We start from the raw sequence: 144,179 nt of genomic DNA, 5'->3' as shown, positions 1-144,179 counted from the left end.
AGCTTGAATCCCAACTTCTTCACTTAACTATGCGATTTTCGACAGCAGATTGAGACAAGGCACAGTCTCTATGCTTCATTTTCCCCATCTAAAAGATATTTTATATATAATAGTATGCAATTAAAAATAATTAAATAGAAAGAACAGTGCCTGCCACATAAGATTGTTCTATACATTCAGGTAATGTATAGCCTGTATACATTGTATAAGTAATTATATATATATATGCTGCTGCTAAGTCGCTTCAGTAGTGTCTGACTCTTAACGACCCCATGGACTGCAGCCTACCAGGCTCCTCCGTCCATGGGATTTTCCAGGCAATTATATAGGTAATGTATAGGTAATTATATCAGCCTGGAAATTTCTATTGAATCATTAATTCTAAGTATTCATGGATTACCTTTCTAACTAATTTTGCATTGTTTCAATAAGTCCCTTGAATAAGCAAAGGGTTTGGTAAATAATTTTAATGATACTTTGGAAGAAAATAACTTTCATTTATTTCTAATAATCTAAGAAATTGATTTAAGCCACAGTACAATATATAGTAAAAGAATATTTTTAATGTTTAAAAAAGTATGTGTTCTCACAGATTGTTTCCTCTTTCCTATTAAAGTTTCTATTTAGAAAATTGGTTCAGCTATTTCTTTCAAACTGGTGCTGATTTTCAGTGAAACTGAGGCTATTATCTATACTTCAGTAGACAATTCTATTATATATCACATATCAGTGTTGATATATTGATGATTTTTAAAGAAAATCTTTTAGTAACCTCCTATGAAGTACAGTATTAAAACTGAAGTGAGTAAGGCTACAAATGGAAAATTTTATTCAAGCACTTAAATTGAGATGGACCATCCAGGATTTCAGGGAAGTCATGGACCAGCATAGGTCCATGCTCTAACTTGTTTTACTGAATAAATCATCATTTCTTTGAAATTTAAATTGTGTCATGTTAAAAACAGTTTGAAACACTGAATACTTCTAAAGTATTTCAGATCATTTTGCATTTTTATTCCAGAAGCAAAAACTTCTAGTTAAAGATTTTTAGCAAAGGGTTGAGATTAATTTATTAGATGTAATGGGCAGGGAAAGTGAGAGAAAAAGTCTCTCCTAGTGTACCAAACTGCTATTTTTCCTCAAGATTATTAAAGGTTTTCACTGTGGAGTCTCCAGTTCAATGAAGTCTAAATTACAAAAAAATATATGTAAAGTCCCTGCAGGACTTTGAAAGTGTAGATATGAGACACAAACCCATTTTAAGCCTGCTGGTGGCCTGAAGGTTTTTACATTATCCAGTGATGCTGAGTATTTTGTCCTACCAGAGATTTCTGATTTAGAAAGTATTTCTACTCTGTAAATAACACCCACAAAAGAAAGCTATAGTTGTTTACAAACTATCTGTGCAATCTCAAAAATGACAGAATTATCTCTGTTCATTTTGAAGGCAAATCAATCAATATCACAGTAATCCAGCCTATGCCCCAATCAGTAATGCTGAAAAAGCTGAAGTTGAGCGGTTCTGTGAAGACCCACAAGACCTTTTAGAACTAACACCTAAAGAAGATGTCCTTTTCATTATAGGGGACTGGAATGCTAAAGTAGGAAGTCAAGAAATACCTGGACTAATGGGCAAATTTGGCCTTGGAGTACAGAATGAAGCAGGTCAAAGGCTAACGCAGTTTTGCCAAGAGAACACACTGGTCATAGCAAACACCCTCTTCCGACAACACAAGAGAAGACTCTTCACATGGACATCGCTAGATGGTCAAAACCAAAATCAGATTGGTTATATTCTTTGCAACCAAAGATAGAGAAGCTCTATACAGTCAGCAAAAACAAGACCAGGGGCTGACTGAGGCTCAGATCATGAACTCCTTACTGCAAAATTCAGACTTAAATTGAAGAAAGGAGGGAAAACCACGAGACCATTCAGATATGACCTAAATCAAATCCCTTATGATTATACAGTGGAAGTGACAAATAGATTCAAGGGATTAGATCTGATAGACAGAGTGCCTGAAGAAATAATAACAGAAGTTGGTGACAAGAGACAGTGGTCTAGACCATCCACAAGAAATGCAAAAAGGCAAAATGATTGTCTGAGGAGGTCTTACAAACAGCTGAGAAAAGAAGAGAAGCCAAAGGCACAGGAGAAAAGGAAAGATACACCATTCCAAGCAGCGGTGGCTACGAGGGCACTGGAGGGCCGAGAGGAGCTACTCCACATTCAAGGGCAGGAGGAGAGGCGGTGAGGAGATACCCCTCGACCAAGGTAAGGAGCAGCGGCTGTGCTTTGCTGGAGCAGCTGTGAAGAGATACCCCACGCCCAAGGTAAGAGAAACCCAAGTAAGGCAGTAGGTGTTGCAAGAGGGCATCAGAGGGCAGACACACTGAAACCATACTCACAGAAAACTAGTCAATCTAATCACACTAGGACCACAGCCTTCTCTAACTCAATGAAACTAAGCCATGCCCATGGGGCAACCCAAGATGGGCGGGTCATGGTGGAGAGGTCTGACAGATTGTGGTCCACTGGAAAAGGGAATGGTGAAACACTTCAGTATTCTTGCCTTGAGAACCCCATGAACAGTGTGAAAAGGCAAAATGATAGGATACTGAAAGAGGAACTCTCCAGGTTGGTAGGTGCCCAATAGGCTACTGGAGATCAGTGGAGAAATAACTCCAGAAAGAATGAAGGGATGGAGCCAAAGCAAAAACAATACCCAGTTGTGGATGTGACTGGTGATAGAAGCAAGGTCTGATGCTGTAAAGAGCAATATTATGCATAGGAACCTGGAATGTTAGGTCCATGAATCAAGGCAAATTGGAAATGGTCAAAGAGGAGATGGCAAGAGTGAATGTCAACATTCTAGGAATCAGCGAACTGAAATGGACTGGAATGGGTGAATTTAACTCAGATGACCATTATATCTACTACTGTGGGCAGGAATCCCTTAGAAGAAATGGAGGAGCCATCATGGTCACCAAAAGAATCTGAAATGCAATACTTGGATGCAATCTCAAAAATGACAGAATGATCTCTGTTCCTTTCCAAGGCAAACCATTCAATATCACAGTAATCCAAGTCTATGCCCCAGCCAGAAACGCTGAAGAAGCTGAAGTTGAACGGTTCTATGAAGACCTATAAGACCTTTTAGAACTAACACCAAAAAAAGATGTCGTTTTCATTATAGGGGACTGAAATGCAAAAGTAGGAAGTCAAGAAACACCTGGGGTAACATGCAAATTTGGCCTTGGAATACGGAATGAAGCAGGGCAAAGGCTAATAAAGTTTTTCCAAGAAAACGCACTGGTCTTGCAAACACCCTCTTCCAACAACACAAGAGAAGACTCTACACATGGACATCACCAGATGGTCAACACCGAAATCAGATTGATTATATTCTTTGCAGCCAAAGATGGAGAGTCTTCATACAGTCAGCAAAAACAAGACTAGGAGCTGACTGTGACTCAGATCATGAACTCCTTATTGCCAAATTCAGATTTAATTGAAGAAAGTAGGGGAAACCACTAGACCATTCAGATATGACCTAAATCTAATCCCTTATGATTATACAGTGGAAGTGAGAAATAGATTTAAGGGACTAGATCTGATAGACAAAGTGCCTCATGAACTATGGAATGAGGTTCATGACATTGTCCAGGAGACAGGGATCAAGACCATCCCCATGGAAAGGAAATGCAAAAACACAAAGAGGCTGTCGGGGGAGGCCTTACAAATAGCTGTGAAAAGAAGAGAAGTGAAAAGCAAAGGAGAAAAGGAAAGATATAAGCATCTGAATGCAGAATTCCAAAGAATAGCAAGGAGAGATAAGAAAGCCTTCCTCAGCGATCAATGCAAAGAAATAGAGGAAAACAACAGAATGCAAAAGACAAGAGATCTCTTCAAGAAAATCAGAGATGCCAAGGGAACATTTCATGCAAAGATGGGCTCGATCAAGGACAGAAATGGTATGGACCTAACAGAAGCAGAAGATATTAAGAAGAGGTGGCAAGAATACACAGAAGAACTGTACAAAAAAGATCTTCACGACCCAGATAATCACGATGGTGTGATCGCTCACCTAGAGCCAGACATCCTGGAATGTGAAGTCAAGTGGGCCTTAGAAAGCATCACTATGAACAATGCTAGTGAAAGTGATGGAATTCCAGTTGAGCTATTTCAAATCCTAAAAGATGATGCTGTGAAAGTGCTGCACTCAATATGCCAGCAAATGTGGAAAACTGAGCAGTGGCCACAGGACTGGAAAAGGGTCTGTTTTCATTCCAATCCCAAAGAAAGGCAATGCCAAAGAATGCTCAAACTACTGCACAATTGCCCTCATCTCACACACTGGCAAAGTAATGTTCAAATTCCTCCAAGCCAGGATTCAACAGTATGTGAACCATGAACTTCCAGATGTTCAAACTGGATTCAGAAAAGGCAAAGGAACCAGAGGTCAAATTGCTAACACCTGTTGGATCATCAAAAAAGCAAGAGAGTTCCAGAAAAACATCTACTTCTGCTTTATTGACTAGGCCAAAACCTTTGACTGTGTGGATCACAACAAACTGTGGAAAATTCTTCAAGAGGTAAGAATACACACCACCTGACCTGCCTCCTGAGAAATTTTATACAGGTCAGGGAGCAATAGTTAGAACTGGACATGGGACAGCAGACTGGTTCCAAATTAGGAAAGAAGTACATCAAGGCTGTATATTGTCACCCTGCTTATTTAACTTATATGCAGAGTACATTATGAGAAATACAGGGCTAGATGAGGCACAGGCTGGAGTCAAGATTGCTGGGAGAAATATCAATAACCTCAGATATGCAGATGACACCACACTTATGGTAGAAGACAAAGAAGAACTAAAGAGCCTCTTGATGAAAGTGAAAGAGGAGAGTGAAAAAGTTGGCTTAAAACTCCATTCAGAAAACTGAGATCATGGCATCCAGTCCCATCACTTCATGGAAATAGATGGGGAAACAATGGAAACAGTGAGAGACTATTTTGGGGGGCTTTAAAATAACAGCAGATGGTGACTGCAGCCATGAAATTAAAAGACACTGCTCCTTGGAAGAAAAGCTATGACCAATCTAGACAACATGTTAAAAAGCAGAGATATTACTTTTCCAGCAATTGTCCATCTAATCAAAGCTATGGTTTTTCCAGTAGTCATGTATGAATGACTTTCCTTATAGTTGGAAAGGAAAGTTGAATGCCGAAGAATTGACGCTTTTGAGCTGTGGTGTTGAAGACTCTTGAGAGTTCCTTGGACTGCAAGGAGATCCAACAAGTTCATCCTAAAGGAGGTCAGTACTGAGCGTTCATTGGAAGGACTAATGTTGAAGCTGAAGCTCCAACATTTTGGCTAAACAAATATTTTTTCTTCTAAAATAGATTCCTGAAATCACACTTGACTGTCTACACCTTTATTTCTCATTTTTAGATAGTCATTAAGTCCTGACAGTCTTTCTTGGAAAAGTTGAACCTGGTCTCTTTTCAGATAGTCTGCCCATTTGGTGTTGGAGAAGATCTTGAGAGTCCCTTGGACTGCAAGGAGATCCAACCAGTCCATCCTAAAGGAAATCAGTCTTGAGTATTCATTGGAAGGATTGATGCTGAAGCTGAAACTCCAAAACTTTGGTGACCTGATGTGAAGAACTGACTCATTGGAAAAGACCCTGATGCTGGGAAAGATTGAAGGCAAAGAGAAGGGGACAGCAGAGGATGCTATGGTTGGATGGCATCACTGACTCTATGGACATGAGTTTGAGTAAGCTCCAGGAGTTGGTGATGGACAGGGAAGCCTGGCCTGTAGCAGTCCATGGGGTCACGAAGAGTCGGACATGACTGTGACTGAACTGAGTGACTGATAGTTGTATACAAACAAAGCTGAATTAACGTTCTAATCACTTTAAAATTCCAAATTCTAACAATGTCCCTTGGACAGCAATGAGATCTAGCCAGTCAATCTTAAAGGGAATCAACCCTAAATATTCATTGGAAGGACTGATGCTGAAGTTGATTCTCTAATAGTTGGGCCACCTGATGTGAAGAGCTGACTCATTTGAAAATACCCTGATGCTGGGAAAGATTGAGGGCAGGAGGAGATGGGGGAAACAGAGGAAGGGATGGATAGATGACATCATCAACTCAATGACATGAAATTGAGCAAACTCTGGGAGATAGTGAAGGACAGGGAAGCCTGGTGTGCTATAGTCCATGGGGTCATAAAGTGTTGGGCACAACTGAGTGACTGAACAAAAACAACCGTTATACGATTTTAAACCACAGGTGTTCATTTCCATGAGTATCAAACTTAATGAGTGGTCAGTCTTGAAAAACATTGCATTAAAATGTCAGATGATATTACATGTGGGATCTAAATAAATGTACAAGTGAACTTATCTACAGAACAGACTAGCTATAGATGTAGAAAACAAACATAATTACCAAGGGTAAAGGGAAGAAGGGATGAATTGGGAGATTGGGACTGACATATACACACTGCTATATATAAAGAAAAGTGAAAGTGTTCATTGCTCAGTCATGTCTGACTCTTTATGACTCCATGGACTGTAGCTCACCAGGCTCCTCTGTCAGTGGGTTCTCCAGGCAAGAACACTGGAGTGGGGTCCTTCTCCAGGGGATCTTCTTGACCCAGGGATTGAACCCAGTTCTTCCACACTGCAGGCAGATTCTTTACCATCTGAGTCACCAGGGAAACCCTGCTAAGGAGGGTAAGATCATGTAAAAGGAAATTTTGAAATAAAATACGTCTTAGAGTTGGGTGGATGGTGGTTTGGAAAAACATCAAAAGTGGGATGTTACCATGGTAAAGATTTAACTGAGACACAATATAAGTTATTAAAATTAATAAATTTTCCCCTCAAATTACATATTTTAGGTTTAGGGGTGAATTGGGAATTGAATTGGTTTTATAATCAGTAATAATAAGCATGTTTAATCTATTTAATCTATCTTTGTTGATATTTTGAAAGGCAGAGAAATTGTATAAACAAACACCTCAAAAACTTGGAAGATATATATTAATAGTGTGATATTTAAAGACTGATCTAATCATATTTCAAGGAATGGTATATGTTGACTGCTATTTGTTGTTGAGTCTAAGTTGTGTCCAACTCTATTGTGATCCCATGGATTGTAGCCCGTCAGGCTTCTCTGTCCATGGGATTTCCCAGGCAAGAATACTGGAGGAGATTGCCGTTTCCTTCTCCAAGGGATCTTCCTGACCCAGGGATCAAATCCTTATCTCCAGGGTTGGCATGTGGATTCTCTATGACTGAGCCACCAGGGAAGTCCTTTAACTGCTTATCCTTTATCAATTATACAAATGTTATAATTATACAAATGTTTTAATGTTAGTATTGTGAATTTTGAAGTTTAAAACTGTCCTCAAACCATTCCTTGGGCATTTCTACATTTTGATTTAGGGATTTAGCATTTTGGAGGACAGAAGTAATTTCCAGATCATTGGATAAACAGAAACCAGGCTGTCCACATGTGAAAGGAACTGAACTAAAATAATGGGAAGACATTGTTGCTTGCCTATTTTATACATAGTGGTTTATAGCTCTAGATCTCATACCTCTAATTTGCCCCTCCTCCCTCACTCACTTCTTTGGTAATCACTGGTTTATTTTCCACATCTGTGAATATGCTTCTGTTTTGCATATACTCTTATATGTATTATTCTTTAGATTTCACATATAAATGGTATTATACAGTATTTTTCTTTCTCTAGACAAACAGCAAGAATATACTGTATGGCACTGGGAATTATAGACAATTTCTTGTAATAACTTTCAATGGAGTATAATCTGTAAAAACTCTGAATCACTATGCTATACCCCAGAACCTAATCAGTTCAGTTCAGTCACTCAGTCATGTCTGACACTTCGTGACCCCATGGACTGCAGCACACCAGGCTTCCTTGTCCATCACCAACACCCGGAGCTTACTTAAACTCATGTCCATAGAGTCAGTGATGCCATCCAACCATAGCATCCTCTGCTGTCCCCTTCTCTTTGCCTTCAATCTTTCCCAGCATCAGGGTCTTTTCCAATGAGTCAGTTCTTCACATCAGGTCACCAAAGTTTTGGAGTTTCAGCTTCAGCATCAATCCTTCCAATGAATACTCAGGACTGATTTCCTTTAGGATGGACTAGTTGGATCTCCTTGCAGTCCAAGGGACTCTCAAGATCTTCTCCAACACCAAATGGGCAGACTATCTGAAAAGAGACCAGGTTCAATGTTTCCAAGGAAGATTGTCAGGAATTAACGACTATCTAAAAATTAGAAATAAAGGTGTAGACAGTCAAGTGTGATTTCAGGATTCTATTTTAGAAGAAAAAATACTTGTTTGCACTATTAATGATATTAGAAAAATAAGAGAAGTGAAAGGGAGGGAAGAGATAAGTTCATAATTGGACATGATGCTTTTGAAGATGTTGTGAATAAAATGGCTGGTGGGCAATAGGATATATGCATTCAGAATACTTTTTTTTTTAAGGGTATTTTGGAAAGTCTGTTTTGGAATGAGAGTTGAAAAAGTAGCAAAACAGGTAAATGTAAGTATTGTGCTTTGTGCTGTGTGCTCAGTCATGTCTGCCTCTTTGTGACCCCATGGTTCCTAGGTTCTAGGTTTCTCTGTGCATGGAATTTTCCAGGCAAGAATGATGGAGTGGGTTGCCATTCCCTTCTCAACCAAGGGATTGAACTCACAACTCTTGCATCTCCTGCACTGGCAGGTGGATCCTTTACTGCTGCATCCCAGGAAAGCCCAAATATAAGTATTTTTTGTAGTAAAGGGAAACAAGAAAAGGAAGTAAGTATAACAAAAGACTTGCTTATTTTGTCTTGAATATATGTCACTCAATTGATTATGGTAACTAATATGGCAAAAGGGAGATGGTCCTGTTGATTATAACCTAATCATGAAGACTTTTGAAAGAAGAATTTCTCCAGTTGATCAGAGAAGAGGAAATCAAAGGGATGTGCTCCAAATGGTTTAGAAGAAATCAAACATCAATTTTGTGAACTGCCTATAGAGGGTTATTGGTGAGGAACTGGAGGCATCCTCTAGAAAGAGCCTCCAGTTATTAGCCAGCAAGAAAACAGGGATGTCAGTACTACACCTCAAAAATCTAAATGTTGTCAATAAGATATTTCTTTCAATTCAATTGGTTTGGCATATTGTCTAAAGGAACTACGCTTATGTCCAAAGATTTAAAAAAATTGAACCCTATATGAAGCTCATGAACAGAACTTAATGGTTACTAGTAAAATATTCACAAATTTATTATTTATGTATTTTATGAGAAATGAAATTTTAACAACCTTATTTTTCTCAGATGCAATAGTCAGTGGGCCCAACAAACACATAAAAGAGAAATGAAGTCTTCTTTGGTTAAATACACATTTTAAAATATAAGAGCAGATCTTATCAGATATGACCTATGATTCACTGATGGTCTTTAAAAAGAGAACATAAAAAGGGGAACTCTCCTTCTGAATATAGTGTAGTGTGTTAAGTCAATCAGTCTTGTCTGACTCATTGCGATCTGTCCATGGGATTCCCAGGCAAGAATACTGCAGTGGGTTGCCATTCCCTTCTCCACAGGATCTTTCTGACCAGAGATTGAACCTGGGTCTCCTGTGTTGCAGGTAATTCTTTACCATGTGAGCTCCAGGGAAGAAATTTTGAATATGGGCATACTTATATCACTTGTAATGGAAAGTCTGAGGTTTTGAGAATAGAACCCAACTGCATTGCTGTGCTTATACTTGTAACACATATTTTCCTACATTATGTTCTCTCAGTTAATAGCAGATTTTGGGTTGCTTTTGGTACTTCTATTTTACTATCCTGTATAATCGAAAGAGTTTTGCCAAGAAAATGCACTGATCATAACAAACAGCCTCTTCCAACAACACAAGAGAAGACTCTACACATGGACATCACCAGATGGTCAACACCGAAATCAGATTGATTATATTCTTTGCAGCCAAAGATGGAGAAGCTCTATACAGTCAGCAAAAACAAGACCAGGAACTGACTGTGGCTCAGACCATGAACTCCTTATTGCCAAATTCAGACTTAAATTGAAGAAAGTAGGGAAAACCACTAGACCACTCAGGTATGACCTAAATCAAATCCCTTATGATTATACAGTGGAAGTGAGAAATAGATTTAAGGGACTAGATATGATAGACAGAGTGCCTGATGAACTATGGAATGAGGTTCGTGACATTGTACAGGAGACAGGGATCAAGACCATTCCCATGGAAAAGAAATGCAAAAAAGCAAAATGGCTGTCTGGGGAGGCCTTACAAATAGCTGTGAAAAGAAGAGAAGCAAAAAGCAAAGGAGAAAAGTAATGGTATAAGCATCTGAATGCAGAGTTCCAAAGAATAGCAAGAAGAGATAAGAAAGCCTTCTTCAGCGATCAATGCAAAGAAATAGAGGAAAACAACAGAATGGGAAAGACTAGAGATCTCTTCAAGAAAATCAGAGATACCAAAGGAATATTTCATGCAAAGATGGGCTCGATAAAGGACAGAAATGGTATGGACCTAACAAAAGCAGAAGAGATGGCAAGAATACACAGAAGAACTGTACAGAAAAGATCTTCATGACCCAGATAATGACCTAGAGCCAGACATCCTGGAATGTGAAGTCAAGTGGGCCTTAGAAAGCATCACTACGAACAAAGCTAGTGGAGGTGATGGAATTCTAGCTGAGCTATTCCAAATCCTGAAAGATGATGCTGTGAAAGTGCTGCACTCAATATGCAAGCAAATTGGGAAAACTCAGCAGTGGCCACAGGACTGGAAAAGGTCAGTTTGTATTCCAATCCCAAAGAAAGGCAATGCCAAAGAATGCTCAAAGTACCGCACAATTGCACTCATCTCACACGCTAGTAAAGTAATGCTCAAAATTCTCCAAGCCAGGCTTCAGCAATACGTGAACCGTGAAATTCCTGATGTTCAAGCTGGTTTTAGAAAGGGCAGAGGAACCAGAGATCAAATTGCCAACATCTGCTGGATCATGGAAAAAGCAAGAGAGTTCCAGAAAAACATCTATTTCTGCTTTATTGTCTATGCCAAAGCCTTTGACTGTGTGGATCACAATAAACTGTGGAAAATTCTTCAAGAGATGGGAATACCAGACCACCTGACCTGCCTTTTGAGAAATCTGTATGCAGGTCAGGCAGCAACAGTTAGAACTGGACATGGAACAACAGACTGGTTCCAAATAGGAAAAGGAGTACGTCAAGGCTGTATATCATCACCCTGTTTATTTAACTTATATGCAGAGTACATCATGAGAAACGCTGGACTGGAAGAAACACAAGCTGGAATCGAGATTGCCAGGAGAAATATCAATAACCTCAGATATGCAGATGACACCACCCTTATGGCAGAAAGTGAAGAGGAATTAAAAAGCCTCTTGATGAAAGTGAAAGTGGAGAGTGAAAAAGTTGGCTTAAAGCTCAACATTCAGAAAACGAAGATCACGGCATCCGGTCCCATCACTTCATGGGAAATAGATGGGGAAACAGTGGAAACAGTGTCAGACTTTATATTTCTGGGCTCCAAAATCACTGCAGATGGTGACTGCAGCCATGAAATTAAAAGACATTTACTCCTTGGAAGGAAAGTTATGACCAACCTAGACAGCATATTCAAAAGCAGAGACATTACTTTGCCAACAAAAGTTCATCTAGTCAAGGCTATGGTTTTTCCAGTGGTCATGTATGGATGTGAGAGATGGACTGTGAAGAAGGCTGAGTGCCGAAGAATTGATGCTTTTGAACTGTGGTGTTGGATAAGCCTCTTGAGAGTCCCTTGGACTGCAAGGAGATCCAACCAGTCCATTCTGAGGGGAATCAGCCCTGGGATTTCTTTGGAAGGAATGATGCTAAAGCTGAAACTCCAGTACTTTGGCCACCTCATGCGAAGAGTTGACTCATTGGAAAAGACTCTGATGCTGGGAGGGATTGGGGTCAGGAGAAGAAGGGGACGACAGAGGATGAGATGCCTGGATGGCATCACTGACTCGATGGATGTGAGTCTGAGTGAACTCCGGGAGTTGGTGATGGACAGGGAGGCCTGGCATGCTGCGATTCATGAGGTCGCAAAGAGTCAGACATGACTGAGCGACTGATCTGATCTGATCTGATAATCAAAAGGGATTTGATTTAGGTCATACCTGAATGGTTTAGTGGTTTTGTCCAATTTCTTCAATTTAAGTCAGAATTTGCCAGTAAGGAGTTCATGATTTGAGCCACAGTCAGCTCCCAGTCTTGTTATATAGAGCTTCTCCATCTTTGGCTGCAAAGAATGTAGTCAATCTAATTTCGGTATTGACCATCTGGTGTTGCCCATGTGTAGAGTCTTCTTTTGTGTTGTTGCAAGAGGGTGTTTCCTATGACCAGTGTGTTCTCTTAGCAAAAATCTGTTAGCCTTTGACCTGCTTCGTTTTGTACTCCAAGGCCAAATTTATCTGTTACACGAGGTATCTTTTGACTTCCTACTTTTGCATTCCAATACCCTATAATGGAAAGGACACTTTTTTTTGGATGTTAGTTCTAGAAGGTTTTGTAGGCCTTCATAAAGCCGTTCAACTTCAGCTTCTTCAGCACTATTGTTTGGGGCATAGAATTGGATTATAGTGATATTGAATGGTTTGCCTTGGAAATGAACAGAGATCATTCTGTCATTTTTGAGATTGCATCCAAGTATTGCCTTTCAGACTCTTTTGTTGACTATGTAGGCTACTCAATTTCTTCTTAGGGATTCCTGCCCACAGTAGTAGATATAATGGTCATCTGAGTTAAAATCACCCATTCCAGTCCATTTGAGTTCACTGATTCCTAAAATGTCGATGTTCACTCTTGCCATCTCCTGTTTCACCACTTCCAATTTGCCTTGATTCATGGACCTAATATTCCAGGTTTCTATGCAATATTGTTCTTTACAGCATCAGATTTTACTTCTATCACCAGTCACATCCACAACTGTGTTGTTTTTACTTTGGCTCCATTTCTTCATTCTTTCTAGAGTTATTTCTCCACTCTTCTCCAGTAGCATATTGGGCACCTACTGACCTGTGGAGTTCAAGTTTTAGTGTCCTATCTTTTTGCCTTTTCATACTCTTCATGGAGTTCTCAAGGCAAGAATACTGAAGTGGTTTGCCATTCCCTTCTCCAGTCGACCACATTTTGTCAGAACTCTCTAACATGACCTGTCTGTCTTGGGTGGGCCATAGTTTCATTGAGTTAGACAAGACTGTGGGCCATGTGATCAGATTGGTTAGTTTTCTGTGATTGTGGTTTTCATTGTCTGCCCTCTGAATGAGAAGGATAAGGGGCTTATGGAAGCTTCCTGATGGGAGAGACTGACTGAGGGGGAAACTGAGTCCTGTTCTGATTGGGAAGGGACATGATCAGTAAATCTTTAATCCAGTTTTCTCTTGATGGGCAAAGCTGTGTTCCTTTCCTTTTGTTTGACCTGAGGCCAAACTGTGGTGGAGGGAATGAAGATAATGGCGACCTCCTTTGAAAGATCCCATGCACACAGTGCTGCACTCAGTGCCTCCAGCCCTGCAGCAGGCCACCTCCTCCCCACAGCTCTGGCAGATACTCCTGGACAATCATGGGCAAGTCTGAGTTAGCCTTTTATGGGGTCACTGCTTCTTTCTCCTGGGTCCTGGTGCATGCAAGCTTTTGTTTGTGCCCGCCAAGAGTCTGTTTCCCCAGTCCTGTGTAAGTTCCAGCAGCTCTGTGGTGGGGTTAATTGTGATCTCCTCCAAAAGGGTTTATGCCATACCCAGGTCTACCGCACCCACAGCCCCTGTATAAATCAAATCCATTACGATTATACAGTGGAAGTGACAAATAGATTCAATGGATTAGATCTGATAGACAGACTGGTTGAAGAACTACGGACAGAGGTTTGTGACATTGTACAAGAGGCAGTGATCAAGACCATCCACAAGAACAAGAAATTGAAAAAGGCAAAATGGTTGTCTCAGGAGGCCTTACAAATATCTGAGAAAAGAAAAAATGCAAAAGGCAAAGGAGAAAAGGAACGATAGACCCATTTAAATGCAGCGTTCCAAAGAATAGCAAGGAGAGATAAGAAAGCCTTCTTCAGTGATCAGTGCAAAGAAATAGAGGAAAACAATAGAATTGGAAAGACTAGAGAGCTATTCAAGAAAACTAGAGATACCAAGGGAACATTTCTTGCAAAGATGGGACAATAAGGACAAATAAGGTATGGACCTAACAGAAGCAGAAGGTATTAAGAAGAGGTGGAAAGAATACACAGAAGAACTATACAAAAAAGATCTTCATGACCCAGATAATCACGATGGTGTGATCACTCACCTAGACACAGACATCCTGGAATGTGAAGTCAAGTGGGCCTTAGGAAGCATCACTACAAACAAAGCTAGTGGAGGTGATGGAATTCCAGTTGAGCTATTTCAAATCCTAAAAGATGATACTATGAAAGTGTGGTACTCAGTATGTCAAAAATTTGGAAAACTCATCAGTGGCCACAGGCATGGAAAAGGTCTGTTTTCATTCCAGTCCCTAAGAAAGGCAATGCCAAAGAATGCTCAAACTACCGCACAATTGCACTCATCTCACACTCTAGTAAAGTACTGCTCAAAATCCTCCAAGCCAGGATTCAACAGTACATGAACTGTGAATTTCCAAATGTTCAAACTGGATTCAGAAAAGGCAGAGGAACCATAGATCAAATTGTCAACACCTGTTGGATCATCAAAAAAGCGAGAGTTCCAGAAAAACTTCTATTTCTGCTTTATAGACTAGGCCAAAGCCTTTGACTGTGTGGATCACAACAAACTGTGGAAAATTCTTCAAGAGATGGGAATACCACACCACCTGACCTGCCTCCTGAGAAATCTGTATGCAGGTCAAGAAGCAATAGTTAAAATTGGACATGAAACAACAGACTGGTTCCAAATAAGGAAAGGAGTCCATCAAGGCTGTATATTGTCACTCTGTGTATTTAACTTATATGCATAATACATTATGAGAAATATGGGGCTGGATGAAGCACAGCCTGGAGTCAAGAGTGCTGGGAGAAATATCAATAACCTCAGATATGCAGATGACACTACCCTTATGGCAGAAAGTGAAGAAGAACTAAAGAGCCTCTTAATGAAAGTGAAAGAGGAGAGTGAAAAAGTTGGCTTAAAGTTCAACATTCAAAAAACTAAGATCATGGCATCTGGTCCTGTCACTTCATGGCAAATAGATGGGGAAACAGTGAAAACAGGAAAATGCTCCAAAATCACTGCAGTTGGTGACTGCAGCCATGAAATTAAAAGACACTTGCTCCTTGGAAGAAAAGCTGTGACTAATCTGGACAGTGTATTAAAAAGCAAAGACATTACTTTGGCAGCAAAAGTCCATCTAGTCAAAGATGTTTTTTCTAGTAGTCATGTATGGATGTGAGAGTTGGACTATAAAGAAAATTGAGCATGAAATAATTGATGTTTTTGATCTGTGGTGTTGGAGAAGACTCTTGAGAGTACTTTGAACTGCAGGGAGAGCCAACCAGTCCATCCTAAAGGAGATCAGTCTTGAATATTCATTGGAGGGACTGATGCTGAAGCTGAAACTCCAATACTTTGGCCACATGATGCAAAGAACTGACTCGTTGAAAAAGACCCTGATGCTAGGAAAGATTGAAGGCGGGAGGAGAGGGGATGGCAGAGGATGTGATGGTTGGATGGCATCACTGACTCTATGGACAAGAGTTTGAGTTGGTGATGGATAGGGAAGCCTGGCGTGCTGCAGTCCATGGGGTTGCAAAGAATCGGACATGACTGAGCAACTGAAATGACTGATTTTACTATCCTACCAGGGCTTCTCTGCTAGCTCAGTAGTGAAGAATTCACCTGCAATGGAGCAGATGTGGATTTGCAGAGTAGATTTCTCTCAGTAGGGAGGATCTCCTGGAGAAGGAAACGACAACCCACTCCAGTATTCTTGCCTGGGAAATTCCATGGATAGAAGAGCCTGGGGGGTGGGTTGTGCAGTTCATGGAGTTGAAAAGAGTCAGACAGGACTTACTGATGAGACAGTAACAAATTTATTACCACTATAACTTTTTTTTCACTCCTTGTCCTTCATGTCTTCTTTCACTGTTCTCTGTGTCTTTTTTGCCATGAAGCTGTGAGGCATTGGTCGAATATCCAGATTTAGAAACTGTTTCATGAGATGTCCCATAGTTTTACAATTCATATAAAGGGATGAAAGCACTAGAATAAACTATAGGAAAAAGAGAGTACTTACAATGTTTCAACTTAATTTTAATAGAAGAGAAGAGACTATTTTTGTTGTTATTGTTCTTGCTCTGTGCTAGGCACTTTTTAATATTTGCTCATTGTATATTTGTTGAATTACTAAAGCCTTGTTTCATTGGGTTTCACTTCACTGAGCTTTGCAAAAAATATATTTTTTAAAAAGTGAAGGTTTGTGGCAAGCCTGCCTCCACCAAGTCAATGGCACTATTTTCCCAACAGTATTTGCTCACTTCCTGTCTCTGTGTCTTATTTGGTAATTTTCATAACATTTCAAGGCTTTTCATTTTTACTGTATGTGTTATGGTGATCTGTGTGTGATAAGTGACCTTTGATATTGTAACTGTTTTGGGCTGCCAAAAACTGTGCCCATGTAAGATAGCAAACTTAATCAATAAATGTTATATGTGCTCTGATTGCTCCATTGACCAGCTATTGTGTCTCACTCTCCTTCTCCTTGAACCTGCCTATTTCCTGAGACACAACAATACTGAAATTAGCTCAATTAATAACCTTAAAATAGACTTTAAGTGAAAAAGATAGTTGCACATCTCTCACTTTAATCAAAAGCTAGAAATGATTAAGCTTAGTGAGGAAGACACATTGAAAGCGGAGATAGGCTGCAAGTTAGGCCTCTTGTGCCAAATAGCTAATTGTGAATGTAAAGGAAATTTTCTTGAAGGAAATTAAAAGTGCTACTCCAGTGAACACACAGATGATAAGAGAAATAGCATTATTGTTGATACGTAGAGAGTTTTAAAAGATCAGTCACCACATTTCCTTAGGCCAAAGCCTAATCCAGAACAAAACTTAACTCTTTTAAAATCTGTGAGGGCTGAGAGAGGTAAGGGAGCTGCAGAAGAAAAGTTTGAGGCTAGCAAAGGTTGGTTCATGAGGTTTAAGGAAAGAAGCTTTCTCCATAACAGAAAAGTGCAAGGCGAAGCAGCAAGCGATATTGTAGAAACTGCAGTAAGTTCTCTAGAAGATCTAACTAAGATAATGAATGAAGGTGACTACACTAAACAACAGATTTTCCATATGGATCAAACAGCATTTTACTGGAAAAATATGTCTTCTAGGACTTTTCATATCTCGAGAATAGAAATCAATGCCTGCCTCAAAGCTTCAAAGGACAGGCTGGCTCTCTTGTTAGGGACTAAGGCAGCTGGTGACTTTAAGTTGAAGCCAGTGTTCATTTACCACTTTGAAAATGCAAGGCTCCTTAAGAACTATGCTAAATCTACTCTGCCTGTGCTCTACACCCAACAAAGCTTTGGTGTAGGACACCTGTTTATAACATAGTTTATTGGATACTTTAAGCCCACTGTTGAGAAAAAAACATTCTTTTCAAAATATCACTGTCCATTGAGAATGAACCTGGTTACCCAAGAGCTCTCATGGAGGTGTACAATGAGCTTAATGTTTTCATGCCTGCTAACACAACATCCATCCTGCAGCACATAGATGAAGGAGCATTTTCAACTTCTAAGTCTTACTGTTTAAGAAATACATTTTTGAGGCTCTAGCTATCAAAGATACTGATCACTGTGATGGATCTGAACAAAGTCACTGGAAATTTGGAAATGATTCACCATTCTAGATTCTATTAAGAAACTTCATTAAAAAAAAACCAAACAACTTTTGTGACTCATGGGAAGGAATCAAAATTATCAACAATAAGAGGAGTTTGAAAGAAGTTGATTCCAACCATCATGGATAACTTTAAGGGGTTTAAGGCTTCAGTGGAGGCTGTAACTGAATACATGGTAGAAATAGGACTAGAATTAGAAGTGGAGCCTGAAGATGTGTTTGAATCACTGTGATCTCATGGTAAAACTTTAAAGGATGAGGAGTTGCTTGTTATACATGAACAAAGAATGCAGTCTCTTGTGATGGAAACTATGCCTAGTAAAGATGCTGTGTAGATTGTTGAAATGATAACCAAAGATTTAGAATATTACATGTGGCAGTGGCAGAGTTGGAGAGGATTGACAATTATGCAAGTAATTCTACTGTGGGTAAAATGATATCAAATAGCATTGCGTGCTACAGAGAAATAGTTTGTGAAAGGAAGAGTCAGTCAATGCAGCAAATCTTATATTTTGTTTTAAGAAAGTGCCACAGCTGCCCCAGCCTTCAGGATGCTACTACCACCCTGATCAGTCAGCAGCCATCAGCTCTGAAGCAAACCCCTTTATTAGCAAGAAGATTTTGACTCTGTGAAGTCTCAAGTGATAGTTAGCATTTTTTCAGTTCAGTTCAGTTGCTCAGTTGTGTCTGACTCTTTGCAACCCCATGAATCGCAGCACGCCAGGCCTCCCTGTCCATCACCAAATCCCAGAGTTCACTCAGACTCACGTCCATCAGTCAGTGATGCCATCCAGCCATCTCATCCTCTGTCGTCCCCTTCTCCTCCTGCCCCCAATTCCTCCCAGCATCAGAGTCTTTTCCAATAAGTCAACTCTTCACATGAGGTGGCCAAAGTACTAGAGTTTCAGCTTCAGCATCATTCCTTCCAAAGAAATCCCAGGGCTGAACTCCTTCAGAATGGACTGGTTGGAGCTCCTTGCAGTCCAAGGGACTCTCAAGAGTCTTCTCCAACACCACAGTTCAAAAGCATCAATTCTTCAGTGCTCAGCTTTCTTCACAGTCCAACTCTCACATCCATACATGAGCATTGGAAAAACCATAGCCTTGACTAGATGGACCTTTGTTGGCAAAGTAATGCCTCTGCTTTTCAATATGCTATCTAGGTTGGTCATAACCTTCCTTGCAAGGAGTAAGCATCTTTTAATTTCATGGCTGCAGTCACCATCTGCAGTGATTTTGGAGCCCAAAAAATAAAGTCTGACACTGTTTCCACTGTTTCCCCATTTATTTCCCATGAAGTGATGGGACCAGATGCCATGATCTTCATTTTCTGAATGTTGAGCTTTAAGCCAACTTTTTCACTCTCTACTTTCACTTTCATCAAGAGGCTTTATAGTTCCTCTTCACTTACTGCCATAAGGGTGATGTCATCTGAGGTTATTGATATTTCTGAGGTTATTGATATTTCTCCTGGCAATCTTGATTACAGCTTGTGCTTCTTCCAGCCCCGCATTTCTCATGATGTACTCTGCATATAAGTTAAATAAGCAGGGTGACAATATACAACCTTGACTAACTCTTTTTCCTATTTGGAACCAGTCTGTTGTCCTGTTCTAACTGTTGCTTCCTGACCTGCATACAAAGTTCTCAAGAGGCAAATCAGGTGGTCTGGTATTCCCATCTCTTGAAGAATTTTCCACAGTTTATTGTGATCCACACAGTCAAAGGCTTTGGAATAGTCAATGAAGCAGAAATAGATGTTTTTCTGGAACTCTCTTGCTTTTCCCATGATCCAGCAGATGTTGGCAATTTGATCTCTGGTTCCCCTGCCTTTTCTAAAACCAGCTTGAACATCTGGAAGTTCACGGTTCACGTATTGCTGAAGCCTGGCTTGGAGAATTTTGAGCATTACTTTACTAGCGTGTGAGATGAGTGCAATTGTGCGGTAGTTTGAGCATTCTTTGGCATTGCCTTTCTTTGGGATTGGAATACAAACTGACCTTTTCCAGTCCTGTGGCCACTGCTGAGTTTTCCCAATTTGCTTGCATATTGAGTGTAGCACTTTCACAACACCATCTTTCAGGATTTGAAATAGCTCAACTGAAATTCCATCATCTCCACTAGCTTTGTTCATAGTGATACTTTCTAAGGCCCACTTGACTTTACATTCCAGGATGTCTGGCTCTAGGTGAGTGATCACACCATCATGATTATCTTGGTCATGAAGATGTTTTTTGTACAGTTCTTCTGTGTATTCTTGCCACCTCTTCTTAATATCTTCTGCTTCTCTTAGGTCCATAGCATTTCTGTCCTTTATCGAGTCCATCTTTGCATGAAATGTTCCCTTGGTATCTCTGATTTTCTTGAAGAGATCTCTAGTCTTTCCCATTCTGTTGTTTTCCTCTATTTCTTTGCATTGATTGCTGAAGAAGGCTTTCTTATCTCTTCTTGCTATTCTTTGGAACTCTACATTCAGATGCTTATGTCTTTCCTTTTCTCCTTTGCTTTTTGCTTCTCTTCTTTTCACAGCTATTTGTAAGGCCTCCTCAGACAGCCATCTTGCTTTTTTGTATTTCTTTTCCACGGATGGTCTTGATCCCTGTCTCCTGTACAATGTCATGAACCTCCATCCATAGTTCATGAGGTACTCTATCAGATCTAGTCCCTTAAATCTATTTCTCACTTCCACTGTATAATCATAAGGGATTTGATTTAAGTCATACCTGAATAGTCTAGTGGTTTTCCCCACTTCCTTTAATTTCAGTCTGAATTAGCATTTTTTAGAATAAGGTATATTGTCACCCTGCTTATTTAACTTATATGCAGAGTACATCATGAGAAACGCTGGGCTGGAAGAAGCACAAACTGGAATCAAGATTGCCAGGAGAAATATCAATAACCTCAGATATGCAGATGACACCACCCTTATGGCAGAAAGTGAAGAGGAACTATAAAGCCTCTTGATGAAAGTGAAAGTAGAGAGTGAAAAAATTGGCTTAAAGTTCAACATTTAGAAAACGAGGATCATGGCATCTGGTCCCATCACTTCATGGGAAATAAATGGGGAAACAGTGGAAACAGTGTCACTTTATTTTTCTGGGCTCCAAAATCACTGCAGATGGTGACTGCAGCCATGAAATTAAAAGATGCTTACTCCTTGCAAGGAAGGTTATGACCAACCTAGATAGCATATTGAAAAGCAGAGGCATTATTTTGCCAACAAAGGTCCATCTAGTCAAAGCTATGGTTTTTCCAATGCTCATGTATGGATGTGAGAGTTGGACTGTGAAGAAAGCTGAGCACTGAAGAATTGATGCTTTTGAACTGTGGTGTTGGAGAAGACTCTTGAGAGTCCCTTGGACTGCAAGGAGCTCCAACCAGTCCATTCTGAAGGAGTTCAGCCCTGGGATATCTTTGGAAGGAATGATGCTGAAGCTGAAACTCTAGTACTTTGGCCACCTCATGCGAAGAGTTGACTTATTGGAAAAGACTCTGATGCTGGGAGGGATTGGGGGCAGGAGGAGAAGGGGCCGACAGAGGATGAGATGGCTGGATGGCATCACTGACTCGATGGACGTGAGTCTGAGTGAACTCTGGGATTTGGTGATGGACAGGGCGGCCTGGAGTGCTTCGATTCATGGGGTCGCAAAGAGTTTGACACGACTGAGCGACTGAACTGAACTGAACTGAGAATAAGGTATTTTTACTAAATTATGGATATTGTTTTTTTAGACATAATGCTATTGCCCAGTTAATAGACTACCTTATAGTATAAAAATAACTTTTATGAGTACCAGGAAAGCAAAAGTTTCATGTGATTCACTTTACTGTGATATTTGCTGCATTGAAGTCGTCTAGAACTGAACCCACAATATCTCTAAGGTATGATTCCACAACATTATAAAGTATAGAGTATATTGATAAATAATTAAGAAGAATAAAGGTCATAGATATTTCTTCACGTTTATTTTTGATAGTAGATATTTCAAGTTGACATCCTAACTTAAGCCTTTGTAAAGAATCCTTTAGCATACTTTTTGGTAAAATTTTAAATTTCCAGATATTTTCTAAATGTTCAAAGCCAGCAAAAATTTTTATTCTTAAAATGTAAAGTAATTGTTAAAGATCAACCATTCAGCAGAGTAAAAAGGATCAAGCTCATGATGTCTCTATTTTTTTTGTTGGTTCACCCTCTAGCTCTCATCTTAAAATAGTAGTTAGTTAAGAGGTAGAGAACATCAAATGTTACCAAGTAGAACGTGGCAATGTCAAACTCAGGGTGAAGAAGATTAGTAGCTTTCCAAATTTATGCACTTATAACAAGCATTTTAACGGTTCATAGTGCAGTCAATTCCTGAAGAATAAATACAAGAGAAGACTCAGATCACTTACAAGGCAGAATTAGAATGCTCTTATTCAGCAGAGTTAGTATGGACCTCTTACTAGAAGTAAGAGGAAAAAGAAAACGGCAACTTTCCTCTGGGAAAGCTCTCACACATTTGGGCAGGCTGTTTGAGTAGAGCAGGCCAAAATTTGATACTTTTATTTCCAACCTTTGACCCTACACATCTGGAAACCCAATCTGAGTCAAACAGAAGGAAGTTTTCTTTTCTATTTCAAAAACTTTGGGGAAAAAAAATTAAGCACCTAGCATCCATTCTGCGAGCAAAAGTTACTACCACTTATGCACTCGTAGGGAACTGTAAAATATGGAGCATTTGGTCAGGAAATCAATGCCCCCAAACTTCAGCAATATTAGTACATTGTTATTTCTAATAATGGATTTACATTATGACTGAGGTAAGCAACATAACTTGGTACTTTGATGCTGTTTGATGCCCTCTAATTCTAGAATATAAAATATGCTGAACATTCTGTTATCAACAAATATTCATGACACATATATATTTTTTATTTTAAAGGCATTTTCTTCTACAATAAAATTTATAATCATTATACTGTATTTTAAAATATATCAAAGCAATGATATAGTTTGTTACTTGGACAATAGTAAAATTAAGAAATTACATCAGAAAATATATATGTGAAAAATTTTCATATAAAAAACTATTTGTTGTAGATTATTAAATTTGTATTTGACCACATCTAATATAGAGTCACTTAATTCTTGATTACATGATAAGCATTTACCACATAAAGATAGGCAGTAGGGTCTCAGATCTTTGGGCTTAGTCATTCAGACACTTTCTAGCTATCCAATGGTAGAAAAGTTATTTAGCTTTTTAAAATTAATTTTTATTGGTGTATATTTACTTTACAATGCTGTTAGTTTCTGCTGTACAGCAAAGTGAATCAACTATATGTACATTCATATTCCCTCTTATTTGGATTTCCTTCACATTTATGTCACCACAAGGACAAGTTACTTAGTATTATGAGCCCAGTTTCCTCATCTATAATAAGCATTTTTCTGGGAGTATATATATACACACATATATATATATCAGGATTATTGTGAGAAGGAACAGTGATTTATGTAAAGTATAGAGTAGGTTCTAAAGGCCATCATCATAATTATCATTAACAACTTTATTATTAAAATGCTGGAAAATCTATCCAGTAGAATAAGTTCTAGAATTATTAATTGCCCAGGCAAATCTAAGTAGTGGCTGTGATCTTAATTTTAACAGCCCCAGGGGTCATGGTGGCAACGTGAAGGAGAAACCATCTTCTCTTTATATACAGAAACCACACACAGGGATAATTGGATGTTGGTCAGTTAAAAAAAAAAAAAAGAAGAAAATTCTCATGGCATTTGATTAATTATATTGCAGAAACCATATCTACTCTATTGTGAATATGAACTATCATGTAGCAAATGTTAATCATTAGTAACGGGTCTATTCACAACTCACAGTGAAAACTATTTCAGCACCATATAAAAGACATCATATTACCATGCAGCTTGCCAAAAATGAATTGATTTGGCAATAAAACAATTTCTATTTACAGTCTATTTACTTCCTTTTATGAGACTGACTCAATATTTTCTGTTTTTTTCCTTCTGTTTTATTGTTTTGCCAAGAATTTTTTTTTTGCAAGACTTTAATCCTTGCTAACAGTTTGTACTTAGCTATGTTGAAAGAATTAAAAATATTTACACATCGTCAAAATTTACATACCTCAAAAAAGTACTATCTTTTGAGGTTTTGAAGCTACTTGTTTTAATAGGAATTAGTTTTTATTCTTATCAACTATTGCCTAAAATTGAAATCTTGAATATATTTTGACACTACATATAACTATTGCTTTTATTTGAAGGATACTTTGATATATAAATGAAAAGCCTATATTTTCTGGTCTCTACATAGTAAAAAAAATTATATTTATACAGTTATATTAATTCCAGAATTTTTAATTATAATATTTTAAAATCATTGAAAATAAATAACTGAAAAGAAAAAAATAGAGTCAACACCCTCATGCAATATACCTACTGTTCTATGGAAGCAAATGAATAGCTAAAATACTAGTTGCCAAATATAATCTTGAATCTGAGCTTACACATAGGTGGGAGGGCATGAAACTACATTTAGTTTCTTTAAAAAGTACACGCTTTCATTTTCAGCATCCACAGTTTTTATTATCACCATAGGAGTAGAGAGGCATAATGTTTGGGGTTTCTTTTCTTTCTTGTTTCTTATTCTTTTTTTTTAACTTCTTTTAAAATCTCATGCCTGTGTTTTCTTTTCCTTTGCAGTTCACCCAGCATAGTGCTTTCTGAAAATACACATGTAATTCCCATTATCTATAATGAAACTTGCATGCATCAAGAAGAGATCAAATTCCACTGCAAAGTATGTTTCTTGTGTGGTATTGTGAGCACCTGGTCTACCTCATGACAAACTCCTTGGATACTTTGTTTATCCTCAGGGAAGGACATTCTCATCTACAATATAGAAACTCTCCAGATGGCCACCTGTCTTGCCACATGGCAAAATCATGGGACTTTATTTTCTCATGTAGACAAATATTTTTACAAGAACTCTTGAGTGTGCTTCATGGGAGAATTCAGACGTGGATCAAAAGCAACTGGTGTACAAACGAGCATCAAAGAAAATGTTGCACGTACTTAGTGTCTAGTACTCATTATTGACTGGGGATAAGGAACAACCCTTTTGACAAATTTAGAATCCAATTATATCTTATATTCTAAATTTAGAGCCAGTTTCTTGTCTCTGCTTTTCTATTTTCAATAACCAATATCAGAAACTCTGCATTTATCACAGATGACCAGTCAATTGGAATAATTGTTTTCTCCAATGTATATGCCACTTACAACATCACTGGGGATTTATAGTTATTTTTTACAATGAGGAAACTGATGCACACTGTTTTAGAACAACTTAAATGAGTATCTGTAGCCACACAAACTGACGGCAGAGCCTATACTAAATTTAATGGTAAAAACTAATAATTCCATTTGCTGCCTGTTTTGCTTAAATACTCCTTGGTCTCGGGGAAGAAATCCCAACGAGGATTCCCATAATAGCTTTGCCTTTCTAAACTGTTTATGTCAGTTCAGTTCAGTTCAGTCTCTCAGTTCTGTCTGACAATTTGCGACCCCATGAACCACAGCACATCAGGCCTCCCTGTCCATCACCAACTCCTGGAGTTCACCCAAACCCAAGTCCATCAAGCCGGTGATGCAATCCAACCATCTCATCCTCTGTCACCCCCTTCTCCTCCTGCCCCCAATCCCTCCCAACATCAGGGTCTTTTCAAATGAGTCAGCTCTTTGGCCACTTTGAGTGGCCAAAGTATTGGAGTTTCTGCTTCAACAACAGTCCTTCTAGTGAACACTCAGAACTGATCTCCTTTCTGAGTGATCAGAAAGGGACTGATCACTGTCCCTTTGGTTGGGTCTCCTTGAAGAGATCCAACTGGCTGTTGGATCTCCTTGAAGTCCAAGGGACTCTCAAGAGTCTTCTCCAACACCACAGTTCAAAAGCATCAATTCTTCGGTGCTCAACTTTCTTTAAAGTCCAACTCTCACATCCATACATGACTACTGGAAAAAGCATAGCCTTGACTAGACGGACCCTTGTTGGCAAAGCAATGTCTCTGCTTTTGAATATGCTATCTAGGTTGGTCATAAGTTTCCTTCCAAGGAGCAAACATCTTTTAATTTCATGGCTGCAGTCACCATCAGCAGTGATTTTGGAGCCCAGAAAAATAAAGTGACACTGTTTCCACTGTTTTCCCATCTATTTCCCATGAAGTGATGGGACCAGATGCCATGATTTTAGTTTTCTGAATGTTGAGCTTTAAGCCAACTTTTTGACTCTCCACTTTCACTTTCATCAAGAGGCTTTTTAGTTCTTCTTCGCTTTCTGCCATAAGGGTGGTGTCATCTACATATCTAAGGTTATTGATATTTCTCCCAGCAATCTTGATTCCAGCTTGTGCTTCTTTCAGGCAAGCGTTTCTCATGATGTACTCTGCATAGAAGTTAAATAAGCAGGGTGACAATATACAGCCTTGATGTACTCCTTTTCCTATCTGGAACCAGTCTGTTCCATGTCAAGTTCTAACTGTTGCTTCCTGACCTGCATACAGGTTTATCAAAAGACAAGTCAGGTGGTCTGGTATTCCCATCTCTTGAAGAATTTTCCACAGTTTGCTGTTATCCACACAGGCAGACGCTTTGGCATAGTCAATAATGCAGAAATAGATGTTTTTCTGGAACTCTCTTGCTTTCAATGATCCAGCAAATGTTGGCAATTTGATCTCTGGTTCCTCTGCCTTTTCTAAAACCAGCTTGAACATCTGAAGTTCATGATTCAAGTATTGCTGAAGCCTGGCTTGGAGAATTTTGAGCATTACTTTACTAGCGTGTGAGATGAGTGCTATTGTGCGGTAGTTTGAGCATTCTTTGGCATTGCCTTTCTTTGGGATTGGAATGAAAACTGACCTTTTCATGCCTGTGACTACTGATGAGTTTTCCAAATTTGCTGACATATTGAGTGCCACACTTTCATAGCATCATCCTTCAGGATTTGAAATAGCTCAGCTGGAATTCCATCACCTCCACTGGCTTTGTTCATAGTGATGCTTCCTAAGGCCCACTTAACTTCACATTCCAGGATGTCTGGCTCTAGGTCAGTGATCACACCATCGTGATTATCTGGGTCATGAAGATGTTTTTTGTACAGTTCTTCTGTGTATTCTTGCCACCTCTTCTTAATATCTTCTGCTTCTCTTAGGTCCATATTATTTCTGTCCTTTATCGAGCCCATCTTTGCATGAAATGTTCCCTTGGTATCTCTAATTTTCTTGAAGAGATCTCTCACCTTTCCCATTCTATTGTTTTCCTCTTTTTTTGCATTGATCGCTGAGGAAGGCTTTCTTATCTCTTCTTGCTATTCTTTGGAACTCTGCATTCAAATGGATATTTCTTTTCTTTTTTCCTTTGCTTTTCACTTCTTTTCACAGCTATTTGTAAGGCCTCCTCAGACAGTCATTTTGCTTTCTTGCATTTCTTTTCCATGGGGATGTTCTTGATCCCTGTCTCATGTACAATATCATGAACGTCCGTCCATAGTTCATCAGGCACTCTATCAGATCTAGTCCCTTAAATCTATTTCTCACTTCCACTGAGTAATCATAAGGGATTTGATTTAGGTCATACCTGAACGGTCTAGTTAAGCACAGTAAAAGAGAAGAGATGCGCTATATGGACTATAATTGTTAATTTTCTGCGTCAACTTGGTTAGGTCACAGTACCCAGATATTTCTTCAAACATCATTCTATATGTTTCTGTAAAAATATTTTTTAGATGAGTTTAACATTTAAAACAGTGAATTTTGAGTAACAAATATTACTCTCCTTAATGTGGGTGGGCCTCACAATCATTTGAAGGTCTGAATAGAAAAAAGATTGACCTCCCTCAAAGAAAAGAATGTTCTGCCAACAGACTGCCTTCAGATTTGCATTACAGCATCAACTCTTTGTTGGGTTTTTAGTTTGCCAGTATATCATGCATATTTTAGATTTGTCAGCTTTCACAGTTACATGAACCAGTTCCTTACAATCTCCCTCTCTCTCTTTTTGTCTCTCTTATCTATATATCCATCCACGCTTTTGGTTCTGTTTCTCTGGAGAATTCCAACTAATATATGAATTATCAAGTCTTTCCCAGTTTTTCCCATTGGAGACTACATGATTTTCAAGTTCCTTAGAAATCCATCACCTACAGTGTACAGCATTTGTAGCATTGTAACCTCTACTAATTAACTTCCCTGGTGGCTCAGATGGTAAAGCATCTGCCTACAATGTGGGAAACCCAGGTTTGATCCCTGGGTTGGGAAGATCCTCTGGAGAAGGAAATGGCAACCCATTCCAGTACTCTTGCCTGGAAAATCCCATGGACAGAGGAGGCTACAGTCCATGGGGTCGCAAAGAGTCGAACACAACTGAGCGACTTCACTTTCACTTTCAACCGCTACTCAAAGAGTAGTTAAGACACTCAAGGGTGTATCTGAAAAGATTATAAAATGGGAAAAATTACAATTGCTTTCATAATGGCAGCTACATAGCATAGGTCCATTTAAAATTAATAACAAAAGCATCAACCTTATGGAATCTAAACTCAGCAGTTGTGCCTTGAATTTAACTGTTTGATAGCCAAAAGTATTTCCCAAATAAGAACACAACAAAAATAAAATGGAAAGGAAGGAAAAAAGGAAAGAAAAAAGGAAAGAAGGAAAATGAAAAATGGATACTTTAAGAAAGCATGTGTGTATCTGAAATCTAGTTGCTGCTGCTGCTGTTGCTAAGTCGTTTCAGTCGTGTCTGACTCTGTGCGACCCCATAGACGGCAGCCCACCAGGCTCCCCCGTCCCTGGGATTCTCCAGGCAAGAGTACTGGAGTGGGGTGCCATTGCCTTCTCCAATGCATGAAAGTGAAAAAATAGAGTGAAGTCACTCAGTAGTATCTGACTCCTAGTGACCCCATGGACTGCTGACATTATTCAATACTCAGTTTAGGAAATTTATTTAGAAAAAAAACCACTCATTTTAAGCATTGAAATTTTCAGCCAATCAATTGTTAACAAGTATTAAGCCAATGTAATATATAGTAAAGATATCAGAGATTGTTGACATTGCATTCTTAGCATTCATTGCATAGTTACCAACACTATGATTATAACATGAGACATTATGCCCTTATAATTGTTCATTCTTGATCTGTCTTTATTTTGATACACACACATATATGTATGTATATGTGTGCATATATATATGAAGAGGGGAGAGATTTCCCAAATATTTATTGAGCACATACTATGTACCAGATATCATGCAAGGCACTAACAATACAACAGTGAACGAGAGAAATAGTCTCTGTCCATAAAGACTTTACACTCCAGTAGTAAATACACCAAAACAAAGAGGAAATCACATTGGGAGATTGAGAAATCACAGTGGGAGAAAATGCTGTGCTTGGAACATTGGAATGTGTCCAGGAGCACAGTGGAAACATAGCTAGTCTGAACTTGGGCCTCAGGAAAGGAAGTCTAAGAAAAGAAGTCGTTAGGCAGAGAAGAAGGAAAGAGTGTTGAGGAAAATTTCATTGATAAAGATGAGCTCAATTATCTAAATCCAAATAGATCTCTGTTTAGAGGCTCTGGCTCATTATAAAATCACTTCTATTCACTTTGCACATGGGGATCCGGTCTTTGCATTTATGTTCCCAGTGTGACACTTTTAAAAAAGGAATTTACCCTGTAAGTGACTAAAAGTTGGCGTGATGTTGTCATTCTGTCACCAGAACACTGTCAGTGATACAGGCCAGAGGAAAGAAACAAAAGAAATGATTATGCCGATGTAATTTCTGTTTCATTTTGGAGTGAAGCCAGAGATAAATACAGTCACATATAAACTCTGTGTTTATAAAACCGCCGTCTCAGTGTTGTGACTAGAAGCAGCAAAGAGAGAGAAATGAGATTAGCTTCTCCCAAACTGCTTGGTGTGGTATCAATTTGTGTTCTGGAAAAATTAACAAACAAAACTTCAGGGGAACCAGATACTAGGAACATTGTTTTTCTAAAATGTATCACGTAAGTGGGTTCAAAAATTGCATAGATTTACTTAGTTATTTTTTAATTTTATTATTGGAGCATAATTGCTTTACAGTATTGTATTAGTTTCTGCTCTACATCAAAGTGAATCAGCTATGTATATACTTACATCCCCTCCCTCTTTAGCCTCCATCACACCCCCATTCCAACACTCTAGGTCATCACAGAGCACCAAGCTGAGCTCCTTGTGTTATATAGCAGTTTCCCACTAGCTATCTATTTTATCCATGGTGTTGTATATATGTCAATGCTACTGGGAATAGAGATGCAGACATAGATAGTTATTTTTAATGCAAAAATTGCCTGAGGTGTGTCACCTCAGAGAAGACTAGAAAAATTACTGTGACATGAATGAAGGCATGATATTCAAACTGCCCATCTACACACAGGCAGCCCCTTCCAATAACCATCTCATCGTGTGTCATCTTGTAAATGACTACTGATTCAAATTGTGTATGGATGATGTATCTGGTGGTTATTGTATATTAAACATATAAATTAAATCTAGTGTCAGCCCATGAAGCTATTAGTTTTTCTAGGAGACAAGTTTTTCCTTTCTCCTGTATGCTAGCATTAGAGTTCATGAGCCTTTGGAGTTTGGAAAATATAATTTTTAGAGTTTTATGGTCAAATAAGTTTCAGAGTTACTGTTCTGAATAAATTGAATGAGAATAATTCACTGGTAGATAATTACAGTGAGTCAGTCTTGGAATAGGTATCGGGAGTTTGATCATTTATATCATATTAAAGAAATAAGCTGATCAAATATTATTTTTATTAGAAATGAGACCATACATCTCTTTTTCTTCCATGTGAAACACCACTTAAAGATTTTGATAAAAGTGAAAGAGCTAATTACCTTCATGTTTATGGGCAGACACATAAAGATATATGAAGAGTTTGTTCTTACTAATACAATTATGTAAAGTTTAAAAATAAAATAAAATTAAAAAAAAATAAAAGTTTTACATCAAAACTAGGTACATTCCTGAAAATGGAGTCCCCATTTGGAATCTCATAAAATTCTGGCCTTTCCTTATTGTCATGAGCAAGTAGGAAAATAGAATATGCCCTATGACAATTCCACTGCTATGCATTAACAGGTTATCAATCTTTATTACATGTTAAAATAAATATACAATATGCTATAACAGACTGTGGTAGCACATTCCTTAGTATATTATGGGCATTCCATAACTATTTGATGAGTGAGTGAATGGATGAATGAACTCAGCAAAGAACTTCCGTGGAAGAATGTAAGAATTTGAGTCAAAGGTCTTGCCTGGATCCAGATTCTAGCTCCACTTATTATAAACATTTAAGAAAAACATTTCTCATCTCTAGACTCCTTTAGAATACTTTTGTAGGATTCAAAAGAGATTATATATAATTTTATAAAGATGATTTACTGATGTTATTGCTATTACTAATATAAATAGTCATAACCCTAGTGTTCTAAGTTGCCTCATGGAATAAAAGTTTGAATTTAGTATTAAAATACAAAAAGAAAATACAAAAAGTCATGTCACTTAGTAGCCTGCCAGGCTTCTCTGTCCATGGAATTTTCTAGGCAAGAATATTGGAGCAGGTTGTCATTTCCTACTTCAGGGGATATTTCTGACTCAGGGATCAAACCCACGTCTCCTGCATCAGCAGGCAGATTCTTTACCAACTGAGCTACGTGGCAAGCCCCAGATAATCTGTAATATTTTAGAGTTAGCTGATTAGCAAATTTAAGTGCATCTACAACCTTAATTCCCCATTACCATGTAATCTAATGGAGTCACAGCTTCTAGTGTTCTACTACAAAATCTACTTGAGATTCTAGTCTTTCCTTCTCTAGTTATTTTGCTTCAGGAAACTACAAAGGAGCATTTAAACAACTCTTTGGCCACTGCAGATCATAGACTTTACCACCTAACCCTTTTTCTACTAGTAAAGAGGTCATTTTGTCATCAAATCTAATCATGTGAGAGAACAATTAAAACTTTCTTTTTGAAAATTTGAAAATAATTTCAAGGAACTTGTCAAGTTTGATTTATTTATTTACTTTTGGCTGCACTGGTTTTTATCCTGCATGCGGGCTTTCTCCAGTTGCCGTAAGCAGGGCTACTCTTCCTTATGGTGCATGGACTTCTGAGCGCCGTGGTTTCTCGCTGTGGAGCACAGGCTCTAGGTGTGCAGGCTTCAGCAGTTGTGGTGCACAGGTTTAGTTGCCCCACATCATGTGGGATCTTCCCTGACCAGGGATGGAGCCCATGTCCCCTGTAAAGGAAAGCAGATTCTAACCACTGGACCACCAGGGAAGTCCTGCCAAATTTTAAATAGTACAAAACACTCACTATACACACTCACCTATTTTTTTTTAATTACTACATTTGCTTTATTGCTTCCCATCCTACACACAAACACGCACACTTTTTTTTTTTCTGAACCACTTGAGGGTAAATTCCTTAAATTATGACTTTTTATTCTTAAAGATTTTTTTGTGCAGTTCATCTGAGTAGAAATAGTCTCTTACATAATCACACTACAGTTTTCAACTCCAGTAAATTAACAATGATATAATGCTTTTTCCCAACTGGTTATTTGCATTCAAGTTTTTCCAGTTGAATTAATAATATCCTTTATAGCATTTTAATTTTCTTCAGTACAGGATCCAGCTTAGGATTGGATGTTGCATGTGGTTGTCATGTTAGCCTCCTTTAACCTGGAACATTTCCACAGCCATTTTTATTGTTTTTTTTTTTTTTTTGATCTTTTAAGACAAGATGTTTGAATGGCTTCCACATTCTTTGTTTGGCAAAGGTAAACATCTGGCGGCCACTGCCTCTGGAGAAAAACTGCTTCTCCTTCCCCACCATCCAATTTACCCAAGTTCTTCTAGGTGATTAAACAGGTACCATAGAGGGAAAGGCATTCTGGGAAATGAGACTGTGGGAGGAAGTGGTGGTACTGATTTGGCAGAAGCCATGTGGAACAACTGTGTATACATACATACATACATACATACATATATATATATAATTTAAACTGTCAGAAAAAATTAAGAAGTTGTAAAAAATAAACATATTTATGTTTCACATCTGTTGAAAATAAGGTGAAATACAGCATTGAAAAAATATTTTCAACTTTCAGTTCAGTTCAGTTCAGTTCAGTCGCTCAGTCATGTCCGACTCTTTGCAACCCCATGAATCGCAGCACACCAGGCCTCCCTGTTCATCACCAACTCCCGGAGTTCACTCGGACTCTCGTCCATCAAGTTGGTGATGCCATCCAGCCATCTCATCCTCTGTCGTCCCCTTCTCCTCCTGCCCCCAATCCCTCCCAGCATCAGAGTCTTTTCCAATGAGTCAACTCTTCATGAGATGGCCAAAGTACTGGAGTTTCAGCTTTACCATCCTTCCTTACAAAGAAATCCCAGGGCTGAACTTTAGGCATTAGCTTAAATACGAATGAGCACAAGGCTGTGATACTGGGGCTAATGTCATTTTAAAGAAGAGATATAACAGCTAAACTTGGGACAAAATCAGAAGGATTCTTTTTGCCATACAAAAAAATTTTGAATCACCCCCAACTGAGAATAGGGTCTCAAAGAGTCAGACACAACTGGGTGACTGAACAACAACAACTATAACTCTAAACCTTCTCTACTATCATCTTCTTAAACTTACATTTTGTGTTATGGGCTGAATGTTTGTATCTTGATCTTGGACTTCACAATGCCTCCAGCACTGTGAGAAATAAATTTGATTTATAAGCCACCCAACTTTGGCAGTTCTTTTTTTTTTTTTTTAATAGCATCTCTAAGTGACTAAGACACCCTGTTTTCTTTTTTTCCAACATAGTATTCATCACTATTTGAATTATGTTACATAGCTGTTTTTTCTGTCTTCTTCTCAATTTCCATTTCACTGATAAGCTTGTTGAAGGCAGGGGTTTTATCGTACACATTGTCATAGCTCCAAAATGTAAAATAGTACTATGTATACAATAGGTGCTTACTCATGAAAGAGTGAAGAGCAGAGGATACCACAGAGAGCTTTGACTGCTCCGAAGAATCAAGGCAACATGAAAGTGTGAAAGTGTTAGTTGCTCAGTCATGGGCTCATGGACTGTAGCCCATCAGGCTCCTCTTCCCATGGAATTCTCAAGGCAAGAATACTGGAGTGGGTACTCATTCCCTTCTCCAAGGGCTTTTCCTGACCCAGGGATCAAACCTGGGTCTCCTACATTTTGGGGAGGATTCTTTACCATCTGAGCCACCAGGGAAGCCCCCAGTATGGCATGAAAAGCTTTCAGGTCATTCCACTTAAAGCTCATTTCTAATAAAAGCCCAAATTGCCAGGATGGGGCTGGTAATTAGCTACAGGCATCATTTTTCAAGCATTCATATACAAAATTATGTTGTGTATTTTTAAATATGGATTGGGAAATGACTGTTGAATGATTATTGGATAGGCATAACATATTGTAGCATTTTAGTCACCAAATATAAAATATATAAGTAAATATTTGGACTTAAACACTTAATGAAAATTAAATTCTTCATGACTAATTAAATACAGAAATTATAGGCACTTCCCTCACTTATTGGATATCATGAGGCCTATGTTCCTAATTGGGAATAATCCACTGGACATGATTAATATCTGACCTGTGGAAATGGGGCATATGCTTAACAATATTATTTGATATCACAACTTCCTCACTAACTGAATCTTCCTGACTTCTGAAGTCACTTGAATTGAATGCTAATTCAGTGCTTCTATGAGGAAGAATACCTAGAAAAATCCTTCTCAAGCTGGGAAAGTGATCTTTGTCCATTAGTCTGAAGGTTTAAAAGAGAGTTGCAAGGGTCCATGGTGAGGAAGAGGCCTGACTCAGGCAGTCAAATTGGCCAGGTTACCTAGGCAGCCAATGTAATATTCCAGGCAGATATAACGTAAGCGAGCTTCCCTGGTGGCTCAGCAATAAAGAATCTGGATGCAATGCAGGAGACACAGGGTCAATCCCTGGGTTGGGAAGATCCCATGGAGAATGAAATGGCAACACACTCCAGTATTCTTGCCTGGGAAATCCCACAGACAGAGGAACCTGAGAGGTTACAGTCCACCAGGGTCGCAAGAGTCAGCCACGACATAGCGACCAAACAACAAAAGAGAGCTTCACAATCACCTTCATTTAGTAAAACACAGACTGGTTGCTAAATAATAATAATGAGCTTAAGAAATTTAACCATCATATCCATGTAATCACAGACTCTGGTCCAGAAAATACAGTAACCCTATGCTTCTAATTATTATTCTTGAGCATCTTGTTTCCCCATATTTCAGAACACCAAGAAAATGAACTTCCATTTGTCTCTCTTCAAATACAGAGTGGTTTAATGTTATGATAAATCAGATGGCACTGAAATTAATAACTATCAGGTGCAGTGTATTATTACAGTAATTTATAATGCACAGTACAGTTCTTCTAGTGTGATGAATTATCTTTCTAATGATTGTTCTACCATAACATATCAATTAATAGATACTTCTAAGTTCGTACAGTAACATGCCTCAGGTACATGATTTTTTATTATGGAGAATTATATCAGAAGTAGTCTTTTTGTATTCTTTCCCACATTCTATTTTTTCTTCTTATGTATATATCACTGTTAAATACCATCATTACTATCTAATCCCTAGTCCTCAATGAAAGCACTTGAAGTCCAGAACTCTTGGGCACCCCAAACATAACTTTGGAAAACAGATCTTAAGGTGGCTCCAGAGGTCCTTTGGAGAAGGAAATGTCAACCCGCTCCAGTATTCTTGCCTGGGAAATCCCACAGACAGAGGAGCATGGCAGGCTACAGTCCATTAGGTCTCAAAGAGTTGGACGTGACCAAGAGACTAAACAATAACAGGGGCCCCAATTTCCTGATGTTTACACCTTGAACAGTCTCCTTCTCTTGAGTGTGAGCAGAACTTGATTCTAACCAGCAGAATATGGGAAAAATGATAGGGTGTCATCATCATTATTATGCTATGTTATATGGCCAAGATCATGGGATACCATTCGTGTGGTTACTGCACATTATGTAAGACTCCATCTTGCTAGCAAGCTTGCTCTGGAGGTGTCATATTCCTTGCTAACTTTGAAGAAACAAGCTGCCATGAATCCCAACGTTGCAAGGACATGAATTCTGTCAACAGTCTGAGGGAGCTTGGAAACAAATCCTTTCCGCTGTTCTGAAGAGATGGCAGACCCAAGTATACCTTGATCCCAACTTAATGGGACCCTGAAGATAAAAACCCAGCCTAGACAAACCTCAGCTGTGAGTGAGATAACAAAAGTATGTTATTTTAAATCACTATGTGGTAATTATTATGTAGCAGTTAAAAAGTCACACAATTACACTTAAAGGACCTCATCCTAGACTTCTGGTTTAAAGCTAATGATATGAAATTTCTTGAGGTGTTACTACAGCTTCATAGCCTATCAGATTTTTTTGGTGAGAGGAGGAAAGTGTGCATCTGAAATCTTAATAGTTCAAAAACATTCACTGATTAACTTCCATATTTTATTATATATGAGGGCAACATATTTGAATGAGATACTTTATTAGTTTTCAAGGAGATTATAGTATAATGGAGAAGAAAAACACAGAAACCAGCTATTTCAACATACATATGCTCTTGCCATAGAATTTAGAAAATGGGGAAGGGAGAGGTGGTACAGTTATAAATGGCCTCCTCGAGAGATGATTCTAAAATGGAAATTGCTGTCCATAGAAAGAAAGAAAAACACGTCTTGTTGAACTCCTGTGCACTAGGAAATTGATCGAGTGGCTGTAACAACAACAACTAAATAGGCAATATTTATATTTCCTTTGCTAGGTATTATTCCAAATGCATTATTTAATTAATTCCCACAACAATTCAATGATATAAATATTAGTTTCATTTTACAGATGGGGAAACAGAGTTTAAGGAACAGCTCAATAGTAACAAAGAGAGAATTCATTCCTCTAATGTCTCCATGACTCTTGGACCTGTGTTCTTCCCACTAAAACGCTATCTTTTGGGAGACAGTCTTTTGACCTGCCTGTGCACTGCTCTTCTAAATTGCAGGAGCCCTGCATTTCGTTCTGTTCCCGTGGTTTCCTATTACATCTTTAAGGCATCAATTATGCTTTATTATAATTATTGTATAATTCATGTATCACCATGAATAGAATTTAAATTGACAGCTGAAACTGTCCAAATCAGTTTTGCTCTCTTGTTTCTATCACAAGCCCTTAAATAAGAATTTCCAATAAATGGCAAATGGGGGAACAAATGTTTAGGGTCTCTACAGGCCAGAAGAATGCTCATTTTACTGGTCTTTGCCCATAAAAATGACTTCTAAGAATGAAAGCTTCCATCTATGGGAGTTTGATTTATTCTTATTTATAAACATTGTTAGTAAAACAAATAATCTGCTTAATTAATAGATTAAAGATGAATGCATGGATAAATAGATATATAAATTGATAGATAGATAACTATGCCTAAGGAACATCAAAGGATGCTCTAAGGGAGCATATATATTGATGACCAGCATTTTTGTTTGTTTGTTTTTGCTTGTTTAGTAGCTGAGTGTTGTCCGATTCTCTTGTGACCCCATGGACTATACAGGGTCCTCTGTCCATGGGATTTCCTAGGCAAGAATACTGGAGTGGGTTGCCATTTCCTTCTCCAGGGATCTTCTGGACCCAGGGATTGAATCCATGGCTCCTACCTGGCAGGTGGATTCTTTACCACTGAGCCACCAGAAAGCCCAGTGGTAAGCCATTACTTACCATTAACTGCATACCAGGGCATTATGCTAAATGGCATGATTTTTTTCATTTGATCCTTACAAGACCCCTCTGAAGTAGATACTCATCCTATTATACAGATGAGGAAAGTTCACAACGGGATTGTACTGAAGACCTTAACCACTGTGCATCCTGCCTCCTACTTAGGTCTGTAGTTTGCCTTCCTATTTTTCATTTCTATTAATTGTCATAAGCCTTAAGTAGAAGTATTTTCAGGCTTTTATGAACCAGTTATGTGGGGAAATGAGGTTCAAAAACAAAATAAGCCTTGCTGACTGTGGCTGGATTGTTGCTTCCCAAAAGATTTTTACATTGTAACCCTGGAGGCTGTAAATGTGACCTTTTTGGGGAAAAAAGGAGTCTTTGCAGCTGGAATTAAGTAAAGGAGTTTTGACATGAGATCCTCTTGGATTCCTGGGTGGGATCTAAATCCCAGGGCAAGTGTCCTCATAAAAGAAGAAAAGACAGTCTCATGGAGGAAAAGGCCACATGAAGACAGAGGTAGGGATGGGGGTGATGCAGCCAAGAAAAACACCTGAAGACCCCCAGAAGCTGGAAGAAGCCATGCAGGATTCCTTCTGAAGCCTTTGGAGGGAGGCTAACCACATTGACATCTGGATTTCAAACTCCTAGCCTCTAGAGCTGTGAGCAAATAAATTTCTGTTGTTTTGTGCCATCAAGCTTTTGGCAGTTTGTAACCACAACCCTAGGACACTAAAACACTATAGACTTTCCCCATCAAGAATTCATAATATTATTTTCTTTGGTAGAAAACTGAAAATCATACTTTAGAAAATTTGCAATTCAGATGGTTCTTGAACCCTGTAAAATAATATATGTATTTTTTTGAGAACACACCGATTCTCAAAGGGGTTCCTGAGCTAAATCAGAACCATTAACTTTGAATCAGAAAATGCACATCATCAAAAGGCTAGAAGACAGATGTTAATGAAATATGACTTTCTTTGGGCCTAATCTTTGGAGAATCCTGTGCTTCTTATAAATGAGTAACAATGGTCAACAGCTCAGTTCCATAGATGAGATAGAAAAAATCTTAGCCCTAGACAAAAGGTCCTTCTGCCCTCAAATAGGTGACCTAAATAACATTTATTTTTTGTAATAATGTTTTTGTAAATATGTTCTTGCAAAACAGACTTACATATTGTGTGTTTTATATTCAAATCGGAGAGATAATAAGGTGTTGAAGATAAACAAATGCTTTGGATCTGGATGATTCTGGACTTTTAGTTCTACATGCTGCCCATGTCGTCCTAAAGAAATTTATGAATTTTTTCTTCTATGATGTACTATCCATGAAACCATAAGGAAATTTACTAATATCCATGAAACTTTTTTCTCTTCTTTGCAAAATAGGAACATGCACTGTGGAAGGTTTTGTGAGGATTAAAAAAAAAAAAACACCAAACATATACAAAATTGAGGTTTTCCCAGGTGGTACTAGTGGTAAAGAACCTGCTTGCCAATGCCAGAGACGTAAGCGATGTGAGCGCCATGTCTGAGTTGGGAAGATCTTGTAGAGGAGGTTATGGCAACCCACGCCAGTATTCTTGCCTGGAGAATCCCAGAGGAACCTGGTGGGCTATAGGTGATGGGATCGCAAAGAGTCAGACACGACTGAAGCAACTTAGCATGCATGCATACAAAATTGTATTCCAAAAAATGGCACTTTTAAACCAAACAACTATAATAGTAGAAAATATGCATAAACATTGTGTTGTATCTAACAACACTCTAACTATCCAACCTAGAAATCCATTAATGTAAAAATCCAAAAATAATTATTAATGTCTTTTGAGAATAACAAAGAGATTCTTTCCAAATAAGCCACTAGAATAAAGAAAGGGAGCTTTCATTTCAAACTTAACTTCTAAATCATAAAGTGCCACTGGATTTTGTATTTGGAATTTTGACACTAATTGTTGGTTCAACACACCACATTTCATCAACTAGTGTCAACATTGAGTTGATGATTCTGCTCAAATCCTCTTGATGACAACCTTCATCTTAAGTCTGTGATGAAGAAATCAGTGATGTCTGATTTAGAAAGTCCTTTTCAAAGTCCACTCCCTATCTTGTAAAACTAATTTACAAAATTCAATTGGTCCTTTTGATCACTTTCACTAATCCAGTTTAAGAGCTTAAACTCCCCCCAAGTGGCCCTTAATTAGTGGCTAATATGAATGCATGAGCATGCACTTGAGCTGTATCTGGAAGCTAACAAGTGCATCTGTAACTTGAGGTTCAATAATGACCTTCCTTATCTGGACCCCTGATTGAGACAATGCATATGGTAGTTGTTTACAAACTTCAAATAAATCTGTGAGGTACATTGATTGGTCTTACTCCTATCCTGTAATTTTTACTTTATTGATTCCTTTTCTTCTTCATCTGCTCTACATGGGGGTGGAAAAAAAACAACTACCAGAGTATAATAAAGAAAAGAGTGCTGAACATCATTTCTATAATCTTTGAAGTATAATCATTTTATATTTTTAGAAAAGCTATTTTTTTTTAGTTTATTCAAGAACAAATTCAAATTTTAGCTTATCAGAGACCAAACATTTCCTTAGGGAATATTTCCCAAATAAATTTCCTTTCCAAGCTCTTTTAAATTGATAATACATTTTTGCCTATTGTTAAACCATTAAGATATAAATAAAAGCTCTCTCTCATCTACTTTGTCTGTTTCTTCTTTTTGATTCATTCTTATGGTTGTATCATACATTATTCATTATAGTACATTTTACCAAGTGCAGCAATTGGAACACAATTTCACTCTAATATTGTTAAATGAATCAGTCAAAGAAAGTACAGGATAGGTTAATCAAAAATGCTTGAATATTTTGTAAGATACTAAGAGTTTTAATGGAAATTGTAAATTTAAAAGGTGGATTAAAATACATTAATAATAAGATCTATATTTATTAGAATTTCACAAAATCCCCAACACTGGAAAAGCAGGAAATCTCATTCATTGCTGGAAAAGATGCAAAATGGTACATTGCCTTGGAAGACAGTTGGGCAGTTTCTTACAAAGCTAAGCATACTCAAACTATTCATTTCAGCAATCTTACTCCTTAGTGTTTACCCAAAAGAGTTGAAAACTTATGTCTACACAAAAACCTGAGCTCAGATATTTAAAGAAGCTTTGTTTATGATTTTTTAAAACTTAGAAGCAATCAAGATGTCCTTCAGGAGAGAAAGGGATAAATAAACTGTGCTACATTCAGGCCAAGGAACATTATTTAGTGCTAAAAAGAATCCGAACAAAAACTCTTCTATTGCTCTTGTGTTGTAATTTCTATCTCTCATTACTTAGGTAATTATATTTTTTGTCCAAATGGGAACTCTGTAGAATTATATTTCTTAAATAAAGTTTATATAAATAATTTTTTTAAAGTAATAAGTATCTACCTGTTGATATTTATATTCCAATACCCTTCTCCTTGAGGACTTAAAGAGGCTAATAAGGAGCCACTGGTCACATATAGCTATTTATATTTAAATTAATTGAAAGTAAATAAGATTTCAAGTTAGTTACAGGATTGCACCAAGTACCACCAAGTGCATTTCAAGTATTCAATAAATCCAGATTCCAAATAGCTTCCATAGTTCACAGTGTAAATATGGAACATACCTTCATCACATAAAGTTCCATAGGTCAGAGCTACTTGAGAGAGACAGGGGTGACCTCTTCCATTGACTTTCATTGTTTATGTTAGCAAAGGGGGAGCAGCAACATTTGGTCATAAGATTAAGTTATTTCAACTTCTTTTTGGTGCTTAAAATAGCCCATCCTCTTTCAAATGTACTTTTCAGAGAGTACATGGCAGAAATGACTCCTGAAATTGTAGCTTCACTGGTCTTGTAGAAACCATAATTGCTTCCTAGCTATAGTGTGTAAAATAATATTGAAGCACTCACAGTGATTAAAATACCCTCTACAAATTCATATAGAAATCATCCAAAGAGGTAATTGCTGTATATTCCCCTTGTAGTATCATGCTTTTTCATAATTTCATACATATACATGTTCTTTGGCATTGTCTTTGATCAGTTTGAAATGAAAGAGCCAAGACGCTCTCTTTCCTGGAAAAAAAAAGCACAAAACAAAACCTCTTTTGTCTTTTACTCATTGTCACGAAAAATAAATAAATGATACAAATGGTTCTTTCACTGGTTTTAAAAGTAGAGCCAGAAATTATGTGAAGTTGGGACTCTTGAATTATTCATGTGTTCTGATTGAATGGGATCATTATCTCTGGCCTTACAAGCTAATAAATACTGTCTAATGCCTGGATACTGTTTTGATGTAATAGTGTCAGGAAAAAGAAAAAACAACTGACTTCTTTGCAAGCTTGGGCCTAAATTAGGGAGGGGCTTCCTGATGAGTTCATTGTAAATAAGTGTATATGTGTGTGTGTGTGTGTGCACGCACACACGTGTGCACACACATTTGTGTGACTGTGTGAGTCTATCTGAAAATATGAAATATCTTAGACAGTTCTGTGAGTTTTCCTTCTCTCATGCCCTGAAAGGCATTTTAAGTTACAGACATGAACTCAAGAGCTGAAGAATGGCTTGGTTGCCCTAACTTTACTGCTATTTTTGTTTCCTTCTCTATTCTAATCTACCATATAGTATATACAAAGTGTTTCAGAAAACACAGACTGAGGCTCAGTAAATGATTATGCTATCTAATCATTTGCCAGTGAACAAATAATCCTAAATTATAGACCAGTGAGTTTTTCCCCCCAGATTGATTTCAACGAGTGAATTTGCTTTGAGTTTGATGTCACCATAAACCAGAAGGAGTATAGAAAGCCTGAATTAAGGTTTTGCTCTTAAAAGCAATCACAGAAAGATGTAGATGTACATTTGTAGCAGGTTTGAAAGCACGGAGATAAATATAGTTGGCAGTCACTTTCATAGAAAGTAAAGTTAGAGGTGGACTATATTACAAAATACCTTTATAGGCTAATAGTTGCAGAAATGTAGCAGAATCTGTTACACATCAAAGGAAAATATCATTATTGAGTATGCTGATTTGTTTAACAAAATACACACTATCTTTTCTCTTTTTAGAACATAATTTTTTTCCAAGTGATGTGAGGTCTATTAAGTGCAGAAAAACATCCAACAAAGAGCCTGTTAACAATTCAGTTATTCGCAAAATTTACACAGGACCAAAAGTCTGAGACAGCTGTCTGGGTCTGACACACAGCACATAGACTTTCCAGACTGTTTTTCTCAACATCTAACATAAGATAATAAATCGTGCAATTTAATTAAGTTTTTTTAACAGGAATTAAAGTGCATAAACCATCTACTGGAATGGGTGTGAATATACTGTTTCACTAATGCTGTCCTGGAAGACCTGTCTGCCTATTTCTGTCTCACATAGGAAGAAATGGAGAGCAAGTGAGATCTGTTTTAAAAAAAAAATTAAAAAAAGACACATTTTATTAGCCAGGAGAGCTAACCCTCACCTGGGATTTTATTATATTTTTTTCCAGAAAACAGCCATGGAATTCTATTCTTAGATTGAAGAAAACAACTTTGCATTTTTAGAGTGCAAAGCAAAATGTGTAGGGTGGGTGAACTACAGGGTTCTGTTTGTGACTGTTTCTATTTCTACCTGTGTCTTTTAGAAATAGGAAGTGCCCCTCCAAAGATAGGGGGGAGGGAATAAGGCACTTCATGCCTTTTCCTCCTGGAAGACACAAACTGCCAATTTCTTTCCATGGCTTCCCAACTGTCAGCATGCTAGGTGGAGACCTGACAGTCCACCCACGCTCAATTCCGCGAGGCTGGCGTGGCTGGCAGGACATTCTCTATGCGCCTGTCCCCACATAGGGCCTTTGGCACTTAGCTTCCTGTTCCTTTGCACTGTGACAGGCTGCACACAAGACAGATATGTGGATCAAAGGGAGCGCCTGTGGATACACCCAGCAGGATCCGAGGAGCACTACTAGTGTTCCCAGTAATTTGCTATTAGTGTTACAGAGAAAGCAAGGAGTGCACTATTGAGTGATAAAAACTTGTTTTATTGGGCAAATATAAATATACACAGTATAATACAAGATGTATTTTTGATGTTGGAGGTAAAGGGGTCATCCAGAGCTGTGGAAGGGCATGCAAGAAAGGAAGTAACAGCATGGGGCAGGGGGGAAGCTTCCAGATCCCTTCATAGAGTTTTGCTCAACTGTGAAAGTGTGACGGATGAACATGAAAAAATTAGGTGCAAAGAAAGATGGGAAAGGATGTAGCTCTGCCCTGACTTCTGTCGTATGCTCATATCCTTCAGTGATTGTTCTTTGGTTTCCTCTTATAAGATGGAAATTTGGTGGATTACTTTTAATTTGAGCTCTGTTTATGTAGAATTTTCTGTCGTGAGACTCTGGTCAGTCAAACTCTTAGAGTAGCTCACATTCAGTGATCATTGCCTCACCCCCCACATCTGTGAACGTGTACATTTGCTGGTCAGCCCCCTGCTGGGTTCTCAGAAAACCTTTACGGAAAGGGATGTGCACACATATTTACAATGTGTATATTTATAATTCAATATTAAATTTGTAGGGAACTTTCCTGGTGGCCCCGTGATTAAAAATCCACATTGTAATGGAGGGGGTGTGGGTTCCATGCCTGGTCAGGGAAATAAGATCCCACTTGCCATGGTGCCACTAAGCTCATGCCCCACAACTACTGAGCCTGTGTGAGCCATAACTAGAGAGTCCATGCACTGCAATAAAAGACTGGATGCAGCCAAATAAACAAATATTAAAAAAATTTTAATTTATAGAGGCAACTATAAACCACGAGGCTTGCTCAACTCCATGATGGTTGAACCTGGCCCCCATCACTGAAGATTTGGAAGCTTACTCTCTTCTTCATATTTTACCTTCAGATCTTTGGGCTCTGTAATACACTCCATTTGCTGCCATTTTACAGAACTCATGTTTTCAAACTTATTACTTGATATTCCTTCAATAGAACATTCCTCTTCCTCTCCCATCAGGACCCAAGTCAGCACATCATGATCCAGCATGCCTTCCTCAACCATTGGTACCATTTGGCAAGACATAAGGCTCTCAGTCTAAAGAATGAGAGGAATACAGCACTTTGCATAGCACTGCCAATTTTTTCTTTCTCTCCTTTGCCTCCTGCTATTAACCAACAGCCTCTTTCTTTGTTGATCATTGTTGTTGAATCACTAAGTCATGTCTGATTCTTTTGTGACCCCATGGGCTGTAGTCTGCCAGGCTCCTCTGCCCATGGGATTTTCCAGGCAACAATACTGGAGTAGGTTGCCATTTCCTTCTCCAGGGGATCTTCCCCCAGGGACTGAACCTGAGTCTCCTGCACTGTAGGCAGACTCTTTACTGCTGAGCCACAGGGGGAGCCTGTTGTTGATCATTAATTTGATATTGAAGAGGAATTAATAAAAATAATGTAATAGGAATAATGCAGCCAATAAAAATAATCCTAAAGATGAATGTTAATGTGGAAATATGTTCATAAACTAAATAAATGACCCAAATTACAGAGCAGAGTTAAAACTACCTTTTAGTCCAAATGTACAATTAGTTCATCTGAATATAGGATAGTATAAAATACATAAATGAACATACTGTATATATATGTATGTGTATATATATTAATATATATACGTTTGAGCAGTGGGATTACAATTTTTTAGTTTAACTTTTGTTTGCTTATATTACTAATCTTCCAATAGTGAATAAGAATTGTTTTTATGATACTATTAAAATTATAAATATTTTTCAAATGTAGAAATCTACCAAACTTTTTCATTATACTTGTATAGTATAAATTCATAACCATGTATTTCACACTTCTCCATGTGATGGAAAACTCATTTCTCAGCATTAGTTTGAAAATACAAAAGAGCTACTTGTAGAGCTAGTAAAAGAACTGAACTTCTTGAGGAAACTCACATTTCAGTCTCATCTGATCTCATCACCTGTAACCCTATAAAGTTGCATAACATATCAAATAAAGTTTTCTTGTATACAAAAGAGGACTGGATTAGATATTGGGAATGTCTTTTCAAATTTGAATATCTATGATCCCTGAATATCACATATAATTTGAATTATTTAAATAGGTAGATCTTAATATTCAGGGAAAATAATACTCCTCACAGGTAATAAGGCTACTAACATGCATGTATTAGAAACTATATGTTTATTATCATGAAAATCAAAATAAATAATAATAGCAAATACCACTTGAGTATTTATTATGTTCCAGGCACTGTACAATATTATTTACATGATTTAACATCCTAAATATTCATTGGAAGGACTGATGCTGAAGCTGAAACTCCAATACTTTGACCACCTGATGCGAAGAACTGACTCATTGGAAAAGACTGTGATGCTGGGAAAGATTGAAGGCGGGAGGAGAAGGGGACAATGGAGGATGAGATGGTTGGATGGGATCACCAACTCGATGGACATGAGTTTGAGTAAACTCTGGGCGTTGGTGATGGACAAGGAAGCATGACTTGCTGAAGTCCATGGGATCACAAAGAGTTGGATGCAGCCGAGTGACCAAACTGAACTGAGGGACCAAACAACAACATCTTCCTATGAGGCATGTTAGTAAGTGAGTGTCCATTTTTTTTCAAGAAGGAAAAATTATAAATTATAGTCAAAGTAAACAGGTGGGCACTCATCTTTCCAATAGGATAATTCTAGACAAAACACTCATTAAAGTCAGAAATTCTTAAGTTTTGCTTTTCTTCATATTTTCATACAGTGATTAGAAACACAAGCTGGAATTAACACTGCCAGGAGAAATATCAATAACCGTAGATATGCAGATGACACCACCGTTATGGCAGAGAGCAAAGAAGAACTAAAGAGTCTCTCGATGAAAGTGAAAGAGGAGAGTGAAAAAGTTGGCTTAAAACTCAACATCCAGAAAACTAAGATCATGACATCTGGTCCCATCACTTCATGCAAATAGATGGAGAAACAGTGGAATCGGTGACAGACTTTATTTTGGGGGGCTCCATAATCACTGCGTATGGTGACTGCAGCCATGAAATTAAAAGATGCTTGCTCCTTGGAAGAAAAGTTATGACAAATCTAGACAGCATATTAAAAAGCAGAGACACTACTTTATCAACAAAGGTCCATCTAGTCAAGGCTATGGTTTTTCCAGTAGTCATGTATGGATGTGAGAGTTGGACAATAAAGAAAGCTGAGCAATGAAGAATTGATGCTTTTGAACTATGATGTTGGAGAAGACTCTTGAGAGTCCCTTGGACTGCAAGGAGATCAAACCAATAAATCCTAAAGGAAATCAGTCCTAAATATTCATTGGAAGGACTGATGTTGAAGCTGAAACTCCAATACTTTGGCCACCTGATACGAAGAACTGACTCATTTGAAAAGACCCTGATGCTGGGAAAAATTGAGGGTGGGAGGAGAAGGGGACGACAGAGGATGAGATGGTTGGATAGCATCATCTACTCAATGGACATGAGTTTGGGTAAACTCCGGGAGTTGGTGATGGACAGGGAGGCCTGGTGTGCTGCAGTCCGTGGGGTCGCGGAGTCGGACATGACTGAACTGATTAGAATATAATAAATGAAAGCTGTGTGAGAACCCTATAGCTCTAAAACTAAATGATTGTTTAGGACCATATTTAGAAAATTCAGTAGAAAGGACATAAGTGTTAAGTCCAGGACTATGAGAGAGGAAGCTGGTAGCAATGAATTTTTACTTTGGCTCCCTCAGATCTTGAGAGCGCCAACAGGCACCCTCGGCAACCCTGAACTGCAATTCCTAGACTGGCCACTAGATGTCAGACATAAAGTCTAGGTGTGGCCATCAAGGTGCCTTTTCCCACTGTGGACTGTTTTCAAAAGGGAGTAACTCCCTGCCATTCTCCTCATTCTGCCTTATGACCAATGACACTACAAGATAGAATGCCATATGCAACCCATGCACTACCAAATATTTAAGTGTTTGAATCCTTTGATAGTGAACAACAGTTCTCTATACACCCCATATATAACCTAATGTAAAAGTACTCAAAAAATATTTGCTGTTGGCTTGTTGAAGACTTCTTCACAGATTTTAGGGATTCCTCTCTATTCTCAGTCTGCATAATTTGGATGGTCTCATTGGCAAATGTTGGTAACTATACAAAGGTATGCTATGAACCTATTAGTAGAGACTCATGTTGACCAGACTCATGGTGTATTTACATGTATAAAAGATCTAAAATAGCCATGGTTGTCTCTTCCTTAGTTCCCTCTCTAAGAAGAGGGGATGATAGCCACATTTTCCCCTATCACTTGGCTATTGAGAATAGAAGCACATTGACCTGCCTTCAACTCTTTCAAAGAAAAGCATAATTCAGTATCTTCATGAACAAATTTCTAAAACGGGAGGCTAGGGGGGCTTCTCTGGTAGCTTGGTGGTAAAGAATCCACCTGCCAATGCAGGAGATGCAGGTTCAACCCATGGGTCAGGAAGATCCCCTGGAGAAGGGAATGGCAACTCACTTCCCAATATTCTTACCTGGGAGTTCCCATGGGCAGAGGAGCCTGGCTGTCTACAGTTCATCGGATCACAAAGAGATGGACACAACTTAGTGACAACAACAACAGCAACATCTTTCAATTAGAATTCATATCAAAATTAAAGCTCAGATGATCTGTCTTAAATCAAGACTCAGATGGAAAGAAAAATTAACCAGAGGAGGGCATACTCCCAGGGCAGAGGCAATAGCATGTCCTTAGACAGGGTTTGTAAGCAGGACAGTGTGTGATGGAAAATGCATGGAGGTCTGGGGAAGCAGAATGTTACCATTTCAAAGGGCTGCCACAAGTGTTTGATAACCAGTTGCGAGGCTTGAAGCTAGAAGACTAGACTTCAACCTCCAGAAGGACCTGCAGAAGAAAGCTTGTCAGGGAGAAACAGGACCAACAGGTCAGTGATGCTGAAGTCAACAACAAGAAAGGGATATGTACATGATGAATAAGGCAACAGTCCAGTGCCTAGAACTTGGTCATGGCAAGATGTCAGCTACAAAATCACAGCAAAAGGCTTGAGTGACTACTGAACCATCCAGTTATCATTCTAAACCATATAGATTTGATCTTGCAAGGAATTAGACTGATCCCACAGATGAGACAGGTGTCAGTCTGTAGCAAGTGACCTATAAATGAGAATATTAAAAAAAGTGGAGCTGGGGAAGCAGATATTTTTTAAATTTACCAAATCCCTCTTGTTTGTTAGTGGTATGATGGGGAGCTCCATATCAGCAGAAAATGTGACTTCTGAAACTAAGTAAAGGCAGTTGGGTGGACAAAGTGTGCATAAATACTTTATCCTTTGTCTAAAATTATAATAGCCTCTTTTAAACTAAATTTCTTATACTTCTAGTTTCTGAGAAATATCACAATGATATGGTCAGAAAGAAATCTATCAAGGGTTAGCCTCATGGACATGTCAGTGTTATCAGGGGTCTGACACGTTCAGGTTGCCTCACAAGGGGTACTGTGCACACTGAGCATGATGAAGAGGGAAAGATAATCTTTCCTAACTATGAATGGATGTTCACACTTTGAACACACAAAACTGGAGCCGCATAATCTTTTTCCCATTATTTTCTATTGAGAGGCAAACTAATACATTAAAATGAGGCATAAATAGGTCTGAATGTTGAATTTGTCACTTACTAGATGTGTGATTACTGGGAATTTATCTTTTAGAGACCCAGTTTTCTCAACTGTAAAGTGGGAATAATTGTATCTAATATGAAGGACATCTTTCCCTACACTTGGCTATTGAGAATAGAAGGGCAATTACCTTCTTTCAGCTCTTTCAAAGAAAAAATAAAGTTCAATATGTTAATGAACAGACTGCTAAAATGGGAGGCTAACTTTCAGTTAGAATTCATATCAAAATTAAAGCTTGCCAGTTGCTAAGCAATTATTCACATAAAATAGATGGAAATCATCTCAAATGAATAGTGTTTCCTCTACAGGATACTGAAAGCCATCCTAGGATATGGACCAGGCTAAACCCCAGTTACTTTATGGGGTTCATTCCACAGTAACATGGAATTGATTCTTCATGTACTTTTTGAGCCTTAATATCTCTTCACTCTTCCCAGTTCTATTTCCAATGTTATAAAAATGATAGTGATGTGTTAATTTCTCAGTCATGTCTGACTCTTCACGACCCCAAGGACTATAGCCCACCAGGATCCTCTGCCCATGGGATTCTCCAAGAAAGAAATACTGGAGTGAGTAGCCATTTCCTTCTCCAGGGGATCTTCCCAACCCAGGGATCAAACCTGGGACTCTTGTATTACAGAGGGATTCTTTACCATCTGAGCCACCAAGGAAGCTCTCTAAAAGTCAATTAATTCATTTATTATTTGTTTGATAACTTATTTAATATAATCTATAAGAAACTTTTGGACATTACACAGTAGAACTTCAAATAATTCAATGTTAATTAAACTCTGAGAATGGTGTCATTTTATACCATCCCACAACTACCCTCCACACAGGGCCTACCTACGTGCGCGTTGGCACACACACACACAAACACGGGCACAGGCATGTCAGCTTTCAGTTCTCTCACGGCCACATCACATTCCTTTCAACAACCCCAAATCACTGTCGATACTTGGCTAAACAGCTTTGCTAGCACCATCTGGGAAAAGCTTAGAGCTTCATGGTTGATGTAAAATAGCTAAATTTTAAAACTTATCAACCGTGTGGAAAATGAAGTCTGAAAGTCGTTTTGCTAAAAGATCCCACAGGCAGGTGACTTTACAATTCTTTTATTCATCTTGAGGTGACTATTTCAATCCTGATAGCTATTATTTCTAAATGTCTCACTCTCTTCAGGTTGCCAGCCACTGCCCTTGATCCTTCCTGCTACTATAGGGCCTAAACTTCTTTCATTACTAAAATCACTCCGAGTAATTCCTTGAACTTCCCTGTTCTTGACCTTAAAACATTGCTACAGCTGCATTCTTTATAATAATGGGTCTCCTTTCCCATTGAAAGAATAACTCTACCACCACACCCTCCTTGGATGATTCTACCTTAATTTCTCTGGTTTTGTCATCAGCTTTCCCTCTCAGACAAGATAAGTGACAGGGTTACCTGGTACGGCCAAGGATGAAATTTGAACAAATAGATTTCTAAAATTTATCCTCTTCTCTACCCCTCCGCCCAAATACTCTTCTCCAATATTCCTTTTCTCAGTTTATAGCCCCTTCTCAGGAGAGACGCCCAAAGTCCCCCAGATGTCTCTAAGTTGTGTAGCACTTTCTGTATATCAGATAGTTTTCAGAGTGTTTTCCATGTACTTACTAATTTAATCTTTTCAACAACCCTATTTGAATAGGTATCATTAATATGGGCTTCCAGGCGGCACTAGTGGTAAAGAACCCACGTGCCAATGCAGGAGACATAGATCTTGGGGTTCGATTAGTGGGGTTCGATTCTTGGATCAGGAAAATTCCCTGGAGAAAGGAATGGCTACCCACTCTAGTATTCTTACCTTGAGAATCCCATGGACAGAGGAGTCTGGTGGACTACAGTCCATGGGGTCACAAAGAGTTAGACATGACTGAAGTGACTTGGCATGCATGCTCACATTATTAATATACCAATTAGACAGATGAGAAAAAAGGAGGCATGGAAATTACAAAACTTTTCCAAGGTTGTAAGCCCAGTAAGTCTATCTGACTTCAAAGACATTTTTTACAACTATTAGGATCACTTATTTTTTGACTTCTCTGCTTCCTTTATCATCATAGCCAACTTTGAATTCCTGTTGGTTCTACCTCTATAGATTTATCTTTTCATCCCCATTCCTACTGACTTAGAGTAGGATTTCATTTTTAATACACTTCTAACTGATTTCTATGCCTGTAGTTTTTTTTTTTTTTTTCCAGTTTCTCTTCCTTCTGGTCCATTTCCAAAAAGTTGATTTTAATGATATTTCTCTGCCTCTCAATAATATCCAAAAGCATCCCTTTTGCTTCTGAATTAAACATACTTCCTCAGCCTGACATTCAGTGTTCTTAGCATTATTACCTTTATATGTCTTTTTTCAGCTTCTTTACCAAACTGGAGTATTTACTTCCCTTGAATTGTCACTCACATGCTCTATTTTTTCCTTAGCATTGGCCCCATAATGACTGTGCAGAATATACTATACTTCTAGAACAGGCAGATTCTGTGGTTTAGAATGCACTGTGCTTCCCCTAAACCAAAACCTGGCAGTGGATAGAGATTTCAAATCTTGTTTCAGACAGAATTCCAGGCACCTACTGAAAAGACTAACTTTCCTTTCCTTTGCCTGAAGCACCTCCAACTCAGTATACTGCCAACAAAGGAAGATTCCAAGTAGAGACCCAGTAAGTGTGTGCCCTCTCCTTGTTCCTATCAGCTCCCAATTCCCAAGAGGGACAGTTCTGAAAGCTACTCTGATTTCCCCTGTCCTCTTATTAAACAGTTGCAACACCCAGTTTAACTCTCAATATTCCCATTATCTATTTTTTATGCTACCCAATGCATACTCCTGTGATGTGAATTGCTTTGGACCACTAATGCATTACTGAAACTGAAAATATAGTTTCCCCTTATCTTACACCAAGTACGCAGCAGGGAATTTTGGCTGAACTCTACTTTCTCTTAGGTTTTACTAGTTCCCTCTCCCTCAACTCTGTCTTCCTTTTCCTCTTAGAGCATCACCCATGTGTATAGTCCAGGCCAATGATGTACGGGATTAATGACGGAAACTTCGCACAAACCTCAAGCATTAATGTCCTCTACCCACCTCAGCTAGGTAAACCTGACAGTATTCTGTGTATATATATATAATTATACACACACACACACACGCACACACACACAGTGGGCCCTTGTTAACTATATATATGTATGTGTGAGTATATATATATATATATATGTATGTATACGCACACACACAGTGGGCCCTTGTTAACTGTATATATGTATGTGTGTCTGTATATATATATATATATATATGTGTGTGTATGTATACACGCACACACAGAGTGGGCCCTTGTTAACTATATATATGTATGTGTGTATACACACACACACACAGTGGGCCCTTGTTAACTGTATATATGTATGTGTGTGTGTGTATATACACACACACACACACACAGTGGGCCCTTGTTAATTATCCATTTTAAATATAACAGTGTGTACATGTCTATCCCAAACTTCCAAGCTATCCCTACCCCTCATCCCTGCCCCGCCTCCTTGTAACCATAAATTCATTCTCTAAATACATGAGTCAGTTTCTGTTTTATAAGTTCATTGTATTATTTTTTTCTATCCATATAAGTGATATCATATGATATTTATCTCTCTCTGACTCACTTTCCTTAGTGTGTTGATCTCCAGGTCTGTCCATGTTGCTTCAAAGTATTATTCATTCTTTTTAATGGCTAAATAATACTCCATTGCATATATGTACGGATGCATCTTCTTTATCCATTTCTCTGTTGGACATTTAGGTTGCTTTCGTGCCTTGGTTATTGTTAACAATGTTTAAATGAACTTTGAGGTGCATGTATCCTTTCAAACCATGTTTTTCTCCAGATATAGGCCCAGGAACACAACTGCTGGATCATACGGTACTCCAGTATTTCAAAGTCCATCTTATTCACTATCTGTCCAGGGAAACCTTCAATTCAGATCATTTCATAAATCCTCCTTTATTTCAACTTTATGTATCATGCTCTAAGCTATGTATTTTATATGCATTGCACATTTAATTTTTACAAAGAAAAGATCATCATTATTGAGCCTAGTTATTTAGATATGGAAATCAAGATCTAAGAAACTGGCATTATCAGGGTCACACTGAGCTGGGATCAAACTAAGATCCATCTGACTTTTAATTCCTGTACAGTAATTTGCAGAATATTTTATTTCATGTAGCTATTTGAGTGCTCAAATTATATCACCTCTTCCTTTATTTGGGGTCTATTAAGGCAGATACCCTATCTTCCTCCATTTTATATACTCCTATAGCAGTTTGCATGGACAGAGGAACCTGGTAGGCTGCAGTCCATGGGGTCGCTAGGAGTCAGACACGACTGAGAGACTTCACTTTCACTTTTCACTTTCATGCATTGGAGAAGGCAATGGCAACCCACTCCAGTGTTCTTGCCAGGAGAATCCCAGGGACAGGGAAGCCTGGTGGGCTGCCGTCTATGGGGTCGCACAGAATCGGACACGACTGAAGCGACTTAGCAGCAACAGCAGTAGCAGTTAGTAGAGTGTCTACCATAGAGACCTCAGCAAATATTTACTGGATTGAATAACTGACAAGAAATCATTTGAGACTTATAAGCAACAGGTAAGTCTTTATTGTGAGTTTTCAGACTCTAGTCTCTCCAAGTACATAAAAAAAATATACACAAGCCTCCTATCCATCTTTCAAAGACATTGGATTTAGAAGTTGGTTGTATTTGACATTTGAAATGAAATGCTGGAGAAGGAAATGGCAACCCACTCCAGTACTCTTGCCTGGAGAATCCCAGGGACGGGGGAGCCTGGTGGGCTGCCCTCTATGGGGTCGCACAGAGTCAGACATGACTGAAGCGACTTAGCAGCAGCAGCAGGACAAAATAAGAGCACCTGCATTTTTATGTCACTGATACCATTCTGGCAATTCAATCAGAACTCTATTTTTTAAAATTTCTATAAATCTTTAGAGGTAACAGAGGATGGGGATAAAGTAGAGAATAAATAGTCCAAATTCTCTTTGCCTAATTTAGAATTTGCAGAAATTCAGAGGGAGAGAAAAACTAGGTTTTAGTTTCTCTTTTTTCCTCTCAGTGGAAGGGAAAAAAATAAGGCAAAGACAAGAACAACTAGGTTAACTGAAAGAATGAACAACACAGGCACACTGAACAGGAACACTTAGCTGGCTACTTAAGAGAACACTTTGAATTCAGATACTTGGGGAGCATCTTTCCAAGTGCAACCGGCTAGTTAAAATGTAAGGAAAGCCTTGGATTGTTGGGGCAAGAGTTTGCTTTTCCAATTACAAACAATTTTCACCTGCTCATTAAAGTAGAGTTACTATGCAATTCTTGGATTCAATTCAGTTCAGTTAAAAAAGTATGTATTGAGCGTCTGTGTGCCAAACTGGAACCCCGTGTTCAGGGCTTAGTTCAATGACCTATATGTCTTGAACAAAAATAAAACTGCTACTACCGAAAATCCTGTAATTCATATGTTCACACTCATCTTGACTGGATTTCACGTCAGTGAATCTAAATTGATGTTATGTTATTTTGGAGCTTTGAGGAAGTGAGGTTCAGGAGACAGAAAGCAATGGACTATTGACATTTCTGATGGGGAGAAGAGCGCCCCTCTCTCATCTGCCTTCTGGGCCTCTGTGGCAGTCTTAGCTTGTTAGCACATGGTTTGACTTCACACAAAGACAAATTTTACCTCAGTGTAGCCAAAAGCAAAACCTGAGAATCAATAAAAAACAATCCAAGTGTTAACGTGGCATTGTGCCAAAATCCATTTATTTCATATTATATTAAATTTTGAGTTTAGGCTTATCAAAATCCCAGTGATATAGTACCCACTAAGAAGATTTAATAGGTAGAGCTGTCAGAGAAACCTCAAGAAAAAGTATCTTGAGTGTTCAGTTGCCTGTGTATTTATTTAAAAGAACACATTTTAGATAGGTCTTTGCTATATGTCTTCATATCAGCTGAGTCCATAAGATTAAAATACAAATAAATATGTAAGTGGTTAACCTTTTTCCAGGAAAATAACTAATATCTGGTAATTTCCTCTTTCAAAGCTCAGAACGCTGCAAGTCTGCACAACTAGAATAACTTTGTAAAATCACTATTGTTATCATGTCTCTTCAGAACCATTGTGTGTAATTGCTATGGAAATGTAAAAATACCCCCTGCTTTTTTTTTTCCCTCCTCTCCACTAGCACACGACAACCCATTCAGTCTTTTGCAAGTTCGCTGTAAATGATGCCAGTAAGAGCATCCAATGAGACCCTCAGACATTAGTGTATTAGCATTATCTGTTACTCTACTGGACCAAAATAACAAATAATATGCCTGGAGGTGCTGCTGTTTGTGACTGCTGGTTTCCCTGCATGGCATATGCCTAGAGAGTCTCAGATGAGAGATGACTGCACAAAACTGTGATTGTGAGATGACTTAGCAGAACCCGTCATGATGTCCTAATGGCCTCCCGCTGGGGGAAACAGGAGTAATTGTTTGTCAGGGGAGGGAACACATCTGTAAGAAAGCGTCTTCTGCAAACCAAGCAGCCATGTGGAAAGTGAGAACCGTATAGCTGGGAGACAGTGGAGAAAACACACAGGTTGAGCCGAACACAGCAGTCACTACAAGGGTAGGCATGGAGCCAGGGAGGAGCTGGGTGCGTAAGACTGAGGTTGTGTGCTTTGGAAAACAATACAAACAATTATTTAAAAATGAAATGCCTGCTTGCTAAAGTTACCAGTTTCTTCTGGCAACCTTAAATCATAATACAGATGAGCGACAGTGAAATGCTAGGGAAGAAATTAGAGTACCAAACAGGGAGAAAGCTCGCATAATTGTACATTCTCTAAGAGTGTTTTCAAAGCTTGGGCATTTTTTCAGCAGGAGTCCTTTCAATGTTCTGTTTTACATCCGATAGCTTCCTTTGTTCATTGCTTACCCTAGTGATATAAAACGAACCACTGTTTTTAAAACCATACTTTTAAAATCAAGGCAAAGCTATTGAATATACATGCATTAGAAACATCAATGTCATAGCGTACAATTGAAGGATACTCCTAGCCCTGTTTGTGGCTGAACTAAGCATCCTCCATGTATTTGATCAGAAAAAAAGCGAGGGCAAATAAGCTAATTAATGCTGCAAAATGCTAATTCTCTCCACCTTTTATCCTGGGTCTAAATTATGATTTTATCTAATTTCTGAGGAGCTGAAATGCTCGTGCCAGTGGAATCTGTCATTATTAATATATAAATCAATGCATAAGAGCATATTGGCCTATGGGAAGGACTGTAAAAAATTTAATGCCCTCCACAAACAGCTGTGCGCCTGACCCAGCGGTTTTTTGTTTGTTTGTTTGCTTGCTTTCCTGACAGACTACCAGATTGCATCTATTTTAGTACTTTCAGCACATCTGAAGCTGTCTCTAGCAATTCAGATTTTAAAATATGAAATTTTATAAGTTGCTATTATTAAATTTTAGGCAAATAAACTTTCCCTCCCTGCCTCACCTCTCAAGGCTACAAATCCAATTAGCTGTTTAATATCAAATTAAACACAACTAGATGCAATTTTCAGTTTAAAGGTTTAGAGAAATGTTAAGGAATGTTTGTATCAATGGGAGCCCCATGAAGCTTGGGAAGTGCTGTATATATGAAAGTCTATGTGCAAAAATTCCCTCTTGTTTCTGTTACTGGGCATTACAGAAGGGAGGCTTTCAACCATCAACAGCCATTTCCAATCAGAAGTATCAATAACTATTATGGTGGTTCTGATGTGCCATTGAATTCCACCAGGCAAAGAAAATGGAGGAAGGTGAAGTGAAGGAGGAAACAGACCCATGTTTGTGTCATTTAAAAACATACTAAGAATGACTTCCGTTGTGGTTCAGTGGTTAAGAATCTGCCTTGCAATGCAGAGGATGCAAGTTGGATCCCTGGTCAGGGAACTAAGATCCCACATGTCTGGGGTCAACTAAACTGGCATGCTGCAACTAGAGAAGTCCATGTGCTGCAGCAAAGACCCAGCACAACCGAACAAAAAAGAAAAAAAAAAGGAAGTGGACATACGTATACCCATGGCTGATGCATGTTGATGTATGGCAGAAACCAACACAATATTGTAAAGCAATTATCCTTCAATTAAAAATAGATACATTTTTAAAAAGAAAAAAAAGAACTTATACTAAAATTTCAGGAGACCAAAAAGGAACATATACTAAAATTTCAGATGACCAACAAAAAACCAGCATAGATAAAAGAAAAAAAAAAAGAACATATACTAAGATTTCAGGTAAATAAGGGTTTTCCCAGGATATAGAGCCTTCAGTGTTGCATCAAGGAAAGTCTCAGGCAAGCTGGCATATGCTGGTTGCTCTAGGTATTGTAATCTACAAATGAGCCTGTGTAATCTAGGATTATAAAAATGCAAAGTGAGTTTTCATTGTCTTATAGTTTCTCATACTTCAGAATCTCTGCTTACAATAGTTTGCTTTTAACTAAAATGTCTTGTACCTTTACTGATATCTACTCTCATACCCATAGATTTCTTCACAGCATCATTAATCTGTTTCAGTTTATTGATTCCATTAGAACTAATTCAATATCCATGCCCCAAGTTTCAAAATAACCTTTGACTTTTTTTATATGTTAATCACCAAAAAGAATAATTCTTTTGTAAGCTTGAATGCCCATATTGTTTTAAATGCAGTAACAGTTTGGACAACCAAGGGCAAGAAAGATATGTCCTTGCCATGGCAGTTCATTACAAAGAGCTATTACCTTCAAAAACAGACATGTCCATGCTCACTGGCAGTGCAGATATTATACTATTGATAACTGGATTGTACTCACTTTATTAGGAATGCATGTGTACGGACTCAGTCACTCAGTCATGTCCAACTCTTTGTGACCCTGTGGACTGTAGCCCACCAGGCTCCTCTGTCCATGGAATTTTCCAGGCAAGAATACTAGAGTAGATTACCATTCCCTCCTACAGGGGATCTTCCTGACCCAGAGATCCACACCACATTTGCTGTGTCTCCTGCTTTACAGGCAGATTTTTACCACTGTGCCATCTGGTAAGCCATTCACTTTATTAGGAATAAGAATCTCAATTAAGACAGATCATAATATATGTTTGAATTTGTTACAACATCACCAACAAAAACAATACTCTCATTTCTGTCACTATCTATTGACTTTTTCTTTATTATGAGGTGTAGTAAAATAAAAAGTTTCTGCAAAAGTGAGATCTGTAAAAGTGTAGTTGTACAAAAGTGAGATTCTTCAAAAGTCTGATCTTATTCTACCAATAAGATTTTTCTACCTTTGTGTTAAATTGTGGCATTACAACTGACTGTATGGTTCACTTCGAAATGGGTAATTGGATTGAATAACTGACATGTTCAATGACTATAGCAGGCTAGGTGGAGGCACAAGTCAGCATCTGAGCCTGAAAGGTGAACCTGATCCATTTACAGGCGCACCCACACAACCTCAGAGAGTGTCAGATGACGCCACCATCTGACTTGAGACTTAAGGACTCATATAAGGACTTGAAGAATCTATGAGAACAGAAATAACAACTTAAAATTTATTATTGGTAGAAAAATATATACATACATATTTTAAAAATAGCTTTGAACACCATGACATGTCATAAATAGGAAAGCACATAACCCACTTTTTCATAAGTTCAAAGCATTCCATGGCTCTCTCAGAACCAGCAACAGATGCTTCCTTACAAGCTGGTATTCATGTCTGCTTTTGGTTGTTCTTAATCTAGATCAAGATCTTATCTTGGTATTAGACCAGTGGCACAGATGGATCACTGGTGACAGATCAGCTGGCTGCAGTTCATGTTAGCTGAGGACAATTGATTCACTAAAATATGGTTTTCATCACAATCCCACCACAGACCAACATCTTCAGTGACACCACACTGCACGTGGAATGGGGTTCAGACTCTGCTCACAGTCAAGCTGATCCCCAAATGCTTCTATTATTTTGTCCCTTTAACTAATTTCCTTCATTGTCAAAGTCTATGACAATGTTTGAGAAATTCTGAACGATAAATTTTTCTCAGGAATTCCTGTAGAATTAATATCTCACTTCTCTGAAGCGACATGAATGGCCTTAAACTGATGTTTAAGTGCTCTGGATATGTACGTTTTTGTCTTTTGATCTATTTCAGCCCCTATACATGTCAAAAGTTCATAGTAAAAGCTGTAGGTCAAATGCTCCTGTCTTTATCCAACTGCCCATGTCATTCATTTACAACGTAGTTGTATTTGTGTTTATCAGTTGCTCAGTCACGTCCAACTCTATGAGACCCCATGGACTGCAGCCCACCAGGATCCTCTGTGCATGGGATTTTCCAGGCAAAAATACTAGACTGGGTTGCCATTCCCTTCTCCAGGGGATCTTCCAGGCAAAAATACTAGAGTGGGTTGCCATTCCCTTCTCCAGGGGATCTTCCTGACCTGGGGATTGAACCTGGGTCTTCTGCATTGCAGGCAGATTCTTTACCATCTGAGCCACCAGGGAAGCCCATGCCATTCATTTACAACCTAGTTGTATCCTGCTGCTGCTGCTGCTGTCACATCAGGTCATGTCCGACTCTGTGCGACCCATAGATGGCAGCCCACCAGGCTCCTCCGCCCCTGGGATTCTCCAGGCAAGAAAACTGGAGTGGTTTGCCATTTCCTTCTCCAGTGCACGAAAGTGAAAAGTGAAAGTGAAGTTGCTCAGTCGTGTCTGACTCTTCACAATCCATGGACTGCAGCCTACCAGGCTCCTCTGTCCATGGGATTTTCCAGGCAAGAGTACTGGAATGGGTTGCCATTCCCTTCTCCAGGAGATTTTCCAGACCTGGGGATTGAAGCTGGGTCTCCTGCATTGCAGGCAGATTCTTTACCATCTGAGCCACCAGGGAAGCTCATGCCATTAACAACCTGGTTGTATTCAGTGGATGCCAATTGCTTCAAATTTTTATTTATGTCAAATTTGTTGGGGGAATACAAATCTGCTCCTCTCAGGTCATCTCTTGCAAGCATGCAGACAGATTTTCTGGTAAAAACACCACCTGCCTCCTACCTTAAAAATTTTACCTATTCTTAGAGTTCAGGACTTGATATATCCCATGAAGCCAAGAACTCTGAATTACTGTGAGAATTTCAATATCTTTAAAGACTGATTTTTGTATATCCTCCATTTATGAGTTATAGTATAATATAATTAGAAATGAGAGATAGATTATTGTTTTGGGCTGTAGGAAAAATGATTAAAAAGTAAGATTTTTCATCCTAACCAACCATTAACCTCATCAATAGCAAGAAAATAGGTACAAATGAATGACTTGAAATGTAAATAAAGGCCTCAAGGGACTTCCCTGATGGTCCAGTGGTTGAGAATCCACCTACTAATGCAGGTGTCACCAATTCCCTGGTCCAGGAACTAAGAGCCCACATACCACAGGGAAACTAAGCCCATACACCACAACTACTGAGCCTTCACAATCTACAGCCCAAGCTCTGCAACAAGAGAAGCCACTTCGATGAGAAGCCTGTGCACCGCAACTAGAGAGTAACCCATGTTTGCTGTAACGAGAGAAAATATGGGCACAGAAACAAAGACCAAGTGCAGCCTAAATAAGAAAATAAATAGATACTTTTAAAAAGCCTCATATGTGACTTCAAGTCTCTCCCACCTATTTTAAAATTTTAATAGCTCATTTGTTCTCTCCCAAAACGTAGCAGAACAAGGATTGTTAGCCCCATCAAAATGAGGCTAGGAGGTATTCATCACTTGAAATGATTATAAAGTTTATAAATAGTAGAACTGGGGGAATAAAAATAAGTTTACATTAACAAACATATTACCTGAGTTATTTTTCATTTTATGGAGTGTCACATGCATGAGATGGTCTGAAGACAGTGACTCAGTGCATGTAGCATGTGCTTTCTATCCATGCTTCAATCAATTCAACAAATATTTATGGACCCCATCACATACCAGGCACTGTGACTGACTTGGAGAAATCTATCAGTGGACATGACACAGCACTTGCCTTCAAATTGCCATCCTAAAGTAGGCTGGTGAAATATACAAGAGGCCAACAGAATGGAATTTAGTCACTGCTCTGTAGCTGAAACTCAAGCCTCCAGGGCCACATGACCCTGTCTTAGAAAGTCAAAAAGCCTTCACAACTTCTACTGTAGACTTGGCACTTTGCTGACAGAAGGTATAAAATGATGATAGGTAATAATAATTACTTTGTAACTCCCAGTGCTAACAAATAATGCAAATTCTGGAGTAGATTTTTCATCTCCTGAGGCTGTTGATGTATAAAGACGTGTTTTATCCTACGTACCTCCTCTCCATGTCCACATCCATCCTCATCTTACAAAGCTGTAGATGTTTGGCATCCCCTCATCAGGCAATTCACTAGTCTTAATGTCAGCCTTCACTTGCAAAGCTCAATGCTTAGGATCAAAAATGAGAAAATGAGATAATCACAGTTCCTGGACAGCTTTACCTGCACTTGTTTATTTCAGAAGCGACCCATTTAATGTTCGTCACTGATAGTTTGCATGCTTTGTAAGCTGCTTTCACCATGCTTTTGATCTTTCTGTGGATCAATACCATGTTTAGGAGGACTAATCCAAAGCAGAAGCTTTCAAGGCCTGGATTTAAGACGTTTAAAAGAAAGCAAATACAGAAGTACAGACAGCCTGCCATTCAACTTGAAATGGAACATAGGGCCTCTGTCTATATAGGAGTCTGTTCCCTTGCACTTAATCTGAGAGCCACATGTTCAGAAGCCAGAAACCTTGCTAAGCTCTTCCAGCAGTTGCAAAAGCATTTGTTGCACTGTTGCAGGATCAAGTCTTTATTCCCAGCTTGCAAAGGAAATTGTCTGCTGTGGACCAGGTATAGATACTGTTCATAGGCACTTGCCAATTTCTCAAGGAAGACCAGGACCTAGGGGATATCAGAGATGCTCCAATCTCAGTCCACATGGCCAGAAGCCCTGTGACATATATATACTTTCTTGCCAGGCTCTGTGACTCAGTTCTTATCATTTGGCTGGGCTCTAGCCAGGAAGCTCCCCTCAGTTCATGAAGTCATGGGAAATTTGTGTCCTTATGTGTCACTATCTACATTCTCTGAGAATTCGCTCCACCCATTTCCTACTGTGGCTTCTGTGTAATTCCAGGTGAGGCATCCCACTAGTACCACTAAGGCTGCTTCCACGGAGTGACCCTCATGGCTCTTTGCATGTGGATATGATCAAATTTCAACCTCTGGGAGAGAAGTGAAGCACTGTTGTTCAGTCACGAACTCGTGCCTAACTCTCTGTGATCCCATGGACTGAAGCAGCCAGGCTGCCCTGCCCTTCACTATTTCCCACAGTTTGCTCAAACTCATGTCCACTGAGTCAGTAATGCCATCTCATCCTCTGCTGCCCCCTTCTCCTCCTGTCCTCAGTATTTCCCAGAATCAGAGTCTTTTCCGATGAGTCGGTTCTTTGAATCAAGTGGCCAAAGTATTGGAGCTTCAGCTCCAGCATCAGTCCTTCCAATGAATATTCAGGGCTAATTTCCTTTAGGATTGACTGGTTTGATCTGTTTGCTGTCCAGGGAACTCTCAAGAGTCTTCTCCAGCACCACAATTTGAAAGCATCAATTCTTCAGTGCTCAGCCTTCTTTATGGTCCAGCTCTCACATCCATACATGACTACGGGAAAAACCATGGCTTTGATTATACAGGCCTTTGTTGGCAAAGTGACTTCTCTGCTTTTTAATATGTCCATGGGGTTCTCAAAGCAAAGATACTGAAGTGGTTTGCCATTCCCTTCTCCAGTGGCCCACTTTAGTATCCTTGCCTTGAGAACCCCATGAACAGTATGAAAAGAGAAGCATTGCTATTTATGAATCATGACTGGTTAGAATGTGCAAAACTTCAAAGTAACTGTAGGACAGAGACAGACTTTGCAAGTGGGGGGTTGGTTAACTTTTTAATTGAAAAGTGTTGGCTCCTGATTCTCATTACAACTTGGATGAATCTCAGAGGCATTAAACCAAGTGAAAGATGTCATTCTGAAAAAGTTAGAATTCCATTTCTTAGAAGATGGAATGGGGAAAAAGATGACTCTAAATTGATAGGAGAGAGTCCGGCGAATGATGGAACTATTCTACATCCTTAATGTGGTAGTATTTGCAGCTGCTGCTGCTGCTGCTGCTAAGTCGCTTCAGTCCTGTCCAACTCTGTGAGACCCCATAGATGGCAGTCCACAAGGCTGCCCCATTCCTGAGATTCTCCAGGCAAGAACACTGGAGTGGGTTGCCATTTCTTTCTCCAATGCATGAATGTGAAAAGTGAAAGTGAAGTTGCTCAGTCGTGTCCAACTCTTTCCTACCACATGGACTAGAGCATACCAGGCTCCTCCGAACATGGGATTTTCCAGGCAAGAGTACTGTAGTGGGTTGCCATTGCCTTCTCCAGTATTTGCAGAGACATACACATAATGGCACCCCACTCCAGTACTCTTGCCTGGAAAATCCCATGGATGGAGGAGCCTAGTGGGCTGCAGTCCATGGGGTCGCTAAGAGTCGGACACGACTGAGTTACTTCACTTTCACTTCTCACTTTCATGCATTGGAGAAGGAAATGGCAACCCACTTCAGTGTTCTTGCCTGGAGAATCCCAGGGACAGGGGAGCCTGGTGGGCTACCGTCTATGGTGTCACACAGAGTCAGATACGACTGAAGCGACTTAGCAGCAGCAGCAGCATACATACGTTAAAATTTCAAAGGACTATACATTGAAATCAGATTGATTACATTCTTTGCAGCCAAAGATGGAGGAGCTCTCTGCAGTCAACAAAAACAAGACCAGGAGCTGACTGTGGCTTAAATCATGAACTCCTTATTGCCAAATCCAGACTTAAATTGAAGAAAGTAGGGAGAACCACTAGACCATTCAGGTATGACCTAAATCAAATCCCTTATAATTATACAGTGGAAGTAAGAAATAGATTTAAGGGCCTAGATCTGATAGATAGAGTGCCTGATGAACTATGGAATGAGGTTCGTGACATTGTACAGGAGACAGGGATCAAGACCATCCCCATGGAAAAGAAATGCAAAAAAGCAAAATGGCTGTCTGGGGAGGCCTTACAAATAGCTGTGAAAAGAAGAGAAGCGAAAAGCAAAGGAGAAAAGGAAAAAATAAGCATCTGAATGCAGAGTTCCAAAGAATAGCAAGGAGAGATAAGAAAGCCTTCCTCAGCTATCAATGCAAAGAAATAGAGGAAAACAACAGAATGGGAAAAACAACATTCTCTTCAAGAAAATTAGAGATACCAACGGAACATTTCATGCAAAGATGGGCTCGATAAAGGACGGAAATGCTATGGACCTAAGAGAAGCAGAAGATATTAAGAAGAGGTGGCAAGAATACACAGAAGAACTGTACAAAAAAGATCTTCACAACCCAGATAATCATGATGGTGTTATCACTGACCTAGAGCCAGACATCCTGGAATGCGAAGTCAAGTGGGCCTTAGGAAGCATCACTACGAACAAAGCTAGTGGAGGTGATGGAATTCCAGTCGAGCTATTTCAAATCCTGAAAGATGATGCTGTGAAAGTGCTGCACTCAATATGCAAGCAAATGTGGAAAACTCAGCAGTGGTCACAGGACTGGAAAAGGTCAGTTTTCATTCCAATCCCAAAGAAAGGCGATGACAAAGAATGCTCAAACTACCACACAATTGCACTCATCTCACACGCTAGTAAAGTAGTGCTCAAAATTCTCTAAGCCAGGCTTCAGCAATATGTGAGCCGTGAACTTCCTGATGTTAAAGATGGTTTTAGAAAGGCAGAGGAACCAGAGATCAAACTGCCAGCATCCACTGGATCATGGAAAAAGCAATACAGTTCCAGAAGAACATCTATTTCTGCTTTATTGACTATGTCAAAGCCTTTGACTGTGTGGATCACAATAAACTGTGGAAAATTCTTCAAGAGATGGGAATACCAGACCACCTGACCTGAATCTTGAGAAATCTGTATGCAGGTCAGGCAGCAACAGTTAGAACTGGACATGGAACAACAGACTGGTTCCAAATAGAAAAAGGAGTATGTCAAGTCTGTATATTATCACCCTGCTTATTTAACTTATATGAAGAGTACATCATGAGAAAGGCTGGACTGGAAGAAACACAAGCTGGAATCAAGATTGCCAGGAGAAATATCAATAACCTCAGATATGCAGGTGACACCACCCTTATGGCAGAAAGTGAAGAAGAACTAAAAAGCCTCTTGATTAAAGTGAAAGTGGAGAGTGAAAAAGTTGGCTTAAAGCTCAACATTCAGAAAACGAAGAACATGGCATCCGGTCCCATCACCTCATGGGAAATAGATGGGGAAACAGTGGAAACAGTGTCAGACTTTATTTTCTGGGGCTCGAAAATCACTGCAGATGGTGACTGCAGCCATGAAATTAAAAGACGCTTACTCCTTGGAAGGAAAGTTATGTCCAACCTAGATAGCGTATTAAAAAACAGAGATATTACTTTGCCAACAAAGGTCCGATGAGTCAAGGCTATGGTTTTTCCAGTAGGCATATATGGATGTGAGAGTTGGACTGTGGAGAAAGCTGAGCGCCGAAGAATTGATGCTTTTGAACTGTGGTGTTGGAGAAGACTCTTGAGAGTCCCTTGGACTGCAAGGAGATCCAACCAGTCCATTCTGAAGGAGATCAGCCCTGGGATTTCTTTGGAGGGAATGATGCTGAAGCTGAAACTCCAGTATTTTGGCCACCTCATGTGAAGAGCTGACTCATTGGAAAAGACTCTGATGCTGGGAGGGATTGGGGACAGGAGGAGAAGGGGAGGACAGAGGATGAGATGGCTGGATGGCCTCACTGACTCGATGGATGTGAGTCTCAGTGAACTCTGGGAGTTGGTGATGGACAGGGAGGCCTGGCCTGCTGCGATTCATGGGGTCACAAAGAGTCGGACAGGACTGAGCGACTGAACTGAACTGAACTGAACTGATACACCAAAGCAACAATAGTAACAAACCAAGGAACAGGTGAAAAATGATGAAACTTGAATAAGTTTTGCAGTTTAGTTAGTTGTATTTTAGTAATACCAAGTTCCTTATTTTAACAATTCTAGTATTATCTCAGATAATATCACTGGCATAGCTGGATGAAAGATAGACAAAAATCCTCTCTAATATTTTTGCATGTCTATGAAAGTCTAGGACTTCCCAGGTGGTAAACAACTTGCCTGCCAATGCAGGAGATTTAAGTGATGCAAATTCTATCCCTGGTTTGGGAAGGTCTGCTGGGGGAGGGCATGGCAACCCACTCCAGTATCCTTGCCTGGAGAATCCCATGGGCAGAGGAGCCTGGTCAGCTCCAGTCCATAGGGTCACAAAGAGCTGGACACCACTGAAGCAACATAGCATGCACATATGCATGAAAGACTAAAATATTTCAGAAAAGAAAGTTTCTTAGAAAGTAGGAAATAGTAAGTATATTAACATGATCCTCCTTTTCAGTAATCAGATATTTGTGTCTTACTTTTTATTTATTTAAAAATTATTTTTTGTCTTATTGTTTAAATGAAGGTATGATCAATACAACGTAATAAAAAGAAAGGACTGCTGAGGACATAGTTAACCTGGGGAATTGCAGTGTGTTATCTTTGCTATATTTTGATTTGGTCTTTGAGACAGAGCCTGTGCTACTGGATCTTAGTAAGATGTGCAATTAGCATTTCTGCCTGTGCTTTGAACTTTTCCATTACCTAGCTGAATTCCACTGCCTGAGTGTCAGACTTAAAAGATCCAGTGATCTGCTGCTGCTGCTGCTAAGTCACTCCAGTCGTGTCCGACTCTGTGTGACCCATAGACATCAGCCCACCAGGCTCTCCTGCCCCTGGGATTCTCCAGGCAAGAACACTGGAGTGGGTTGCCATTAGTGATCTACTAAATACCCTTATAGTCAACCAGGTGAAAACTTTCCCAGTTACTATCCATCTCCATACCATCTCTTGCCCCTGCTTCCCACAACCACATCTGTATTTTTTTTTAATGCTTTTTCCTACCCCAGTTGGTGGTAAGGTACAGACATAAGACAAAATCCTGTGAGTCATCCTCAACAACTCTTTTATTTGTAACATCTAATTTAAGCCAAGTCTCTCTGATTGGATCTCTTAGATACTTGCTGAATTCTCCCTTTTCACTCCTATTGCTACTGCCAAGGCATTTCCTCAACTGTCCTGTTTTAATAGACTGGATAATTATATAACATGGAAGTGTATCACAGTGATCTTAGATCATGCAGATCTGATTCCACTTTTTAGAACCCTATCATTACTGAAAGGTATGGGTGGGGGGTCCAGCTGCTCGCCGCTCAAAAGCCAATAAGTAGGCCAGGTTGGTGGGAATGAAAGTGCTTTATTTCAGATGCCAGAAACTGGGGAGGGAGGAGGGCGGTGGACATCTGTCCAAAGGCCGACCCCCTCCACCGAGACAAGCAGGGGGTGAGAGCATTTGTAGTCAGAGTCAGGGTGGGGGGAACATGCAGAAACAGCACAGTCATCTCTAACCGTCATCTTCAAATTGATCATCAGTGGTCTGACGAACATCATCGTGGTTGCTTTAGGTACAGTTAATCTTTAGTTATGGGGTGCACTTGTTCTTTGTGGTTTATTCTTGGAATTATGGCAGCTCATGTCCTGGGTACAGTTCAGTCATCATGTAGTTAATTTTTTCTTCATATTATAAGACAGCTCACAGGATATGGCTCAGAATACTATCTATAGCCCTTGAAAAAGAACTAAAGGTCCTTGACTATACTTAATGACTACATTATTATTGTTTATTCTCCTTTGCTTGTTTTCCTTTGTTTCAGTATTTGTCACTTCTCTGATTAAACTTATTCTTTGACTAAAGTTTTCCACAGATGAAAGGCAGACAGAGGACATGATGAGGGGCCAAGGACCATACAGTCTTGCTCCTTGTAGGAGCAAATTTAGCCAGCCTTGTATATAAGATTTGTTTTGTTGTTTAGTTGCTAAGTCATGTTTGACTCTTTTGCAACTCCATGGACTGTAGCCCACCAGGCAACTGTGTGCATAGGATTTCCCAGGTAAGAATGCTGGAGTGGGTTGCCATTTCCTTCTCCAGGGAATCTTTCTGACCCAGAGATTGAACTCATGTCTCCTGCATTGGCAGGCAAATTTTTACTTCTGAGCCACCTGGGAAGACCCTGTATATAGGATCAATTCAGTTCAGTCACTCAGTCATGTCACACTCTTTGAGACCCCATGGACTGCAACACACCAGGTTTCCCTGTCCATCACCAGCTCCCGGATGGGAGCTGAGTTTACTCAAACTCATGTCTACAGAGTTGGTGATGCCATCCAACCATCTCATCCTCTATCATCCCCTTATCTGGTCTTCAATCTTTCCCAGCATAATGGTCTTTAAAAATGAGTCAGTTCTTCACATCAGGTGACCAAAGTATTGGAGTTTCACCTTCAGCATCAGTCCTTCTAATGAACATTAAGAACTGATTTCCTTTAGGATGGACTGGTTGGATATCCTTGTTGTTCAAGGGACTCTCAAGAGTCTTTTCTAACACCACAGTTCAAAAGCATCAATTTTTCAGTGCTCAGTTTTCTTTATAGTCCAACTCTCACATCCATACATGACTACTGGAAAAACCATACCTTTGACTAGACTGACCTTTGTTGACAAAGTAATGTCTCTGCTTTTTAATATGCTGTCTAGGTTGGTTAAAACTTTTCTTCTAAGGAACAAGCATCTTTTAATTTCGTGGCTGCAGTCACCATCTGCAGTGATTTCGGAGCCCCCAAGAATAGTCTGTCACTGTTTCCACTGTTTCCCCATCTATTTGCCATGAAGTGGTGGGACCAGATGCCATGATCTTATTTTTCTGAATGTTGAGTTTTAAGCCAACTTTTTCACTCTCCTCTTTCACTTTCACCATTAGATCTTCTTCACTTTCTGCCACAAGGGTGGTGTCACATGCATATCTGAGGTTGTTGATATGTCTCCTGGCAATCTTGATTCCAGCTTGTGCTTCATCCAGTCCAGCATTTCTCATTACGTACACTGCATAGAAGTTAAATAAGCAGGGTGACAATATGCAGCCTTGACATACTCCTTTTCTTTATTTGGAACCAGTCTGTGTTTCATATCCAGTTCTAACTATTGCTTCCTGCATACAGATTTCTCAAGAGGCAGGTGAAGTGGTCTGGTATTCTCATCTCTTTCAGATTTTTCCACAGTTTGTTGTGATCCACGCAGGCAAAGGCTTTGGCATAGTCAATAAAACAGAAGTAGATGTTTTCCTGGAACTCTCTTCCTTTTTTGATGATCCAGTGGATGTTGACAATTTGATCTCTGGTTCCTCTGCCTTTTCTAAAACCAGCTTGAACATCTGGAGTTCTTGGTTGACGTACTGTTGAAGCCTGGAGTGGAGAATTTGGAGCATTACTTTGCTAGTGTGTGAGATAAGTGCCATTGTGCAATAGTTTGAGCATTCTTTGGCATTGCCTTTCTTTGGGATTGGAGTGAAAACTGACCTTTTCCCGTCCTGTGGCCACTGCTGATTTTTTTCAAATTTGCTGGCATATTGAGTGGAGCATTTTCATAGCATCATCTTTTAGGATTTGAAATAGCTCAACTAGAATTCCATCACCTCCACTAGCTTTGCTTGTAATGATGCTTCTTAAGTCCCACTTGACTTTGCATCCCAGAATGTCTCGGTCTAGGTGAGTGATCACACCATCATGATTATCTTGGTCGTGAAAGCTCTTTTTTGTATAGTTCTTCTGTGTATTCTTGCCACCTCTTCTTAATATCTTCTGCTTATGTTAGGTCCATACCATTTCTATCCTTTATTATGCCCATCTTTGCATGAAGTTTTCCCTTGGTATCTCTACTTTTCTTGAAAATATCTCTAGTCTTTCCCATTCGATTATTTTCCTCTATTTCTTTGCATTGATTACTGAGGAAGGCTTTCTTTTCTCTCCTTGCTATTCTTTGGAACTCTGCATTCAGATGGGTATATCTTTCCTTTTCTCCTTTGCCTTTTGCTTCTCTTCTTTTCACAGCTATTTGTAAGGCCTCCTCAGACAACCATTTTGCCTTTTTTGCATTTCTTTTTCTTGGGGATGGTCTTGATCACTGCCTCCTGTACGATGTCATGAACCTCCATCCATAATTCTTAAGGCATTCTATCAGCTCTAATCCCTTGAATCTATTTGACACTTCTACTCTATAGTCATAAGGGATTTGATTTAGGTCATACCTAAATGGTCTAGTGGTTTTCCCTACTTTCTTCAATTTAAGTCTGAATTTGGCAATAAGGAGTTCATGATCTGAGCCACATTCAGCTCCTGGTTTTGTCTTTTGCTGACTCAATGAAACTATGAGCCATGTCGTGTAGGGCCACCTAAGACAGATGAGTCATAGTGGAGATTTCTGACAAAACGTGGTCCACTGGACAAGGAGATGGCAAACCACTTCAAAGTGGTTTTACCACTTTGTAAATACCACAAAGTATTCTTACCTTGAGAACCCCATGAACAGTATGAAAATGCAAAAAGATAGGACACTGAAAGATAAGTCCCCAGGTGAGTAGGTGCCCAGTACACTACTGGAGATCAGTGGAGAAATAACTCCAGAAAGAATGAAGAGATGGAGTCAAATCAACAACAGCACCCAGTTGTGGATGTGACTGGGGATGGATTAAAGTCTGATGCTGTAAAGAACAATATTGCATAGGAACCTGGAATGTTAGGTCAATGAATCAAGGCAAATTGGAAGTGGTCAAACAGGAGATGGCAAGAGTGAACATCGACATTTTAGGAATCAGTGAACTAAAATAGACTGGAATGGGTGAATTTAACTCAGATGATCATTATGTCTGCTACTGTGTGCAAGAATCCCTTGGAAGAAATGGAGTAGCCATCATAGTCAACAGAAGAGTCCAAAATGTAGTACTTGGATGCAATCTCAAAAACAACAAAATGATTTCTGTTCATTTCCAAGGCAAACCATTCAATATCACAGTAATCCAAGTCTATGCCCTGACCAGTAATGCTGAAGAAGCTGAAGTTGAACAGTTCTATGAAGACCTACAAGACCTTCTAGAACTAACACCCAAAAAAGATGTCCTTTTCATTATAGGGGACTGGAATGCAAAAGTAGGAAGTCAAGAAACACCTGGAGTAACAGGCAATATTGACCTTGAAGTATATATGATAGACTATGAAAAATCTGCCTCTCATCCACTTTTGTAGCTCACTCGTTCATCACTTCCCTTTTGAAATGTTCACTTTAGGAACACTCAACTGCTTACAATGCCCTAATGGACACTTGTAATTCACTTTCACAAACTATTTACTCTGGCCCAAATTTTCTTCTTATCCTATTCTTTCTGCAAAACCCATATTCATTTCCCAAACTCTTGCACAGTCACAGATTTCTCTGGCATCCCACCATAAAAGCCAAATACCCCTTCATTACTTCATATGTATTCCTATTACTAGACATATATTTTTACATAAGTACCTCTTCTTCTCTTTGTGCACTCTGAATCTAACCAAGACTTATTCAACTTTGTATTCCTAGTGCCCAATTTAGCATATAGGAAGTCTCCTTAGATGGATTGTTAATAAATAAGTGTATGATTAATGAATAAATCAATGTTTATTTATCTCTTTAAAACTATGTATTTAGCAATGATATAAATAAGATCTGTATAGTAAAGTTTTTAATATCTAATATACTCCACTCTGGAGGACTTATTTACTGCTTTTAGAACTAAAAACATAAATAATAAGATAAGCTAGATTACTTTATTGTTGTTAAACTGGAGCTGTTCAACTCTATAGTTCTTCCCCAGAGAAAAGAAATATTTTCTGTGTCTTATGTAGTGGAAGGACTTTATTAGAAAAAGAACTTAGTTACCCACCTTGGAGGTTCATTGGGTTGTGTCTGTTTGGAGGTCATATTTGCCTTCACCTCATCCCTGTTTCCTGAAAATGAAACAGAATGTGCTGATAATGAATCAATAATATGTTGATGCTGTGCACAGGGATTAATCAAAAGCCCTCATTCTCTTTCAGGACAATTTCAAGCTGCCAGTAATCAGCAGAGGCAAGCAAGCTGGAGAGCAAGCCTAGCACATACTTGACAGTGACAATCAAGCTGTACACACTAATCTCTGTGGTGAAATTCAGACAGTGCCTTCCAGCCCCAAGGCAAGAAATGCACAGAATCTAAGGTTAAATACCAATCCCCTCATTCTTTCTTTGGGTCAACTAGTGCACATTCAAATCATTTAAACTGAGTTGCTTCTTTTTAATGGAGACACTAACTTACCTTTTCCTTTACTTGAGAGGAATATCTAATTAAAATAAAAATTTCCCCCTCCATTTGGATATAAGTGCTTCATTCTTGCAACTGACCATTTTTATCACTTCTTGCCTCCTCATTATATAAAGAGTAAATATCAACTTCATAGAGCAAAGTAAACCATTACCGCTCTGATTAAAGTGACCCTAACAATTTGGTGTTGATTGCCTCCTTCAGGGAGAATTCGTTGATAAATAATAACATAAGGACACAAAAGATGCTGTTTTAGCTGCTCTTCTGAAAAACAATACTTTGAAGTAAGAGCATATGAAAACTGATGAAAAAGTTTGTTCCTGTTTTTATTTTCCCGTTGAAAATTATATGAAGATAAAACAGTCATTCTGTTACAACTGTTTCATTTTACATGTGAAGAAATGTGAAACTAGACATGTTAAAAGGAATGTCCCACTGCACCCTAGTTATTTGTTTCTAGGATGTTAATTCAGTTCAACCACCTGTGTTCACAGAACCTACTTGTACTCCCTGACTTGACTGATTGCCACCTTATTCCCTTATTTCATATCTGGACAGGAAGCGCTCTCACTCAATACTAAATGTCCTCTTGGCCTGAATCATGGATTACACAAACCTCTGACATCAGTCAGAGAAGACTTCTGGGCTTGACCTCTCAGATCCCATATTCTAGCAGCCAGCTTCCCTTTACCAGATGTGCAGAACATCCCTATGTGTTATCTTATATGTCCATTTTTTTTTACCAATTTTTGCCCTACTCTGTGCCCCAGTAGGTTGACAAATATGGGTTACATCAATGTGCAACTTTATCTTCTGGTTTCTGGTTGGGTTTAACCAATTTGGAGCACCCACAGGAGATGGAGATAGGAGGACAGCAAAGTCAAGCTATTCATTCCCGCCATTCCTTCCCTACAGGATTAATGAACTCCCTCACCCAAAGGTCCCAGCATCTATCAATCAGGTGCCCTCTCGTGAGTAACAGACCCCCACTGTCACAGGCTACACCAAAACTTGTGCTTTCTTCACTTCATGTGTGTATCTGTTTGTCACTCAGTCATGTCTGACTCTTTGCAACCCCATGGACTATAGCCTGCCAGGCTCCTCCATCTGTGGAATTCTCCAGACATGAATACTGGAGTCGGTAGTCATTCCCTTCTCCAGGGGATCTTCCCTACCCAGGGATTGAAACTGGGGATCCTGCACTGCAGGCAAATTCTTTACCATCTGAGCCACCAGGGCTCATACCTTTATAAGCAGTTTCTTTCTAACTAATTCTCCTCTAGCTACTCATTTTCTTTCTTGTTTGAACTCAGAAGAATACATAAAAGGAAGAAAGGAGAAGTAGAATATAAAAAGCTGGAAAAATAAAGTAATATTTAGCTTGCTTCTCACTATTTCATCTCTATCTTATTCTCCAAAAGCTTGTTTCCTGGCAATGCAAACTCAAAGAATAAAAACTTTATTATCTGTACACTAGGCTGTTCTCCTTATTAAAATGTTTAAAAAAAATACCACTTAAGAAATATATGATCACATATGTATCATGCCATGGCTTACATTTGCAGAGCACATAAAAGTAAAATGGTTTTACTTTAGTTGATTTGTGACAATTCTTATCTACTAAAATATTGACATGTGGAAATACTTTTAAGAAAAACTCTTGATATGTTACTGTCTAATTGAAAATATTCTTATGAAGATGCTGACAATATTACTAAATGTGTGCAATAAAGCTCTAATTAAAACAGGAGGAAAGGGGTGGGACACAATCTTTAAAAGGATGATAAGGCCAGAGACAAGACAAAAACTGGTTAAACCAACTAGGTCCAAGATGGTGGATGAGTTGGATTCCAGTAGATCTTGAGCCTTGTTATATGCTCATTGTAATACATTAGCATCTAAATGACATACTCATCAGCACCATGACAGTACTGAGGCCAGCCATTAAAGGTAAAAAAGTGGGCAGTGGCCCAATTCCTGGAAATCCCTGCCCTTTCCCCAAAATAATTGGAATAATCTTCCCACTCATTGGGCTTCCCTGGTGAAGAATTTGCCTGCAATGTGGGAGATCCAGGTTTGATCCCTGGATCGGGAAGATGCCCTGGAGAAGGAAATGGCTACCCACTCTAGTATATTTGCTTAGGAAATCTCATAGACAGAGGAGCCTGCTGAGCTATAGTCCATGGTCGCCAAAAGTCAGACACTGCTGAGTGACTAACACAACCACACATTAGCCTATGAAATTACCCATCGCATAAAAGCTAACCATGCCATATTTCTAGGCTCGCTCACTCTCTCTCACCTTCTGAGATAGTCCACACTCTGTCTGCAGAGTGTGTTTCTCTCTAAATAAATCTACTTCTTACCTATCACTTTGTCTCTCAATTGGTTATTTCTGAGATGAGACTTCAAGAACCTCAAATTCACTGGGAACATAATCAGTTAAAAAACTGGTTAGTAGCATAAAGTTGGATCAGACTGCTGTGAAAGGGCATTTTCTCCTCCCCAACTTTGAAAGGTATGTTTCAAAAACCTTCACATAAGAATGAGCTCTTGACTGGGGTTAAAGTGTAATTTTCAAAATATTCAAAACATGACTCATGTAACTATAAAATAAACATGTATCAGAGATTTTATTAATTCATTAATAAAAGCACCAGTAAGATGGAAAGACTAGCTCAAAGGAGATCTTGAGAAACAGAGATTTATATAAGAAAAAGATTTCCTTTTTGATTTAATTATAGTCAGTCTACTCTAAGACCTCTAGGCCTTGACCTTGGGCTTTAGTTTCTGTCTTTGTTAGGCCTGCATCACCTAGTTGTAGTAAGAATTTTACTGTCTATTTAGAAGGAACTGCCACCCTCAGTATCTGATCATCCTCAATATTTGAGCAAATTCCTCGAATATAACCCCCCGCTCCACCTTGTAATATCTGATCACTCTGGCCTGCCTTTGGCAAGAACTCTGCTACATGAGTTTAACAAGAATCTTCCCTAACCTGGGGATCTCTTTATAGTGATTTTCTGTTCACCAACTCCCCGACTCTCCTTGACTATAAATTCCCACTTTCCCTTGTATTCAGAATTGAGCCCAATGGCTCTCTCACTTATTGTAAAACCTCATTGCAGCAGGTTTTGCAGGTAAAATCTTCCTTACAATTCTTTGTCAGAATAATTTTTTAACATTAATCAGTCAGCTAATAAAATGCTGAAATGGATTGGCTAATAGATACAAAACTGTGTAATGTCCTACAGAGAAATAAAATAAAATGCTTGGCATCATCTTTTCTCCCATCCAGAAATATACATGTCAACATGTAAATGGAAAAGAGTGAAAGATCTTTGGGTAGCAAATAGTTAAGTCAATACAGATGCATTCTCCAATAAAATCAAATAGTTTTGGGGTGAGTCTGTTAAACAATGGCAAACTGTTTAATAATACAAGGTCATTCAGTTATCTTCTGCTTTATTTTATGCATTTTGGATAAGTCTTAACACAAGATATTAACAGTTTATAGAATATGAGATTGGTATGGATGAGATTACTAAGAAGCCTATGCCAACTTTCCAATTTTCATTTGCTTGTATCAAAATGAAGACAAAATCCTATAGAACCATATCAGTAAAATATCCATTGATAATGTATTAAAAATAAAGAAAAATCTTTCTGTGGCTTAGGATTCCTTAAGCTTTTATATTTCTGTATCTACCCTTGGTCAATTTAGGCAGTACACACGAAGTTCATGAGAGTCTTCCTTTTCTATCTAACTTTAATAACTTTCTTTTTGATATATTCCCATGGATAACTAAATTATCAAAATATAGCATTTTTCTTCAATCCAACTGACTGCAACTATTCTCACATGTCACAAGTTAATTTTTATTTTAAAGAATTGATTTCATGAGACATAGACTACCACTACCATAAAACTACCACTGGCCTACAGAAAGAGTTTTAGGGATTTTTTTCTTACTCAGACTATTCTTAAAAGTTTCCAAATATTTTCTCCTTTGAAATCATTTTAAACACATTTTAAAATAATATGGCAGTTTATAAACACAAGACTCTCTCTCAAAAATAAAGTAATAAAACTAAAGAAATATGAATAACAGAAGATACAAAGGTGAAATATAAGAGAAAATATTCCATAGAAAACAGAAAGTAATAGCTGAACTAAATACTTAACATATGTCAAGAATTAAGAGTGGTCCATTCCATACCATAATAATTTGCCTTCATGTGAATTATTCATCCTATGGCTCCATAGTGGAAAAAGTAGCAAACCCAAACTCATACAGCTAAAAAGTATACATCAGGGTGGGAACCTCTGTGGATTGCCTTTGTCTACACCAGGCTGCCTTCCTAACAAATGATATATTTTACCTTTTATAACTATGGGTTATAGTGGCACTAAAACAAAACAATCAATCAATTTATGAATGGGCTTCCCTGGTGGCTCAAATGGTAAAGAATCTGCTTGCAATGTAGGAGATGTGGGTTCAATCCCTGGGTCAGGAAGATACCCTGGAGAAGGGAGTGCCTATTCACAATCATATTCTTGCCTGGAGAATTCTATAGACAGAGGAGCCTGGCAGGCTATAGTCCCTGAGGTGGGGAACAGTCAGACATGACTGGGAGACTAACACTTTCACTCAAAACAAAGCAACCAATCAATTTATTAATATCCATTGATTTTTGAGTGTAGCACTTTCTTTGCCTTATTGATTATGGAAATAATTTCTTCACAAAAATAAGAAAAAGATAGACTTCATCACCATTTTTTAAAAGCTTAGTAGCTCAATCTTCCATAACTTTTTGAGTTTTTACAAATTATTTCATTAAAAATGTGATTGGAGCCAAAATAACAACTTAAAACACTGCCTTACAAAAAAGGAAGCTCTTTGTTTCTTACAAAATTTTGATGTCAGATCTAAAATGTTTTGCTTTCCTGCAAAAGCATGCTTTTTCTTGGTTTTCACCTGCTGTGAGAATTATTCCTACATTATAATTAGTTCAGATAAATGAATGGCAAGATTGCTCTTCAGATTTTACTTTTTAAAGCTCATTTACATGATGGTCTATGATGACATGGTTATTAACAGTTTTTGGGCAATTAATTAGGGTAGTTGGTAGAGTTGTTAGCACAAAATGAAACTAAGAGGTTATTTTAGTAAATCCTTCTGCTCAGGAGACATGATAGTAGCCATCAATCCACACTAACTGAATGAATAGTGATGTTACTCTTCTCACTGTATTTTATTTGGTAGGCACCAGGGTTATTTGGTGGGCTTCCCTGGTGGTTCAGCAGTAAAGAACCTGCCTGTCAATGCAGGAGATGTGGGTTTAATTCCTGGGTCAAGGAGATCCCTTGGAGAAGGAAATGGCAACCCACTCCAGTATTCTTGTACCTGATAAGCTGCCGTCCATGAAGTCACAAAGAATCGGACACAACAACTTAGCAACTAAACAACAACAACAAATATTATTTGGTAGTTTTTTTTTTTTTAACTTCCAAGCATGAAGTTTTGGTATCCTTCAAACCACTGCTGCATCCCTCTTCCTAGTCCTCTCCAAGCTATGGAGCACTGAAGAAGCACTGGTCACTTTCCATTTCTCAAGAAGCTCTTTTTATCTTTTTACAGTCTTCATCCTACAGAAGCAGGTCACAGTAAAATGTCCAGAGATAGCATATGAGAATAAAGAAATGCCTTTCTGTGGCTTAGGGTTTCTCCACTTCCTTATTCAATCTCCTCCCCTTTTCTAGATATTCATCTAGGATGCTCCAGCATCAGTTCTTATTTCCTGGGGCCCCTGTTTGAAAGCAGCTCTTTTGCCCCTTTCCTGTTTCCCCATTTCTGTTCCCCTCTAACCTTAAAACAACCTAATTATCGGAATGAGATCACTAGGCAATTTAACCTAACTCCTGAATTATGTTCTCCTGAATGCACAGCATGCCTTGCCTAACCTGTTGATTTTTTTTCCTAGATAAAAAGAAGAATGAAGAATGAAATGGTTAGAAAATGGCTAGCTCTCTACCTCCAATAACCCCCTTAGTAATTCTGCAGAAAGACCACACAGGCAAGGTAACATCTGGAGAGAGAATCAGCCAGTTTGCATGCCATGGAGAAGGACGCAGAACCCAACCTCCTGTCTCAGTGATTCCCTGAGATTCTTCCCCCCTTTTTCCTTTTAAAAACCATCATGGCTGAGCAGAATCTTCAGAACTGGTCTCTAGATGAGTCTACCTTGTCCCCAGGTTGCTGCTTTTCCGATTAAAGCAACTTTCCTTTTCCCTGACATTTGCCTCTTGAATTATTAGCTTTTGAGTGTCAAACAGCTGAACCAGAGTTCTGTAATAAGCCCATGGATTTAGGTGGGACCTCAGGCTAGTGATTCTATATACTATGGGAGTGGGAATTGACACAGAGACTTTCAGGCTGAGCCAATAAAACGCCTCTGCCCGGTTTTCTCCTCTCTCTCCCCCAGCCACAGGAAGATAGCTGTTCCAAAGTGTCACTCAGACTTACAGAGAAATACATTTTTGCCTTAGTAGAAAGTAAACTTTGCTTTGTTGAGCTCCCAAGATGACTTAATATGGTAACACGATGTAGGTTACCCCACTAATGCATCTTGAAAAGAATTTGAAGTAAGGGTCTCTGAGACTGGCACCTTCTAGGCAGATTTATTCAGGACCCCCTTAACCATTTGTATTTCTAACACCCACAACACCATGCATGTGCCCTTAAAGATTTATTGTAATTCAGAGAAATGGCAACACAACTTTTTCCACTCTATTAAGGAATAACTGACAAAATTGTAAGACATTTAAAGTGTGTATGGTGGTGATTTGATATACTGGCAGCCAATGCTTTTAACCAAAATTTATAAGCAGTGAATTTGGAGTAGAGAGAACATACATTAAAAGTTGGCTGTGATTTTACCTGGCTGCACCAATAGAGCAGAGGATAAAGAAGGGAATAGCTTTTGTTTGAAAGTGAACAGCTTCATTTGTTGTTTTGTTTGAAAATGAACAGCTTCATTTCATAACAAATGAGCCATTTTGTTAATGAAAAACAAGTTCCTGCATCGAACTTTCTCAAGTAAACACACAGCATTTGGATAGAAGGTGCCTAAATAGCTTTGATTAAAAAATGATTGAAATTTTAAATGTCTCTTCAAAGGGACCTTGAAATTGGGGAAATGGGGTGGGGATTAATCAGTGATGGAACAAAGATGAGAACCGTGAGAAGAGGCCAGGCTCTGGGAAATTCTGAGTCGAGAAAAGGGAGGAGGAACACTGAACTGTCACTTCAGTAGGACAGCTTCTCTTTAATTTGTCACCTATACTGCTCTGGACTGTGCTCCCACTCAGTGGTCCAAAAACATGCATGGGTGCTCAGTTGCTCATTCATGGTTGACTCTTTGTGACCCTATGGACTGTAGCTTGCCAGGCTCCTCTGTCCATGGGATTCTCCAGGTGAGAATACAAGGTTGGGTTGCCAAACCCTCCTCCAGGAGATCTTCCCAACCCAGGTATTGAACCCATGTCTCCTGCAGTACTGGCAGATTCTTTACCACTGAGTCACCTGGGAAGCCCTCCCCCTCAAACTTCAGGAGGACCCTATTTGTATTAAAACATTGAATCTAGTTTTATAAAACCTACTAACCATAGAACATTTCCATGACTTACATGATTGCATTAGCAATGGACAGTTACTGCTTGTGTCTGTCCATCTGCCAGTCTCTATTTTCTGAAAGGTGTACAACCTAGAATATCTTAGATGAATTTTAATGGACTACCTGTAAATAATAAGCAAAAAGGAGCTGACAACTAAAGCCTCTCTAAACCTCTTAACCTTCCCATTCCACCTCTCCAGAGGTTTATGAATGAATAATTTTTAATTAATTAATTACTCAATCAGTGAGCCTTCCAACAATCAATTCTGACTAATTTTCTTTTAGCTAAACTGAAAAAAGGAAGAAAGAAAAAAAACCCTGTCACCACCATAGATAAACTAATGCAGCATAGGGAAATATTAAAGACCAAGAAAGGGGAAAGTAGGCTTAAAACAGATTGTCTTTCCTCTGAGAAAATGATTATGATTTTTGAATTTTTCCTTATCTTCTGTGTATCACACTGATACAGGATTTCAGGCCAAAATTAAATCACGCATATTGACATGCATGTCCTTGGTCACAGATAGGAGTTAATCTTTCTTGTGTCCTGAATTCTGTCTTAAAATTCTTAATAGACCTTTTATCAGAGGCAACATAAGAAAAACAGAATAGTAAAACCAAAACCTCTTCTAAAAAGCACTGTGTGGTTACAAATTTTTTGTCTTGTAGGAACATAGCTAAGTAACATACAGGATATTGCGTGCATGAGTGCTCAGTCCTGTCTGACCCTTTGAAAGTCCATAGACTGTAGCCCATCAGGCTCCACTGTCCACGGACTTTTCCAGGCAAGGATACTGGAGTGGGTTGTCAACTCCTATTCCAGGGGATCTTCCCAACCCAGGGATCGAACCCACATTTCTTGGGTCTCCTGGATTGGCAGACGTGTACCAACTGCACCACCTAGGAAGACCCATCATATAGATCAGCTAAACATTTTTTGACAAAAAAAACTTTATAGCATTTCAAGGTCCATCCTGGAAAAACTGTGGTTTGAACAGTTCATTTGCATCATGGCACCTTATTGTACTGTAGCTGGGCAGCACAACATAAACTGCTGCTTATTTTTATGTTTAAGATATAACCAAATATCTTTCATTCACAACTATCCCATGACATTTCATAAAATCAAATATATGTTGAAAATACTGCACATTAATATTTATTTTCAACTGCATAATCTTTAAGCATCAACAGTAAATAAAAGCAACAATAATTCTTTATACAAGGAGAATCTGTAGAATAAGAGGGCTTTTTTTTAAATGAAATTCTTATTTAGATGTATAGAAAAAAGTATGCCTTATAAAATATGATAATCTCCTCCCAAATCAGGTCAGTTCATAAAATCCTTCTGTTTTTACAGGCATTTCTATTCAAGGATACACACAAACATTTCCATGCATTTATTTTACATGAAATTATTTTAAATCATGAATTATTGACACAATATACTTGCACTTTATGCAAGATGTTTCCACTAGAGAAAAAATATTTATGGTTATACTATACAAAAATTGAATTTTTTTCAGCTCTCAGTCATGTTTTACTCTTTTGAATTTCATCACTTTAATATTTGGCATTTCTGTGGCCTAAAATGACTAGAATCATTTAAGATTTAATGAAGAGCTATTTACCTCCTAAATCTTCTTCCCTTGAGTAATGAAATAATTACCCTCCCATAATCAGGGAAACGTGAAACGTGAATCTCAAATTGAGCTGTTGTGAGAAGGGTTAGTGATGCTGCATAGGTGATCACCATGGTAACATTTGGAAATGGAACTGATGTCAAGCCAAGAGTGCTGTATTTCTATTCCCACAAGAGCCCAACCAGGGACTGGAGATGAACTCTTGCAGGGTCTCAGGAAAATGACTGAAAACTAACATTTGCTGGATCTCCCACTGGAGTATACACATCACCATTTTATATCATTCTCAAAGGAAGATGATTTAAAAACACAACAACATATTCTCAATAGTTTTAATTAAAATTGCTTTGTAACGTTATATCACTGTGTGTATGTGTGTGTGTGTGTGTGTGAACTTGCTGTACATTCAAATGAGGCTTAGCCCGAAGGAAGAACATGATGATGCTAGAAAGGGAATTCACCAAAGCTTTATTCACATAATGGAGAAAATTAAATAATTAGACATTCTCTATAAGATCAGAGCAAGTTAATTCATTTTTAACAGCATGGATTAGGAAGGTGATGCCATAAATCCTAAGGAGAATATGATTTACTTGGAATTGGAGAGAAATAATTAGTGTCACACTGGCCCTGACATCATGTGTGTGTGTGTGTATGTGTGTAAAACAAGTTCCATTCTAATTTCATGGTATACAGGAAACACTAAATTGGACTGAATGTGAAAAAGGCAAGCAAACATATATTAAACACTAATATAAAATATGTATATACAAAATTTGTCATCATAATTTTCAAGTACATATAGTAACTAAAATTGAGATTACTTATAATTCTTCCAAGAGATAGAGTTCATACAATGAGTACATAAACACTAATTGTAATTAGCATACTAAATATGTGCAACTGAATGCTGGTATAGAGCTTGGAATACAGTCTGTTTACCTAAGTAGATAAACATCTCTTCTGTAATCTTCCTTATGTTTTACTTAACAATATTAAACAGGGCTTCCCTGGTAGTTCAGTGGTTGAGAGTCTGCTTGCCAATGCAGGGAACATGGGTTCAATCCCTGTTCCCGGAAAATCCTACATCCCACGAGGAAACTGGGCCCCCACACTGTAACTACTGAGCCTGTGCTCTAGAGCCCTGGAGCCTCAACTATTGAAGCCCACGTGCCTAGAGCCTATGCTGTGCAACATGAGAAGCCACTGCAATGAGAATCTCACAAATAGCAACCAAGAATAGCCCCGCTCATTGCAACTGGAGAAAGCCTGTGTATAGCAATGAAGACCCATCACAGCCAAAAAATAACATATATATTTTTTTTTCCAAAAAACAATATTAAACAAACATTTTAACAATGTATAGTAATATATGTATTTATAATATAACATGAGGTTTCAGCAGTATGTAAACTGAGAAATTCCAGATGTTCAAGCCAGATTTAGAAAAGGCAGAGGAATCAGAGATGAAATTGCCAACAGCTGTTGGCTCAGAGAAAGCAAGACAGTTTCAGAAAAACATCTACTTCTGCTTTATTGACTATGCCAGACCCTTTGTGGATCACTGTGTGGATCACAACAAACTGTGGGAAATTCTTAAAGAGAGGGGAATACCAGACCACCTGACCTGCCTCCTGAGAAATCTGTATGCAGGTCAAGAAGCAGCAGTTAGAATGCGACATGGAACAATGGACTGGTTCCAAATTGGGAAAGGAGTACATCAAGGCTGTATATTGTCACTCTGCTTATTTAACTTATATGCAAAGTACATCATGAGAAATACGGGGCAGGATGAAGGACAAGCTGGAATCAAGATTGCTGGGAGAAATATCAATATGAAGATTGCAGATATGCAGATGACATCTCCATTATGGCAGAAAGTGAAGAGGAACTAAAGAACCTCTTGATGAAAGTGAAAGAGGAAAGTGAAAAAGCTGGCTTAAAACTTAACATTCAGAAAACAAAGATCACGGCATCTGATCTCATCACTTCATGTCAAATAGATGGGGGAAATAATGGAAACAGTGAAAGGCTATTTTCTTGGGCTCCAAAATCACTGCAGATGGTGACTGCAGCCAGGAAGTTAAAAAACTCTTGCTCCTTAGAAGAAAAGCTATGACAAACCTAGACAGCATATTAAAAAGCAGAGGTAATACTTTGTCAACAAAGGTTCTTTTAATCAAAGCTATGGTTTTTCCAGTAGTCATGTATGGATGTGAGAGTTGGACTATAAAGAAAGCTGAGCACCGAAAAATTGATGCTTTTGAATTGTGGTATTGGAGAAGACTCTTGAGAGTCCCTTGAACTGCATGGAGATCCAACTAGTCCATCTTAAAGGAAATCAGTCCTGAATATTCATTGGAAGGACTGATGCTGATGCTGAAGCTCTAATACTTTGGCCACCTGATGTGAAGAACTGACTCATTGGAAAAGACCCTGATGCTGGGAAAGATTGAAGGGAGGAGGAGAAGGGGACAGCAGAGGATGAGATGGTTGGTTGGTATCACCAACTTGATGGACGTGAGTTTGAGCAAGCTCCAGGAGTTGCTGATGGACAGGGAAGCCTGGCGTACTGTAGTTCATGGGGTCGCAAAGAGTCGGATATGACTGGGCGACTGAAAAGAACTCAGCTGAACTGAATATAATATGAAGTGAAAAAGTAGTGTTAGTTTCCAAGTCATGTCAGACAATCAGGCTCCTCTATCCATGGAATTCTAAAGGTAAGAATACTGGAGTGAGTAGCCATTACATTCTCCAGGGGTTCTTCCCAACCTAGGGATCAAACCCAGGTATCCTGTATTACAGGCAGATTTTTTACTATGTGGGTCACCAGGGAAGCCCCATGATATCACATATATGTAAGTATTTAGCAATTTAGAGCCAATACAATAACAAATATTTTCTACAGCCATTAAAAGGTAAACTTTAACCTACCTCACCAATTCATGTCTTCATCTCATTAATCAAGCAGTCAATCATTATTGAGCACCTATAGTACTAGGCTAAGTGTTGCACAAATAAAGAACAAAAATAGACACGGCCATTCTTGGAGTTGAAGGTTCACTGGTGACGACAATAATCAAGTATTCACAAAAATAAATGTAAAATCACAACTGTAGCAAGTTTTTTTAATCAAGGGAAAGTACATGGTTGTCCATAAAACACTTAACTAGAGCTATGACCCATATGAGAGACTGGACCAAGCTCTTTTCAGAAAGTGAAACTAAATTGGCAAAGGAAATATATATGCTATATAAATAAATAAATATGCTATATTTTATCCTTCATGTTGTGGAGTAAAATGATACTCAACATGAACCCTATGGTAATGATATTAATATACATTTGTTTTTGACTAATGAAATTGAACATTTTCCTATAGGCTTCTTTTAATTCATTGAACCTCATAAATTATTTTTCCGATACTGTCCTTTCTTCATCATCTACCCAGGCCAATACTTCTTTTGTAGACATAGTAGAAGTACAGAAACTTCACTGTCTATCAAAACTCTATGCTTGATGATTATTCCACAAATATTTGTTATTTATCTACAATTATAGGTTAAATTATGTGTCCTCCAAAAGCAGTGCTAAAGTTCTAACTCAATACCTCAGAATGTGAACTTATTGAGAAATAGAGTCATTGCAGATATAATTGGAGAAAGAAATGGCAACCCACTCCAGTATTCTTGCCTGGAGAATCCCAGGGACAGAGGAGCCTGGTGGGCTGCTATCTATGGGGTCATACAGAGTTGGACACGACTGAAATGAGTTAGCAGCAGCAGCAGCAGATACAATTAGTTGAGATGAAACCATCCTGGTTTACAATATGACTGGTGTTCTTATAAGAAATAGCCATGTGAAGATAAAAGCACACGGGGAGAATGTCATGTGGCAAGGAAGGAGGAGATTGGATTCATGCAGCTGCAAATCACTAAAAGCTGGGAGGAGGCAAGGAAGAACCTCCTAGCAGGTCTCAAAGGGAGCTCGGTCCTGCCAATACCTTGATTTTGGACTTCTCCAGAAGTAGGAGATAGTACACTTCTGTAGTTTTAAGCCATCCACTTTATAGCACTTTCTTACAGCAATCCTAAAGCACTAATAGTTTTCAGAGACTATTTTAGGGACTTATTAGATTGACTGACACTACCAAAAAAATGCAATGACTTAAAAAAGTATGATCTGTGCCTCACAAGATCTTCCAGTAGATATGTATATGAATTAACTTGAGGATAATGAAGAATATATTACATTTTGATGAATATGTAGTAGAAATTATAAATATTTACATATTACAAAATTTACAAATTAAAAAAAACATTGGAGATACTTAAATTTAAAACAAGTGGAGGGAGAATTCTGTGCTGGTCCAGTGGTTAGGACTTGGCACTTTCATTTCCAGGCCTGGGTTCAATCCCTGGTTGGGAACTAAGACTGCACAAGCTGCAGAAAACAGCCAAAAAATAAATGAATAAACAAATAAAAAGTAAAAGGGTTAGAGGCATTCTATGGGCAACACATCTTCAAACCTGTTAATCTAAGCAAGAACTCAAAAGATGCCCTAAATAGAACTTAGTCTTCCTCATGAGAAGTGAACAGAATTACAGCAGAATTTCTGACCACATCAACATCAGGAAAATGCCATGCACAATTAAAGTAGTCCATGCACACTTAGAGATTTAGTCAATTACAAATCTCCCTGCTTCTAGAGACTGAGGTCAAACACTTTAGGTTGTGTGAATAATGGTGTAGTAATTTAATTGCTAATTCTATTTTCACATATTATATTAAAATAACAGACTATAATGGAAATGGTATGGGAGTAGACATAATAAAATGTGGTAATTTATAATGTAAATAAAGGCAGTGAGTGGCGTACGCAGTGGGCCAAATTCTTCTCTTGAATGAACACACAAGGGGCCTGTTAACTTTAGAAGTGGCTGTGTTCACTCATATGAATAAGATGATTCTCAAAAGCAGCCTTTTTTTCCTGAATGAACTGACAATGATTTCTATATTTTCATATAAATCAGATGAAATTTATATTCATCAAAGAAGTTCACATTCTAGTGGGAGGGGGCAGACAGTCAACACATAATTAAATCTGCAAAATATCAGAGAATGGTGAATGCTTAGCAGAGAATGAAAGGATGGTGGTGATATAAACTAATGGTGCCCAGCATTTTTGGCACCAGGGAATGATTTCATGGAAGACAATTTTTTTCACAGGTGGCGAGAAGGTGATTTGGGGATGATTCAACACATTACATTTATTATGCTGCCACTGATCTGACAGGAGGTGGAGCTCAGGTCACAATGCAAGTGATGGGGAGTGGCTGAAAACACAGATGAAGCTTCGCTCACTAGCCCTGCTCACCTCCCGCTGTGTGGCCCACTTCCCAACAGACCATGGGCCAGTATTGGTCCATATTCCAGGAGTTGGAGGCCCCTGATATAAAGTAACTATAGGGCTGCTCTAGTTAAGAAGGGACCAGGAATGGCAAGATCAGTTGTAAAAGCATTGTAAATATAGGAACAGCCAGTGAAAAGGCTCTAACTCAGAAATATTGCTGTTATTTGTTTGCTAGGGCTAAAAACAAATGATCACAAATGGCAGCTGAAACAACAGGAGTTTATTCACCTATAATTCTGGAGACTGGAAGTCCAAGATAAGGTGTTAACAGGTTGGTTCTTTCTGAAGATTGTGAGAAAGAATCAGAATCTTTTCTATGCCCCTCTCCAAGCTTCCAGAGATATTTCAGCAATGTTTGGCATTTCTAGGCCCATGGAAATCTTCCCTGATGGCTCAGTAGTAAAGAATCTGCCTCATTGCAGGAGATGCAGGAGATTCAGGTTCGGTCCCTAGGTTGGGAAGATCCCCTGGAGAAGGAAATGGAAACCCACTCCAGGATTCTTGTTTGGAAAAGTCTATGGACAGAGGAGCCTGCCAGGCTACAGTCCAAGGGCTCACATAGAGTCAGACACGACTGAGCAACTGAGCACACAGGCCTGTGGAAATATCATCTTGATCTCTGCCTTCATGTTCACAGGGTACATATACATGTCTAGGTGCAAATTTCCCTAATTTATATGGATGCCAGTCATTATTGATTAGGGGCCCACTCTACTCCAAATGAGAGCTACTGGTAGAAAACCTGCCTGCTAAGCAGGAGACATAAGAGATGTGGGTTTGACCCTTGGGTCAGGAAGATTACCTGGAGTAGGGCATGACAACCCACTCCAGTATTCTTGCATGGAGAATCCCATGGACAGAGGAGCCTGGTGGGCTGCAGTCCACAGGGTCGCACAGAGTCGGACATGGCTGAAGCAACTTAGCATGCACATACGTACACATGCTACTCCAAATGATTTTATCTTAACCAAACTAATTACATCTACAATGACCCTGTTTCCAAAAAAGGTCACATTCTAAGGTGCTAGAGGATTGGAATTCAAAATATGAATTTCAAGAGGATACACCCAACCCATAACAGGGTATTTGAAGAATGGCAAGAAAGCCAGAGAGACAATTGTGGTGTGGATGAGTCTTCTCATCTGGCGATTTCATGCTTACTGAAACAGTTATGACAGTTTCAACTACAGATGCATAAAAAATAGATCTCAAATTGGTTTAAGCAATAAAACACCTAATTGACTTATATATCTGGAAGTACAGAGGTCGGATGCAATTCCAACTGGGTTTCCTCAGGATTATAAATGTTAATGTTTCCTCAGTGTATAATCTTAATCCCCAGATATGAGGATAAATGACTTTAACAGAAAGAAGGGACTTATGTCCACCTATGACAACATGCAGAGGGAGAGAGAAAACTAGCTTCTGAAGACCACCCTGAATAATGCAGGAAACCTCTCTCCTCCAATCTCAGTGGTTCCAAATACATCTCTTAGCTATTCATAAATCAATTACTGACAAAGAAGAAGGATTAATATAGCCATGTACATTTCTGTAGCTAGAAGTGCCAAAGATGGTGATGTATAGATGAAGAATGGAGCTCTGATTAGAAAGGAACAATGAGACTTGATGTTAAATAGACAACCAACAGTATCCAATATGTTGACCAATCAATAGTTTGGTCTTACAAACATGAGGACCAATTTCTGAATGCACAGACATCTTCCCAATTTATGACATCCTATGGACTTCCCAGGTGACTCAGTGGTAAAGAATCTGCCTGTCAAAGCAACAGACACAGGAGACATGGGTTCGATCCCTGTGTCAGGAATATTCCTTGGAGGAGGAAATTATAACCTAATCAAGCATTCTTGCCTGGAAAATCCTATGGCCCGAGGTGATTGGTGGGCTACAGTCCATGGGGTCACAAAAAGTCAGACATGACTGAGTGACTGAGCATGCACACATAGTTATTCTATAGTAATAATGTATAGAGTTTGAAAGACTTCCTTGAAAAATGAATTACACATGCTGTTCTTGGGAAACTATTTCATGTAATAATTCACTTCTGGTGATATATATAGCTTGGAATATCTGAAGTATGATTGTTCATTGCAATATTATTCAGAGTAGAAATACTGGAAACAATCCAAATGTCCAACAATGGGTGAATTAGTAAGTAAATATTGTTACAAGAAATATAATACATTTATCAAAATCTTTAATATGCAATACTTTTAGTAACAGGGGAATTGCTTATGTGATAATGACAAGTTGAAAAAGTAGATTGTAAAATTGTATACCAGGTCAGGAAGGAACAGTTAGAACTAACTGGACATGGAACAACAGACTGGTTCCAAATAGGAAAAGGAGTACATCAAGGCTGTATATTGTCACCCTGCTTATTTAATTTCTATGCAGAGTACATCATGAGAAACGCTGGGTTGGAAGAAGCACAAACTGGAATCAAGATTGCCGGGAGAAGTATCAATAACCTCAGATATGCAGATGACACTACCCTTATGGCAGAAAGTGAAAAGGAACTAAAAAGCCTCTTGATGAAAGTGAAAGAGGAGAGTGAAAAAGTTGGCTTAAAGCTCAACATTCAGAAAATGAAGATCATGGCATTTGGTCCCATAACTTCATGGGAAATAGATGGGGAAACAGTGGAAACAGTGTTAGACTTTATCTTTTGGGGCTCCAAAATCACTGCAGATGGTGACTGCAGCCATGAAATTAAAAGACGCTTACTTCTTGGAAGGAAAGTTATGTCCAACCTAGATAGCATATTCAAAAGCAGAGACATTACTTTGCCAACAAATGTCCGTCTAGTCAAGGCTATGGTTTTTCCAGTGGTCATGTATGGATGTGAGAGTTGGACTGTGAAGAAGGCTGAGTGCCGAAGAATTGATGATTTTGAACCGTGGTGTTGGAGAAGACTCTTGAGAGTCCCTTGGACTGCACAGAGATCCAACCAGTCCTTTCTGAAGGAGATCAGCCCTGGGATTTCTTTGGAAGGAATGATGCTAAAGCTGAAAAGTACTTTGGCCACCTCATGCGAAGAGTTGACTCATTGGAAAAGACTCTGCTGCTGGGAGGGATCGGGGGCAGGAGGAGAAGGGAATGACAGAGGATGAGATGGCTGGATGGCATCACCGACTCCATGCACATGAGTTTGGGTGAACTCCGGGAGTTGGTGATGGACAGGGAGGCCTGCCATGCTGCAGTTCATGGAGTTGCAAAGAGTCAGACACGACTGAGTGACTGAACTGAACTGAACTGAAACAAGGAAAAATATACCAAGAAGAAACACAGGAAATATATTAAAACATTAACAGGTCTACCTCTATGTGGTCAGATTAGGGATGACTTTTTGAAAAACGTCTCTGTTTTATTGTTATTTCTCCATAAATATAGAGATCCTTTGGTTTCTTCTCTAGTATAAAGCTCTAGATGTATAGAAAATATCAGAACTTTCCTCTCTAAGATAGTAGAAAGGAGGAGAGCTGGTTGGATCAGTAAAATTCAAGCTGAGAGCAGGGACCTGTCTTCTCATCTTGCTGGTCTGCTTCACCAATTGGAGATATAGAAACCATCTCAATATCCAGCTACTAGGCTTCAGACAGTCCATAGGTCCAGGCTTCATCACTGGTGGAAGCAGCCTATATTTCTCTGAATCCCATTCCTTATGCCACACATTCCCAGGAATAAGGTAATAAATGCTTCAAAAATGGAGGGAACCCAAAGGGGTCAAGGGTGTTAGGAAGTCATCGATTTCCCATGGCTGTCCTCTAAGTTGAAGGAACCATCATGAACTCCTTTCCCCTGGGAATGGGCTTCTTTGCATGCTCTACCTGAGAGTGCTGGAGTTGAGCTGCTGAGATTCTTCTCCACCTTAAGCCTAAACCCATCTGCCTAATTTCACCAGTCTTTAACTCATCAAGAACCCTTCGGAACTTCTTTCCTTTAAAGAAGCACTTCTTCCTCTAGTCTACTGCTGTGGTCACTTCCTAGCCCTCAGTTACTCTCAGTTACATCCTAGAACCTTGAGGAGCGTGCAAATAGTCTCATGACTTATCTTCAAGGCAGGCAGGGCCTGCCAGGCCCACCACTGAAGGCTCAGACAACAGTCAGGCCTGGTACATACCTTTCACCCCAGACACTGAAGGAATTCCAAGCTCAGTTCACCACTGCGCTCTAGCCACTCCTGCTTTGCCTGGATACTACGAGCCAATCAGGCTTATGGCCTCTGGCCACTCAGTGGCTTCCCTATTCTGGGATTTTAGGGCAAAGTTCATCCTGAGTACAGAAGAACTAGAGCCAGAGAACTTACTGGAGTTAAACAAGGGAAGAATAGAAATATCTACATAACATTTAAGTCAGTGTAGCCCATCGCAGTTGAATTTTAGGGGGAAGGGATGTGGTGGGGGTGAAAGCTCTAACTACAGTCTGAGGAGGTGGCCAGAGGCACGCTCACTAACCAGAGTCTCCCCAGGCTGCTCATGATCACATTACTAAGATCCACAGTGTGGTTAGCCTCCAGAGGCCCTGACGATTATGGAGGACTTAGAATCCTTGAAGAAGCTCCCCTATTATGGCAGCCATGCCTTTGCTTTAGCACAGAAAGTTACCCAACAGGCCCGTGACATGTTGCTAACCTCATTCTGGTTCAAACCTTTGCCTTGAAAAGCCAGTTTGTCTTCCTATGCAGGAAGAAGCCCTTGTCACCCTCCTCAGATATGTTTCATTTTCCTGGTATCCATCTATACACGAGCATACCTCCAAGATACGATAGGACTGATTTCAGACCATCACAATATGGCAAATATGGAAATAAAGCAAGTCACATAATTTTTTTGGTTTTCCAATGCATATGGAGGATATATTTACACTGTATTGTAGTCTATTAAGTGTGCAATAGCATTAGGTCTAAAAAAAATCCCAATGTACACACTTTAATTTAAAAACACTTTATTTCCAAAAAATTCTAGCCATAATCTGCACTTTCAATGAGTCATAATCTTTTTGTTAATGGAGAGTCTTACCTCGATGTTGACAGCTGCCAAGTGATCAGGATGAAAGGGAAGTGTTAGTCACTCGTGTCCCATTCTTTGCAACACCATGACCAGGTTCTGTTCATGGAATTCTCTAGGCAAGAATACTGGAGTTGGTAGCCATTCAGGGATCAAACCCAAGTCTCCAACATTGCAGGCAGATTCTTTACCAGCTGAGCCACCAGGGAAGCCCAACTGATCAGGGTGTTGGTTGCTAAAGGCTGGAGTGGCTGTGGCAATTTTTTGAACTAAAACAACAATAAGATTTTCCTCATCTATTAATTCTTCTTTTTACGAATGGATTTTTTGTAGCACACAATACTATTTGACAGCATTTTACCTACAGTAGGTGGCTTCCCTGGTAGCTCAGCTGGTAAAGAATCCACCTGCAATGCAGGAGACCCCAGTACAATTCCTGGGTTGGGAAGATCCCCTGGAGAAGGGATAGGGTACTCACTCCAGTATTCTTGGGCTTTCCTGGTGACTCAGCTGGTAAAGAATCTGCCTGAGATGTGGGAGACCTGGGTTCAATCCCTGGGTTGGGAAGATCCCATGGGGAAGGGAATGGCTACGCACTCCAGGAGAATTCCATGGACTGTATAGTCCATGGGGTTGCAAAGAGTCAGACATGACTGAGTAACTTTCACTTTTCACTTACCTTTAAACTTCTTTCAAAATTTGAGTCAATCCTTTTAAACTTTCCCATTGCTTTATCAACTATGAAGGAGGAAATGGCAACCCATTCAACGATTCTTGCCTGAAAAATTACATGGACAGAGGAGCCTGTTGGGCTAAAGTCCCTGGGATTGCAAACAGTGGGACACGACTGAGCGAGTAAGCTTTTTATCAAGTAAATTTATGTAATATTCTAAATATCCTCTTGTCATTTCAACAATCTTCACAGCATTTCCACCAGAAAACCACTGATTTCAAGCAATTTCTTTGCTTATATGCAAGTAGCAACTCCTATTCCGTGAAAGTTTTATCATGCGATTGTAGCAATTCAGTAACATCTTCAGGCTCTACTTCTAATTCTAATATTCTTAATATTTATATCACATCTGCAATTACTTCTTCCATCAAAGTCTTGATTTCTCAAAAACACCCAGGAAATTGGTATCAACTTCTTCCAAACTCCTGTTAATGTTGATATTTTGTCTTCTTCTTATCAAAAATGTTCTTAATGACATTCTAGAATTTCAAACTCTCTCCAGAAATTTATCAGCTGATTTTTGCACCCATCAGAAGAATCATTATCAATGGCAGCTACAGCCTTTGAAATATATTTCTTAAATAATAAGACTTAAAATTCAATACTACTCCTTGCCAAAAACCTTCAATTTGTAAAAACTCAAACAATAAAGTGTAATAAAACAAAATATGCCTGATACTTAGGTGTTAATATAGTAGATCATTAGAATATATTTTCTCAATAAAATGTTGTTGTTGTTGTTTAGTCACTCAGTCGTGTCCCAATCTTTGTGATCTGATGGGTGGTAGCCCACCAGGCTCCATGGGATTTTCCAAACAACATTAATAGAGTGGGTTTCCATTTCCTTCTCCAGAGATTCAATTACTGAATTAAGAATTATATTCTCAATTATTTTATTCTCAATATAGTTGAGAATCATATTTTCAATAGAATATAAGCTCTATTGTATTCTATTATATAGAATACAATGTAATACATTGTAATTATATATAATAATTGTGTAAATATATGCAATAATAATATAAAACGTAATATATATGGGCTTCCCGGGTGGCTCAGCTGGTAAAGAATCTGCCTGCAATATGGGAGATCTGGGTTTGATCCCCGGTTGGGAAGATACCCTGGAGAAGGGAATGGCTACCCACTCCAGTAGTCTGGCCTGGAGAATTCCATGGACTGTATAGTTGATGGGGTTGCAAAGAGTCAGATGTGACTGAGCGACTTTCACTTAACAAAGTTCTTAAGATATTCATCAATAGCTAATGCAATGGGCAATTCAACCGTGACAAGTTTGCAGTTGCTGCTGCTGCTGCTAAGTCACTTCAGTCGTGTCCGACTCTGTGCAACCCCATAGACGGCAGCCCACCAGGCTCCCCCGTTCCTGGGATTCTCCAGGCAAGAACACTAGAGTGGGTTGCCATTGCCTTCTCCAATGCATGAAAGTGAAAAGTGAAAGTGAAGTTGTTCAGTCGTGTCTGACTCCTAGCTACCCCATGGACTGCAGCCCACCAGACCCCTCCATCCATGGGATTTTCCAGGCAAGAGTACTGAAGTGGGTTGCCTTGCCTTCTCCAGAGAAGTTTGCAGACTGATTCCAAATAGGAAAAGGAGTATGTCAAGGCTGTATATTGTCACCCTGCTTATTTAACTTATATTCAGAGTACATCATGAGAAACACTGGGCTGGAAGAAGCACAAGCTAGAATCAAGATTGCCTGGAGAAATATCAATAACCACAGATATGCAGATGACACTACCCTTATGGCAGAAAGTGAAGAGGAACTAAAAAGCCTCTTGATGAAAGTGAAAGAGGAGAGGGAAAAAGTTGGCTTAAAGCTCAACATTCAGAAAACGAAGATCATGGCATCTGGTCCCAGCACTTCACAGCAAATAGATGGGAGTGAGTGAGTGAAGTCGATTAGTCATGTCTGACTCTTTGTAACCCCATGGACTGTAGCCCACCAGGCTCCTCAGTCCATGGAATTTTCTAGGCAAGAGTACTAGAGTGGGTTGCCATTTCCTTCTCCAGGGGATCTTCCCAACCCAGGGTTTGAACCCAGGTCTCCTGCACTGCAGGCAGACGCTTTACCATTGGAGCCACCAGGGAAGCCTCAAATAGATGGGGAAACAGTGTCAGACTTCATTTTCTGGGGGCTCCAAAATCACTGCAGATGGTGATTTCAGCCATGAAATTAAAAGACGCTTACTCCTTGGAAGGAAAGTTATGACCAAACTAGATAGCATATTCAAAAGCAGAGACATTACTTTGCCAACAAAGGTCTGTTTAGTCAAGGCTATGGTTTTTCCAGTGGTCATGTGTGGATGTGAGAGTTGGACTGTGAAAAAAGCTGAGCACCGAAGAATTGATGCTTTTGAACTGTGGTGTTGGAGAAGACTCTTGAGAGTCCCTTGGTCTGCAAGAAGATCCACCCAGTCCATCCCAAAGGAGATCAGTCCTGGGTGTTCATTGGAAGGACTGATGCTAAAGCTGAAACTCCAATACTCTGGCCACCTCATGCAAAGAGTTGACTCATTGGAAAAGACTCTGATGCTGGGAGGGATTGCGGACAGGAGGAGAAGGGGACAACAGAGGATGAAATGGCTGGATGGCATCACCAACTCGATGGACATGAATTTGAGTAGACTCTGAGAGTTGGTGATGGACAGGGAGGCCTGGTGTGCTGTGATTCATGGTGTCACAAGGAGTCGGACACAACTGAGTGACTGAACTGAACTGAACTGAACTGATGATACTGGAGGATTTTATTGAGTCTGTTAATGTCTATGATCTTGAAGGAACGGTGTACTTCTCTCTGTGTGTCTATCAACATGCATGGATGGATAGAGCTCTTGGGGAAAGCATATTTTTGTTCACTGTGCTATTTAATCTTGGTTTTTACTGTCATGCTAATAGGGACAAAATAAAGGGACAGAAATATTTAATTTCACTAGGGGATCGTAAGTAGAAAAGTATGGGAGACACCTGTAAGCTAATGATCACTCAAGAAAGTGGGCTTGCTTAACGACAAAACCAAGCAGGCTTGCCTAGCAACAAAACCATGCAATAGAAGCACAAGACACATCCCCAAAGAGTAAAACAATGATGGAATAAGACCTACATCCTATGCATTGAAGTCAGCAAGTTAATGATCCTTGAGAAGGGGCTTTTTCTGCATGTACCATGAAAAGAAATATAGGAAAAGGTGACATTATACTGAAACCCGAGATGATATAACATTTTAGTATATATTACTGCTTTTTGCTCATTTTCACAGCACCATGACAGTCCCTGGTTGAGCCATATAGGATCGTAAGCATACCCAACTCAATAATGGAAGACCCAAAGAATGAAGAAGAAGCTGGCTTTTCTCCATCCCTTCTTCCCCTTTGCTTATATAAATGCAACCCTTAGGTGCTTGTCGGGGGTGGGGGGCACTCCCTTTCCTGCCCGCTTGTTTCTCTCACAATCATCTTGTACTATTAAATCCACTTATCTATCACGTTGCCTCGTGCTGAATTCTTTCTGTGTCAGAGACAGAGCAACCTGAGCTTCAGTAAGTCCCAAGACCAGGTCAAACCAGAAGACTGGGGGTTAAAGCCCTCTCCTCAATGAGAGAGAATGTGTTCAAGTCCCATCTGAAGTGTGGCTGGCTTGGAATCCCATTAGAGTAGTGTGGGGTTTTAGCACTGCAGGACCAAGTTAACACTGGGCCTGTATCACCACTGGATAGTCAGAAAAACCTTGTGGCATCATAAACCATCATCTGGTAGAACATATGGTGCTGACTGCAACCTAGAGACATATACAGATGTGATGGCCAGCAACTCACATGGCAATTGCTTCAATTATTTAACCACATATGGATAGTGCCTCATGATGGTTTTCAAATGCATTACTCGAACACCTATGTGCATATAAAGAGGGTAGCCTCATGAATGCTGTGATAACCACTGAAGCATATCACTCTTAGTCACAGAGGAAAAGATATTATCATGTGTTATACACATCTGATTAGTAGTACATGTCAATTACATTGGTGTTTTGCCTAAAAGTCAGGATGAAATTTTATGCTTGCTATAGAGTGGCAGACATATCTTCCCTTGGGTGACCAGAGGAAACGAGCCAAGAAGTGCATTTTGATTAGTATGCTATATTCACGGAGTTGCTTTCCATAGCTTTCATTTCTTTTAAGAAAGCTGGCATACGGAAACCTTGCAAAAATCTAGATTTTGTAGAAGGTTCATTTACTGATTTCATGGAGGGTGATGGTAGGGATTGGAATAGGTGAAATCACACTTGAATTTTTTATTAAAAATATCTTAGGGAAGTGTTTTTGCTTTTTTTGCATTACCATTATTATTATGTTTGGCAGTGTTTATGTTCAAAGACTTCATTTCTAGTTTAACCTCTAATTTAGGGCAAAGATGAGGACATTCAATTTAAAATGATTGACTAGAGGAAAAAAAGAGAATTGAAAGCAATTAATAACATATACAGTAATGACTTAAGGCTTTCATAAAACACTGCTCAATCCTTTGCCAAAAGTGAGTTTTCTTCAGCTCCGTCTAAACTTGTCCATTCATTCACCATTTATTAAATGGTCACTATATGCAAGATACTGATTTCAAAGATGAAGAAAATAACACTCTTAAAGAGCATACAGTTTTGTGGGAGGCAAGGAGAAAATACTTCAATCTAGAGAACTGTAGTGAAAGCCCAGTTATTCCACAAAATCTAGCCCTGTGTTTTTTTGTTTATTTGAAATTCAATAGAATAAATCTTAACTATTTTATTTCAACTAAAAAGTTACAAATATACCTTTATTCACAAATCTTTTGATTTAGAACTATCATGTTTCCTCTGAGTATAATTTTGATGATCTGGCTATTTTCTTTAATAACTTTAATACATATTTAAAATAATTACTTGAAAATGCTTGTAAAGTAATTGGAGCACAGAATACTTTTGTAATTTTGTGACCCCTGTACCCTCCCCTAAACAAATAATTTTGTCTTAAATATATCTTACTCCAAAGAAAAAAATCATATTTATGAAGTCTTTCCCAGGTATTTGGATTAGTTTTCATACAAGTGTTTGGACATATATTTTTAATTCCTATGTCTAATCATATTTTATAATTATTAAAAAAGCACAACGTACATACATACATTTGGAAACTAACATGTGACTCATACACTCAGTTAGTAGGAGCAGAAATGCAGGTGAAGCTTAAGAGCAACCCATCAGAACACAGTTTAGTTCAGTTCAGTCACTCAGTCATGTCTGACTCTTTGCGACTACATGGACTGCAGCAAACCAGGCTTTCCTGTCCATCACCAACCCCCAGAGCTTGCTCAAACTCATGTCCATCGAGTCAGTGATACCATCCAACCATCTCATCCTCTGTCGTCCCTTTCTCCCACCTCAATCTTTCTCAGCCTCAGGGTCTTTTCCAATGAGTCAGTTCTTCACATCAGGTGGCCAAAGTATTGGAATTTCAGCTTCAGCATCAGTCCTTCCAATGAATATTCAGGACTGATTTCCTTTAGGATTGACTGGTTGGATCTCCTTGAAGTCCAAGGGACTCTCGAGTCTTCTCCAACACCACAGTTCAAAAGCATCAGAACACAGAGGCATTGGTCGATCTGTTTTATAGAGGGAACAGAGAGCATGGGCCCAAGTTGCCAATTTGCTAAGTTATTCTCCAAGAAAACCAAGCATCACATAGAGGAGAATAATGTTTCTTTCATCATAAGGCATGCTTTTTATATTGGAACAAGCTAGGGATAACTCGAAACTCTCTCCAGTCTTCCTAAAACTCTAGAATTAAAATCAATACTGAAAACAAATGGTTACCAAGACATACTGCTAATGACTCTGCCAAAAATCTACAAGGTATAATGTTGTATCTTCTAACCAATGGAAATATCAGCCTTTTCAGAGATACTGCCCATTCAAAAGAAGGACACAAATTATAAGACACTTTTAATGGTAGAATAATATTCTTTTTAAGAGAACAAAATACGGTTGACCCTCAAACAACATGGTCGGAGTTAAGGGCACCAGACCTTCGAGCAGTCAGATGTCTGAGTAGAACTTCTAGTCAACTCTCCATGTATCTGTTTCCACCATACCTGCCGTTCTGCATCCATGGATTCAACCAACCATATATTATGTAGTACTGTAGTATTTACTATTGAAAAGATAATACGCTTATAAGGGGACACATGTTGTTCAAGCACAAGTTTTTCAAATGTTTATTATGTAATATGTCTGCTATGGCAGCTAAATTTCATAGTTGGAGAATTTAGAATCACAGAAAAAAGTTTGGTGATCAACTGAATAATGCAGTATTTATTAAACTGTGAATTTTCCTCTTTGCACTGGGAGCTTAAGAGTCAGGATTCTGTTTTCTTCCTTTTTGTATTTCTCACACATAGACACTATGTTGCACAAAGAAGACCCTCAAAATGTCAAGATGAAGGTACTGAAGAGCATTACCATGAAGTCAGAGCAAGATTGTCACTCATGCATTCAACATGCCACTTATCTGACCCTGGTCTTGATGAAGCTCACAAGAGACCTTTGTCACAGCCATAAACACCTTACTGTCTATATAAAGTGCTTTGGGAGAAGATAAACAGGGATAAATCAGTAGCAGGGTTCTGTTTACAACAACTACAGTGTTTGGTGGTTATCGGACTGAGACAGATTTTTTTTTTACATGTAAATAATCATCTATTGGAATCTTGTTGATACAACGGTCCGCTGTATGTTTATAACAGAAGACACAATTTTTTGTTTTATCCATCAATTATGGCCTTCATTTTTCATACAGTGTTATGGTGATCTGTTTCTCAATTTTTTGACATATTCTCACTCCTGGTCTGTTTTATTTCACTCACGTAGATGAGACGGTCAGTGTGCTTTGCATACATTCCTGGTGGCTCATGTTGTTTCAGACGTGGCTGGCCTTTTGGTACTTCATTCAATTTAAGATCTCTTAGGTTGTGAAAAGCAGAATGAAATTCTGGCATTATTCCACCTTAGAGAACTGTTATTTGATAGTGGAGAAATTTCCAATGCCCTTTCTGGCTTGGTGTTAGTGTGAGAGATAAGTATCTTAATGGAGATCACTGCATAAGCCTTCTGGTTACTCAGTTAAGCAAATGTGGTAATCTGAGTAGGAACTAATTTGTTTCATATACCCATTTCAATATCCATAAACATTTTTCAGCTTCAGTTCAGCTGATTATGTTCTCTTCGTGGACTTACCATGTTAGATAAACAGACCTGCTAGATGTGGAATAAGCTTTAATTGATATGCTCTGTTCAGTCAGGAAAAAACAAATTACTCTAAATCTTATAAATAAGTACTTTAACATGAAGGATTATTAACATAGGCTGAAAGCAACCCAGAAATTAGTAACAGCAGAAAGTTACTACAAATCCTAGGGCTAGAGAGTAAAAGGAAGAAATGGTGTTGCCAGAATGCAGAGGCTGGCTAATGGAAGCTCTGCTTGGGCTGGGAGTGGGAGGATCTTTCTGTGAGGAGATAGACCTTGGAAGGTAGACACTTTACAACAGCATCTAGAGGCTCAGAGAGAACTTAGCCATTGCAAGGACACCAAAGGAAGCAGAGAGAGGGGGAGAAATATTTTGATTTCTCTCACCTTCCTATGGCCAAGGAAGTAAATCTTGAAGGCTTAGAAGGGACCTTGTAGATGTATTTCAATGTGGTAAAGAAAAGAAAGAAAAAGCAGATAATGAATCTAAATATAAATAAACGGAAGACTGGCACACTTGCATTTTAGTGGTTTCCAAAGAAAGTATATGACCAAAGTGTTTAAAAGATGATCCATTGGGTTGCAGGAGGAAAATATGAGACCTTCTTTTGTTATTCATTTTTAGCTAGCAGGAGAAAGAGAACATTATTATTATTTAATATTTGGATTGACTCTGACATTGTCAGATGGCCATGTGTATTTTCCGTAATGTTACAAATGAGTGTGAGGCACACAGAACACTTGGAGTAGGTTGATGTGGGGTGAAGTGAAGTGAAATCTCTCAGTCGTGTCTGACTCTTTGCGACCCCATGGACTGTAGCTCACCAGGCTTCTCCATCCATGGGATTCTCCAGGCAAGAATACTGGAGTGGGTTACCATTTCCTTCTCCAAGGGATCTTCCCTACTCAGGGACCAAACCTGGGTCTCCCGCATTGGCATAAAGCGTCTGCCTCCAAGGCAGGAGATGTGGTGTAGGAGAGCTTATATATTTATCAGATCCTAGACACTGCATCATTCTGCAGTGTGTTTGGCCTGAATATGTGGACTTATGAATTTGTAGGAGCTAATTTTGACTACACTGACCCACACAAAGTGGACACCAAATTAAACAACTGTCACCAGTACACTAATAATGCAAGTACCTACAAACAGTGGGAAATAGCAGCCTTCACTGGCCATTTTACAAGGTAAACAATGGTGAGTTAATCAGGATGAATAAGAAAATGGCTCCAAAGTTCAAAATTACATGAAAGATTATTTGAAATATAGATTTGTTCCCATTATTTATAAAAATGAATTTTGTACTGAGTGTATATGGTACTTTGAAACTTAGCAAATAATGATAGAGTGGAGATAGAAAATCACAATCCTGTATATATGTTTTATAAAAATTCTAATCTCTATACTACAGTATTCTTTTTTGTTGTTAGAATTTTGCTTCTGACAGTCATATATATGCTTTAGTACTTGCTACTAAGTCCTTATTGAAGTGAGAGATTGTATGCCTATGTTAATAGTGATTATGAAAAGCTATTTTTTTCCTGTGATAAACTTTTACTCAGAAATTTCATTTTAAAGTTTACTAACAATTTAACAGCATGTATAATGAAACTGAAGGCTGAGATCTACTTCAAGATACTTGATTTAAAAGGAAACTCATATTTCAGAACAACTTAGAATAAAAATTTGTTACTAAATAAATATGTAGATAAATAAGTAAAATCCAGGCCCACATTTCCAACAGAGACTCAGTTTTCAAATTACACTTGTATTCTGTCTTATATCCCACCATTTTCTGTCTTTTGATATCATTTATGGAGATTTTGTGCAAACTCCAAAATTTAATGTTATTTCCTGTGGATCATAACAACTTCAAGCCCAATTATTGATAATTAGCCTTGTAAAACTTCATTGGCTCTCGGGTCGATGTCAACAGTGAAGAGCCTGAGATTTTTATTCTACTTGCAACCTAAAAAGGGCCTGCATGTTTCATAGGTGCTGACAGCTGACTTGAGACTCCTGACTCAGAGAAAAAGGACTTGTAAAAGATTTTTAAGATATGGCAAGCAAGGGACTGTGAGCTTCATGTTTGAATAGGTTCCTCCTCTCTCCCCAGATCCCATGAGGGTGATGCTGAGCAGTCCAGAGACAGGCTATATATTCCGTGGGTTTGATCACAGTTGAAGTGCCCATCTTTTATAATGGACTATGAGCAAAACCACCCAACATTTGGCCTGGAAATAGACATTATTTTTATTTTATTGGACAGCAACAAAACTGCCTCTGGATCCAAAAACACTATCTCTATCTTCCAAGGTGATTCAGTACACAAATGTCCTTGAAAAGATAATCCAGAACAAAAGATAATGCCTCTGCTCACACCATGTGCAAAACATGGAAGACCCATGGAGAATGGTCTCCCTAACACTCAGTAGCTCAGGTATAGAAGTTCCTTATTTGGGGGCTGAAGAGAGTGAAGGCAAGGGTTGTTAGATTTATTCTGTGTGTCTGATTTTGTTCCAAGGATTTTTAAAATTCAAACTTTAAAATTAGGTATATATTGTCAACCACAAATTGGCACTTGCCAAGGGTATTTGCCATCTGTCTCTGTGGAGATTGAACCTTGTGCTGCTGTAGCTATTGAACTTTGGTATGCCCTGAAGGGAATTTGGGTGGAGAGTGAGGCACTCTGTGCTCCAGGGAAACTGTTGAAACAGGTTGTTAGATACTGTCAGGAACTGATTTAAGGATCCCAATCTTTGCATCTCTTCATATCTAGAAAAGCACTAACACTTTATGATAATATCAGCTCCTTGTGACTAGCAGAAAACCACTTGTAAAGCAAGCACTTGATTGCACTGACCTCCCCCTTCACCAAAATCTTGTATATTGACTTTCCTCCAATAGCCGTTTGGAGCAGTCTCTCAAAGCTATCTGAAGTGCTGTCTCTGGTGCAGTCTTTATTTTGCCCCAAATTAAACTCAATTCACAAATCTTATATTGTAAATCTTTTTAGTTGGCATATTATTAATTATATTTAGTGATAGTAGTGTATGCACCTAATTTAAAAATAAATACACAAATATATATATTAGGAATGTATTATCCTGCCCCCCCCCAAAAAAAATTTTGACTAATAGAAGTGAAACGAATTGGTGACATTTTTGGAAGGATCCAAAGAGCTCTGGTACCTTAGTCCTTTATGTCTTCGTGTAGAGAATAATTCAGCAAGAACAAAGTGGTAGATTTTTTAGAATAGGAGTTTTCTCAGGTTACCCACTCCTGAGAATTTAATGGGCTACAGTTTTATAATAGAAGGAAATGTGGGGATGGGGAGAAGATCTTGTTTGTTTTCTTTGAATAGATGTCATGTTTCAGCATCAGCTCCTCCTCCATGTTGAGCAAGAGAGTTTTCTTGTCCCTCCATGGTCAAGCTAGATCCACAAATTATTGTTTCTTTATATGTGTACAGAACACATCCTAGGCATTATTAAATCACTCAGCTCACTGGGCAGGGTGTGGGTCTCATGTCACAACTGTTTTATTGCTTCGGGGCATGTCTCGTGCTTTTGTTGCATGGTTCTGTTATTAAGCAAGACTGTTTGGTTTTGTGGTTAAGCAAACCTGTTTTTCCCAAGTAATCATTAACTTACAGGGGTCTCCCATATTTTTATCCTTACAATCGCCGGGTGGGATTAACTATTTAAACATCTATTTTGTCCTTTTGTTTTGTCTCTGTCTGAAGTGTAAGATTAATGAAAATTTTAAGATATCTATTATTTTAACCAACCACTAGATTGAAAAACAATACAGAAAAACTGGCTAAGATCCCTGTCAATGAGGAGGACAGTAAAACAAGGGACCTAGGCTTTGGAATTGTCAGGGCAGTGTGTAATTTCCTTGGTTCTGTCTCACTGCAGCAAAGATTTGAACTGGCAGACCAGTGTTACAGCTCAGTTACAGCTGAGTTTTATTTGGCCAGCAAAGGAAAGTACACCCTCAAGGCCTGAGGGAGGGCCAACCCCAAAGGAGACGCCTCAATCCACCTTGGCTTCCCCTTTTATATGTTTTGTCTCCTCCCCGCCAAGCCTACCCTATGCAAATTGGGCTAGCCAGGAGGGCTGTTTGTTTCACCTGAAGTTCTCACTCCAGTCTTCAGATTTTCTTTTGTTCCATTTCTGTGGGCTTTTCCTTTCTTTGACCTTCAGCCACCATCATTTTAGACTCCTTTTTCCTATTCAGGGCTTCCCTGGTGACTCAGTAAAGAATCTGCCTGCTATGCAGGAGACCTGGGTTCAATCCCTAGGTTGGGAGGATCCCCTGGAGAAGGGAATGGCTACCCATTTCAGTATTCTGGCCTGGAGAATTCCATGGACTATACTGTCCGTGGGGTCACAAAGAGTCAGACATAACTGAGCGACTTTCACTCACTTCCTATTCTAACTACCTAACAGAATTAAGTAGATCTGGATCCTATTTCAGTCCTCCTCTGTAACAGAGACAGGCAAACTAATTTCTCTATACCTCAGTACAACGAAGAGTATCTACTACTGCTCTTAAAACAAGATAGAAAATTAATATTTTTAAGTGTGCAACAAGTTACAATTGTAGACAGAAAACAAAATTATTAGAAAAAAATTAGCTGCAATTTTAATCTTACTTTATATAATATTTGTTTAATTAAAAGAAAAAGGCTTGCAATGCAGGTGACATGGGTTCAATCACTGGTTGGGGAACTAACATTCCACATGCTTTGGGGCAACTAAGCCTGTGAACAGCACTTAGAGAGAAGCCTGGTGCAGCAATAAATAGGCATGCCACAACTAAGACACAATGTGGCCAAAAATAAATATTTTTTTAAAAAGAAAAAGAATACAGGTAATATACTCTGCTATATCTGTAATTTCTAAAAGTACCAAAGGGAAAATACAAACTTCCTAGAATACTGGAAAGATTTTTAAAACTTTAAACATAATTAAAACAAGGATGTTTTTGTTGAAGCCATGTTTCATGGTTAAAAGTCTGTATATAATTCAAAAATTTTAATAAATATTTAATAAACTTTCAGGTTGTTGTTGTTATGTAGTCGTGCTCTATTCTGTGACCCCATGGACTGTAGCCTGCCAGGCTCCTCTGTCCATGGCATTTTCCAGGCAAGCAAACTGGAGTGGGTTGCCATTTCCTTCTCCAGTGGATCTTCTGGATCCAGGGATCGAACCCATCTTTCCAGCATTTGCACGTGGATTCTTTCCCACTGAACCACCTGGGCAGCCTAAGCTTTCAGGTTACAAAAATCTAATTTATAAAAGACTGAGCAGAAAGCACTGCTTCCACTGTCACTGTAGAAAAATTTCTTTGAGAAAAACTGATGAATGGTATCTTTTTGCCTTATCTTTCCCACTCTCTTCTCCAAACATTGGAATTTACATGACACTTTTTTTTTAATCCTTAATTTCTAACTCTTGATTGCCAGTCTCATATGCCCCATGCTTGTGACATCACAAATCTCTTCCCATGGAGCTAGCGGTTTGTGATGTCTTAATTAAATGCACTGTGAGGTTTGAACATATCAGGAATAAATAATCATTCCTGGAGCCAATCTAAATACAAGTGAAAATAAAATATATGATGCATAAATGAATAAATTATAGACAAAAAGGAGAGAGAACATGTAAAGGACAGATAATGCCATTACTTTTCTGATGACTAGTGTTCCTGCAACCACATTTCTAAAAATATTTAATATGAACAAGTTTAAATACATTACATATTTCTGTGTATCTGTGGCTCCAAAAAACATTTATTCCACTTATATATTCTTAATTCACATGTTCTCAGGATTTGGTTTTGGAAATATCAATTATTTAGGGTTCTTTTGAAAAATCTGTACAGGAGTACTTCTCATTTGTGAAGAGAGATATAAAAATAAAAATTTTACTACATGAAAATTTTGTCAATAAATATGGTGAAATCTTCCTGTATCTATTTAACTGTTCATTTTTCAGTTTTGTGTTTTTAAGGTAAATATATTTATAATCAAAAAGGCAGGCAATGGTTCCCTCCAGCTGAGTTACAATTAAGACCACTACATGAGTCCACCTGTCTGTAGGACTGTTTAGCAAAAGCACTGAAATTTCTCAAAACCCTCATTTTCATTTGATACATATATATAATGTATATACCATGTTCCCTTTTGATAATTATAAATGAGCCTGAGTTTAAAACAAGTGATTTGCTAAAGTGTCTTTTTTTTAGTAAACTTGGGATTCTAGGAAGTTCTGAGGACTGAAATGTAGTCATTCATCTTGCTGTTCTTTTATTAAGCCTCAGCTTGGTGTATCTGTAGACAGTCTGAAAGGCTCCAGATCTAAAGATAATCAAGATCACATGACTGAAGAATGGACCAATTGCTTGCAGATCCAGAATCCATCAGTGGAAAGCTAATGCCCTCCTTGTTGAAAGCATATAATCATTTTGAAGTATCATCTTTTTTTTTTTTTTTTAAGAGAATGTCAAAAAAGCAGAGTCTAATTTTATGTGCCTGGGAGTAGCTATCTAAGCTTCAGGCAATACAAACGCTGCTATTACTGGGGAGTAAAGCTCTGCATAATTAACAAACATCATCAGCCTTACAGTTCCTGCAGAATGCGGTAAGTTCCTTGCCTGAAGGCTGCTCTCATCCTAGTAAGTCTGTTTACCCTGTCCAAGATTAGATTAGTTTAATTATTATGAAAAAGACTGCTAAGATCTTACAGCCTAATTATGCAAATGTTTCTAAATGTTCACAAAAGTAATTTATTTATTTGGAGATAAATGAATCTGTTTTGTCATAAAACAGATTGCAGTCCTGGCAATGTACAAGCAGGGTTATGTAGCCCTGGGCAAATCTTTCACCACAAATATCAGTGGGATCCCTAGATTACAACATTTAAAAATACATAAATGTTTTTAGCAGGTTTTTATTGTTTTTGTAAATTATAGTAATCCCAGAAAGAACTATCACAGGTTTAATACTCACCAACCTTGTTATGAAAACATGGTTTCTCAGCAGAAGCATTTAAAAGATGCTAACAGCCAAAACATTCCTACTAGACCTATTAAGGTACACCTGTTTTATTATGTTTAGAGCAGCTATCTTCACAAGACTGTTGGTTTCCCCCCCACCCCCCACCTTTCTTGTAGTATTGTAGTTTGTTACTCTTAAATGAAAATCCTGGAAATAGACAGTAGGATACACATATAGATATTACCTATATTCATTTTGCCTGTAAAAATACTGTTGCATTTTAAATAAGTTAAACCAATGTTTCTATCTACAAGGGACTTCTACATCCAATTTTAAATAACAATACTCTGATATATAATATACTTGATCTTACAAACTTGGAAACATGCACTTAATTATATCAAGTCTCTGAATCTAATAATTTTATAAATAATATTATCTATGTCATTAATATATCTAAATAAGCAAGTCTTAAAATAACCCAACTGAGGTCAGATATCCAGAGCTTCAAACTGTGACATAAGAAAAGTTTTACAAATTTGCACAAGCTTAAGGATCTTTAGCAATACATTCATTCATTCATTCAAGCAAGGAATTGGCCAGATAGTTGATAAGGGAATTACAGTGCATATATGTTGTTCCTGCTTATTTGACATTTGTTGTACCTTCTTCTGGAAATAGAACCCATCTAGCCTGGGGCAAACCCTTCTCAAAGTTTAATTGAGAGTGAGTATCCTCCATCTCCCTCCCTTCCTACCACAAGGGTGATCACTTGATCTAAGTCAAGCCAATCCCAGGATCTACCTACCAGAAGTTATTAGGGAATGATGATGATGATGGTGATAGGATAACCAAGTGAGCTGCAATGTAAAGAAGCATTATTTATTGAGTACTTTCTTTATGCTGGATACTGTGATAGATCCCTTATAACATAATCTCACTTAATCCTCAACTCCTTTTCTATTGAAGAGGCAAAGCAATTAGAATGTAGTATTTGGGAATCAACAGCACACAGTATGGGAAGAGTCTATCAAAGAGATAGGTTAAGAACAAAGACAGCATACTCTTGACCTGGACTTGAAATTTTAAATTAGGAATTTTATAGTTATTATTGTTGTGTTGCAAATAACAGATTTTAAAATGGGGACTGAGTTATTAGCCATGGTTGGCCATACCATGAAGAACCATGTCCTAACCAGAGGACAAATGCAGATAAACTGGAGACTCCTGAACATGGAAATAGATGCAGAATTTGAACACCAGAGAAGGGGTGTATATACTTCAGCGTCTATATGGTAGTTGTTATGTGTTATGTTTTTAAAAGTAGATATGGAAGAAAGAAGGTGAGGTGCATATTATGCTGGACAACCCACAATAAAATGCAAGGAAATCTGAGGTTATAAGGTGTTCAGCAACATTTTCCACTTATTTTGGTAAAGAAAACCCTTCTTTCATGTGAAGTGCTGATATACCATGGTTAGGTTCAAAAGAGCTTGTCCCATTTCCCTGTGTGTGTAGAGACTGGCACACAACCCAATTCAGACCAATCAAATCTTCCACTAGGAACTTTTTGCTAGATCAAACAGGGAAGAAGTCATTTTTCAGGTGAGGTTAAGCTGGTTTGTTGTGGGTTTTTGAGGAGACTGTTGGGGTGCACTATGGCTGTCTTACCCCATTTATGGGAGACCCTGTCTGGAAGAGAAGCCAGAGGGAGAGGAAAGTGTTGAGCCCCTGGGTCTAACCATGGCTGAAATCAGATCTGCCCCGAGATTTTTCAGATATTTGAGTCAATAAATTCCCTTTCCTTTTAAAATTGATTTTATTTATTTTTGGCTGCTCTGGGTCTTCATTACTGAGCATGGGCTTTCTCTAGTTTCAGGGAGTGGGACCTACTCTCTGGTTGCGGTGAGTGAGCTTCTCATTGCAGTGATTTCTCTTGTTGAGGAGCACGGGCTCTAGAGCATGGGCTTCAGCAGTTGCAGCTTGCAGGCTCTAGAGGGCGGGCTCAGCACTTGTGGTATATGGCTTAGTTGCTCCCCTCAGCCAACCCAGGAATGTGGAATCTTCCCAGACCAGGGATTGAACCAGTGCCCCCTTGCACTGGCAGGCAGATTCTGAACCACTGGACCACCAGAGAAGGCCAATAAATTCCCTTTTCTGCTTAAGCTAGTTGGAGTTTGATTCCTCTCACCTATAGCCAGTGTCATACTGAGAAAAGAAGTTTGAAAATCAAGTGGAATGAACTCGAACCCACTATCATTTTCCCCCTATATTTATGTTTGTAACCATTATTTTGAGATTTAGTTTGTTTTTAGAGATGTGAATTATGTTCATTTCAGCTAAGGATCCCAAATACAGCTAATCAAAATTTTGTCAACTTTCTTTATTCCCACTTGCTTTTCTTCCTTTTGGGACCTGGGGGACATGATGGTGGACACCTCTTAGGACCTTGGTCAGAAATCTGTTCTTCTGGTTTTCTACATTTCCTGTGTCTTTAACCACGAACGATACCATACATTTGGAGGATAAATCTCAACAGCAAAAGACAATGACTATATAAATATACCAAAGTGTTTCTTTCAGTCAGGGTTTTGCCATAGGAGAATATAGTTTATTTGAAAGAGATGTGTTAGAAATAATGGAGTTTAACTTGTGTGTGTGTGTGTGTGTGTCTTTAAATTAACTGCTATTTAAATAAGCAGGACAATGAGTCTACAGGGAGATTCTAGCTGAAGTTCTCTTTTGTTTTAAATGGATGGTGTGAACCATGAGCTTAACAGACTGATATCACCATTATCTTAGTTATTGAAGCCATTAGAAGCTGTGTGCTGTCAGTTAAACGATCATATCTCAAGTGCACCTGCTTTGTAATTATTCATTTGGTGCAAGATCATTAACATATTCCTTAAGTCATTTACAGACAACCTGACTTAACATTAACAATTTTTTTTTGCTCTTTTGAACAAATTAATGAGATATATAAATATATGGGTACACAGAAATCCTATACAATTCAAATAATTATGCTACAAGAGATCTACAATTTGTGTGACTTATCTGTAAGTAAGTAATGGTTGAGACTCATGAGCAGATATATTTAAGAAACTTATGAAATAATGCAAAAATAATTTCAGTGGACAAACTAATGCAGATTTCTCATTCAACTGAGTAATCAACAGAGTGCTTCAAACAACTAAAGATATTTATTATAAAATGGTAATGACATAGTAAGCACTCAGTTAATGATTGTAATATCAATAATGATATGTTCAGTTCTACAGATATAGAAGGGCTTCCTGAGTGACTAAGTTGTAAAGAATTTGCCTGTAATGTAGGAGATATGAGTTTGATCTCTAGGACAGCAAGATCCCCTGGAGGAGGAAACAGCAACCCACTCTAGTATTCTTGCCTGAGAAATTCCATGGACAGGGGAGCCTGGAGGGCTACAGTCCCTGGGGTTGCAAGAGTCAGACAAGACTTAGAACTAAACTACCACCACCAGAGACATAGAGAAATATAAAACATACCTTGCGTACTTGAAGAAGTTATGTTACTAGAGAAAATATAACCAAAAGAATTCAACAATACAGATACTTGATGTAAACAATGCCAATGCTCTTCCCTATTCTGTAGTTGGTTCTTATTATGTGTCACACATTGTCCTAAGCATTTCACTTGGCTGTATTAATCAGTTTAATCTTCATAATATACCTACAAGGTTGTACTACTTTTTTTAAATACTGAGTGTTCATTTTAATCTTTAATTAAGATAGGTATCTATTTTATTTTATTTATTTTATTACTATTATTTTCTTGGCAGCACAGCATGCAAGCTCTTAGTTACCTGACCAGGAATCAAACCTGTGCTATTAACATCTTCAGTTCACATATATGGAAAGTGAGACATAGAGAAATAGCTTAGTTTCAGTCACACAACTGGGCTGTGCTCAGTCATGTCAGACTCTTTTGACCCCATGGACTATAGCCAACCAGGCTCCTCTGTCCATAGGATTTTCCTGGTAAGAATTCTGGAGTAGGTTGCCATTTCCTCCTCCGTGGGATCTTTCTGACCCAGGGATTGAACCCACATTTTCTTTGAGACCTGCTTTGCAGGAAGATCCTTTATTGCTGTGCCATCAAGAAAGTGCAGTCACACAGCTACCATGCAGCAAGTCAAGGTTTGGTTTGAGTCAGTTGACTCACCTTTACCACTGCCTCAGAAGGGATGTATGCTGGTTGCTCAGTTGTGTCCAACTCTTTGCGACCCCATGAATGGTAACCTGCCAGGACCTTCTGTCCATGGAAGATTCTTCTCCAAGCAAGAATACTGGTGTGTGTTGCCATTTCCTTCTCCAAGGAATCTTCCCAACCCAGGGATGGAACCCAGGTATCCTACATTGCAGGCAGATTCTTTACTGTCTGAGCCATCAGGAAAGACTTTCTATTGTCTGAGTCACCAAAGAAGACCTTCTATCAGAAAGGTTAGAGGCCAACTACTTTAGGCAGTGGTTTTAGCTATACATGAGCATCCCAATCATGTGGAAAACTTGGTAAAACACAGATGGAAGAGCTAGTGAGAATGAGTTGAGGCTGAAAATTTGCATCTCTAGCCAGATCCCATTTGATACTGGCTCTGGAAGGGTGCTTTGTGAACCACTAGCCCAAGTTACATAGCAAAAGAAGAGGAAATCGAAGCCAGGGGCTAGAACTTCCTTACATGCAGATTAAGCTACAGATAACTGAACTAGTGAAACCCTGGCTGGTACTGAAGAGTCTTTTAAAAAGTCAATCTCTCTGGCTTCCTCAGAAATATTATTTTTACTTCTTTCCAAACGTTGATGCCTATGTTAAGAGTTACAGCAAAATGAAAACTCTGGCTATTTTAAGATGATGTATTTGGGAAGAAATGGCTTTTATAATTATGATACAGGGCACATGCTTGCAAAAATGGGTTTACATGTGTTCACAGAGTCATGAAATAGGTAATCAGTAGATTTGATGATTGAAAGCATGTGTGCTTCTCCATGATATCATTTTCAAGGAAAATTCATACATTTATTCATTCATTGATTCAACAGATATTGATTAAGATCTACCATGTATTGGGTTTACAACAGTTAACAAAACAAAGTGGCTGCTCCCATGGAATTTATATCCTAGGAGGGAGAAACTAGCACCAAATATAATTTAGAATATGTTAGTGGTAATAAGTGCTGTGAAGAAAAATAAATCAAGGAGTGGAAGTGAATTAAACAGAGAATAAGAAAAAGATTTTATAACATTTGGGAGAAACCTGAATAAAGTGAAGGAGGAAGTAGCACAGAGGGAGGAATACAAGGAATAAGAATTTTCAAAGTAAGAACATCCCTAAGGCAGGATAGCTACCTGCCAGAGAGTGAGTAAGGAGGCTAAGGTGAAATGGAAGAGAGAAGACCAGCCAATTAGCCAGAAAAAGAACATAATGTCTTGGAGACCAAGGTAAAGACTTGGAATTTTCCCATCAGTGAGATGGGATATCATTGGTGCGTTTTGAACAAATCAGGATTGCTCTTTGACATGGCAGAGAAAAACTAAAAAAGCAGGGGAGGAAGTAAAGAAACAAACTAAAGAGCAATTGCAAAAATCCAGGCAAGAAGTGAGGAGGACCCCATCCAGAATGGTAGCTAAGAAAGTGATAATAGAATCCTAAAAGTAGTTTTATGCAAGAGCCAACAGAATTTATTGATGGATTGTTTGTCAGGTATTAAGAAAAATGTTCAAAGCTTGGAAACAAGGCAAAAAGTGGATGGGGTATAAGTTTGATGTCCTATGGAGGCAAAGGCCTAACTATATGTTATCTAGGTATATATACTTTGTTTGCGTTAAAGGCTTCAGGCTCACTGAAGTTACAAGTTAACATAAACTTTTGTCCAGTGGAGATGTGAATAATTTCTGTCTAGTGGAAAAGATACTCCCAAACATTATAGTTTATTTTTCTGTGGGATATTAATCTGTTTTATATATAACCCAGCAATCTCTTCTTAGTGTTTCTTAGTATGCTTATGAATACATATTACTGGTTCTCTCATACCTTTGACACATATTCATTTTATATTTGCATGATCATTGTGCATTTTACATTGGAAAATTATACTTAAAACATAAGTAAGAGAACAAATCAAGGATGACATCACAGTTACTGTCTTAGCATTTAAAAGAACGTAGTATCATTTTTTCGGAGAAGGCAATGGCAACCCACTCCAGTACACCTGCCTGGAAAATCCCATGGATGGAGGAGCCTGGTAGGCTGCAGTCCACGGGGTTTGGAAGAGTTGGACACGACTGAGCAGCTTCACTTTCACTTTTCACTTTCACGCATTGGAGAAGGACATGACAACCCACTCCAGTGTTCTTGCCTGGAGAATCCCAGAGATGGGGGAGCCTGGGGAACTGCCGTCTATGGGGTCGCACAGAGTCGGACACGACTAAAGCGACTTAGCAGCAGCAGCAGCAGTATCATTTTTTTATGAATTGAGAAAGTATGACAGTGAAACAGGAGTGTGGGGGCAGGGATGGTGTAGGGGAATAAGAGTTTAATGTGAGGCACTTATATTTCTATAGTAGAATCATTCAATAGGCAGAGTCAGATATTCAGGTGAGAAGCACAGGTTGGAGAAATAAATTTGGAAGAGATCATATAGATGAAACCTGAAGGTATACTGCATGAGATTACCTAAGCATGAGTATAAATAGAAGAAAAAAGTGTCCAAGGACTGATATGTGGAGCACTGCAACACTGAAAGATTTAGTCTATAAGGAGGCATCAGCAAAGGGCACTGATAAGGAACAGCCACAAGGGCAGAGAAAATCTGATGGAGTGATATCCCAGGAAAAGAAACTGTTTCAAGAAGGTTGATGTCAAATGATGCCAGTAAGATCCAGTAAAATTAGGATGGGAATTGACCACTGGTGTTTTGCATCCCAAAGACCTTGAACAGAGTGGTTTGGGGCCATAATGAAGACCAAAGGCAGACCGATGCAGTGGCATAAAGAGAGACAGTCAACCACAGAAATATAAATAATAGAATTAATAAAGTGGAGTATAGTCATACTGTAAGATATTATCAGTAATACAAATGAGCAAGCTAAAGGTACAAACAAGAATATACAGGCACCTTATAAATGTAATACTGAGCAAAAAAAACTTGGAGAAGACTCTTGAGAGTCCCTTGGACTGCAAGGAGATCCAACCAGTCCATCCTAAGGAAATCAGTCCTGAATATTCATTGGAAGGACTGATGCTGAAGGTGAAGCTCCAATACTTTGGCCACCTGATGCAAAGAACTGACTCACTGGAAAAGCCCCCGAGGCTGAGAGAGATTGAAGGTGGGAGGAGAAGGGGACGACAGAGGATGAGATGGTTGGATAGTATCACCGACTCTATGGACATGAGTTTGAGTAAGCTCCAGGAGCTGCTTATGGGCAGGGAAGCCTGGCAAGCTACAGTCCATGGGGTGGCGAAGAGTCAGACGTGATTGAGAGACTGAACTGAACTGAGCAAAAAAAAAAAAAAAAAACAAGACACAGAGTTACCTACTACACAATTTCATGTACTAAATGTTCAGAATTAAGTAGAACAAAATAATACTATTAAATATTTATGGACGTCTACATTGGCAGTCAAACTATAAAACTTTAAATAGAAACAAGAAAATGATTACCATAAAAGTCAAGTTAGTGGTTCCCTCTTGGGAGGAGGAAAAGGAATGTGACTTGGAAAGGATATGTGGAGGTTACTGGGATGCTGACTATGTTCTATTTCTTATCTTTAGTGATGATTATAGGAGTTGTTCCCTTATAAGTGTTCCCATACATTATTCATCTACATTGTGTTTTCTGCAGTGTTTTGCCTAAGTGCTTGTGTCACACTAAAATAAGTTTTTAAGAGTGAATAGAAGGTTTGGCCTTAGTCACTCAGTCATGTCCAACTCTTTGTAACCCCATGGACTGTAGCCCTCGTGGCTCCTCTGTCCATGGGATTCTCCAGGCAAGAATACTAGAGTTGCCATTCCTTTGGCAATACTAGGGTTGCCATTCCCTTCTCCAGGGGATCTTCCCTACCCAGGGATCAAACCCTGGTCTCCTGCATTTTAGGCAGATTCTTTACCATCTGAGTCACCAGGGAAGATCAAATGGAAGGTTTAGAATATAGCATTTGGACAATCTTTTCCAGAAGTTTTTTCAGTAAAGGGAAGGGGAGAGAAATGAGGCCATGACTGGAAAGAGATGTGAGTTCAAGCTCAGAGAGTGCCCCATGTTTGCTAGCTGAGGGAAATTATCCTGTAGTGATGGAAAATTGATAACTCAGGAGAGAAGAACAATGCAGATGTGAAATCTTTGAGTACTTTGAGTACCAGGGTTTCCCTGCTGGCTCAGATGGTAAAGAATCTGCCTACAATAGAGAAGACCCAGGTTTGATCCCTGGGTCAGGAAGATCCCCTACAGAAGGGAATGGCTACCCACTCCAGTATTCTTGCCTGGAGACTTCCATGGACAGAGGGGCCTGATAGGCTACAGTCCATTGGGTCACAAAGAGTCAGACATGACTGAGTGACTAACACAATTTCACTTTCAAGAAAACAAGTAGTTCATACATATAACAAAAAAGAAGGTATTCGTGGGTGTGGATGCTGGATATTTGGCAAACAGAACGATGGCAGCAGATGGATATTCTTGATTGCTTCTATTAATATTTTCTCAGTCTTCCTCCTTGGAAGGAAATTTATGACCAACCTAGACAGTATATTAAAAGGCAGAGATATCACTTTGCCAACAAAAGTCCATCTCGTCAAGGCTATGATGTTTCGAGTAGTCATGTATGGATGTGAGAGTTGGACTATAAAGAAAGCTGAGCGCCGAAGAGTTGATGCTTTTGAACTGTGGTGTTGGAGAAGACTCTTGAGAGTCCCTTGGACTGCAAGGAGATCCAGCCAGTCCATTCTAAAAGAGATCAGTCCTGGGTGTTCATTGGAAAGACTGATGTTGAAGCTGAAACTCCAATACTTGGCCACCTGATGTGAAGAACTGGCTCATTTGAAAAGACCTTAATGCTGAGAAAGATTGAGAGCAGGAGGAGAAGGGGACAACAGAAGATGAGATGGTTGGATGGCATCACTGACACAATGGACATGGGTTTGGGTGGACTCCGGGAATTGGTGATGAACGGGGAGGCCTGGCGTGCTACGGTTCATGGAGTCACAAAGAGTCAGACATGACTGAGTGACTGAACTAACTGAACTGAACAGTCTAAAAAGATAAGTAATTTTCTGATGTTGTAGAGAAGTAGAAAGCATTGAAGATTTTAAGAAAAAGGAAATATGTGAAATCATTATCTAAGGGGCAATGGAAAATGAGCTGTCTATGGAAACGTCTAATAGGATTGTCTATTGGACAGCAAGCACTAAGGTCTCACTTGAGGCTAGTGGTCACGAATTTAATGTAAGTCTCTACATGTTTTTCTCCAGCAACACTCAGTTCTGTAGATAAAAGATTAATAATTATTTTAACTATAGATAGGATTTTGCTGGTCAGATACTGTTTGGCAGAAACTAGCAAGAAGCCCATGCAAGAAAATGCTTATAATAGTAGATTATAGAATCTAAGGTTCATAAAGGGTCAAGTGACAGTGAAAAGGTTGTTGAGTCAGTGAATTAAGGGTATTGGTGGTTTTAAAGAATGATGAACCATATCAAGAAAAAATTTATATAGCTACAGTATTGAGTTACTGATATTGGCCAAATACTGATTTAGAGATATAAAAATTAGAGTACAGCTTTGTACACTTTCTGATGAGCACCTTTGTCCCCTTCAAGGCTCCTTTCTCTTTCTCCATACATACCTTCCTGAAGCAGAATGAACTGAATAGGAAAGAAAATGTATGTGGCTAGGGATGGGGGAGTGGTGCATAAAAAGAAAACATAGAAGGAAAAAAGTCTCTCATTAAAAAGAGTTCCTGGGTCCTCATGTATTCAGACTAAATCAGTTCACCCATGGGGACATAAGGGGAGCTATTTGTCTCAGGCAGCATGTAAGCCATTTAAAATAAAAATGACCATTATCCCCTTCTGGGTGGGCAATGAGACTTTCTTCCTAGTGACTCCCCACAGAACCTCGCAAAGTGCTCATTATCATTACTAGTTTAATAGCTAACAAAGGGAAGAATTCAGAGGAAAAAGTTTTGCCAACATCATTTTCTTATTAAAAATATTGTGCTCCATCTTCATTCTGCTAAAACAAGAGCATTGTTTTAACAAGAAATGTTAAAACAAGAAATGCAGTCTAAAATTTCCAGTTACAGCACAAGCTCACTCCTCTAGACTATTATTGTTGTTCAGTTGCTCAGTCATGTTCAGCTCTTTGCAACCCCTTGGACTGCAGCACACCAGGCTGCCCTGTTCTCTCACCATCTCCAAGAGTTTGCCCAAACTCATGTCCATTGAGTCAGTGATGCTATCCAACCATCTCATCCTATGTCATCCCCTTCTCCTCCTGTCTTCAATCTTTCCCAGCATCAGGGTCTTTTCCAAAGAGTCACTTCTTCCCATCAGGTGGCCAAAGTATTGGAGCTTCAGCTTCACCATCAGTCCTTCCAATGAATATTCAGGGTTGATTTCCTTTAGGATTAACTGGTCTGATCTCCTTGCAGTCCAAGGGGCTCTTAAGAGCCTTCTCCAATGCCAGAGTTCAAAAGCATCAATTCTTTGATGCTCAGCCTTCTTTATGGTCCAACTCTCACATCCATACATGACAGCTAGAAAAACCATAACCTTGAATAGACTGTATTCTCACATAATTTCTTTAGAAAGTGATTTCTTAGAGATAAGAAAATGAGGTGCATATATTTGTCCTTTTAAATTAAATAATGTAAGCACTACATATAGGCATTCCATGAAATCCTTTCAATATTACTATTCAAAAAAATATGACCTGAAGATTAATACTTTAAACCTTATACTTTAGAGACCACAGACTATCATCATTTGAAATACTGTATGAAAGGTTGTGCAGTGGTGAAAAAAAAAATCCTCTTGCCAATGCAGGAGATGCAGGTTTGATCCCTGAGTTGGGAATATTCCCTCAAAGAAGAAATGGCAATCTACTCCCATATTCTTACCTGGAAAACCCCATGGACAGAGTCCACAGGGTGGCAAAGATTTGGACGTGACTGAGGGACTGAGCAACCACATATATGAAAGTTCTTAGTGTATGAGGGAACAAAAATATTCATAAAACCTGAGGTATAATTAGCCTATACATAGTTATGTGTGAAGAGGACTCTTTAAGAGACAAATTCATGTTTAAGGTAAAAAATGCAGAAGGGAAAAATGATTCCATATCTGATGTCTTATATTTTAGCTTGCTTTTCTTTTTTTTCAAATTGAAGTGTAGTTGATGTACCATATTATCTAAGTTGCAGGTGTTTAATATAGTGATTCAAAATTTTTAAGGTTATGCTCCATTTATAATTATTATAAAAATATTGGCTATATTCCTTGAGTTGTACAGTATATGCTTGTAGCTTATTTTACACAAAGTAGTAAATAACTCTCAATCTCACCCCAATTTGGCCCCTCTTCCCTCCCCTCTACCCATTAGTAACAACTAGTTTGTTCTCTATGTCTTTGAGTCTGTTTCCTTTTTTGGTATATTCACTAGTTTATTTTACTGTTAGATTCCACATATAAGTGATATCATACAGTATTTGTCTTTCTCTTTCTGACTTTTTTTCACTTAGCAGAATACCCTTGAAGTCCATTCTTGTTGTTACAAATGGCAAGATTTCATTCTTTTTTTATGGCTGAGTAGTACTCCAATGTATGTATACATATGTGCTGTCCTATGCTGCACTAAGTCGCTTCAGTCATCCAACTCTGTGTGACCGCATGGACTGTAGCCTGCCAGGGTCCTCTGTCCATGGGATTTTCCAGAAAGGAATACTGGAGTGGGATGCCATTTCCTTCTTCAGGGGATCTTCCTGACCCAGGGATCAAATATGCATCTCTTATGTCTCCTGCATTGGCAGGTGGGTTCTTTAAGCCGCATGTGGTCACACAGAGTTAGATGACTGAAGTGACTTAGCACAGCATAGGACAGCACATACGTATATATACAATGGAGTACTACTCAGCCATAAAAAAAGAATGAAATCTTGCCCTTTTTCCTTATAGACCTTGACTGGGGGACTTGGATAGACAGAACTTTTTCCAAGGACTCTTGTCTCTCATACCACCTGAAAGATACAATCACTCACACTGCCAGAGTACACCTTAAGCAGAAGGTCTGAGAGCTGAGAGCCAGGTCTCTGCTGAGACATTAAGATTAAAGTTCAAATGCTGAGGACCACATCACAAGTCCAGAATGCTTGATAGCAGACAAGCAAGCAAGGGTCCGAAGCTGAGCTGCAACCAGCCAACAGATGTTTCAGAGGAGCTTAGAGTTCATCAAAGGACCTTGCTAGTATTTACCTTAGCCACAGTCAACTTATGGGAAAAGAAACATGTTATAAAATTATAAAATAATGTGGATTTTCTTATAATAATGTAATTCTAAAAATTCAGAGAATTGAATTTTATTCTTAGAAAATTCTATAGGTTTATTGGAGTAAAATTAGAAAGTAGCAAAAGTAAAAAGGAAAAATAATTTCATAACCTGTCACAAAAGATACATGTGTGTTTTTTAACAAAATAGAGCTAACCGCAATATTTCATTCTGTTTTTGTCATTTAGTATATTTACAATGGTGTTTTAAGGTATCTTTCTATCTAGAAAGGCAACCTACAAAAGGAATAAAATATTTGCGAGCCACCTGATCAGGAGTTAATATCCAAAATATATCAGGAACTCATAAAATCAATAGCAAAAAATAATATGATTAAAAAAGGACAAAGATTTGAATAGACATTTTTTCCAGAGAAGACACATATATGGCCAAGAGCTACATGAAAAGTTCCTCCAAGTCACTAGTCATCAGGGAAATGAAAATCAAAATCACAGTGAGATACTACTTCAAAACTCTCAGAATGGTTATTATCAAAGTGATGAGATAACACACACTGGTGAAAATATGAAGAAAATGGAATACTTGTGCACTGTTGGTAGGAATGTAAATTTGTGCAACAACCATGGAAAACATCATGGAGTTTCCTCAAAAAAAAAATTAAAATTACCATATATCCCAGCAATCCCACTTCTGGGTTAGGATATGTGAAAGAAATGAAATCACTATCTTGAAGAAATAACTGTAAACCCATGTTCATTGCAGCATTATTCACAATAGTCAAGACATAGAAACAATCTAAGGATCCATCAACAGATGCATGGATAAAGAAAGTGTAGAATGTCAAAACATAAAAACCTAATGGAATATTCCCTCAAAACAATAGAATGCCATTCAGCAATAAAAAAAAGCCTGCCTTTTGCAACAACATGGATGGATCTTGAAGGCATTATGCTAAATAAAACAGGTAAAACAGAGAAGGACAAATACTGTATAACATCACTTACAAGTGGAATTTCAAAAAGCCAAATTAAAAAAAAAATAAGTAGAATAGTGGTTGCCAGGGGCTGGGGTGGGGAAAACGGGGAGATACTGATTAAAGGGCACAAACATCTAACTATAAGATAAATAAATTTTAACGATCTAAAGTACAGCATGGTGACTATAATTAACAATATTGTGTTATGTATTTGAAAAGTATTGAGACAGTAAATCTTAAAATCTATTATCACAAAAAATAAACTTTAATTAAGGGAGGGATGGAGATATAAACCTACCTTATCAAAGTAATCATTTGACAAAATACGTGTGCATCAAATCATTATGTTGTACACTTTAAGCTTACATAGTTTATGTCAATATTATCTCAATAAAGCTGGAAAAGAAAGTATAATATGGATCATCTGAATGCTGAATGAAATAAGATATTCTATCTATTTCATCGATAACCTATTTTAAGTATTTAGATGGTTTCATTGTATACATCTGTGATGCCTTCTGTCACCAACAACCTGGGTTAGGCCAAACGTCACAGGTGAAGGGCATACTCCTCCACAAGAATGCCCTCACTTCTGAAAAGAGCCACAAGTTCAAGGTTATCCACGCCACTCCACTCTTGACCAGCTGGCTACAAATTTGGGAATCCCCACTAACCAATCCCCCACTTTCCACAATTTCCCAGAATGTCTTACACAACTCAAGAAAGAGCTACAGGTACTACAGTTTTATTTTAGCAAAACAATACAAATCAGAACCAGCCAAAGGAAACAATGCATAAAGACAAGTCTTGGAAGGCACCAAATGAAAAGTTTCCATCATCCATGAGGTTGCATTACCCTCAGGCATACCCATGTGTGACAAAACACAAAGTATTCCTGACCAGGGAAATTTACCTGTGTTTTATTGGGATTTCACAAGATGGGTATGATTACTTGAATAGTTAGTCATGGGATCAAACTCCATCTGCAGCCACCTTCTCATCCCAGACTCATGTCATAAAGCTTGAAGATCTAACCATTTAATCATGTGGTCGATCTTCCTGCCATGGCCAGCCCTCATCCAGAGTTATCTCATCAGCATAAACTGTCCACCATGCATAACATATACCCTCGTCACTTGGGAAATATCAAAAGTTTAGAGGTTAACTTCTAGGACCCAGAAGCAATGACCAAATTCTTTATTACACAACACCTGAAGTAGAAACTTAAGCTGATCACATTCCTCCATTCATAGTTCATTGGCCCAGCCAGTGCCCACAAAACTTCTCTTTTGTTTTTTTTTAATATATATTTATTTTTACTTTATAGTTAATTCTGTTTTAACCCCTTTTCCCCATTGTACTCACTCTAATGCATTTTCTTATATATACTGAGATACATCTTCATCCTTATGAAATATATAGTAATTAATATACATAAATGGCATAGTGTTAAAAAGTCTATCCTCAACCCTTAACATCATTGTTTTACAGCTATGTATATGGCTGTGTGGCTTCTAATTACTGTGTAGTATTCTATAAGATGGGTTTCCATGGTGGCTCACTCAGTAAAGAATCTTGCAATGCAGTAGGTGCGAGTTTGATCCCTGGGTCAGGAAGATCCCCTGGAAAAGGACATGACAAACCACTCCAGTATTCTTGCCTAGAGAATCCCATGGACTGAGGAGCCTGGTGGGCTACAGTCCATAGTGTGCAAAGAGTCAGACATGTCTGAAGCGACTGAGCATGCACACATGCATTCTATGAGTTTCATATGTCTCTATTTATTTATCTATTCCTGGACTCACTGATACTCTATGTTGACTCTAATTCCCCTTTTCCACAAACAGTGCTGGGCTGAACATATTCCTATGTGTCCCTTTAAGGATTTATACCAGAGTATCACTGGAGTAAATGCCTGTGAATGGAATCGTAGACTAAAGATTGTTGGAGTATAACTAAATCTAACCAGACTGTGCTTCACAACAGCTGAGTCAGTGGTGTAGGGAGGTCTCTATTTCACAATGTAACTGACAATCCTTAATGCTATGCAGTTTTCTAAGTTCTACAATTTGATAGGGGTGATGTGTTTCACCGTTGTTGTTGTAATTTGTATGCTCTGATTACTAATGAATTGAAACATCTCTTATTCTTGTTAGGCATTTAGTTTCCTCTGTCTGTGAATTGCCAGTTCATATCCTTTGCCCATTTTTACACTGAATTTACTGTCTTGATTTTCAGACAAGTCTTTGCACATTTCATGTATTTACCTCTTGTTCTTAATACTAAAAACCTTTTCTCCGCCTACAACCATCTGTTACTTTTGTTTGTGTCTTTCATTGAAATATGCCTCTAATTTGATGTAGCTAAATAACTATTTTCTTCTCTTTATGATTTGTACGTTTGCAGTCTTCTATGCAAAGCTGTTCCTCACTTTCAGGGATTTCCTCACTTTCAGGGTCTGGGATTTTTCTACATATTCTTCTATTAATTTTATAATTTTCATCTTTCATATTTAGGTCATTAATCCATATGGTATACACATTTGCACATGATATAAGAAAGGGATTCAAACTTTTCACCCCATATAGTGTACCAGTTTTCCCAACAACTTCTAAATAATCTTTCTTTCCCTATTGGTTTGTATTGTCCAATTTACATATCAATTCCCATATAAACAGGTCTATTTCTGAATCCTCTATTCTTGGGCCCCTTGTGTCCAGTATTATGCCCATATTATAACTGTAGTGGGCTTCCCAGATAGCACTAGTAGTAAAGCATCTGCCTGCCAATGCAGGAGACACAAGACATGTGGCATCCCTGGGTTGGGAAGATCCCCTGGAAGAAGGCATAGCAACCCACTATAGTACTCATGCCTGGAAAATCCCATGGAGAGAGAAGCTTGATCCTTTGAGGAGTCCACAGGGTTGCAAAGAGTTGGACGTGACTGTAGGAAATTAGCACGCACACACACATAACTGTAGTATGTTTTATTTACTGAAGGTAAGACACAATATGTTTATATTCCTTTAAATCATTTCCCCACAAATGTTTGACTCATTTTGCTATTGTATTAATTTGCTTTTGTAAATGATATAATGTTGTCTCCTGTATTTTCTAGCTAGTTATTTTTATTGCCATAGAAAAAGTCTATTGATTTTTGTTAGCTATTCAGCAACCTTAATCAATTTTCTCATTAGAACTAATAACTTGCCTGTTGATCTCTTAGGTTATCTACACAGCTAAACATATCACCAGCAGATAATGACAGTTTCATCTCTTCTCTTTCAATCTTTATGCCTCTCATTTTTCCTTTCCAATTTTATATTCCTGACATTGCTATAATAAACATTCTGAAAGCTAAATGCTTGAGTACAATCATTTTTTAAATAGGATATATTCATAGAAGTGAATTTTCTGGTCAGAGAGTATTTTTTAATTTTTAAAGCTTTTACATTATATTTTCATAATTTATATAATAAATTTACATCAAAACATTTTTCTATTAATAGTATAATAAAATGATCATACTTTGGAATTTTCATTAATATCTGGGGTTATCTATTTATCTATTAAATAATTTAATAATTATTTAATATTATTAAAATATTAAAAGGTGTCTTCTTTTAATTTCCTTTCTTATTATTAAAAATGTTGAAATTATGTTCAAGTATTAGGTATGGAATGAATGCAATGAGGTACTTAAGAAAATACATTTGTTTTTATCTGTCAAAAGTTTATTAAGATATTGAATAAGACAATTAACATATCTGAATGCTCTTTGGCTTACATTCAAAATCTGTTCTCTAAATGCATAAAATATTCATCATCCATATCTTCAATTTTTTGAATATTTGCTTTGTATAGCCATATGGTACTAGGTATGGTCAAGGGATCAAACAGCTTAAAAATTTTGATTCTTATTCTTAAAGAGCTTCCATTCTATCAGGAAAATAAAAGTGACAGACATGAATAGCTATATCAGATGATATAAAATGATATTTGTCATAGGAGTCTCATGAATGAGTTGTATGGAATGTTAGACAATAAAATGAGAGGATTTTAAAGAATTCAATAGGCAGTGAAGGGCAGTGAAAATTTTTCAGTAGAAAAATAAAGAGATTGCAGTCACATTTAAGATAACTTAATCTGCTGGTGGCATTTGAGATGAACTGGGGGAAGTCAAGTGTTAGTCACTCAGTCGTGTTCAACTCTTTGCAACCCCATGGACCATAGACCACCAGGCTCCTCTGTTTGTGGGATTCTCCAGGCAAGAATACTGGAGTGGGTTGCCATTTCCTTCTCCAGGGGATCTTCCCAACCCAGGGATCGAACATGGGTCTCCCACATTTCAGGCAAGCTCTTTACCATCTGAGCCACCACAGGAGCCCGGGGAAGGTTAAAAAAAAGTGGCCTAAAGACTCATCAAGTGGTTGACAAAATATTTAGACCAGTTTGGGGAAATGAGCATCTAACCAGGAAAGTAATGAAAATTGGAAAAGAAGGATATGAGAGATAGGTATTATGGGCCTATATAATAGGGAATGGTTTCTTTTATTTACTTATTTGGCTGCTCTGAGTCTTAGCTGCAGCATGCAGACCCTACTGCATGTGAGATCTATTAATAGTTACTTGACCAGAGATAGAACCCAGGCCCCGTGCTTTGGGAGCCTGGAATCTTAGCCACTGGACCATCAGGTAAATCCCATTAGTAGGGAATAATTTTTTAGCTTCAGCTACTGAGAATATAGAAGAGTCATTAACACAAATGGGTTAGAAGTCTAGAAAAAGACTAATCTGAACTTGGAAATTGGAAAATTAATGTTTCATATGTAGCCTGAAGAGCTGGAATTGTGTGTGTATCTAGTTCAGAATAGAAGATATTGATTTCAGCAGTGTCTCTATAAAACTGAAAATGAAAATTGTTTGGCTAAACCTACCAGAGAAAGACAGAGAGCAAGAAGATAAAAGAGTGTTTCATTAGTGATTTCTAAAAAAAACATTTATTTATTTAGGCTGTGCCAGTTTTCGTGGCATTCAGGGTCTTTCAGGTATGGCATTTGAACTCTTAGCTGCAGTATGTAGGATCTAGTTCCCCGACCAGGGACTGAACCAGGGTCCCCTGCTTTGGAAGCACAGAGACTGAACCACTGGACTACCAGCAAAGTCCTAATGGAGTGATTTCTTACAGATTTCAAGTACACAATTGACAAGGAATGAACTCACCAAAGAAGCAGGAAAAGAACTCAAGATTGTGGGGTAATGAAAGCCAAGGGAGATTAGAAGCAGGTTTTAATAAAAAGGATTGAACACCACAAATAATTCACCAAGAACAGACTTGGTTCTGGTGCTTAACAAGCATCAGTGACCTTTAGAGGAGTAGATCTAAGGAGTGACAGGTCTTAAAGCTAGAAGAAATTTACTAGCCACAAGAAAGAACAAGCTATGACAGTCAGCATTCTATGTAGAAGCGTGGTGATGAAAAAAAAATGATGAGACATAAGATACTCCCTCAAGTGGATTGTGGGAAAAGGCTTGTTAGGGCCAGGGAAACCAGACATGTTTATAGATAGAATCAATGCAATTTGTGAAGAGGAAAATGTTATAGATGCAATAGGAAGAGCATAATTAATGGAACAAAGCCTTTAATTATATAGGCAGTAGTGGAATAGAGATGCAGGGAAGGATTAATTTCAAAAAGGAGGGGTAAATTTTACCCAATGAGCAGAGACATTTTCTCTGAAGAACTCAATTTTCACAAATAGGGATAATAGCATTTTTAATGTGTAAAAAGGAGCAACTAAATTGTAACCTGTAGAGTTTAGGACTGAGTTCATTCTCCTCTCAGAATAGCAGTTTTGAAAAGTGTCAGTGGCAAAAGATGCTTTCTTGATAATAGAATGGAGATTTTCTCTTCTAATAGAATCATTTGCATTTATAATGTTTAATTCTACTATGTATTTGAGTCAAGGGATTGCTAGGGAAAAACTCAGGATATATTCTCCCACAGTTCCAGCATTTAAACCAAGTCCAAAGGATTTTTGTGAGGCCCTGAAATATACCTTCACCAGTGACTTCCTACATTGTAAATTGCCTCTGATTATAAAACTAGCCACCACATTCTGCTATACCCTAAGGCTCTTTCTTTTCTGGTAGTCTATCCATCCTATAATCCTGTAAGATCAATATTTGACCTCATGCCTCATCAATATTTGACCTCATGCAGTTATTTATCTGCCCAGTTGTGGCACGAAAGATGGGGAAAGTCATGTGACCACACTATGCTCCGTTTCCTCCTCTTGTTGTTGTTCAATTGCTAAATCATATCCAGCTCTTTGTAACCCCATGGACTGCAGGACGCCAGGGTTCCCTGTCCTTCACTATCTCTCAGAGTTTGCTCAAATTCTTGTCCACTGAGTCTGTGAAGCTATCTAAGCATCTCATTCTCTGCTGTTCACTTTTCTCTTGCTCTCAATCTTTCCAAGCATCAGAGTTTTTATCAACAAGTCACTCTTCACATCAGATGGCTAAAGTATTGGAGCTTCAGCATCAGCCCTTCCAATGAATATTCAGGATTTATTTCCTTTAGGATTGACTGGCTTGATCTCTTTGCTGTCCAAGAGACTCTTAAAAGTCTTCTCTAGCACCGCAATTCAAAAGCATCAATTCTTCAGCACTCAACATTCTTTATGGTCCAGCTCTTACATCCTCACATAACTACTGGAAAAACCATAGCTTTGACTATATGGACCTTTGTTGGCAAAGTGATATCTCTGCTTTTTAATATGCTACCTATGTTTGTCATAGCTTTCCTTCCAAAGAGCAAGTGTCTTGTCTTTTAATTTCATGACTGTAGTCACCATCTACAGTGATATTAGAGCCCAGTTTCTCCTCTCGGTTCAGTCACTCAGTCATGTCTGACTCTTTGTGACACCATGGACTGCAGCAGGCCAGGCTTTGCTGTCCATCACCAACTCCTGGAGCCTATTCAAACTCACGGTCATCTCATTGGTGATGCCATCCAACCATCTCAGCCTCTGTCATCCCTTCTCCTCCTGCCTTCAATCTTTCCCAGCATCACTGTCTTTTCCAATAACTCGGTTCTTTGCATCAGGTGGCCAAAGTATTGGAGTTTCAGCTTCAGCCTCAGGCCTTCCAATGAATATTCAGGACTGATTTCCTTTAGGATTGACTGGTTGGATCTCCTTGCAGTCCAAGGGACTCTCAAGAGTCTTCTCCATCACTGTAGTTCAAATGCATCAATTCTTTGGTGCTCAATTTTCTTTATAGTCCAACTTTCACATCCATACTTGACTACTGGAAAAACCACAGCTTTGACTAGACAGACCTTTGCTGATAAGGTAAAGTCTCTGCTTTTTAATATGCTGTCTAGGTTGGTCATAACTTTTCATCCAAGGAGCAAGTGTCCTTTAATTTCATGGCTGCAGTCACCATCTGCAATGATTTTGGAGCCCAGAAAAATAAAGTCTGTCACTGTTTCCATTGTTTCCCCATATATTTGCCATGAAATGCTGGGACCAGATGCCATCATCTTAGTTTTCTGAATGTTGAGTTTTAAGCCAACTTTTTCACTGTCCTCTTTCACTTTTATCAAGAGGCTCTTGATTCTTCTTCACTTTCTGCCATAAGGGTATCATCTGCATATCTGAGGTAATTGATATTTCTCCCAGCAATCTTGATTCGAGCTTGTGCTTCATCCAGCCTGGCATTTCCCATGATGTACCCTGCATATAAGTTAAATAAGCAGGATGACAATATACAGCCTTGACGTACTCCTTTCCCAATTTGGAACCAGTCTGTTGTTCCATGTCCAGTTCTAACTGTTGCTTCTTGACCTGCATACAGATTTCTCAGAGGACAGGTCAGGTGGTCTGGTATTCCCATCTCTTTCAGAATTTTCCACAGTTAGTTGTGATCCAATAGTCAAAGGGTTTGGCATAGTCAATAAAGTAAAAGTAGATATTTTTCTGGAACTCTCTTGCTTTTTCAATGATCCAGTGGATGTTGACAATTTGATCTCTGGTTCCTCTGCCTTTTCTAAATCCAGCTTGAGCATCTGGAACTTCATGGTTCATGAACTGTTGAAGCCTGGCTTGGAGAATTTTGAGCATTACTTTACTAGCATGTGAGATGAGTGCAATTGTGCGGTAGTTTGAGCATTCTTTGGCATTGCCTTTTTTCTTTGGGATTGGAATGAAAACTGACCTTTTCCAGTCCTGTGGCCACTGCTGAGTTTTCCAGATTTGCTGGCATATTGAGTGCAGCACTTTCACAGCATCATCTTTCAGGATTTGAAATAGCTCAACTGGAATTCCATCACCTCCACTAGCTTTGTTCATAGTGATGCTTCCTAAGACCCACTTGACTTCCCACTCTAGGATGTATGGCTCTAGGTGAGTGATTTCTCATCTAGGAGTGATGAGTGATCTCTCCTCTAGGACACACAAAACACTACACTTTGTTGAAGGTGAAAGGTATAGCTGGTCAACCCTATTCAGTGAAACGAGCTGGTTCACTTGCTGGTACGACTGAAGTTGGATGAATAAAGGCAGCTGGAGCCCTAACAAGGAGGGCAGATTCCTTTCTGTGGCTCTGAGGATTCAGAGCTAGCAAATGAGATGATTCTTTCCCAGTGCTATGATCCTGAGAGACCCTGATATCTATAAGAATGGACTGGCTGACTGCCATATCAAAACTAAGCCTGACGACAGAGGATGAGATGGCTGGATGGCATCACTGACTCGATGGACATGAGTCTGAGTGAACTCCGGGAGTTGGTGATGGACAGGGAGGCCTGGCGTGCTTCGATTCATGGGATCTCAAAGAGTCGGACATGACTGAGTGACTGAACTGAACTGAACTGAATTATATATTTGCTTAGGAGCTTGTCATAAGGTTGGAGTCTATTTTCAGTCTTTGTAAAAGATGTGCTTTCTGTGACTTCCTGGCAGTCCAACGGTTACAACTTCCTCTTCCAATGAAGGGGGTGCGTGTTCAATCCCTGGTCAGGGAGCTGTTTCTACATGCTGTATGGCCAAAAATTCAAAACATAAGACTGAACAGATGTTGTAACAAATTAAATAAAGACTTTTGAGAAAAGAGATATGCTTTCATTTACTTAAATTGATAAACTCTACACTTAGTTGAAAAATAAAATCAGGTATCGATTTATTAGGCCTGTGGTTTACAAATTAAAAATACTGAATACTGTAATATAATAGCATAACTCCCTTTAAAATGTAATGCACTTTTGTGCTTTTCTTTAACTTAAGCTTTACATGCTCTCAGACATGTCATAGTCACAAGATAAACCTTCTAGTTTTTTACCTGGGTACATCTGGTATGAGAGCAGATGGTACTATACCTTCTACTACTTTTAAACTCTGGCTTAATTTATAACATGAAACATGTCTTAGCTTTAAATGCTGCTACTTCTTATGGACTCCCTTCTGCTTCTTTAAGTTTCTATATCTTATTGCCCTGCCCTATATTGTGAATGTCCAAGCTTATGATTCAATGGGACTATCACAAAACATAGGAGACAGAAGTTTTGGAAGAATTATAACAAAATGTTACCAGAGTTATTTTTATACTGTGGGATTATTAGTAATTTCCTCTCTTCTCTATGGTACTTCTACATACTTCCTTTCTTGTATTTATTATCCTGAAATAGCCCTGATATAATCCCTAAAATAGTCACAAAATATTGTATTTTTTAAAAAAATAAGAAAAGCGATACTATTTACATTTTGAAATGTGATTAATTGTAAATTGTTTACACCTGAATCATTTCTTTCTTTACAATGCCATAAAAGAAGTTTTGAATAAAGCTAAAGTAAGCTGAAACTTTTAACTCCCACTTTTAAGATTCATAAAACTTTGCTCCCTTTTGTAATTAATTTACACATATGCATGTGTGTGATTTTATAAATACTTATTTTTACAGTTCCTATTTCTAAATGGAACTGGAGGTAAAGCAAACCAAATTTTGCTGACTCTTGTGACTTAAGAAAAATAATTTTACTTACACAAACCAAACTGAATTCCAAACCATTCATTTCCACCCACACTCATCTTTTATATAATCCAATCAGTTACCATTCTTTTGATTTTATTTTTCTGGAGTGGGAAATATTGTGGTCAGTATTCTAATTTCACACACACACATGAAAGAAGACTTTAGTCAGAGCAATGTAGTTAGTCTCATTTAAACTACTGCTGCTTTTCTTACTGTAAAATTTAACTTTAAAAACACATCAAATAACACTAAATACATTTGTGAAGGACTGAGGATATTGAGTTCTCTTTTTCTTACATGCTAAGTAGCTTCATGTCTGACTCTTTGTGACCCCATGGGCTATAGCCCACCAGGCTCCTCTGTCCATGGGACTCTCCAGGCATGAATACTGGAGTGGGTTGCCATGTCCTCCTCCAGGGAACTTTCCCTACCCAGGGAATGAACCCACGTCTCCTACATCAGCAGGCAGATTCTTTACTGGTGACCACCAGAGAAGTTCTTTTCTCTCCTTACCATTTTTAAATTCAGTGGAACCATAATCTCTAAGAACTATTGCTAATTTAGAAAGAACTATTGTTAATTTCAGAGAAGGCAATGACACCCCACTCCAGTACTCTTTCCTGGAAAATCCCGTGGACAGAGGAGCCCAGTAGGCTGCAGTCCATGGGGTTGCTCAGAGTCGGACAGGACTGAGCTACTTCACTTTTACTTTTCACCTTCATGCATTGGAGAAGGAAATGGCAACCCACTCCAGTATTCTTGCCTGGAGAATCCCAGGGACAGGGGAGCCTGGTGGGCTGCCGTCTATGGGATCGCACAGACTCGGACACGACTGAAGCTACTTGGCAGCAGCAGCAATTGTTAATTTAGAAAATTCCTTACGTGGAAATATACCCCATTTCTTGCCAAGTTTATGCAACCGGGGTATGTCTTAATCTTGTGCTATTCAACTCTTTCTGGATACCTGGCTTATAGGTTTTATTCCTTATACTGTATTTTAATAGCAATGTGTACATCAATGTTACTGAACACTGAGAAGTAATCTAACAGGGAAACTATCCCAAAAGGATGACTGTTCACTTTCAAGAAAGTCTCTATCCTTTAGGGAAAAAATGACTCAATGGGGTCAAGTTGGCAGGGAAAAAATGTATATGATACTATACATTTATCATTATAATTATATATTATCCCCTGAAAAGTAATGACTCTGACCACCTTACTGCTGCTGCTGCTGCTGCTGCTAAGTCACTTCAGTCATGTCTGACTCTGTGTGACCCCATAGACGGCAGCCCACCAGGCTCCCCCGACCCTGGGATTCTCCAGGCAAGAACACTGGAGTGGGTTGCCATTTCCTTCTCCAATGCATGAAAGTGAAAAGTGAAAGTGCAATCACTCAGTCGTTCCCGACTCTTAGCAACCCCATGGACTGCAGCCTGCCAGGCTTCTCCATCCATGGGATTTTCCAGGCAAGGGTACTGGAGTGGGGTGCCATTGCCTTCTCCGGACCACCTTACTAATTATCTCATAAGATTATTGTGAAGATGAAATGAGAATTTAGGTGAAAGTTTTTTTTTTTTTTGGTAAACTCTAAAAGAACATGCAGGTATCATTTGTTCTTCTTGAATCACTTATTTCTGCATCATGTCTGGAAGAGTGTAAAAATGACCTGACATGCTATGTGGTATCCTGTATAGGAGGGGAGTTGGGGGAAGAATGGATACATGTATATGTATAGCTGAGTCCCTTTGCTGTACACCTGAAACCATTATAACATTGTTAACTAGCTATAGCCTAATATAAAATAAAAAGTTTTAAAAACAGAACTAACAACCTAAAGTTAAATATTTGCTTATGCTGAGTAAATTAATCACATTTAGAAATATACCAGTTTGTAAAATTCTTTCCCTTATGTTAAAGTTAGAATTCAAGCAATGTGTCACAAATGAGATGATAGAGATATCGACCTGAATTTTTCTATCAGGAAATTGTGCAGTTCAGAGGAAACCATTGTGGACTAATTCAACTGATTTCTAGCACTCTGCCATCTCACCACTTGAGGCTGTGGCAGCTCAGCACTGATAATAGATTTTTTGTTGTTTGTTTAATTCCTACTATTTGCATTTGATATTTGTTATTTATATTGCATTTTTAATCACCATATTACATTCACAGTTGAAAGACTTATTAATATGATAGCTATCCATTATTTTATTTTAATATTATCATTACAGTATTTGTGCTTAAACTGAAAGCAATACATGCAGTTTTCCAGGTACAAGGATTTAAAGGGGGTAGAACTGTTCACAGCTTCCATGGACAACAGCAGTGCTGATTACAGATCATTCAAACAAATGTTCTTTGATTTGGCTCTTATAAGCACGTCTGTCTCTGCTAAGGGGTGGGGGTGGAATAAAACAAGTGATATAATTCCCTATGTGTTGAAACCTTTTAGCTGGGAACAGCTTTTTAATGGCTTTTTCTGCAGTCAGCAAGAAATGTACATTTATTCAACTGAAAGCAACAATGATGATAAGGAGGAAAAAAATGTTTCCAACTCTTGTTTCACTCTGATTTTCAAGATGGTTTTCTGAAGTTTCATTTACAGTCTCTAACAAAGCAAATCAAGAGATACATATATTATCTGTGTATAAAACACAATAAAAGTATAAAGAGAAATAAAATGACTACATCAGATGATACTGCAGTGTATCTCCTCAGACAGGGCCTATTTTATTCCTAATCATAAAGAATTGGTTGGCTAATGTTAGGTATTTATCCAATTTTGGGAGAAAAAAAATTTCCCAGTTCAATTTAGTATAATAAGTCACCTAATGTTCACATCCTTTGAAACAAAAGAAGAGAGGAGGAGGTGGTCCTAAAATGGTGGAGGAATAGGACAGGGAGACAACTTTCTCCCCCACAAATTCATCAAAAGAACATTTGAACGCTGAGTAAATTCCACAAAACAGCATCTGAATGCCAGCAGAGGACATCAGGCACCCAGAAAAGCAGACCATTGTCTTCAAAAGGAGGTAGGAAAACATATAAAAGACAAAAAGAGAGACAAAAGAGATAGGGACGGAGCTCCGTACAGGGAAGGGAGTCTTAAAAAAGAAGTTTCCAAACACCAGGAAACACTCGCACTGCTGAGTCTGTGGCGAGCCTTGGAACCACAGAGGGCAACATAACCAGGAGGAAAAATAAATAAATAATTAAAACCCACAGATTACGTGCCCAACAGTAACTCCCCTAGCAGAGAAGCAGCCCAGACGCCTGCATCTGCCACTAGCAAGCGGGGGCAGGGCAGGGAGGTGCAGGCTGCATTGCTTAGAGTAAGGACCAGGCCTGAATGCCCTGAGGGCAATCTGAGGGAACTAACTTGGGCTAGCAAACCAGACTGTGGGATAGCTACCACGCAAAAAGCCCTAACCTAAGAAACCATCAGGACTAAGCAGAGCTAGCTAGCTGCAGACAATCCCCCTCCAGTGACAGGCAGCCAGAGCTGGAAGGGGACAATCGCGGCCCCAGAGACGCATTATCTACCAAACTGCAAGCAGGCTTCATTGCTAACTAAGACTTCTTGGGATTCTAGAGGGTCAACATCCGCCTAAGAAGGTGTGCTGTAGGGTACATCCAGAACACCAAACGGCAGGGACGGCGGAGGCCATAAGTTGCAGTGACTGTGCTCACCAAACACCTGGTAACCTCAGCTGCTCGGACCTGGGAAGGGCACAAAACGCAGGCCCAACCGAGTCTGCACCTCTGAGGACTACCCGAGTACCTGAACCTGAGTGGCTTACACCTGGGAAGTGCACACAACCCAGAGCCGGCCTCAGACAGTTCCCAGCAGAGCAATCTGGAGCCTAAGCAGTCCTGTGGCTACTGCTGAGTTTTCCACATTTGCTGGCATATTGAGTGCAGCACTTTCACAGCATCATCTTTCAGGATTTGAAATAGCTCAACTGGAATTCCATCACCTCCACTAGCTTTGTTCATAGTGATGCTTCCTAAGGCCCACTTGACTTCACATTCCAGGATGTCTGGCTCTAGGTCAGTGATCACACCATTGTGATTATCTGGGTCATGAAGATCTTTTTTGTACGGTTCTTCTGTGTATTCTTGCCACCTCTTCTTAATAGCTTCTGCTTCTGTTAGGTCCATACCATCTTTGTCCTTTATCAAGCCCATCTTTGTGTGAAATGTTCCCTTGGTATTTCTAATTCTCTTGAAGAGATCTCTAGTCTTTCCAATTCTGTTGTTTTCCTCTATTTCTTTGCATTGATTGCTGAAGAAGGCTTTCTTATCTCTTCTTGCTATTCTTTGGGATTTTGCATTCAGATGCTTATATCTTTCCTTTTCTCCTTTGCTTTTCGCTTCTCTTCTTTTCACAGCTATTTGTAAGGCCTCCTCAGACACCCATTTTGCTTTTTTGCATTTCTTTTCCACGGAGATGGTCTTGATCCCTGTCTCCTGCATAATGTCATGAACCTCTGTCCATAGTTCATCAGGCACTCTATCTATCAGATCTAGTCCCTTAAATCTATTTCTCACTTCCACTGTATAATCATAAGGGATTTGATTTAGGTCATACCTGAATGGTCTAGTGGTTTTCCCTACTTTCTTCAATTTCAGTCTGAATTTGGCAATAAGGAGTTCATGATCTGAGCCACAGTCAGCTGCTGGTCTTGTTTTTGTTGACTGTATAGAGCTTCTCCATCTTTGGCTACAAAGAATATAATCAATCTGATTTCGGTGTTGACCATCTGGTGATATCCATGTGTAGAGTCTTCTCTTGTGTTGTTGGAAGAGGGTGTTTGCTATGACCAGTGCATTGTCTTGGCAAAACTCTATTAGTCTTTGCCCTGCTTCATCCCATATTCCAAGGCCAAATTTGGCTGTTACTCCAGGTGTTTCTTGACTTTCTACTTTTGCATTCCAGTCCCCTATAATGAAAAGAACATCTTTTTTGGGTGTTAGTTCTAAAAGGTCTTGTAGGTCTTCATAGAACCGTTCAACTTCAGCTTCTTCAGCATTACTGGTTGGGGCATAGACTTGGATTACTGTGATATTGAATGGTTTGCCTTGGAAATGAACGGAGATCATTCTGTCGTTTTTGAGATTGCAGCCAAGTACTGCATTTCGGATTCTTTTGTTGACCACGACGACTACTCCATTTATTTTGAGGGATTCCTGCCCACAGTAGTAGATATAATGGTCATCTGAGTTAAATTCACCCATTTCAATCCATTTTAGTTCGCTGATTCCTAGAATGTCGACGTTCACTCTTGCCATCTCTTGTTTGACCACTTCCAATTTGCCTTGATTCATGGACCTGATATTCCAGGTTCCTATGCCATCTTGCTTTTTATAGCATCGGACCTTGCTTCTATCACCAGTCACATCCACAACTGGGTATTGCTTTTGCTTTGGCTCCATCCCTTCATTCTTTCTGGAGTTATTTCTCCACTGATCTCCAGTAGCATATTGGGCACCTACTGACCTGGGCAGTTCCTCTTTCAGTATCCTATCATTTTGCCTTTTCATACTGTTCATGGGGTTCTCAAGGCAAGAATACTCAAGTGGTTTGCCATTCCCTTCTCCAGTGGACCACATTCTGTCAGACCTCTTCACCATGACCCTCCATATTGGGTGGCCCCACATGGCATGGCTTAGTTTCGTTGAGTTAGACAAGGCTGTGGTCCTAGCGTGATTAGATTGACTAGTTTTCTGTGAGTATGGTTTCAGTGTGTCTGCCCTCTTGCAACACCTACCGTCTTAACTTGGGTTTCTCTTACCTTGGACGTGGGGTATCTCCTCACGGCTGCTCCAGCAAAACGCAGCCGCTGCTCCTTACCTAGGATGAGGGGCATCTCCTCACTGCCGCCCCTTCTGACCTTGAACGTGGAATAGATCCTCTAGGCTTTCCTGCGCCCGCGCAGCCACGGCTCCTTGGAGGTGGGGTTGCTCCTCCCGGCCGCCGCCCCTGGCCTTGGGCGTGGGTTAGCTCCTCTCGGCCCTTCCTGCGCCCTCGCAGCCTGGCACTCTCGGCTGCTTCCCCTGACCTCGGATGTGGGGTAACTCCTCTTGGCCACCTCTTCTCGGGCATAGGGTCCTCCCGGCTTCTGCCCCTGACCTCGGACGTGGGGTAGCCGCCAGCACTAAATATGCAGGTAGCAGCCTGTAGGGCTATCCAAAGTGGCAAACATTATCCCTGGAAGCCCAACTGCCCTTGTAGGATGCCACCACCAGATGGACTTCTAGCAGGCATTGTGTGCCTGTCACCTGCCCTAGTGGGTTCACTGAGAGTTGCTGTTGTCACACCTGTTGTGGGAAACATGAAAGATGAAGGCCTGAATCTCTAGAGGGATTGGATATTATACATTGTCTTCCTCCCGAGGGCCAGCTATTGTCTGTTTTTCCCACCAGGAGATTGTAGCGGCAACACTGTGGGCCGGACAGGGCTCAGGAAAAGAGCATGTAACAGGATGGAAGGAGGCAGGGCACAACTTTTGAAAGAATGACATAGCCCAAGGGCATAACATAAACCAATTAAAATCAAATGGGTCCAAGATGACAAGTGAAATTCAACTAAACCTTGATCCTCAATTTGCAAGCTAAATGACACACCCAGAGGTGCCACGACAGTTCCAAGGCACTGTCAAAAGACCAAGGAGTGGGTGGTTCCCCAATTGTTGGAATGATCCTCCTGATCATTAGCATATGAAATTACCCAGCCCATAAAAAACTAACCACACCACATTCCATGGCCTTTGCACTCACCCTCTGTGGAGTGTGCCACTCTCTGAATCCGAACAAAGCTACCTCTTAACCTTTCACTGTCCTGTGGCCACAGGACTGGAAAAGGTCAGTTTTCATTCCAATTGAAAAGAAAGGCAATTCCAAAGAATGCTCAAACTACTGCACAATTGCACTCATCTCACATGCTAGTAAAGTAATGCTCAAAATTCTCCAAGCCAGGCTTCAGCTATACATGAACCGTGAACTTCCAGATGTTCAAGCTGGTTTTAGAAAAGGCAGAGGAATCAGACATCAAATTGCCAACATCCGCTGGATCATCAAAAATGCAAGAGAGTTCCAGAAAACATCTATTTCTGCTTTATTGACTATGCGAAAGCCTTTGACTGTGTGGATCACAAGAAACTGTGGAAAATTCTTCAAGAGATGGGAATACCAGACCACCTGACCTGCCTCTTGAGAAATTTGTATGCAGATCAGGAAGCAACACTTAGAACTGGACATGGAACAATAGACTGGTTCCAAATAGGAAAAGGAGTACGTCAAGGCTGTATATTGTCACCCTGCTTATTTAACTTCTGTGCAGAGTACATCATGAGAAATACTGGACTGGAAGAAGCACAAGCTGGAATCAAGATTGCCGGAAGAAATCTCAATAACCTCAGATACGCAGATGGCACGACCCTTATGGCAGAAAGTGAAGAGGAATTCAAAAGCCTCTTGATGAAAGTGAAAGTGGAGAGTGAAAAAGTTGGCTTAAAGCTCAGCATTCAGAAAACGAAGATCATGGCATCTGGTCCCATCACTTTATGGCAAATAGATGGGGAAACAGTGGAAACAATGTCAGACTTTATTTTGGGGGGCTCGAAAATCACTGCAGATGGCGATTGCAGCCACGAAATTAAAAGACACTTACTCCTTGGAAAAAAACTTATGACCAACCTAGATAGCACATTGAAAAGCAGAGACATTACTTTGCCAACAAAGGTCCGTCTAGTCAAGGCTATGGTTTTTCCAGTGGTCATATATGTATGTGAGAGTTGGACTGTGAAGAAAGCTGAGCACTGAAGAATTGGTGCTTTTGAACTGTGGTGTTGGAGAAGACTCTTGAGAGTCCCTTGGACTGCAAGGAGATCCAACCAGTCCATTCTAAAGGAGATCAGCCCTGGGTGTTCTTTGGAAGGAATGATGCTAAAGCTGAAACTCCAATACTCTGGCCACCTCATGTGAAGAGATGACTCATTGGAAAAGATTCTAATGCTGCCAGGGATTGGGGGCAGGAGGAAAAGGGGATGAGATGGCTTGATGGCATGGCCGACTCGATGGATGTGAGTCTGAGTGAACTCCAGGAGATGGTGATGCACAAGGAGGCCTGGTGTGCTGTGATTCATGGGGTCGCAAAGAGTCGGACACGACTGAGTGACTGAACTTAACTGAACTGAACCTATCACTGTGTCCCTCACTGAATTTTTTGCACTAAGACATCAAGAACCTGAGCTTCATTAGGTCCTGAAACTAGGCACTGTGGGCTTTGGCCAGGCTCAAGTCCCAGTCAGATGTGACTGAGTGACTAAGCATAGCACAGTGTCCCTGCCATGTGGGTTTGAATCTGTCTTAGGTAAACAGTTTCAAACACAACTTTCAGAAATGGAAAAATGATGGCCTGCCCAATATTTTGTAAGTTGTGGCATAGATGGAGAGAGGTACTGAAGGATGGGAGGAAAAAGCAGTGGAAAAAAATGTGTGGAAAAATCCCTTTCATAACCTTCTGGAAAATCTGCTAAATACCTGACCTGTACTCACAGTTTTCATTGGTCTGATCCTTGGCACAAAGAAGATTAAGGACATAAGAACCCCCACATGCTTGGGCAACAAATACTAAGGCACAGTGGATAGCAGAGCCTTTGGGACACACTGGGGACTAGCCCCTGCCAGAGTCCCTCAATTGCACCCACTGCTGCTCACCTGTTCTCAGAGGGTTTGAGGAAACAAGGAAGGAGAGATTACAAAGGAATTAAGATTTTGTTAGCCATATATCCTTCTAGCCATAGGAACGAGGACCTCCTACCTTATCCGGAGGTCTTCTGGAATCTGAGACTGAGCTGTGTGAGCTTTCTGCCAAGTTTTTTTTGCTGTCCCAGTTTCCAGCACACTGGGCTTCTAGTCACATCCACTGTACTGGGTATTCTTCGTGTTCACCTTCCACCACTGGAGCTTTTGCCGAGTTGGGTTTCTGCTGTGCTTGGCCTCCGCCTTGCTGGGGGTGGGGCAAGCTGGGGTTGTTTCAGTCAGGTTAAGTCTGAGTCACAGCACCAGAAATGTCAGGGGAATGTGTAATTTCCTTGGTTCTGTCTCACCACAGCAAAGATTTGAAATGGCAGACTGGTGTTACAGCTCAGTTACAGCTCAGAGTTTTATTAGGCAAGCAAAGGAAAGTACACCCTGGAAGCGTGAGGGCAGGCTGACCCCAAAGGAGAGGACTCAATCTGTCTTGCTTTCTTCATTTTATACGTTTGTCTCCTTGCCTCCTTGAGCCTGTTCTATGCAAATTGGGCTAACCAAGAAGGGGGTGTGTTTATTTCACCTTAAGTTTTCAATCTGGTCAGTGGGTTTTCTTTTGTTCCATTTTCAAGGGCTTTTCCTTTCTTTGTGTTTTAGCCACTGCCATTTTGGACTCCTTTTTCCTATTCTAACTACCTAACTACGTCTCCACGTGGAGAGGCGGCATAATAAGGGTGGCCCAGCCCCCACTGTTCTCATTGTACCAGCCCAAGTATCAGACAGTGAGTGAAGCTGTCATATATCCACACTCAGCAGATGTAACAAGAACTACAAAGGAGCCCAGTGACCAGCCAGAACAAAGGCCCCAGATATACACCATGTCCTGTCATCCCAGCCACCCCCAGCCATTCAGGTTTCCATAGGTACTGTCCTAGTCACCACAGAGCTTCAGATCAGATCAGATCAGTCACTCAGTCATGTCCGACTCTTTACAACCTAATGAATCTCAGCACGCCAGGCCTCCCTGTCCATCACCAACTCCCGGAGTTCACTCAGACTCACGTCCATCGAGTCAGTGAGGCCATCTAGCCATCTCATCCTCTGTCGTCCCCTTCTCCTCCTGCCCCAAATCCCTCCCAGCAACAGAGTCTTTTCCAATGAGTCAACTGTTCGCATGAGGTGGCCAAAGTACTGGAGCTTCAGCTTTAGCATCATTCCTTCCAAAGAAATCCCAGGGCTGATCTCCTTCAGAATGGACTGGTTGGATCTCCTTGCAGTCCAAGGGACTCTCAAGAGCCTTCTCCAACACCACAGTTCAAAAGCATCAATTCTTCGGCACTCAGCCTTCTTCACAGTCCAACTCTCACATCCATACATGACCACAGGAAAAACCATAGCCTTGACTAGATGTAACTTTGTTGGCAAGGTAATGTCTCTGCTTTTGAATATGCTACCTAGGTTGGTCATAACTTTCCTTCCAAGGAGTAAGCGTTTTTTAATTTCATGGCTGCAGTCATCATCTGCAGTGATTTGCAAGCCCCCAAAAATAAAGTCTGACATTGTTTCCACTGTTTCCCCATCTATTTCCCATGAAGTGATAGGACCAGATGCCATGATCTTAGTTTTCTGAATGTTGAGCTTTAAGCCAACTTTTTCCCTCTCCTCTTTCACTTTCATCAAGAGGCTTTTGAATTCCTCTTCACTTTCTGCCATAAGGGTGGTGTCACCTGCATATCTGAGGTTATTGATATTTCTCCCGGCAATCTTGATTCCAGCTTGTGTTTCTTCCAGTCCAGCATTTCTCATAATGTACTCTGCATTTAAGTTAAATAAGCAGGGTGACAATATACAGCCTTGACATACTCCTTTTCCTATTTGGAACCAGTCTGTTGTTCCATGTCCAGTTCTAACTGTTGCTTCCTGACCTGCATACAAATTTCTAAAGAGGAAGGTCAGGTGGTCTGGTATTCCCATCTCTTGAAGAATTTTCCACAGTTTCTTATGATCCACACAGTCAAAGGCTTTGGCATAGTCAATAAAGCAGAAATAGATGTTTTTCTGGAACTCTCTTGCTTTTTCCATGATCCAGAGGATGTTGGCAATTTGATATCTGGTTCCTCTGCCTTTTCTAAAACCAGCTTGAACATCAGGAAGTTCACGGTTCACATATTGCTGAAGCCTGGATTGGAGAATTTTGAGCATTACTTTACTAGCGTGTGAGATGAGTGCAATTGTGTGGTAGTCTGAGCATTCTATGGCATTGCCTTTCTTTGGGATTAGAAAGAAAACTGACCTTTTCCAGTCCTGAGACCACTGCTGAGTTTTCCAAATTTGCTGGCATATTGAGTGCAGCACTTTCACAGCATCATCTTTCAGGATTTGAATTAGCTCAACTGGAATTCCATCACTTCCACTAGCTTTGTTCGTAGTGATGCTTTCTAAGGCCTACTTGACTTCACATTCCAGGATGTCTGGCTCTAGATGAGTGATCACACCATTGTGATTATCTGGGTGGTGAAGATCTTTTTTGTACAGTTCTTCTGTGTATTCTTGCCATCTCTTCTTAATATCTTCTGCTTCTGTTAGGTCCATACCATTTCTGTCCTTTATCGAGCCCATCTTTGCATGAAATGTTCCCTTGGTATCTCTGATTTTCTTGAAGAGATCTCTAGTCTTTCCCATTCTGTTGTTTTCCTCTGTTTCTTTGCATTGATCGCTGAAGAAGGCTTTCTTATCTCCCCTTGCTATTCTTTGGAACTCTGCATTCAGATGCTTATATCTTTCCTTTTCTCCTTTGCTTTTCGCTTCTCTTCTTTTCACAGCTGTTTGTAAAGCCTCCCCAGACAGCCATTTTGCATTTTTGCATTTCTTTTCCATGGGGATGGTCTTGATCCCTGCCTCCTGTACAATGTCACGAACCTCATTCCATCGTTCATCAGGCACTCTATCAGATCTAGGCCCTTAAATCTATTTCTCACTTCCACTGTATAATCACAAGGGATTTGATTTAGGTCATATCTGAATGGTCTAGAGGTTTTCCCTACTTTCTTCAATTTAAGTCTGATTTTGGTAATAAGGAGTTCATGATCTGAGCCACAGTCAGCTGCTGGTCTTGTTTTTGTTGACTGTATAGAGCTTCTCCATCTATGGCTGCAAAGAATATAATCAATCTGATTTCAGTGCTGACCATCAGAGCTTAGTTTCTGCCTTAATTCCTGAACTACAAACTAGAACAGTAAAGCGATTGTTGTTTTACAGTAGTGAGCCTTAGGTCGATTTGCTATACATTAACACATTAACCAAAACAAAGGTATTATTAGATCCATTTTATAGAAAAGACAACTGAGGCTCAGAGAGGCTAATTTATTTCGTTGAAGATGTAAACACAAGTAAGTAATAGAGCTTGGATTTAAAACTATAGGTAGACTATTTCCTAGGCCTATGCTCTTAACTACTACACCAACTTTTCTCTGGTTTCAGTTAAAATGTAAAAAAAAAAAAAAAATCGTAGAATTAGAATCTGTTTCTCATGGGAGTGAATTCAAGTTCCAAAAGTTTAAAAGGTTTACCAGAAAATAGATACAGGTGATGGCGGAGCAGGAGTGAAACCCTGGGTATCCCTCTCCAAGCTCAATAAATTTTCTTTTTTCTTCTACAATAAAATATCTAACTGTGGTCCTTAGGTAACCACATACACCATTTTCTGCATGCAAAAATTAAAAATGTACTCAATGTGACAGATTTGATATCCCATAAAATTCACCCATTTAAATAGAGAAAAACAGATTAGTTCTTTAATTGAATTAATCAAAAAGCCAGTGTTTTGAGAAGTAATAGATGAATATTTAAAATAGGTAATAGCTCTGCCTTAACTAAAGACTTATAAT

At 39.1% G+C, this 144,179-nt stretch overlaps 1 long non-coding RNA gene and 1 pseudogene across 1 annotated transcript; one reads left to right on the top strand and one right to left on the bottom strand.

Moving 5' to 3' along the window:
* The first annotated feature begins 13,581 nt into the window (after positions 1-13,581).
* On the top strand, positions 13,582-18,610 carry LOC133252866 (tigger transposable element-derived protein 1-like; annotated as a pseudogene).
* A 13,483-nt stretch (positions 18,611-32,093) lies between these two features.
* Positions 32,094-140,521, bottom strand: LOC133254723 (uncharacterized). Its single transcript, XR_009738752.1, has 4 exons — positions 140,360-140,521; positions 72,779-72,842; positions 33,744-33,803; positions 32,094-32,334 (listed from the first exon to the last, which is right to left on the bottom strand). It is a non-coding gene; the product is annotated as an uncharacterized LOC133254723 (long non-coding RNA).
* Positions 140,522-144,179: the final 3,658 nt, after the last annotated feature.

This window comes from Bos javanicus, chromosome 1, assembly GCF_032452875.1.
Source record: "Bos javanicus breed banteng chromosome 1, ARS-OSU_banteng_1.0, whole genome shotgun sequence".
Classification (NCBI taxonomy): domain Eukaryota; kingdom Metazoa; phylum Chordata; class Mammalia; order Artiodactyla; family Bovidae; genus Bos; species Bos javanicus.
Note: the sequence above shows the minus strand (reverse complement) of the source record. Positions and strands in the feature narration are given on the sequence as shown.